Here is a 109,275-nt window from a genome sequence, read left to right on the forward strand (position 1 = left end):
TTAGTAATTTTGGACTCGCCATCTTATCTTACCATTATAAATTATAAATATTTCATAAAACATTACTACTTAAAATATAATTTCTATGAATTTCTTTATTTTTTACGAATTCTCCATTTAGGTTTGGGAATTGATTAATCCTTTAAAGTTAAGTTTTCATAATTATAAAACGATTAATAATGAGTTCTTTTTTTCTTTTCTTATTGTAGAATGAAAGCCTTTTTGCCATTATGAATGCTATTGAGATTCCTCATAGCAAGAAACGATTAAATTTATGGATTTAGAGTGATACTAATATAATTCAAGCATTTAAAACTTTTAAATTGGTGATTAAATTTTATGACTCTTAAGTGTTTATCTTTCAGTATCGTTAATATAGTCTCACATCATATAGGAGTTGAGGCTAATAATAGTTTATATATTTATTCCTCCTCCAATCCAACAATGTGTCTTTTAAGGACAAAATCATGATGAAATACCAACCTTCAAAATGGACATCATGTTGAATCTATGTAGCACAGATACGGACACTGACACGACACGGATACGAATACGGAGATACGTATAATAATGTAGGACACGGGAACACGGATCTATATATTATATAATTTGAATTATATAAATTGAAAATAAACATTTATGTGCAAAAAGTATGTTTCAGATTCTTTTGGGAGCATAAAGATATTTTTCATGACTAGTTTAAAAGAATTTGTTTCTTATTTTTATAATCATAATAAAAATTTATACAATAAATTTGAGTTTTTGAAAAATTATTGTATTTATACATTTTAAAATTGTGTTAGAATCATGTTAAAATTTTAAAAAATCCAACAAATATTTTTTGAATTGAACATTTCACCGATAAGTGTCCTACAAGTAACGACACTGATACGTATGTTCGACACGGATATGTCATAGTCTTTTAAAGATAAACTTTTTTTTTTTTTTAGTGATCAGTGAAGTAAGGAGAATTTTCCCTTGCCACATTGGAACTCTCTATGTCATTTTCCGGTAAGAACAAGCAAGCATTCCTATGTTCTAGAAACTAGTATTAGGATATCTTTGAAAAAGAAAAGCGTAAGGGATTCAAATATAGAAGTTCCCTTTCACATGTCCTTAGACGGCATGAAATTGTTGTATATTTCGTTCTTATTTTTCATGGTATTTGAAGGCTTCCCTAAGATTCAAACAATATTAAGCATTTATTTTGTCAGCTTTCGTGAAATCCTCTCAGCATGCTGCCCAATGGCAAATTGCCAATAACTTGACCATTGATAAGAACAGGGGAAGATGAACAAACCACTCAACTGAACCCTCTGCAAAAGGGTGAACAGAGAGAGATATTAGGAACTCTCAAAAGTATGGTTCCTTCGGATACTTATGCAACAATTACTGAAATTTCGCAATTTTTTATTACCTAGACAATTTCTATAAACAGAATTGTTAGCCAAAGTCAATGGTTAACGTGGTAAAGAAGTAGGAAAGAGATAGAAATTATAGAGCCATAGATAATACATATTTGGTTGAATGGGTTGATTACTACTAAAAAACAAGTGAGAACATAAAGAGAGGAAGATGAGAAAAAGCGTGTTTCCCTCTCTATTGCTCCTCCTTCTACTTCACCCTTCTGAAGGTGAAGACATTGCCATTTACTGGGGTCAAAACCCCCGAGAGGGAAACCTTACAGAAACATGTGCAACAGGAAAATACTCCTACGTCAACATAGCCTTCCTTTCCACCTTTGGGAATGGCCAAACCCCACAACTGGCCATTGCGGCTAATCATTGTGACGTAGCATCTTCTAATGGGTGCACTGAAATCGGAAGAGAAATTAGAAATTGTCAAAAGCAAGGGATCAAGGTGATGCTTTCTATTGGAGGAAACAGTGATAAATACTCTATAACTTCCATTGAGGATGCCAAGAATGTTTCGGATTACTTGTGGAACAATTTCCTGGGTGGCTCATCCTCATCACGCCCATTTGGGGATGTAGTCTTAGATGGCATTGACTTTGACATACGGGTAGGTGAATCATCGTTTCTGGGAAACCTTTCCCTTCAACTGGTTTCATATTCACAGACACGCAAAGTGTACCTGTCAGCAACTCCTCGGTGTCTATTTCCTGATGCTACGCTGGATTCCGCCCTTGCTACTGGCCTTTTTGACTATGTCTGGATACAATTCTACAACAATCCTTCATGCGAATATACCCAAAACAATTTCGACAACTTCCTTAAAGTATGGAACCGTTGGTCCTCCTCATTGAATGCAGGGAAAATATTTCTGGGGTTACCAGCAGATCAAGCTGCAGTTCCAAGCGGTTATGTTTCAGCTGATGTATTAGTTTCGAAGATCTTGCCTGCAGTAAACGAGTCACCAAATTATGGAGGCGTCATGTTGTGGTCAAGGTACGAGGATAAAATGAGTGGATACAGCTCCTACATTCAAAATTTTCACACAAATCAGACTCTACGCTCTGTGTGCACACCTCAAAGCGTTCCTTCCTGCAGGAGCTCTGAAGGTGATTTCGTGGAAGGTGTTGGCAACATGTCCACCGTTGGCATTGAAGTTTATGCAGGCAGCAATGGCACGCAGTGCTGTGAGATCATATGCAGGAACAATTGTTCCTGTCAAGCCTATGCCCCAATAAACCACAAAAACAATACTGGGTGTCAGATATGGCTCAAAGGAACAGAATTTGTTAGAGCCTCTGTAGACATAGCACTGCCCATCTATGTTTCTGTTGCACTGCTCCCGGAAGACAAAAGTACGACCAGATTCCCCACCACAAAAGGTGACTATATTTTTTGCTTCTAGTCCTAGAACAAGGAAACAAAACAATACAAGAACGAAATGATGTTTTGACAACTGTGTGTGAGTTGTATACAATTTTTTATATGATGAGTTTAGACGAATTTTCCTAGTAAAGAAAAATCACCTTTTTACAAGCTAAAATTAGAATAAGAAGTATAGTACTTCCTGGTTACTAATCAATGGCCCCAGGTAAGTTGGTTATCACTCTTGATTCTTTGGAAGTATTTTCATTAGTTACCTTGCTTAGGATATGAAGTAAGAATACATGAGTAATAAACCCTCTAATTACCATCTAACAAAATTTCAGCCACCTTTTCAGAGTAGTAAATTATCTATCTATGAGTTGCAGTAAACCGGTGGTACATATGGCTCATCGTTGGGGTGGCAGCAGCATTTGCAATACCTGTAGTTTTCTATTTATGGCGTGTCTTGTGGAGAAATTACAAAGCTAAAGGTAGCTGTCATAATTTAGATACGGTTTAGTGAGTTTAAGTATGTAAGACCTTTTTATAACTTACATGTTCATGTCTCACCACCAGTGGAGAGAAAGAAGATGCAGAAGAAGTTATTACATGACATTGGAGGTAATTCCAGAAAAAGTAAGAACAAGGGAAAGACAAGCAATGGGGTTGAAATATTCACGTTTGAAACCATTGTTGCTGCAACAGAGAATTTCTCAGCAGCTAATAAGCTAGGAGAGGGTGGATTCGGTCCTGTTTATAAGGTAATTAGAAACCATATATCTGTATGAGAAGCAATTAATTTTCTTGCTTAAATTCGAAACTATCTGAATCAGAACTGATACAATGATACCTTCAGGGAACACTAAGTGATGAGCAAGAAGTAGCAATCAAGCGACTTTCTAAGAGTTCAGAACAGGGGGTAATAGAATTTAAGAATGAAGCCAAACTTATGGCCAAACTCCAACACACTCATCTTGTAAAACTTCTAGGATTCTGCATCCAGAGAGATGAAAGAATATTGGTTTATGAATACATGCCTAACAAAAGTTTAGACTTCTACCTATTTGGTAAGCTTCTTTTTGTCTTAGCAAAGGTATTGCCAAGACTGTGCCAAATGTTAGCATGCAGTAGCATTTTAACAATCATGCTTACTTTAAAACAGATTCAGCCAGAAAGAACTTGCTAGACTGGGAAAAACGGTTGAACATCATTGGAGGCATTGCTCAAGGACTTCTTTATCTACACAAGTACTCGAGACTAAAGGTGATACATCGAGACCTGAAAGCAGGTAATATATTGCTTGATCACGAGATGAATCCTAAGATATCTGACTTTGGCCTGGCTCGAATATTTGGTGTAAGGGCATCAGAAGAAAACACAAACAGAGTTGTTGGTACATAGTAAGTTTATAATCGGGTCATGCATTTTCAAAGTTGTTCTCTTTCATTCATCCTTACACAAGCAATCGATCATTTCAGTGGATACATGGCTCCAGAGTATGCAATAAATGGTGTTGTGTCCATCAAAATAGATGTATTCAGCTTTGGTGTGCTGCTACTAGAAATACTTATTGGCAAGAAAAATAATAGTCTTTATGATTCAGATCGTACACTCAACCTCATAGGATATGTAAGTTTCTCATTCTCAACTCAAATGACTAGTTCATCAAATATATGATTATCAAAGGTTAAAAGATATATTTGGATGTTGGGATACTTGTAGGTGTGGCAGCTCTGGAATGAAGGCAGAACTCTGGAGTTGATAGACCCAGATTCGTATGAACTATGTCCTCAGAATGCAATTTTGAGATGTGTTCATATCGGCCTGCTGTGTGTACAAGATCAAGCAACAGATAGACCAACCATGGCAGACATTGTTTCATTTCTATCAAATGACACAGTGGAACTTCCCCAACCAAAGCAGCCAGCATTCTTCATCAATGTGGTTGTGGAAGACTCAGAGCTTTCTTACAGCAGACTAGAACTCCATTCCTCAAACGACTTAACACTTTCTAGCACACATGGAAGATAATTGTACAATGGTGTTACACCGGATTCCTCTTGTTAAGATTTTGGAGAAAAAAAAATGACCATTATTTCCTTGCTGATATTCCTGCATCACTTCATTTCCAGAAGTTCTTGGTATCATTGTTTATGCCAGCAAAGCATGACCTCTTATCCTTTTACTTTACTCCTTTTAGATAATATATTTATGGGCTTATCTAATAATTTTAATTTTTTTTAGTAATACTATAGTTAAATTAAATTCTTTTTCAAAAAAAGGAAAAAAGTAAAAGAATTGTAGGTTGTTATTAAGAAAAGGATGAGACCCAAAATAACTTTGAACTAAATTAAAAAAAAATCGGATTTTTATTCAATTTCGTGTTTTTCTTTTCCTTCCTACCCAACACCCTTTACAAGTCAGTTCCCACTTAGGCAATCCAACCCTCCACTAATCAACTCCAACACGTATTAGAAACATATCTGTTTTATCTTCACACGTTGTTTTCATTTTGAAAAGGAGCACTTTTCATCTTCCAAAGTTGTTGCTTCTATCATTTCAAAAGTTCCCAGATCACACCTCAAATCACATCAAAGATCCGTGACCAACCTCGCCACGTGTTCATCGATGAGGGGTCCACGAGTAAAGTGTTTTCAGTATTTCCTAATCAGACCCCATTGTGATATCATATGTCAATAGGCCCCTATTATATATATAATAATAAGCACAAAAAATTCCATAAAGTTTTCATTTTTTAGCAGCGGCAGAAGAGAGTGAAAGGAAGCAGAGGTGGCAATGGAGTTTTGGCCAGAGTTTCTTGCTAGCAGCACCGGAAAAGAGTTTGTAGCAGGAGGGTTGGGAGGCACTGCTGGTATAATCTCTGGTTACCCTTTGGACACGCTCCGTGTTATGCAGCAGAACTCCTTCAACACTGCCTCTGCCTTCACCATCCTCAGAAATGTGGTGGCCAATGAAGGACCAACCGCTCTCTACCGCGGCATGGCTGCACCTTTGGCCTCTGTTACCTTTCAGGTAATTTTTTTTTTTTACTTCCATCCCTCAATCAACACTAGGTATTTCATCTGCTGCTGTGAGTTTAGAAGCAGACATGTTTTTGATCAGGCTCGTCACGTGGATGATGAGGGTACCATACCCCTTTGTATCCTTCACGTGGCAGACCAAAATCAACCAATCTCTTCTCATATTTCTGGTCTGTTCCGTAACTATGTTCATTATTAGATGTACAATCTTCCAGCCACCTCAATTGCAGAGACCCTGTCTCAAAAAATTATTTTTACCTTTTTTTTATTAATGGGGTTTTCTAACTTGGGAACTCAATTTCTTTCATTATTAGGCTAATTTGATTGAGTTATAAAATTTAGGATTTGGCTGTTGTTGTTTAGGATTCAATTTTTATTGTAATATATTCAAATGTGACCGTGCTATGATTGTTAGTGATGTTTCTGTTCTGGAGAGTTAAATCATGGTCCTACTCCTAACAATACTCCATAGCATTCATCATATTATATTCAAACTCAGTAATTGGAGTTCTCAAATTCTTTGGAATGTTTTGTTCAATCACTGGTGGGATTCTGAAGTCCCTATTGTTTATCCAATTATTTGTTTGTGGACTAACTAGAAATCGTGTCCCACTGAGTGATGCACGCCAGAGGCAATATTAAATTATATTTTGGTTGAGTTGAGCCATCTATCAATCAATGGCTTCTGGACTATTGAAGAATCATCAATTGATCCATGATCACCATCCAATTATTGATGATACCGCTACTCATCTAAGTCCTATCAATGTTCGTCTTCCTCCTAGAAAATACTAGATTTTCTCATTAGAGATTTAGTTTACTGCATAATTGTGGCAGTAAACTGTGTCATCCCAGTAACAAAGTAGCATTTGATGGACAAAGCTATTTACTTCTAAGTTTGCTAATTATGCTCAGTGTTTTACTGAGAGAGAAAACATCAAAGCATTTCATTATTACTTATCTATTTATATGTCTTGGACTTCTTTAATCATGTTCAAACACGAATTCAAATCCTTCATAAAATGTAACTATCCCGAATTGAGGTGATTGTTTTGTTGGGTGCAGAATGCTATGGTCTTCCAAATTTACGCAATTCTTTCAAGGGCATTTAGTTCATCCGATTTGGTTAACGATCCTCCTTCTTACAAGGGTGTTGCTTTGGGAGGATTCTGTAGCGGCGCCATACAGAGTATGTTACTATCCCCTGTTGAGTTAGTTAAAATTCGGGTTCAGTTGCAGAACACAGGTAAATCCACAGAAACCAAAAAAGGTCCTATGAGGGTTGCGAAAAACATATGGAAAATGGAGGGTCTTGGTGGCATTTATCGTGGACTTGGGATCACCATGCTGAGAGATGCACCTGCACATGGTCTCTACTTTTGGACATATGAATATGCAAGGGAGAAACTTCACCCAGGTTGCAGAAGAAGTGGTGAAGAGAGCTTGAACACCATGCTGGTATCAGGAGGATTAGCAGGGGTAATGAGTTGGGTATTTAGCTACCCTTTGGACGTTATAAAAACAAGATTGCAGGCTCAAACAGCTTGTTCAGAAAAATACAGAGGCATTTTGGATTGTCTTAGGAAGAGTGTTAGGGAAGAAGGATATGAGGTGCTGTGGAGGGGTTTAGGAACTGCAGTTGCAAGAGCGTTTGTGGTGAACGGTGCTATATTTTCTGCATATGAGATCACTCTCAGGTGTCTCTTTGATAAATAACAACTCAAGCTTTTAACTGTAGAAACAATCAAGTTTTGAGGAAGAAGACATAGCAACCACATTCACATTTCATGTTTCATTATTATTTCCTATGTCAAACAATTCTTTCACATTCAGACCAAAATTGGCTTTTATGAGTTTTAGCTGAAATAGTTTATAAAAATCATTTTCACTATGTATACTTGTTTTAGTATAGTTAAAAATCTAACATCCACTCAAAAATTAAATATTTGACATTTTATAGTGTATATTTTAGCAGTGATAAAGGTTAATTTTGTCATTTTATATTTTTCTACTAAAAGGTTTTTTTTTAAAACCTCTCTGTTATTTCATTTATTAAAGACACTTCAAAATCTGACTGTCATTTAATATATATTGATTGTTAATTAATGAAAATAGATTTCTATAGCAAGTGTCTTCAACATTACAATTGTGATTTTATCAGTAATATTCCTGCTAGGTATAAATAATATGAATCAATAATATCTTAAAGAATTTATTAAATATTAATAATTGGCTTTGAATTTTTGTGATAGCAATACACTACTATTCAAATTCATAAACCACTTTGTGAACCATTTGACAAATTTTAGAAAATTTCCTTTTTTTTTAACTACAAAAATTAAGAGTATAGATTAAGTTAAGGGTATTGTCATAAAAGTTTATATAATGGTATGTATAATTTTGAACCTAATTGTCTTATATTACATTACAAATTATTTATTATAAATTTAATTACAAAATATTTATATATAAAATTATTTTGTTATATAAATAAATAAATAGTAATATTGTACATTTCACAAACTGGAGTAGTAATCAGAATATTAACTTTAAGAATAGAAGTGCTTACATTTTAATAAATCAAAACAGAAAAAATCAATTTTATTGGAAAGGTAAAGTTATATTTTTGTTCATTTAACTTATTTTTTATGTTCAATTCGGTCCCTTCACTTTTAAGAATTTTAGTTTGATCTTAAAAACAATTTATTTTGGCAATTTTCACAGTAAATTTGATGAAAAAGTTTAAGATTGTTTTTAGACAGAAAATTACAATTTCTTATACATTCAAATACATTGAATTTAAATTATTTATTTTTAAAATATTTTGTTTGAATAATAAAAAAATTAATTTTTAATTTTCTTGTTTAAATAAAATACTTCAATTATAGCTGTTATTTAAATAATAAGTAATTATCATTTATCATTTATAAAGAATATCAATATTAATTAGTTTTTTAGTCGTATTGTCTATATGATAAAGTTGATCAATATTATTTATATTGTTGAAGATTTTTCAAGATATATATTAATGGGAATTATTTTCTGTTACAATTATTTATGATGAAATCAATTGAGATTATTTTTTAAGAAGTTGTTAGTTGCTTTTTTTTTACTTGTCAGTTGATGTTTGAAAAAAATCCTTGATTAGCAAAAAAATAATGATAATTAAATATTAATTGGAAGTTTTCCAAGTTAACACTTAATCTTACTAAACTATTAAAAAACATTGGAATTTATGATATAAAATAATCACTACAAACATTAGTAAAACAACAAGGACAAAAGTTAATCGAAAACAAAAATAGTTCACATTTTCTAGAAATAATCTTTTCAATATGAGTAAAACAATTCTAACTAATATCATAAAATAATGCAATACAAATAACCCTAACAATTTAAATAAAAAATAATTTATATCAAAATTATTAAAAAAAACTCTAATAAACGTCAATATAAAAATAATAATTCCAACCATATATCAGTGAAATCAAAATCAAATTGAAAAAATAAAAATAATGTAAAGAGAAACCCGTGAATTTAAAAATATAAAAAAATTTAAATTAGTATATCTTTATAAAATTTGAAACTTTATAATTGTAAGTATTTAATAACTCTCATAAGATTTTTAAAGTTTTGTTTTCTTTTTCTATTTCTCTTTTTACCTAAAGAGCATGTATTATCACAAAGTATTTCAAATATTTATAAAAATAACTATTCTCTTCAAATTCCTTGTAAAACATTTGATATGGTTGTTGAAGTGTACATTTTTGTACATCTCAATTTGTTCAATTATTTTCATTCGAGTCTTTTCAACTCAAAGAAGATTATGCCAAACTCAAGTCAAGTACAAGCTGAGAGAGATATATACCCAAATACATCAAGCACCATACAATCACCTACAGTTACTCAAATCAAATCAAGTAACAAAACAAATCAAATTATTTACATCACTTCAAGATGTTATTTGTGAATTTCAGACTTAAAAAGAAATAAAAAATATTGTCAAACATGAAAAATTAATGGATAACATATTTTTTTTTTCTAATGTTTTTTTATTAGATGTGTGATGAAAATGACTAAATTGGGAAATTTGAAAAACTTAAATAACAAAAACATAACATTAGCACATTGGCTTGTGAGCCTTCACGGGCTTGACTATGGCGAGCCCAATGAATCCAAGAACAATCATGGAGTTGATGAGTTATAGTGCATTCCCTTCACTTGAGGGAACATTTTGCTAAATAAGTTAAAAATTAAATTAAAAAACAGCGAAAAAACAAAGAGGCACGGCACCGTAAGAAGGAGGAGCACGGTGGCGCGCCGCAAATTGTTACGGTGCGTTGCCATGAACAAGGAAACCCGACCCGTAATGGATGCCACGTGGCAGAGGGTTTTAAAAGCATGCACGCAGAAGACCACAAGTTTTGAATATAAAGCCAAGGGCGCAACGATAAATAGACACAAAACAGAGGCCGTCCCCACCCATGTGGGACGGGACAAGTTCAAAAAACCACGGGACCTACCCTACCCTAACCCCCAACGCTACGACGTCGTTTGACTGACTCGCACGTGCCAGACACCGTGTCCGTTCAAAAAATTTCAAAGGCTCTCCCTTCCTTGGTTTCTCTACAACAACACTTTGTCGCTTCAATCGTATCTATTCGTTCCTTCCTATATCTTCGGTTTCACTCCACTCCACTTCACTGTCGTTGTATGATACCCGATCACCTCCCTCGCACCCTTCCTTTCCGATCTCATCGTCGTCAAGGAAGATGAACGGTCCTGGGAGACAGGGGCTGAGATCTGGTGCGGCCGGTGTGCACCACCAGCGCCAGTACTCCGATAATTTCCTCGATGGCTCCTCCAACGGCAACAGGTGGCTCCAATCTGCTGGCCTCCAACACCTTCAATCCTCCACCAATCAACTTCCGCCGCTTCAGGTGATCTCATTCTCTGCTCTCTCTCTCTCTCTTTTCCCCTTCCGCTATCGATCTTCTCTTCTACCTTTGTGCTTGCGCGTTTTGCTCCGATTTCATGAGATTTGTCTTGTCCTTGGAATGCGCGCAGGACTATAACTTGTACGGCGGTGGCGGCGCAGCGCAGGGAGGAAGAATGTACCGGAATGCGCAGAGGAGCTTTAACGGTGGAACTGAGTATTATGTGGAGCCTTCCACTCCTCCCGGTGGTTACCGTGCTTCGATGCAGAAAAAGAACGGCGATGATTTGTCGGGTGATTTCAGTCCCGGCTTGTTGGATCTGCATTCGTTCGATACCGAGCTTCTTCCTCCTGAGGTTGTTACTGTCAACAGCGGATGAACTTTCATTTGATTTCTGTGCTTTGTTCTTCTAAAGTTGTATTCATCTTGTGTTTAACGGTCACATTGCACCCTTTGAAAATGTTAATATGTTAATGTTACGGCTATAAAAGATTTTTATTTCGTTGACTCTCTAAGGCTTGACAGTGTTTGTTTAGACTATGCAAAATTTGTGTTGATGTTGTGGGATATTGCATTCTTTAAGTTGATCATATGATGCAAATTGAAAGTAGAAGCACATGTAAAAGTAGCTTAAACTTGATTATAATTTGTCTCTTCTTCTAGATGCCAGCCTCCAATGCATATGATGCAAACTCCCTGTATCAACCTGGCCGTGGGAGAAGCTTTGATGACTCTGAACCTTACATGTTGAGCAAACAGACTGGTAGAGCTCGGGCTCCTGAAAATGAAAACATATTGAAGAGTTTTCCTGCAGAGAAAGAAAAATCTAATCCAGTAGCAAAGATTAAAGTTGTGGTATGTTCTTTTGCATATCTAAATTCACCAGTCATGTTTCATTTTTATTTAAAATGTTTTTGTACTGTCTGTTTGATTGTAATTTGGACATTTTTCTGCTTTGGCACAATTCCAGCTTTGTATACATTGAACATAATACAAAATTTCATTGAATTATCTGGCAATGAATACTAAATCTTTTTCAATTGTAAGGAAAAGAACACCACCCCTTTTAATTTTTCTTCTAATATCTTCATGTTATTTTTTAATGCAGGTTCGTAAAAGACCAATGAATAAGAAAGAATTAGCAAAAAATGAGGAAGACATTATAGAAACATATTCCAATTCTTTAACAGTGCACGAGACTAAACTGAAGGTGAGTTCAAGAGCCAACATTGATCAATGGTTCCAATGTCCAATGCAGTATACTCGTCCTTGTTGCTGAAAATGATAACTTATGTGCTAAGAAATCTAGTGTTACGCAGGTTATGTAACTGATATTTCTAAAAAAAAATTCTTGGTGAATATATAAAACAAAAAAATACAGATAGTAAGTAGATTGTAACTGTCTGGTTGTTTTAAATATTACGTACTCTTTCTGGAGATTGCACTCTAATAGATGTTCTATGTTTACACATTTTAAAAATTATATGCTTTACAGGTGGACTTAACTCGGTATGTAGAAAAGCATGAATTTGTTTTTGATGCTGTTTTGAATGAAGAGGTTACAAATGATGAGGTAACTATTGTGTACATAAATGTTAAATGTTCAGTTGAAAGGAATGACAGACAACATGTTTTATATCCTTATGTAACTTTGTTTAAATTCTTTTTAGGTGTATCGTGAAACAGTAGAGCCTATAGTTCCAATAATCTTTGAACGCACTAAGGCAACATGCTTTGCATATGGGCAAACAGGTGATAACACCCTCTGAATTGATATTTCCACATCTCTTTGGGACTTCCATGTTTGATTTGTACTATGAGTGGGATTCTAAATACGATTTCTGTTCTAGGAAGTGGAAAAACTTTCACTATGAAGCCACTGCCACTTAAAGCATCAAGGGACATCCTTAGATTGATGCATCATACTTACAGAAACCAGGGATTTCAATTGTTTGTGAGCTTCTTTGAAATATATGGTGGCAAACTTTTTGATCTTCTTAATGATAGAAAGTAAGTCAAATATATTCTGTTTTGTACCTGTAATCTTGAGTTCTCGAGGTTTAAAGTTGTACTTACGCAGAAAACTTTGCATGAGGGAGGATGGTAAGCAGCAAGTTTGCATTGTCGGTTTACAAGAGTACCGAGTCTCAGATGTGGAGAACATCAAAGAACTGATTGAGAAAGGAAATTCCACAAGAAGTACAGGCACTACAGGTGCAAATGAGGAATCATCACGGTCACATGCAATACTTCAACTTGCTATCAAGAGGTCAGTTGATGGAAATGATTCCAAACCTCCCCGTTTGGTTGGCAAGCTCTCCTTCATAGATCTTGCTGGAAGCGAACGTGGAGCCGATACTACGGATAATGACAAACAGACAAGGTATGATGAAGCTTGAGTTATGTGAGATGTATTTATCTTGTTACTTATCCAAGTTTAAATGGTACTTATATCTGAGAAAATTAAGAAATATAAATTAAGATTAATTCCAAATTTGGGTATACATTATTATTGAAGATGTCTCAGAATTGGATTCTATAATGAATTATTTGCTTTCCTCTAACATTCTCACATTAGTCTAATGTATTTTTGTTGCGTCATGTGTTTACAACCATATGATTCAGAATAGAAGGTGCTGAAATCAACAAGAGCTTACTTGCCCTAAAGGAATGCATAAGAGCTCTTGATAATGACCAAGGACACATCCCTTTCAGAGGCAGTAAACTGACTGAAGTTTTGAGGGATTCATTTGTTGGCAACTCCCGCACCGTTATGATTTCATGCATATCGCCAAGCACTGGTTCTTGCGAACATACTCTGAATACATTAAGATATGCTGACAGGTAACGTGAATTTTCTGATATGTGTAGTTCTGTATTCCCACTTTTTCAAACCACCCGCATCACACCTCAGACAAATACAAACCACCCACCCACCCACTTATGTGCTAACAAGGTAAATAAAAATAATATTTTGCTGTTACAAACCAGGGTGAAAAGCTTGTCGAAAGGGAACAATACAAAGAAAGATGCTATATCAACAAATTTCAACCTTAAAGAATCAAGCACGGTTCCATTATCTTCCATTACTGGATCAGCCTATGAGGATCGCACAACAGATGGATGGCCAGATGAAAATGAAGGGGATGATTTTAGTCCCCCTGAGGAGTATTACGAGCAGGTGAAACCATCTTTAAAGAAAAATGGAAAGATGGAGTCATATGCTACAACTGATGACAAATTGAAGAAACCCAGTGGTCTGATGAAGTGGAAGGACCTCCCAAAAGTTGAGCCTCAAACCACACGCGCTGAGGATGATTTAAATGCCCTCTTACAGGTAAGTTAAGTTGTTGGCTACTGCCGTAACAATTATATTAAAAATTTCAATGCTGATCTTTCTTTAATGCGTGTCTTTAATTCAGGAAGAAGAGGACCTAGTAAATGCTCACCGGACACAAGTAGAGGAGACCATGAATATTGTTAGAGAGGTATTAAATGGTGTTTTTGTTGCATCTTTTCATTTATTGGGCGATGTGTCTCAAGATTATTGAATACGACTATTGTAGTGAGTACATAAAAAGAGATTTTTTTTATGAATATCATATCATAATCAAGAATTATGTGCATGTTTTCATCAAGAACATTGATATATATATATATATACACCAAACTTAAAATTTATTGAATCGCTTACCGAATACTGGCCGTGGTTTCAGTGTTATTTATTCTAGGAATAATGATATAAATAGGTCCTAGAATGGAGAAATATGAATTCCATTTCTCATTCGTATTTTTATCTGCGCTTGGCATGCAGGAGATGAACCTCTTGGTTGAAGCAGATCAACCAGGGAATCAACTGGATGATTATGTAACAAGACTAAATGCCATTCTTTCTCAGAAGGCTGCTGGCATCCTGCAGCTGCAAACCCGTTTAGCCCATTTTCAGAAACGTTTAAAGGAGCACAATGTTTTGGTTTCATCTACTACCGGTTACTGATATAATTAACAGACTCCCTTGTTAGAATGTTTTATTTCGGTGATCGGAATCATGCATTTCTGTGATTCAGGTGGAGATTATGTGAGTTCGACGTGACCCTCTTACTCGTTGATTCATCATTGTTTTTCCTATTCTCCTCAGGATCAGAAACTGGGGTTTGGAGTCTTCATTTTTCTCTTTACTAAGAATGTAGACTTGTATTGGTTTTACATGCCTCTGTCAAGGCAATGTATCTGTGTATAAAGCTCTCATTCCTGTCAGAAATATAATATAAGACCATTTATTTGTTTTCATTTATTACTACAAGGGTTTCTGCGGCCAAGTACTGCATCTGCCCCCGCCCCCATTTTTAATAAAAATAGTTCAATTTTTTACACAGAGTAGGATAAAATCTACAAAGCAATTTCAGTTTTTATGAATATTTTATCTAATTACAAATTGGTTCTGATTGATTGATGGAGTATTAATATTTTTCTCGATGACTAATTTTGTAGTCTCACATTGGACACATTGAATAAGAATGTGAGATCGATCATAAGTGAATTCATAAATGTTATCTTAATCCCTCATATATGAGAGATTTATCTATGATTTATTCGTACTGAATTTCTCCCGTCCTTCTCTGAAAGAACATTACACCCAAAATTCATGGTTGTCATGAAAGGAATGATGTAATAAATACAGTACAGTTGAAGAATTAATGTGGCAGACATTATGGAACAAAACAATGGAAAAAAGTGGCAAAAATCTATAGATGACCGTAAAGAAGATCGTGACCTATATATTATGTAGATACTTATTAATAGGACTGGTCCTCACTTTAATAAGTTGTCCCCAAACTTTCAAAAGAGTATGGTTAGGCTTTATTTTTTCAATTTAGTTTAGTTTTGAAATTTGAAACACTTTTAACCAATAGATTAATGATATCTTCTCAACAGTTTAACATTTTTAAAAAAATATTTTATTATAATATCATATTTTATTTTAAAAATAGTTGTTGAATAGAATGTAGAAACTTTATTCTAAACAATTCTACTCTAAAACAAATGAAATTTATTTCATGTGAAAATAATATGAACCACCCGGTTGAGGATTGTTTTCATAAAAGTGGGTTAAAGAATTAGAAGTTCAAAATATAAAAAAAAAATGAAATATTTTTAATACTATGAATACACTTTTATTGAAGCTAAAGAATACGAAATATTTCTTGACAAATTAGTACAAATTGAATGGGAAACTGCTCATACTCATGCATCCCTTGATCATTAGAAAAACAATAGTCAATTTTCATGGAAACTGCTTCAAATAATTCGTGTCTGTAAATCGTAATTTATCTGCCATTCCTTTCATTCAATCTTGCTATCCCTCGCCTAACTTTAGAAATGAAAGGGGAAAAGGGTTCAAAGAATCTTATAATAAAATGACATCTTTTCGATGTGAAACGAAAATTTTGAAACCAGACATGTTCTAAAAATCTTTCTTTCCCTCGCATTCTATCTTATTCAATAAAGACAAAATTTGAAATTCTACAAAGATGACAGCATCTCTTTGAGAAAAGAGACTGTATTCCTAGAAAGTTTTAAAATTGGGAAATTTGACAAACTGGGCTAGAAATTCTCACCAAATAATTCATTTCTATAGTGTACAAAATAGATTCAATGGAAGATTGAAATGAGCAGAAAGTAAAAAAGAAAACGACAAGTATAAATAGTGGGAATTCACACCAAACAAATTCAAATAGCTCTAAGCACACTGGGAGAAGGAAAATCAAAGACACAACAAAATGGCAAAACAAAAGAGTTTTCATATACAATACACCATTCTCTGCGTAAAGATGAACGAACTTATCTACAACCTGATTGAGCCAAGTCTTCCCTTTGACTTGGAGCGTTTGACGGCGGTGACAGAGGACTCTTGAACTGAGAATTCAGTGTGCATGTCGGTGAAGAACTTGTCCACAATATCCAAATAAACAGGACTTGTAAGGCGTGAGTAGTAGTGAAGTGCCTCTTCTATGTCCAGCACGTGCTCAACATCACCCGTATCCATCATCTCTAATTCCTTCATCTTCTGCGCCAACTCATTACCTCCCTCCTTCATCTTCAACCATTCCTTCTTTTCCAATTCACAGCTCCCTCTGCTTTTCTTCTCTTCCACTTCTCCATCTTCACCAGAACTCTGTTTCCTGAGGGTTTCAGTGTTTGCAGCATCTTCCATTCGCTCTCTCGACCTGCTCATGCTGTTGCTGTCGGCACCCCTCTTTACTCTGTTCAGATCAGATTGCAGAATGTCATAAAACTCATTGTAGAATTGATCACTTGTGTAGGTTCTGGCATTGCAACTGCGACCGAGGAATGGATTGAAGGAGAGAGATCTGGGTAGTTTTTGGTACCCTCCAAAGATTGCAGACTTGAAGCTACGGAGGGTCTTGTGGAGTACAACCTTGGTCTTGCGAAAGGTTTCTCTGAGCAGCATTCTCTAAAAGTCTTCTAGAGCAGAGGCAGTGTTACTCTGCTCTGGCTCTCGTGTGTTCTACAAATTTGTCCTACTTATGTTGGTATATAAAGAGATTTGGTGCAGATGGTAACTATTTGCAAAGTTTACCAAAAGAGAAATACAATTGTACTCCAAAGGGCTGTGTTTTCTTTTGTGTAGGTTTCTCTACCTTCTTTTGTCTACAGCATCCCATGCTCTCTGTCACTTTCAAACCTTCTCTCTCTCACCCCACACATGAAAGATTAAATATGGTGGCTATGTCATAATCTGAGGTCTCTAGTGCTCTTCTTCCCCTTTGGGTTAAAGATAATTGAAGAAAAAGTGCAGTTTTGGGGACTTTGGTATCTAAATTGTCACAAATATATTATGTTGATTTTGACTTCATGCTGTTTAAAGTGTGGTGCCATTGATTAAGATGCAAAGCTAAAGGTGGTGGGTGGCTAAAAGATTAAAACAACAACAGCGTATCAAATTCTTATAGCCAAATTTGAATGGAACCTTAGACCCCTAAATCAAATAGTCCTTCAATGATTCTTCAAGTGGTTAACTTTAAGCATTCATGTCCCACAGACGCCACAGACGCGAAACATTGATAATACACAGCACGGATACGAAGATACGTATAATTTCTAAAATGTAAAATATAAGATACAAATTGACACTAATATCTTTTGTCTTACATATGTTATATTGATATCCAATATGTGTGTCCGGTGTTATGTTGATATCCGATATGTGTGTCCGGATCTGTTGTAACTAACAGCAATTACTTAATACACAATCAGGTACTGTTTTTAACAAAAAAGTTTTGAGTATGGGTGACTGAGAAGAATTAGTGGTACTCTTGCTCATACGTCCCTAGCTAGGGCTTGGGAAGGAGAAAAGCTGGTTTATTTGTAAGAAAAACATGCATGGTCCCCTCTCTAAAGTCAGGTTGGCACTGAGAAATGAAAAGTGAAAACTAATAAATTTGATGTAAAGATAAGATGAGAAGCATTTGGTTTGCGTAGTGGGAGGTCACATCGAACACTTGCAAGAGTTTAAGTCCTCCACCCACCTCTCTGTCCTCAATTGCACTTGCAAAAGAAAGTGGCACATGATTGTTTCTTTCTTCAACAACTCGTGCTCTGCAACCAAAGCTACTGAACTCTGGCAAATGACAGAGCCTGTAGAAGCAGGCAAGAACATTGTATCTTCCTGAAACTGCATTTCTCATTCATCAGGATGCTCATTTTTGCCACCCTAAGGAACATCATATATTCATAACTCTACAAAAATACTTACTTTCATACCATATAAGACCAAACACATTCACTTCATAATCTATTCCAAAAATATAATTACTTACATATCTCCAAAACACTAAAAAAAAAATTCATTAAACAAAAACTAATTTTAAAGATTAAAATAATTAATAACTAAATTATAAACCATTTTATAAACTAAAAAATGATTGGTATAAAAAAATATTTCTATTATTTAAATTGGTATTTAATTATTAGTTACCAAAATTTTATCTACTAACTACTTATGTTTTAAATTAGTTTCTATTAGTCTCAGAGACAATAATTTAGAATCTAAAATATTAGTAACTAAAACTTTAGTAGCTAATTTATATATCAATTTAGAAACTATTTATAATATTTTACTAACACTACAAGAAAATCATGAAATAGAAACTAATTTTTAGAGATCAAAATAATTAGTTTCTATTATTGTTAAATAGTTTCTAAATTAGTATCTAATTAACAACAAAGGTTTTAACTACCAATTATTTAGTTTTTAAATTTGGTATCTCAAACCTTGTTGCTAATTAGATACCAATTTAGAAACGATTTAACAATCATAGAAACTATTTAAAAATCAAAATTTGTATTAGTTTCTAAAATGGTCTCTAATTTAATTACTATTGCAACTAATTATTTTGATTTATAAAAATTGGTTTCTATTTCATGATTTTCTTGTAGTGTAAAAATAGAAACCACATTATATATCGATAATTGTTTAGTCTCTAAATTAATATCTAATTTAGTTAATATAGTGACTAATTATTTTTTTTTCTAAATTTGATTACTATTTAATAATTTTCTTTTCTTTGGAGAACTAAATTTTTAGTGATTCCCTGAGTTTTCAGTGATTTACAATAGGAAAGAAAAAATATTTTTTTTATTGAAATGAAACAATTTTCTAAATTACACTTGAGTTATAAACTACAGTTATTAAATTAATATTTTTCATAATTATATATATATATATATTAATTAATAATTTATATTAAAATGTAAAAGAAGAATGATTAAGTGAATATATTTTTTAAGGTATGTCAAGATATATTTTTCTATTAAAAAGAACTATATGTAAGTAATTACAGGTCTAGAATTGATTTTATGTTCATGCAATTTCTAGTAAGTTTTGTCTTAAAGATTTTATTCTTGAGTTTTAATTTCTATTTTTTCTTTTAAAATAAAACATTAAAACATAAATTAGGTATTATCACAAACAAACTAACATAATCAAATTACCAAATTAACATGATCTTAATTATGAAAACGATTGTCTAAATACACAATAATGATCAAGAGGGAACCTTAAAAAGTTATGACGGTAAATAAGTTAACTTCAGATATTATGGCTCTCACAAACCAGAATTTGATTAGGAACTTAAAATAGTTTTTATCATTCAAATTTAATAGCTAATTTTTTATATAATAATTTTGTAATAAATTTGAAAATTTTAATAAAATATATGCATGTTATTGAAAAAAATGTGTAACAATAAATTTTGTTGTTATATGAAGAATATTGTAATTTGTAAAAAAAAAAATTATATTTGGTAGTAGTTGTAGTTACATAATCACAAAAGGATTATTTATTCATGTATAAACTATCACTTAGTGTAATTAATATCGGTTGAAAATATTTTAAGATTTGGTATATTAATGGATTATACATTTAATCTCAGTAGTATAAATCCATAACATTTTCAAATGATCTTAGTCAACAAAATTTCAATATAAAAATTAATAAATGGTAGGTACAGCCTTTTGTTATCTTTTTTTCACCCAACACCTGCTTTCTAATTAAAGCTTGTAATAATTGTTCGAATTTAATTTTGAATGTTTTAGAAAGAAACTATATCTATCATGTTATATATAAATCATTTAAAAATATGTTAATTCATCAAATCTGAAAATTCGATAAATTGTATATTGTTATTTCATCAAATATAATTGGTTCATAAATTTTTTTGTCACAAACAAAATTTAGTAACAACACAATTCTCTTTTTTTTTATCTTTTCACTTTGTGAACTAGTATTTGGTTAAGAAAGATTGTTGTATTTGTCAACTTATGAAGAATACTTGCTTTTGCTTTTTTTTATAAAATGAAAATATAATACTTATATCAGAATAAACAAATTCAGAAAATCACGTAAGAAACACAATTCAAAAAAACAAAATTTCTTACAACCAAAGACATTAATTAATAAAAAATAAACCATAAAATCTCACATTTTCTTCAACTTAAATGAAAATATTTCTAAAAAGAGAAGTACAAACTTTAAAAGATGGAAACTGGGCACAAAATTCATAAAACAAATTTTTCAGACACTTGAAATACATTAAACACATTAACCTCAACTCGAGCACTATAATTTAAGATTATATCATCAGTTTATACACAATATTCACGTCAAAAAAGAAGAAGAAAAAATAACACAAAAGAACTTACAGGAATAGAGAGTAAAAAGTGAAAAAAGACAACAAAACTATACAAATTTACATATGTAAAGAAGATAAACGAACAAGTTTTTTTCGCATGGAAAGTGGTAGAATGAGTATAAATGAAAACTAAAACTAATAAAATAATAGATCTGGCTATAATAATAATTTTAGAAAAATGGGCATTCAAATTATAAAAAAAAATAGATGAGTAAAATAGTAATAAATATTTAGAAAGTTTCCCTGTATATTGTTTTGTTGTAGTTATAGTTGATAGCATTTATGTGTGGAGTGAGAAAAGTGGTATAAATTACCTTGAATATTAAAGAAGCAGAGCAATGGAGGGGACCATGCAGCCATGCACGTAAACCAAGGATCACTTTTATTCAAATCTGGGCGCCAACACCGACACCGACAACGACAACAACATATGTAGTTGTACATCACCTCTCATTACTACTTATTTCTCACTTTCTATAACCATTTTCAACATCAATTTCACAAACAATTACCCTAAAACACTTTCAAGATCAATATAACATATTTACTGTTACGGGACGAAACTGAGCTGTCACGGATGACCTGATCGACCGACACATATAACTATTAACACTCAAATCAAAGTTAATAGTGAAGTTAAATTATCATTAAGAATTAGGTAATGTAATCATAAGTGTGATTCATTCCACAAATCGGATCCGAAAGGTAAGTCTATTAAAATAATATAAATAGCACACATTCCAATAAATAAGGTACGTCATTATCATTTTACATACATCAAGTGTCGAACACTCTCTTTACTGACTTGAACATCGGATTGTCTTCTACAGATACTTCTCCCAATTGGCATTCATCTGAGACTGAAAGCCAAAGGAGTAACGTGATGACCAGAAGAATTATAGCAAAACACTAACAACTTGTCCAAGAAAAAAAGGAAAACGAAACATTCAATAATTGTCTAAGTTTCATCTCTCTAATAGAAACAACATATAATTACAACCAAGAAAGATGATGACCGTGAAAAAACACTTCGGGAAGGCATCATCAAACATGCACTTAATTAATGTGTAGTGAAAACATCAACAACCTCCCTCCATGGAATGTAATTTTTTTGTGTCACTTTCATGTTTTACAAAACCTTTTAAACCTACCCTTTATAAAAAAAAATTCCTATGAAATTTCAACATATAAATGTGTGACTTTCTAAACAAGAATAAATTTTAAAAAATTAACCAATAAAATATCATTGATTAAAATTCACCAGAAATAATCAAAACCCAACCAACAATCTTAACCCATTCTGACAAAACACACATGCATCTTAAAAACCTCAAACCATATGCATGAATATATTTTAGAGAGAATTGGAAGTCGAAGGAAAAAAGATTATGCTTAACTGAGACAAAGTAAAAATTCTCAACATAATTAATAAATTTAAATTTAAACATAAATACATTAAATTATCACATAATTAAGTAGTTAATTTAAATATAAATTTAGAAACTATTTTATAATTTTTTATTAATAATAGAAACTATTATAAATATAAATAATTTTTTATTTTTTATATTAATATCTAATTTAGTTAATATAATAATTAATTATTTTCAATTTCTAAATTTAATTATTATTTAATAATTTTCTTGTACTATCTATTGCAACATTTTTCTGTTTAGAAACCTCACCTTTTCAAATTAGACCTAATTAACGTCGAATTATTATTTAAGTGTTTGGAGTAATAAAAAAATCTCAAAATACATTTTTTAAATTTCAAAATATATTTTAAATTACATGATAAAAAAGTTTAAACTATATTTGAGTAAAATAATTTAAATTTTAGATCGTATAATTTAAAAATATTTTTTTATTATATAATCTAAAAAACTGACATATAAATAATTTAGACTTTTTTTTCATATACTGTATAGATATGTATGAAGAGATCAAGGAAGTAGAGGAATAAAACTCATGTTGTGGTTTTGGGTAAACAGGCTTTTTTGGGCATGGACTCTGATCTTAACAGAATGGCCTCGTAGACATTTGGGTCTTAAAAGTTTTAAGTTTTATAAAAAGGCTGTTTCTTCCTGCACCTCCATATATTCTTCTCCCACCTCCATAAATTCCATATTTCCAAAAAATACTCCTCTGTAATATATTGGATTATGTAATCCAGTAGTCTTTTTTCAAATTCGTAATTAACTTCTGGATTACATAAACCGAAAGCTTTTTCCAAGTGCATGATTAACTTCTAGATTATATAATCCAGAAGTCTTTTTTAGCTTATGGATTACATAATCTAAAAGTCTATTTTTAAATGTGTGTCCGAATTATATAATCCGGAAGCTATTCTATGAAGGTGGCACAAGAAGGCTAAAATGATATTTTCATGTTGTGTATGGGGATGACAAAAAAAACCTATGAGGTGCAGGAAGAAACAGTCCTATAAAAAAATATAAGGCAATTACTTATTGGACCCGATAAATTGTGACCTGCACTCTTCATGTTTATGTGAAGGGTGTTTCTTCCTGCACCAACAAATACAAATATCTTCTTGCATCCCATATTTAACGAAAAGACCGTTTTGCCCTTATTTAAAATGACTTTCTTATTTTTTTTTCCAGAAAATTTTCAAAACATACTTTTCAGAACACATTTTACGAATTATTTCTGAAAATAAAAATTATTTATATATATAACTTATTTTATTAAATTTATTATTTACAAAAACTACATATAATAAATAATAATTATTCAGACAAGTACTATAAATAATTGCACATGTATTTCAACAACATAACACACTACAAACCATCTACCATCATTTATTATGAACGAGAATATAGTAACTGGAATGAAATCAAATCAATATAAGACAAAGACAAATAACAATAATTAAAAATAACATTTTATGTTATTATAAACTATTTACAATAAATTTAATATATAATATGTATATTTTAAAATGAATAATTAGTATAAACTTTAATCACCTTAAAATAAATAAAGAATTTTATTATGTAATTAGTTAGCTTGTGTCACGTAAGAAAACATTAATATATTAATGGTCAAAGTCTTAATTGGGCAGGTGAATTAAAAATATTAATTTAAAAAATTGAAAACTGAATGTTTCTGTTGTAAGATGTGATGACAAAAATTACATATTAAAAAAAATGAGAGCCATAATTGTATATTTTGTGAAATTTTCATTACGTTCAGTGCGCATCTTAGCCATTAAAAGGATTTATTTATTCTATTAAAAATGGTATAATACAATGTTTCAAACATTTTATCTTTTTTTCAGCTTCATTTAAAGGGCAGAAGCTTTTCATTATTGGGCCATGGGCCAGTTGCATCCAATCTAATTTGTAGCTTGGCCCACTTCTATAATTACAATATTATACATGTACCTATTTTAAAGCTTTTTAAATGTTTTACAAATAAATTTAGATGTTAAAAGAACAATATTATAAACGTATTATGATAAAAAGAAAAATAAATAGATAGAGAAAGTACAACAAACCATATACTTTTATTTAGTGGAAGAATAAATAAAGAGAAAGAGAAAAAAGTTAAAATAAATATTTTCTTATCATTTATTTATTGTTAACTAAATTCCGCACAGATATTTTTATTTTATATAAATGAACATTTGTAATGAGATAAATTACAAAAAAAAGACACTGGTAGTTGTAGATTACGCGTGAGGTGTGAAATGTCGCGTGCTGCATAACGTGTTTTCTGTGTATTGCATGCGTTGCACCACTTTTCCTCTTTTTCCTTTTCCCACTATCACAATTAATATCTTACCCCATCTACATATCACCTTATTTATCATCAAATTTTTATTTTTTTTAAATAAAATAAAATTCAGAACCAGACTAAGAAGTGGGATCTCCAACACACTCCGCACGCCGAGGTTACAACTCGTGCGTAGAGATATATGTTATGGGTGATCCGATAACGATCCAATAGGGGTGGCCTGTTAAACCCAACAAATATTCGCTAGGATAGGCTCGAAAGAGCTCTGATACCAAGTTAAGAAGTGAACTTTAAGTCTAACTCAATCTCATAAAACCGAGTCAATGAAATAAAATTAAAACTCTAATCTTTAGTTAAGATAGGATCTCGACATAATGTAAAATTAAATTTTGGACTTACATATATTATTTAATCAAGGCGTGAAGTTCATAGTTTATTATAAATCAGAGTGACATGAAAGGCATGAAAAATGTCAATGAAGTGACGAAAGCATAAAATTTTATATTTTGTTTCAACTTTGGGGCAAGTGTGAGTATACAATAACTTATCAGTGATAGGTGATATGATCCAATAGGAAGATGATCATGCAATTATCTTATATGAAATATGATTATTTTTTTATGTTAAACTTAAAATCAGTATGCATGGGGAGTTTTTGTTTATTTTATTTTTAAAAAATAGAAAAGAGAATAGTTTAAATATTTTTTACGTATCAAAATAAAAATATCTACATAAAAATCCTTTGTTTATTTAATTTTTTGACAATTAGAGAAAATGTGAACACCTACTCCAATAAATAAGAGGTTTTGAATTGTCACAACGAATGAAAGCGACATTACAGCAACTGAGTCCAGAGACTATACACAATTCCATCACTAACTACTTTATATCTAACAGTCACCCACTCAACAGTGTGAAAAACATAGAAAATTCAAAAACATCAAGCAAATAAAACACCTTTTTTACACTCAACAATTTTATAAGTAAAAAAAAGACAGCAAGCAAATAAAAGTTAAAAAGTTCAATCCAAACACATTCTTTCCTCGTGCACGGCACTTCATTCACCCAACTCAAATTAGGAAATATAAATTTTTATATTCATAAATTACACGCTATTTAAGAATTTCATCTCAGGTTTAAATACAATGTTTAACCTTATCCAAACTTAATAGGAGAAAGAAACATGTTCTAGAAGTTTCATTATTTAAAATTTAATTATAAATATTTTACGCACATATAAAAATGTATTTACTGAGCTATGCCTATCTACGACACTGCCGTCAGAGGAATATAAATAACTATAAATAACATTGATTGAATTTCATCACCAATTATTCACATTAAAATATATTGGTGTGAGTTGGAGAACCACATAAAAGATTATGATATTTATAAAGTTGAATTAGTTTTAAAGTTATTTTTAATAATAATATGAGAGTTATTTTAAGTTTATTTTAATAAATACTTGTAAGTTATGTAACAGATATGGATACGGACACTGATATAATATGAATACGAACACGGAGATATATATAATCTCTAAAATGTAGGATACGAGAACACGAATTTATATATTATATAATTTTAAATTATATAAATTAAAAATCAATATTTATGTGCAAAAATATGTTTTAGATTCTTTTAGGAGCAGAAATATATTTTTCATGACTGGTTCAAAAGAATTTGTTCCTTATTTTTATCATCATAATAAAAAATTATATAATAAATTTAAGTTTTTAGAAAATTATTGTACTTGTAGTTTAAAGTTGTGTTAAAACCGTGTTAGAATTTTCAAAAATCCAACAAATATTTTTTAAATTGAACACTTCACCGATAAGTGTCCTAGGAGTGTCGTATGAGTGTCAACACCAATACGGATGTCCGACACGGATACGCTCATTTAAGTGAAGTGTCCGAACCTCATAGCTTGTAAGACTTATTAGATTATGCACTATCAGTTTATTATCCGATCATCCATAATATGTAGTTTCACACTCTATGTAGGGAAAGTGTATTAAAAATTTCACATCAAATAAAAATTAAAATATTTCATCATTTTATAAGTTGGATTTATAGTTTGTTTAACTATTTTTTTAAAATACATAACTTTTAAAATTGATCTCATAATATTATTCATATTAATATTAATATGTTCCATATTATTCATTTAAAATATTATTCATAACTTTTTAAAATACATAATTTTAGCCATTTAGGCATATTATTCATATTAATATGTTCCAAAACCCTAAATTCTTACAATATTAAATTTTAGCCATTTAGGCATAGCTATAGTATTCATATAAATATTTTCCAAAACCTTAAATTCTTATAATTGCAAGGGAAGTTCATGGTGAAAACAGAAACTAAAAGGAGTGTGTGGGTGTGGTTGTTAACAAATCCTTTTATTTTATTTTATACTATAATTTTTAAGTAGCTTTTCTACAAAAAAGGAGATAAAGTAGCTTTTGGGTATTAAGAAATTAACCATTAAATATAAATTGAGATATCTTATATTTATAAAAGAAGAAAATTTATATTTTAAAAAAATAATTATGTGTCTAAGGAAATAAAAGTGATATTTTAAAAAAAAATATACATATATATCCTGAGAATTTTAATAAAACGAGATATGAGAAATATGAGGGAGTTTTTTGGTCTGAAAGCAATTTAGCGACAGATTCTATATACATTAGATGAATCTGCTAAGATCCACGCGTATAAGACAAAAGTCGAAATTCTGAAATATTTTGGCGAAATCTATGATACTCAGATTCAATATTCCTAAGCATTATCATTCTCGTAATTAAAAATAAAGAAAATTTCGTACCCACGTGTAATCCACTCATGTTTTGTCTGCCACATTCTTCGTTTATATTGGGAAATAATTAATATTTAGGAATAATTATATTTTTACAGTATTTATTTACAGACACCTTATCTATAAATTATTAATATATAGATCACTAAATTAAATCATTTACACCAAGTCCATTTAAATAGATATAACTAATATAAATATTAATATATTATATAATCCACATAAAGTTAATTATTAAGAATTATAAATTTGACTTAACTTTAAAACTACTTCATATCTAATAAATCTACAATGCTAATAAACATATTTGGTATAATAACATGTATTCAATTAAATTGTATAACTTACTATTAATATGTTTCATAAATGAGATAATTTATACAATAAAAAAAAATTCTCAAATACAATTAGTTTTAAAGATAAAAAATAATTAATCATAGTATTGATTAAATTATATATTACTTATAGACAAAAAATTATTAATATTTAAAATAATTTTTATTATTAATAAAAATTTAAAAAATAATTTCTAAATTAATATCTAAATCAGCTATCAGTTTTAAGTATCAAAGTTTTAGTTATTAGTATTTTAATAATTAATTTATTTATGTAATTTTTGTTGTTTACCTTAAAAAACATAACTAATATTTTTTATAATTTTATAATTTGAAAAGAAAATGAGTTATCGTGTTAAAATAATTTGAAATAGTGACGTACAGTGAGTCTATGTCAGGGTGACCTGTAATGGGGGGAAGAAGATAAGGAATTTATGTGATGTCTCCCACCTCATTCATTTCCTCTTTATTCTAAAATATTATAATTAAAAAGAAAATTATTTTTTAATAAAATATAAACTTTACTTAAAAAGATGAATTAATTTTAAAATTACATTATATTATATCAGTTGCAAACAAACCTAACACATTCTAATATAGAATGATGAAAATAACACTTTTCCGTACAAAACTAGAAACATTCAACTCTTTCTTTTCCCATTAATAAATCTTTTAGGACCCAAAAATAACTTCAAATGTAGCTTTCTGGCTTTTTAATTAGGTTTTCCACTCTAGTTTTTCTTTTTGGCATTTTGTGCTAACATGTTTCGTTATGTTATTGTCATTGAATTTCAACTTCTTAAATAATCATAGAGTAAAGAGTAGTAGCTGTGAATAATATATGCAAATTCATTATTTTCCTACCTCATTTTAAAATTGGATTTATAACTTCAAAAAAATATCTTAAAAAGATATGCATAAAGAAAAAAAAACACATTTTTTATTTTTATCATATGAGTGAAAGTCAGGATAGGATCAAAAATGACTCTGATACTATGTTACAGAGTGGACTTTAAGCCTAACTCAACCCCATAAAATCGGTTCATAAGATTGACGTCTGCACCCACTTATATACTAAGCAAGACTCTAATTTCTAGTTGATATGAAATCTCCAACATACATATCCATATAAATCGAGTAAGAATACACCTATATAAAACGGTCAAACATACATATTCCACATATTAAAATATATAATAATACATAATTAATTAATAATGAAAGTGTTTTGAGTTTTTTCTTTAAGAATATTAAAATGTCTTTCCTTTTTCGCATCAAACATCTACTCATTACAAAAATCCTATGTGTCAAAGAATTTAATAAAACACTATTTATACGATAAATATTTAATTTGTGTTTAATTTCAAAACAATGTTAAATTCAGTGGTAATATTATTTCAACACAATAAAAATCATTTAAATATATCTGTTGAATTAACTGTTACTAAAATTAATATTTTTAGTAATTTATGATTGAAAATAGTATAAAATAATAATATCGAATAATAGTATAATAATTTTACTATTTATGATAATTTCTTAATTGTAGTAATTAAATTATTGAGTTTATTATGTGAATTTGAATAATTCGTTTTCAGAAATTGTTGTAAGATCCGCTACGTGAATTAACTTTCAAACAAAAAATTATATAATTTCAATATTTTAAGATAAACTAACTTGCATATAACTTTATATTTAAAAATTATTATTTTCCAATCAATCGAACACCTTTTTTTTTTCTTTTTCCATCTCTATTCTCTTCCTTCTATCAAAACTGTTCAAATTTATCTGTAATGATATATTCAAAATCCTGCAGATTATGATTAAAAAAATATTTTTTATTAAATTTTTTTTTATAAAATAATAGAACACCAACCTTACACCACAAGTGTGCATTGTATTTGTTAAAGTAATGTTTTTCATAATTTTTTTACTCACAAATTCTGAACTGAATTATATTAATCCAGCTCATTTTACAGTGATCTTTACAAGATGAGTGACGACAGGTGTTAACATCACAATAAAAAAAAATATACTTCATAAATCAATAAAATAATATTTTAATTATATTTAATTTTAAATATTAAAAATTTATATTATTATAATGTGATGTGAAATAAAAATTTTCTTTAAAAAGATATAAGTGTAAATATGTATTTAGTGATATTCTGACAATGAAGTGGGGTGGATGGTAGAAAAAGTCTTTTTTCCAACTCATTTCTGACTCAGCTTTTTAAGATATAATTCCAAATGCTGTTGATTTCGACCTTCCATAACTTCAGCTGCAATGGAAACGAGAGAAACAGAAAAAAAAAAAACGTGACGGAAAAGATATAAAAGAAAAAAAAAAGGTGAAATAAAAATGATTTTCATTTCAACTAGTAATTTATTTTTCAATGGTGAGTGTGCTTGGTTATGCAACTCTAAATATTACTATTTTAATTTTTTTTTATATTATTTAATTTTAAACTTATTCTTTTGTGACATTCTATATAAACTCCGTTATCAAATATAATTTTCCCTGCAATTATTATTACGTGTCAGAGGTTTTCATTATTAGACTTAGTTTTTCATCACATCTTTACCTAACACATGTGCCATTGATTCTTGCAGTAGTAAGAGGAACTAGCTTTGGGTTATTTGAGTTTATGCTTTTTTCTATTTAGCAAGGTCTTGGCTTTGGTGAGGAAAAACACACTGAAGATGGCTGTGAATGGATCAACACTCTTTGGAGTGATTTTTGCAATCACTCTTGTTTTAATCTCACCCTCTCTTTCTCTCTCTGTTCATCAAAACATAAACGACAAAACCATGAATTCCACCACCGTTGAGACGGCGGAGGAGGGTGCTGGTTTTCTTTCTAAAGTTCTGAACTTTCTATGGAGCTCAGGATCAGGATACCAGCATACTTGGCCGGTAACTGTCTACTCTTCTCTTTGTTTCTCATTATTTAGTTTATTTTATTACTGATGATGGTGGTTTAATTTGCAGGACATAGAATTTGGATGGAGAATAGTAACAGGAAGCATAATAGGGTTCTTAGGATCTGCATTTGGGACTGTGGGAGGTGTTGGAGGAGGTGGAATATTTGTAACCATGCTTTCCATTATCATTGGATTTGATCAAAAATCAGCAACTGCAATCTCCAAATGTAAGCACTGCAGATCTCTCTCTATACATATACATATATATATATATGTATATATATGTATGTATATATATGTACTGGTGCTGCAACAAAGTAGTTCAGATAAAAAATCTTCTGCTCTCTACATTTTTCTGAGTTTATGAACTAGTTTTTTGAAAACAAAAACAAGAATAAGAGTTGCTTGCAAATTTTCTCAAATTTAGGCTATTTGTAGTTAAATTTCCTTGCAAACTTTTGATTCGTTTTCATTAATTTACAAACTACAACCATTACCAATGAAATTTGTGTATTTATTTGCTGTTAATGTTAAGACCAGTAATGGTAAAATAACATGGTTATATCTAAATTTTCCAAGAGTCTGCAAGTTGGATTGTGTTAGGTTTGAACAATTCTATCACTCCATTAAAGAATGAGATTTGATTTGTTCGTGTTTCTGATTTTTTTTATCAGACTCTATTTAACCTAATCAACTTGAAAATATATAATTCTTCACTGTAACATAGAGATGATTGGATTTCTTGTTTATATCAATTTATGATTAATTAATGCCATGATATGATTTACTATAATTTATGCTCTTCAATTAATGTGAAAAAGAATAAAATATTAATATGATAGGATACATCCTAAATAAGAAAAACACGTTGAAAGAGTTTAAAGGACAATCTTTTTCTTTTTTAAGGTGAGTTTTGTCTGATTACTAAATAAAAACTAAGATTTTGTTATGATTATCTCTGTGATCAAAATTCTATATGTCGCTTTTGTTAATTGAAAACCGAAGAACCCTTATGTTGCGGGGGATTTTTTTTCCTCACTTAAATATAAAGTAATAAAAAAAATAATTATAATTGCAATTAAATATAGCAATAGAAATAATATTATAAGCATATTATAAATATCTAAACAAAGGAACTAAACTATTTTACCACATTATTACCTCCATCACCTCACATAATCATTATTAATTTGCATACATCTTTTACTTTTGCTCTTCTTTAATTTATTTTTATCTTTGTCTATGTTTTTCTTTGATAAATTAATAGTAAAAAAAATGATTTGTAAGTTGAGCATTTTTTAATACTAAAAGCTGAGCACGAGGGAAACAATGGCGGTTGTGTTTGTCGGGGCTTTCGACACTTCAATCCTTATTCATCATCATAGCTACCATTTGCCCACTTTTGGACAAAGTTGTGGTTATAAACTTTTCTTATTTTATTCCATAATCATACTAGTTCTACTTTCTCACACTCTCTCTTTGAGGTGATGGAGATTGAGGGTGAAGGTAAATGAGTGTCACCTTGTTTGCTTCTATGAGAGACGGAGGTTGAGGTTGAGAGTGAGTGAAAAGTTGAGAGTATTTAGGATCCTCTCATAACTGAACAGAAAGGAGAGTGGAATGAGATGAAAAGACCATGGTGCCCTTCTTCCAATAATATTAATAATGGAAATTATTATTATTAATAATTTTATGTTAACATAATATATTTTAAAGAATTATAAATAATATTAAAATTATCTAAATGAAATAATTTAAGTAACAAAATTAATTTAAATTAATAAAATGAAAAATAATAAAATTATACTTACATTTAAAATTATATTTAATTATTTCTTTGAATTTTAATTTTTTTCTTTTATTTATAAATGAAACTTTAAATTATTTTAATTAACTAAAATATGCAAAAATTAATAATTTTTTTTATATATAAGGGTAAATTTTGAATCTTACCATTTACACTATTCAAAATAATTTAAAATACTCTTATAACCATCACATCACTCGCGTATCTCAATAAACTTTCTTTACACATCCATTCTAACATACATTAATCCAAACACACTATTTTTTCACACTTTCTTCTCACACTCTCACTCTCCCACACCCTCAACTTTCCACTTCCCAATCCAAACAAAGCCTTAGTATATGTATTTTTTTTATAATTTTATATATATTTTAAAAAGTTTATAATATCAATATTCCACCACAAATTTATAATTCTTGAATTTGTTACATAATAGTTTAAAAGATTTGTTTCTAATTATGTTACTCATAACCAATTCATATCACATTAAACAATTTTTGTATCTTTCTCTTCTCTGTCGGTTGTATTATTTATTACATTTCTTATTCTTTTTCTCCCTTTTCTCTCCTTCAAATTACACTTTTTAATTATTTATTATTATTTATTGTAGATCCATAGATTAGAATTAAGGAGATTTAATAAGTGAACGTAAACCTTATAAATCGCCTTTATATCAATATTCTTAAAAGTAAAAAATTACCTATAAAATTTATATACATAGTAATAACTTCGGAATGATATAGACTTTATTGATGTTTAATATTTTTTTTTTAAAAGGGATGAATAATATTAGATAAAGATAACTATTGTTTTTACACTTTGAATTTAAATAAAAATAAAAATCTATCTGGAGAGAAAGAAAACTCTGGTATTCTTTTTTCTTAGTGAGGAAAAGTTGCAAGGAAATAAAGAACATAGAAAGAAAGTGGAAAAATATGAGAACCTTGTTCTCTAATTTGTAAACTGTAATGTCCCCAAAGAGTTATTGGTTAGATGAAAATGATGAATAAACATTGGACGTTAAGTGGTTGGAAAAGTATTGAGGTAGAGCTTTTTGCTGAGGTTATTGATTAGAATGTTGTCTGTGAGATGAGATTTGTGAGTGCTGATGGTTTGATATGTATGAAGGTATGATTACGGGTGGAGCAGCATCGACTGTTTTCTACAATTTGAAGCAAAAACACCCAACACTTGACATGCCAGTCATTGATTACGACTTGGCACTTCTTTTCCAACCAGTGCTGGTGCTTGGAATCAGCATTGGAGTTGCCTTCAATGTTATTTTTGCTGATTGGATGATCACAGTCTTGCTAATAATCATCTTCATAGGCAAGAACAAGAACTATTAACAATTTAACTTCTCTTCTTTCGCTGCCACTCTTTTGACGTAGCTTTATCTGAACAGGAATTGCAACCAAGGCACTTCTAAAGGGGGTTGAGACATGGAAAAAAGAAACCATCATCAAGAAGGTGCTTTAACATTTTTTCAGAAAATCTTTCATCACTAATAAATCTGTGTTTGTTTTCTTACACCCTTTTGATGCATCTCCTGTTATAATTCCAGGAATCTGCTAGACAATCACAGTTAAATGGTATGTGGGTCAGTGAAAAGTGTATTGTAGATGTTTGTTCTGAGTTTAGTTTGTCTCTGGTTTCCAAGACTATCATGTCATATATTCCACACTGTAATTAGGCACTGAAAGAACCGAGGAGGTCGCATATGAGCCTCTACCAGGAGGTCCACCAGCCGCAAGTAATAACACAGCTTCCAAAAAATCCGACCAAAAGGTGAGACTGATGAATTAAACATAAAAAATAACGTCAATGGCGACTCACTTTGTATTAAAAAAACAGTTTTGGTCACTAAACTTTGTCACTAAGCAGATTCTATTATTTATGAGAATGACACATGTGAGTGCCATGCAGAGATCTCTTGTTGGGAATATTCGCTGGAAAACACTTGGAATGCTTTTCACTGTCTGGATCGTTATACTTGCATGCGAAATTGGAAAAGTTGGTATCTGATGAGCAATTTAAATCTGCAATTTCCATTTTCTTACTTTCTTTGTTGAATGTGTGATTAAACCATGGCTTTGTTTGTTTTCAATCAGAGTCACACAACAACTTGTTCAACGGATTACTGGATACTTAATCTATTACAGGTGCATAAATATCATTTCCACATGACATGACACGAACTACAACAAAGTTGCATTTGGTTCGAATTACAAAAAAAGCAGAAGGGCATGGCATGATAGTGATCATATTTCTTAGTTTTTTTGCAGGTTCCTGTGGCATTAGGAGTGACAACCTTTCAGGCCGTGCGTTTATACAAAGGGAAGGCAGTGATAGCATCGAAAGGAGATCAACAAACACAGTGGAGAGCACACCAGTTGATTCTGTATTGTGCATGTGGCATATGTGCTGGTATGGTTGGTGGCTTGCTTGGTCTTGGTGGAGGTTTCATTTTGGGACCTCTTTTCCTAGAGTTAGGAATCCCTCCTCAGGTACCACCTTTCATCCTTCTACCACATAGTACAATTGATTGAGACATGTGGAAAACTTTGTGAGTGACACTTTTGTTTTTTATGCAGGTGTCAAGTGCTACAGCTACTTTTGCCATGACATTTTCTGCATCTATGTCAGTGGTTGAATACTACCTCTTGAATCGGTTTCCAATTCCTTATAGTAAGTATGGTGTATGATTTATAATGGGAGTAAAACTGATATTGAAAGTGAGAACTTTATGGCTTTAAATCATATTCACTCTTTGATTGGCTCTTGTAGCTCTTTACTTTGTGGCTGTGTCCACTTTTGCTGCCTTTGTGGGGCAAGTTTTAGTGAAAAAGCTGGTGGCCTTGTTGGGGAGAGCATCACTCATCATTTTCATCCTCTCTGGCACCATTTTTGTCAGTGCACTATCACTAGGCAAGTCTCATTACCACTTGTGTTCATGCCTAAAGCCTTCTACTTTTGCAATCTTTTATTAACATTGTTTCATTTTTTACCTCTATAATATCATTGCAGGTAGTGTGGGCATAGCAAGCATGGTCCAAAAACTTGCCCATAAAGAGTACATGGGTTTTGAAAACCTTTGTACCTATGCAGCCTAAGCATCAAAATTCAGGCTGTTTGTAGATTCACTTTCAAGGAAAGGACTATTTAATTCACATTTTTCAATTCGAATTTTTTAGCAAGTCTTAATTTTAGTAATGTTTTGGCAAGAATTTTAAGCAACAAAAATTCAGCATTTAGTTGTTTGTCAATCATGTCTGTATCTTGGATGTAGTTCTCACGTAAGAAAATTATTAAATGTCTCAAAAGTTCTCACTTTTTAACTTTTTTTTATTCATTATCAGTTTAAATTATCTTGTGATAGTAATTATAATTATTACTATTTTTATTTAGACTATGTAATTGAAAGATGTGTCTATAACTACAAGATATGTTCACAAGAGTTGTAGCAAATAATAAATGTGTAGTTTTGTTATCTATTAAAGATTGCTATGAAAAGTAGTTTTGCATTTCTTTTGGACCAAACCCCAGCATGATGAAATTATATAGAGCCTATATTTCATGAATAAATATATGGTTTATAAAAGTGAAAATACTAGTTAAAATATCACACATTATTTACATATTAGATTAAATTACTTCTTATATTGAAAGTGCACTTGATAAAATAATTTACTTACTTTTTAAAGTCAACTTGAACAAATTTCAGAATATAAACTGTTTTAATTTTGATTTGAATAAATTTGAAAACTTTGGATGAGTGGCATAAAGAAAAATATTGCATTAATCTTTAAAATATTTGTAAGTTGTAGTTAGGGATACACAACATTTAAAAAAAAAAAAAATACTGAAAGAATTGTAAACAAAATAATTTTATATTAACTTTTTAAATCTGTTAACTCGTATTATAACTCAATCTATATAACTTTTTTTATTTTGGTACTTTTAGGAGATCTTATATTTTAAAATAAAAGTTCATAGCTCGACCCATATAATGTTCCTTTTTTATTTTTGTTTGGTACTTTTATACAAGGATCTTATACTTTTAAAATAAAAATTGATAATAATTAATATCACTGCATCCAATCACGGGGAAAAATAGAAAATATCCTTAAAAAAATGGGTACATATAAAATTACATTTCGGACCCTCTTTTTCGGATCACAATAATCTCTTTCGGATAATTTTTTCTGGAATGTATTATTTTCAGTTCCCAATTTTTTTATCCAGAATGAGATTTTGATTTTTTTTTCTGGATTTTTATATCCGTAACACAAAAATCTCTTCAGGATTTATTTGTCTGGAATGCATTATTTTCAATTTTGAATTTTTATTTTCGGAAAAAATGATATTTTCGAAATTATGTTTGATGCAGGGAACATTTGCCTAATTAATATTTTATATAAAATTTTATTTACATTAATTTTTTTATATATATCATTTCATTTATTGAAATATTATTGATATTTTTTTTTAGATATTAAACCTTCTTTTCTTATATTATTAAAATTTGATTTAATTTTATTATTTTTTCTTATACTTTTATTTTTCAAAACTAATATCAATTATTATAATTAAGTAAATAGATCTAAAGCAAACAAAAAAAATAAAAAAAGTTGAAAACTGTCAGTCAGTCCACCTCCATCTTAATCTTATGACAGAACAGATTATTATTTGCAATTTGTAATCAATAGAACTTGACGAATGGGGCCAAAATGAGGTGCGTGGAACCATTTTGACAGCCCTAGCTAGAAGGTTAGGGCCATTGCACTAATACATTGTCAACATCAAACGTTTATGAAGTTGTTCAAAGTATACTGTTTCAGGAGACAACAGAAATAAATGTGATGTTCTGGTTTGATACTTGTACTCGGCTGCACAGTATTTAATGGCAAAATGTTTGGTGGAAAATGGTATGTTGATAACTGAACTAAGCATATCAATGAGATAAAAAAAAACAATATAGTACAATTATTGACACGCCAGGCTTGCACTTAGCCTCTTTCATTAACCCCGAATAGTTAACTACTGCTACAAATTATTATCGATGTCTGTGAAACGGAAACCGAAATATAAATGTGCACATGAATTTGTTCAACACTTGGCTGAATAACCCTTTTCAGAAAATAAAAACTTTGATACATGTGATGTTCTCTAGTTCATCACGTCCTGAATATGCAGCTTTTCACGATCTAGCAGTGAGTTAATTCAAATACTAAAGTGACTTACATTTGGTGCAGCAAAAAAAGGTATGGGAAAGGATACCAATTAGAAAATGCTTTCCCAAGGCAACCATTATACTTGTTTCTTTCCATATAATGTTGTTTGTTTACTTTCAAGAAACATTATTGTGTTCTATAACTCATCTTTTACATTTTTCACTTTTAGATATTTGTTGATGGATCCAGCCAATTCTTTCAAACTAGATTTTGTAGAAAGTTTGATCTGCATAAGAAAATGTTTGGTTATATGAAGTGGTAGTACCTATATAAACGGAAATTCTATCACAAAAATCAGAGTGCCGAGAAGTACTTACTGGATTTGCCTTATCATCTGCTCTGTAAAGCAGAAGTGTGGGGTAGTCATTCACCTAAAATATCAAGCAAAGGTAAAATGCATCTTCAGTAAACATAAACTTTCATAAAGTTAATGGTCAATATGGAAAAACCATTTGTCCTGGATAAAACCCCAGGATCTTAAACTTTTTCACAATAGATTCTGTGAGTGTAATCTGTTATTGAAAAATAGAGACAACAAAGCTTTTGATGAGGCTTACTTGTAGGTTTGGATGTTCATTCGCTGAAGCATCTATCCTTGCAAATATTAGATTACTTGATCCTTTGTAGTGCTTTGCTAGCTTCTCTACTTGCTTGCTAGTGGCCTCACAGTTGATACACCAAGGTGTAAACACCTGTTTCAGTCACCACTCATGAGGGCAAATCCACCAAGGAGTAGTCAATAATACAATCTTCTTTTTCGGAAAAAAAAAAAAAAATTCCCCTAGCTGACAAAGTAATATTTTCAACAAAATTTGTGCAGTTATTGTTATTATTGAGCAACACATTTTAAAATCTCTCTTATTTGAATTCAGAGATATTGCGTAGTCTCCATATTGAAGGAAAATGGGGAGATGGTGACTAAAATAGACTTTCAGAAAATGATGACTCCTTCAACAGTGTAGGCACTACTTGCCCCCTTCCCTAAACTAAATGCTTAAGCTATCAGGTGAACACACACGAATGACATTATATAATAACTTGTCCAAAAAGCTGACTTTGTCTTTCAGTAAATACACTTGAATAATTTTTTTTTATATCCAACACAAACAAACTAATGAAGTTGGAGCACATGACATATAATATAGAAGGGATGAAACTCTGCAAACCTCCAAGAGCACATCCTTTTTGCTGCTCAAGATTTCATCATCAAATGTTTTCCCAACAATAACATGTACACTTGCTTCAGTCTGCAATTTCCAATGCCATGATGATTAATTAACAACACATTGAAATAAGTTTTAGAACTAAAATAAATACCTTTTATTGTTCTATTATATTATTATAATCATAGAGCACACTATATATCTCTAAGAATGATTCTGCAATATTTTATACATTCAATTTAATTTGAAAGAACTAGTGCCACATATGATGATATGGCAATGATAGCAGCCAATTTCTGGAATTGTCCGAAACTAAAGCTAGAAAGACATCTTACACGTATAAGAAAATTATGCGGAAAATTTTAAATGGTACTCACATTATCTGGAATTGGCTGTGACTTGAAGTAAGGTGACAACGAACCTTGCACAAGATTATTGCAGAAGTCCTGCAGAATGCCATTTAACATTAATTAGTCTGGAAAGTAGGTGATCACCAAAAGAATAATTTACATAAAACAAGATAGTACTTGAATATTGCTTTTTGTTGGTTTTGATTCCAACAAATATTTTGAGCTCATTCCATTATCAAACGCGGCTACCTGTTTGGCAAACAAAGAAGTAAATCACATCAGTACCCAAGATTATTTAAACTAATAAAACAATCCAAAAATATCATTGTAACCAACTAGTAAACTAACCACAGTATTTTTTGATTCTTCAAGACCAAACAATGTTAAGAAGGGCTTTGCAAGGTTCTCTTCATCAATATCCACATATATAAACATTATCTGCATTTAAACAAAAGAATTAGGCCAGAAGTTCTTAAAAATGCAGGAAAATGGTTTTAAAGCCCCAAATGTAAGCCAAAGTAAATAATCACCTTTGACTTCAATGTTCTTGCAACATCTTGAAGAGGATCAAGAAGATTCTTGAAGTCATCAATGTTTGCAAAGACCAAAACCTAGAAAAAAGTAAACAATTAACCTTGACTATTAGTAACTAGTAAGCTTGAATAGAAACATTATGAATTAAATCAACAAGGAACAGTCCATACAGCCTGTGATGAGTTAAATTTATTATTGGTAAACAACAAAGAAGACCCACTTGTTGATGTGCAGTTGGAGAAACTTTAGGAAGTCTGCTAGTGGCTTAGTTTAGGCAAGGTTTTTTTTTTAGTCTTTTAACCAAACTACTGTTATTGAATATCAAATTAAATGAGAACGAGCACAGCCAGGTTCTGAACCAATTTTGTTGTTCAGATCTCCGGAATATTTTTGTACAAAAGCAGTACTACTCAATAACTTCCAAAAAGACATTTTTTTCCTTTACATATATACTCACATTTGTTTCAATTACCAATCATCAAGGTGGTCACCAAGTGATCAACACATGGCAAATCATAGACGAGATTATGATTTTGATAAGATGAAAGACTTGCTAGAGTGATTACTTGAGTTATTTTTCATTGGTATTACATAGTCAAATAGGAATTTATACCTAATAATTAAAAGTAAAACCAACCAGTGTCAAATAATCCAAATCTGGTCACTGTTCATCCAGAACATTCATTAGCACCAGAAGAGTATACTGTAATTAACTCTGATAATAGTCAGATTTATTGAATATTGTCAAAAATCTTTTAATGCTGGGTATCATATGCGTAATTTGGAGCACCGTATATGCATATACCTAGATGAATTACAAAAGAATATCTATTGTAGATTAAAACATGGATATAATACCGACCTGAAGCTTGACAGGGCTGGCATAGACTCTGACAGAATTCATTTCAGTCAGCTTTGTAACTAATGGAAACTTGTTGTAGTCTACAAACTCCAGTATCTTATTCATTGTGAAAGCTCCATCTGCACAATCAGGAAAGTTTTGCATGTTGCTTTAGTCAGTCCTCACTCCTCACCATTTGGTGTGATTGGTAAGAGAAAAAAATCATATTATACGTAAACAAGCCTATAATGTGGTTCTAACAAATTTTAACTGCATAAATAACATAAATCTGATATGTACGTAGAATACACTGCTCAAGTTAACAGAAAAGCCGGGAGATTCTAGTTTATTATTCTCTTTGCATGGTTCTAATTTGCAACAAGTATGGAATTCACATACTAAGTTATAGTGATACCCGTATGACCAAATAATACCAATGTCTGTTTTACTTATATTTTAATTAGGAAACAGTACAACGAATTCAACATATGGCTAGAAAGTTACAAACCAACAACAGACTCACCATATGCAGTGTATCTTTCTGGTTCACTCTTAACAATTCCAAGAAAACGACCTGTAGGATTGATAGCTGGATAAAGAACTCGGGCAACCTCTACCTGATTCACTTCAACAAACTGGATTTCATTATCAGACTTTGCAGCACTCACAAATTCTTCATAATCAGGTCCCTGCGATATATAAAAAAATGTTATAATACCACCCTACTAAATTCAGGGGTAATGTAAATGTTTTTCTATCAACAGAATTCATTAACAAAAAATAATCTGCAGCACCAAATATTACATTAATTGATCAACTCCACAAAGCTCACTCGTCTGAACCTTGTGTCAATTTGGAACCTCAAGTATGATAACCCTAGCATACCTTGAATCATAATTTCATTTACCTCAAATTTATCAAACTGACCAAGGAGAAACATTTGATACTTTCTCAGAAACTTCTCTGCTTCTACCACTGAACTTATCCGAATAACAGGAGAACCAGTCTTTTTTCTTGCCCATATCACTATATCATCCCTGAAAGCATCATGGAAACAAATAAGCCGATAAACGTTCCAAGCAAAACAGCGCACACAAACATAGGATACATGTGTCAGATACGGGAATATGAATATTTCAAAAGTATATAGTATCCATATATGAACAAAAATTCATAAAAAAATAGTATATATATAATTGCAATTCAGCAAATCAAAATTAAGAACATAGTTCTTGGACATTATTAAAAACACATTATAAATCATTACCATCATAAGTTACTAAGTTACTTCTTGAATAGTCCTGTTAATTTCATCCCTTTCTTGAAATCGTACATAAAGAGGACAATTTCGAAAAGGCTCATTAAGGGACAATGTTTCGATGTATCTACATTATACATGTTTTCTAAGTCTCGTGTAGCAGCATTAGATTTTCATAACCTTTTTTAAGGGTTTGAATACTTCACCAATACATATCAATGAAGTGCAGAATCACCATTGGATACATATCGGAGAAACCAATTATAAGTGAGAAGAGTTAGAGCATCTTACGCAGTAAAACCACCAGAGTAGGGCTGAGAGGTGCCATTGACAAAGAGAAGCAAAGTGGGGAAGCCTTTGACACCAAGGAAAGATGCAGGCTTGGGATACCTGTCAGCATCAAGTTTGGCCATAATAAGAGGGATTCTCAATTCCCTCAGAGAAGTTGCAGCCTCAGCAAAATGGGGCATGATCTCAGCACTCCTTGGACACCAAGGCGCATACCCCAGAACCAGAACAAACTCGTTTCCATTAACAACCCTCTCTGTGTTGTCGTTGTTGAGCTCAATAACGATTCTTTGGGCTTTGCTTAAAACCTCTGCTTCTGATAGTTTATCGCCACCCCCATCTGCTTCACGCTCTACTTCCTCGTCCACTGCTAAAAGCTCCTCCAACTCATCCTCAATCTCTGTTGCAACGTTAAACTTCAGTACGAGGAGAAGGGACAGGAGGACGAAGATGAACCTTAAAGTGGGTTTTCTCGTACACATGTTTTTTGCCTACTAGAATTGGTTGGGGATCAAGATCTGATGGGGTTTCTGAAAAGTTCAGGAAATTGGGAAAAGTGGCACAATGCACATCAGTGAAGATGTGCTTGAACTGTGAAATAAAACACTGCGGAGAATGGTTTAGAAGGGCAAAGTGACAAAACTATGAACGCGCCTTAATTTCCGGGCCACCATGTTAACAAGATTTCAGGAGACTCCATGCCTCCCACTATCCTTGACCATAGAGAAAAAAAAAATGTTTTTTTTTTCTGCAAGGATAAAAATTTCAGATTTTTATTAGGAGGAGAATCCCCCTCTTATATTTGCCGATTAATAAAAAATATTTAATCAGTTTGTTGAAAAATTGAAAAAAAAATAGATGGGAAAGGTTTTTGTATTGAAGTGTTCCCTAAAATTAACTATTAGAGTAATCTATACATATGAAAAAAATTGCATAAAATGTAAGTTTATAAATTTCATACATAAAATTTAGTTTTTTAGAAAAATATATTTTTATTAAAGGGGTAAAGATAATTATAAAAAATATTGCAATAAATTACAGTAAGTTATAAAGTGAAATAACCTTTTAATTAGTGTGTACATCATTTTGACCCAGTGATATAATCCTGTTTATCAGTCTTATTTTGGTGACTTAGGGTTATACTCTAAACAAAAACAAATTTAAGATAATTTTGATAAAAAATATCATTAAATAAAATATATAAAAAAATAGTTAAAATTTCCTTATAATGTGTTTGAGTATCTTCTTTCCATTTTCCACCCATACATGCTATGCAATTATTCTTATTTGCAGCCAAATAAAATTAAAAGCTCTTTATGCTAAATCAATAAGCACAGCAAGTTTAATTTGTTTGCATCCCACAAAGATAACCTGAAAAACCTTTTTGTTGTTGTTATCTCGTTAATTATGATCATTATTGTGTTCAATTTTATGTAATGTTAAACAAAATTAGCTCTCTTCAAATCATCTGAACCATATACCTGCCTAAACATTAAGCTACATCATGGTACTTTGCTCAAATGTTCTCCATAAAGTGACTCAGAACATTTATCAATTTCCTCTGTAATGAACTGGCGAATTGTCTATGCACTTCATCCATATGCACATTCAAATTTACATGCATTTTATTGGCACAAGGCTCATAACAGTAAAGAACAGAAGGGATTCAGGAGACTGGTTCTGTAAAGTATTATACACTGCTTCTCATGCAAACCAAACGAACCTTCTAATCTGAAGCCAGGCACAGACCATAGATTACACAATTTTTAGGTACTGTTTCACAAAAAGATTAACTCTCTGAAAATGGACATTCATCATTCGTACGTGCATGCATTTCTTTTGAATTTGATAGGTTTTGATCCCGAAGAGTTGATGACCAAGGGGCAAGTGATTTGCTTATGATGCTTTGTCTTCACCAGTTTTCCCACCACATCTCCACGTGACCGGATTTCAAAGTTCAATGTGAGTGGAACTTCAACGCCAGTTTGGGAGACAGTTATGGTGGATCCAGCACCATACAGGGGAACCTTAGCACCCTCCACGTTCACTGATAGAATGCGCTGACTTTTTCTTGGCTGATAGTATTTCTTCACCTGCAACAAATTACTCATATATGCCAATGTAAGTTACTTCATATATTTACAATTTTTCATGTCTCTAATTTAAGTACTTATTTTGATGAGCATAAACATTACCAAAGTGGGTTTGGCATGATTGAATTTGTTGTTGTTTAGCAGAAGAAAGAGGTGATGAGATGATTCTTACCTCGCCTGTGGCAATTGTGATGTCTGAGAAGACAAGATTGATGGGTGTGGAGTGCACATGAATCCCAAAAAATGTAGCAGGGTTATAGATGCTCATGCGCAAAGTGACATTAACTGTCAGCATTTTTGTGGGGACACCCGTGAAGTCTAAACCCTCTCCAACATAGAGATTGTGCACCGTCAAACTCTGCAAGGATCCAAATGTTGTCAACCACTATGCACATTGAAACAAAATCGTAATGTACCAAAGTTTTTAAGTGTTTTATTTATGGTATCCGTGTCCCATGTTCTAATTTTGAAACAAAATAGAGTTTCTAGAATAACCAAGAAACCAATTGACAGGTTCAGACAACAAATGATCTAAGATGTTAAAATAATGATTTCATCTCTGGGACCCTCATTTGGGAATTAGTTCCTGTGTGAAAAAGAATTGAAATGTGAGTGCTTATAAGCCTGAAAAGGGACTGAAACTTAAGAAACATAATAACTTCAGGAACTGATGATTACTAATAAGGGCATATATGTAGGAATTGAAATACTAGTCTTCAAAAGGTTGGTTAATGAACATTTTATTGGCAATTAATAAGCTTTTGAGGTTGAAAATCCATTTCTAGAATGGAAAGACTTGATATTACTGTTGCAGCAGCATTTAAGATGGATGCAAACAAGACTATGCTTATGGTTGGAGGAATCAGGAACCAACCAAGTCATAGTGTGATAGTGTCTAACAGATGCTGAATTATCAAGTAATGACTGTTTAACTAATAATTTTCTCCGCTACCTACCGCAGTTATCATGTGTTAGTCTACAAATAAAATAAAATAAAAACAGATAAGAGTGAAGTGTGGCACAAATTCGCTCCTTCAAGACTGATAAATTTTTTTACCTTGACATTAACTTCTGCTTTATAAGGTCTGCTGGCACCCCAAATGATCAAGCAAAATACAGTGAAGACAAGCACAAAGGTAAACACAGCAATTAGTGCTTGTAAGCGTCTTGTGAAACCCTTATCCTGAAACTCATGATAAGAACCCTCTTCCAAAATGACATCACACTCAGGCCACCCCTTATCATTTCTCTTCCTACCACCTTTCCTTCCAGAAGATGATGACCTGAAAATCCCTGAAAAACGGCTAGCAGAAGAGTTCCTAGAGTGACGCCCAAATGAAGGGTGTGAAGGAGACTCCACAGGACTATTTGATACTGGAGTGGCCTGCATTGAAGATGACTTGTCTCCATCATGAGAATCCCTTGAAGGACTTTGCACATAGTATACAGGACGCTTTGGAGACCTTGAAGGTGAAGAAGGGGCTAAGCTTGTGATATCCGAATCAGATTTTGTGGACAGCATCATGAATCACAACTATGCAATACAGGAACAACTGATATAATACAAGTGTATGTATCCAATATAGAGTGAATTCAATGATACTGGTAGAACCAGACAACAACAACAACAACAATCTTGAGAACTTGTGCCACAGAATCTGTACGTATATATATATCAGCAAAAGCAAACAAGCAGTGAGAAACTCAAAAGATGCCAACACTCACTAAAGATAATGGTAGATAAATGATGAGAAAGGACACATACAACTCAATTCAGCTTTGTTTATGAGAGAGAGCGTTTGTTTGCATGGAAGGACAGAAAGAGAAGGTGTGGAATGCAAAATAAGTGCTTAAGCATGAAGGATAAATAAGAGAAATGAATAACATAGTTGGAAGGCTTGGAACCAAACCTCAGTGAGTGTCGGCAGCTTGTTTTTTTTTTTTTTTTCTGATACAAGTGTTTGTATAACATGACAAGAGTTTATTATGTTGTCTTTTTCCCTTGTGGGGCACAACCACTTCAGCAAAATAGTTCTTGAACCTTCAATTATAGGAGTAGGACAATTGTCTAATTATATTATGGGTCCTCTCTTGTTTGTCTATGCTGCAATGTGATGTTATTTGTTATCATTTTAGGTACGTTCTATAATTTATTCATGACGTTTAGCTCTTTTGGATAATGCAGATTATGAATTGCAAAAACACCTTTAAGAACTTACAAAATTGGTTGCACCATTTAAGTATTTTATTGCAAGGTTGTTAGCATCTGAATAAAAAACAAGAGAAGGAATTGACATGTATGATATCTCAAAAACCACATCAGTTTTGCAGGGGGAAAGGATTTGGTAAAGTTGTGTTTTCACGAGCAACTATCAGCATAACGAAACATCTTTTGACTTTGAATCCAGAGTACATACATATCTTGCACATACATCTTGGATAAAGTAATAATATGTTTAAACCTTATTAAATATTTCTTGTAAAATTGTTTGGATTTAATTTAAATATATTTGACAATGTAAAATATTTTACCCAACCATTGAGGTGATATAATTTCATGAAGGCCCACATTTATCAGCGTCAAAAACCAGCCAAGAGAAAAAAAAAAAAATAAGCGGAAAGCCTTCTCTTTTTATCAGAGCCAGGTTTCGATCCTGGGACCTGTGGGTTATGGGCCCACCACGCTTCCGCTGCGCCACTCTGATTTGATGAATTCTGTATGCAACATAAACAACATAATCTATATTGTTTTTATTAAATCTCAACCTTTTTCTATACTACTATCAATTTAGTTATTAGAATAAAATGAAAAAATAAGTTCTCACATTTTTTATTTTTTTAACTTCGTATATAAAAGTTAAACTTATACTCCTTCAAATTAAAATATTGTTCATTCTTTAATTATTTTTTACATTTTCAAGTAACGTGCTTTTGCAAATTGCTACCAAATGTATACTAATCAAAAAACTTTTTTTCATTAATTTATCATGTATATAATTTCAATAGTTGTCTCAGAGTATATTTCACTTATAAGTTTATAAATAAGTTTTCCAAGGCATTCATTTTCTTTCTTTGAAAAAATATATAGTACTGTCTTGTAAAATCCCAAAATCACCATCTATTTTTTTTTATTAAGCAAATAATCAAATAAATGATAATATTTCATTAGTCATTCACCTAGAATGATAAATAAGTTAATATCATATTTTTACACTGTAATTCTAAATCTCAAACACAATAATTTCACAATTTATAAGATATTTAAGTGTATTAAATATGAATTAATCATATTTTAAAATATTTTATTTTTTAAATGTTTTTTAAATAAATTGATTAAATATATTGATGTAATCAGTGGGGAATAAGTTTATTTCTCCATTCCCTTATTTTTTCTCATCCATAGTGAAATAATTTAAATAATTTTTTATTTTTTAAATAGGTTAATAATTTTTTGGGCCTAAAGTGTCCATGTCCTGACATAATTTAATGAAGGCCCACATTTGACCCAAATAGTATCAGAGTCGAAAACCAGCCCAATTTGTATATAGAGAATAAAAAAGAAAAAAAAAACTAAAAAGCAAAAAGTATTCACTGTTTTATCAGAGCCAGGTTTCGATCCTGGGACCTGTGGGTTATGGGCCCACCACGCTTCCGCTGCGCCACTCTGATTTGTTGATTATCATTTGCAACATACGAATTATATTATATTGTAATTATTAAATGTCAACCTTTTTCTATAATACTATCTAATTTAGTTATTATAATAAAATGAAAAAATAAGTTATCACAATTTTTATTTTTTTTAACTTCATATATAAAATTTAAACTTATATTCCTTCAAATTAAAATATTATTCATTCTTTAATCATTTTAAACACTGATTAATTATTTTTTTACATTTTCAAGTAACCTATTTTTGCAAATATCAAGTGTATACTAAATCAAAAACTCTCTTTTTTTCATTAAATTATCATTTATAAGGACTCTGAATAATAAGTAAATTTCAATAATTGTGACTACTCTAAACAGTTGATGAGTTTTTTAAAATGATTTTAGGTTAATTTTTTTTACGAAAATAGGATACCATTTACCCATTTTCATAAAAAAACTTTTTTTACTCAAAATAGTAATTTTAAAAAAACATTATTTTGGTGAAAAAACACAGTTGATGCAGTTATGTCTATGTGATTTTTGTGAATTACTAAGTAAAGATAGTTATTGAACTCTTCTTTTTCCCTATTAATCACTTATATATATTTACTCTCAAACTTCTTTTCTCGAAAAATAAAAAAGTCTTTTATACACATAACACGTGCACGTTTTCTCTACATGTCTTACGACAAATGTTTTTTTTAAGTGTATTTTAACTTTTTAACAATATACTAGAGTCAAACAAAGTGAAAACAAACTTAACATTGGTTTGGTGTATGAAAAAAAAAAAGAAAAATAATATAAAATAAGATAATTGTTTAGTAGTTTTCTAAGAAAGAAAAAAGAACAATGGAAAAAATTTCTTTACAAAATTATATATCTTTGAATGAAAAATATATAATAAAATTCTTTGAATATATGTAAATAATAAAAGATTATGCATAGTAATATTTTTAATCCTTTTAACTTTCTTATTTAGTATATTTCTTTCAAATTTATAAGGATCCATTTTGGGTCTGGCAAAAATGACCAAACTGACAAAATTCCTTTTATTTATGGCCTCACCAGTTGTATCCTTAGTTCCTCACTATTCGTTGACATCAATTTCCTCATATCTAATTTAAAAAATATTTATTAAATCTTTAATATATTTTAATATAGTTTTAACACAATTTAAAAAAAAAACATATTAATTTTTTAAAAACTTAAATTTAATGTATAAACTTTTATTATAATTATAAAAATAAGAACAAACCATCTTCAACCACACAAAAACATAACATCTATCTGTTAAAAAAAAACCAACATATTTATTCATATAAATCTTTAGTATATAACTGTATCTAAAGATTATAAGTGTAAAATTATTCTCGTATCATGTCTATGTCAAATTAAGAAAATATCATGAGAGGGAGTTATTCATGGATGCACATTTGCATAACAAGGACAAAAATTTGAGCTAAGAGAAATAAGGACAGAAAAGTTGCAGTATCTCTGCCTCAGTGCCAGCTTTATGGTAATTTGAGTGATTCCAAAACAAAACTGAAACATCATATATAGAGTGATATATGGTATTGTTATTGCTCAGTCTCTTGGAAAAGAGAAAGGGTGTGAAATCATGTTGGAAGGTAAAGCTGTGATAGAGGATACTGACATGCCCCTTAAGATGCAGATCCAAGCCATGGCATCTGCTTCTGAAGCTCTGGATCTGTATGATGTTTTGGACTGCACATCCATTGCTACCCACATTAAAAAGGTAACATTTTCTCTCATCTTTTTTCCATGTTACACAACATTAAGTAGTAGTCCTTTCAAAGTTAAAACTATCAGACATTGAGTGAGTTTATGGCTTATTTGACTCATGGTAGGAGTTTGATACGAAGTTCGGTTGTGGATGGCAGTGTGTGGTGGGTTCAAGTTTTGGGTGCTTTTTCACCCATTCCAAGGGAACCTTCATGTACTTTACATTGGAGACTCTCAATTTCCTCATCTTCAAAGGGGCTTCTTATCTTATCTGACTATATTCTCATGCAAAACCCTTTTAATCATCTTCTTTTTTATTCTGTATATAATCATAGCTTCGTCTTCTTCACTTCTTCTTTTTCTGCTTTGGATAAGCTCCCCTTAAATCTCTCTAAATATTGTGGATATTATCTGGTCTTTTTCCAACTTCTCTCTATCTATATATCAGAAGAAAGAAGAGGAATCTTGGCTATACCAGAAAGAAGAAGATTAATGAAACTGAAATTAGATATGAAAAGAAAGCCTTGGATTTGGGTCATGATATTTTGTATGATTAGTGGGGTCGTTCAGTGCTTTTACTTTTCCTTTTTTTAGATAATTCTGAGAAATATTATCTTCACATGGTTGGTGTGGATTGGCCAAGAAAAAATAAAAGAAAGATATTTCAAATATTTATATTATGAAATAATATGCCACTTGATGCAAGAAGTTAAATTTTAACTTTAATAAATCTGTGTCAATTTTCAGTTGGAATGTGGGGTGAGCTCTAAATTTTAATTCAACATAAAAGGAATATTTCTGGCTTTTAACTTATGTAAATTCTATCATAAAAAAATCACTTCACTATTACATATAAAAAAATCATTTTTCAATAATACATCTAATTTTTTTTATTGGCATTACTGACACAATATTTATTAGGTTAAAAATACGTTTTTTTAAAAAATATTACAAACTCTAATTGGTTTATTCAAAGTTATTTTTGTTTAAATAAAATTAATTTATAAAATAAATTTGATATAAAATAAAGTTTGTGAATTTTAATTCAAACACGTGTTTGTTGGTGGGCATAGAATATCCTTCAATGTAGAATTAGAGGCTAATATCTTGATATTGAGAAAATCATTTAAGAAAGTGGCTTCTAAATGTGCTTATTTAAACCATTATTTGAAATAATCATATTTTACATGAACTTTCATTTAAGGAAATTTTATTATAACTATTAACAATTTTAATTTTTATAACTACATTAAAACTCTCAATATTATTATTTTAATATTTTTTTATATCAAGTTTAATTTTATCACAAGATTAATTATAAAATCAAGTTTTAATATCTAGTAATTACATGTGTTTTCAATAATTGCAAGTGTATGTTTATCAGTGTATTTGCATTTTTTTATAATTTTTTTTTATAAATTAAATCTTAAGCATGTAAAACTTTTTTTTCATCGTAATATTAAATAATAATTTATTAATAAGATATATTTTATTAAAAATGAAAATAAACAATTAAAACAATAATAATAAATATAACATTAAATTAATAATTCAAAAAACTGTAATTGGAAAACAATAATCCAAAAAAGATGGTAATAGATAAGACTAAAAGTTAGTATAAATCATTAGTGTAGATGATACTTTTACGTAGTATAAGAAAACTTTTTATGAAACAACTAACATAAACATAAGCTAGAAAGTTTATAGTTTTTATGTCAGTTAAAAAAATCTCATAATAAATTTAATTTATTTTGCTAATATATAAAATTAATGTAAAATTTGATTTTTTATAATATTTTCTATGAACATAATTATAAGAACCATAAAAAAAAATCTAACTTTTATGACATATGTTTCACATGTCACTTTCTATACTAATATTTCTAGAATTAACATATAACTTACTATATGACACTTAGCGTCATAATTATAATAATTCAATTTCTATGAAAGATATTTTTAGAATTTATAGTTTGCGCTTAGTAAATCAAACTTTTTATAATAATTATTACAATAATTATCAAAATAAATTGGTGCTTTTTTAAAATTTGTTTTTTTTTATCTAGTTTATTGCATTCACTAATAGTAATATCCACCTGCATATAATAAATTTACAATTCTCACACAAATTAATTTATTGATAATTAAATGGTATTATACAATAAACATTATAAAAAAAGTCAAAATATTACATTTAATTATATATTTAAATAAAATAAAAATTTCTACAACATGTAAAAAACAAAAGATGAAGCACATTGCATCTTAATGTTTTCTATATTTTTATGCTTAGTAAAAATATTTTTTTTGAATAATTAACTTTATCAATAAAAAGTGAAATTGTTGTAGTCTTTGAGTAAATATTTTATTATCTCTCTTCCTGAGTGCCAAAATTGAATTAGAAGGGACGCTAAAAACAAATGGTAACAACAGCAGCAAATGAGGTAGATGATTGGATTGCAACAAATGTGAGATACTTACTTCTTTGAATATTAAATGAAGGTAGGGTTGTATGCAGCATCAAATGATTGGAGTCAAAAGTGGGTTCCCAAGGAAGTGTGCCTCTAAGTTTGCAATCACAAGTTCAGCCATTGCCATGCAAGTTTCCACAGTGTCACTCCCCACATGAGGAGTCAACACAACATTCTCAAGCCTTAATAGCTCTTCACGCACATCTGGCTCTTTCTCAAACACGTCAAGGCCCGCACCACCTAATCTTCCTTCTCTCAACGCCCACACAAGTTCGGCCTCATCCACGTGCGGGCCTCGCCCAATATTTATCAAAATACCCTTTGGGCCCAACGCATCAAGAACTCCACGGTTCACAATGTGACGGGTTTCTGGGGTGAGGGTACATGCCACAACCAGTACTTCAGATTCAGCAGCTAAGTCAAGAACGTTAGAGTAGTATTTATACCCTGACTCTGCCTTTTCAGATCTCGAATGGTACCCGATTGGGCACCCAAAAGCCTCAGCTCTCCTCGCAATAGCCCACCCAATCCTCCCCAGCCCGATAATTCCAACCGCTTTTTCACTAAGCTGAATACAATTCACAAAATCAAATTTAATTAATCACTCTTCTCTCTCGTAAACCCTAAATGCATAAACTAAAAGCATAATAGTTAAATAAAATTGGAAGAAAATTACTGATAAAATGAGTGAGTGAAAACCTTGGGTGTGATGTGAGGAGCAGAGTTAGAGCGTGGGGAGTGAGAAATTCTGCAGAAGAGGGACAAGGCAAGGGCGATGGCGAGATCGGCGACGTCGTCAGTCAAAACGTTGGGCGTGTTGGTGACGGGAATGTCTTTCTCTCTGCATTTTCGGAGGTCGATATTGTCGTATCCGACGCTGTAGGTGGAGACAATCTCGAGTTTGGGCAAGGAGTCGATGGCGGCGGCGTCCACTCCGACTTTGACGCTGGCGACGACGGCGCGGACGGAGTTTCCGTGGACTTCGGCGAAGGCGGCGAAGGAGGGAAAGTGCCAGAGTTTGAAGAGGTTGAAGCGCTTGGCGAGCTCTTCTTGGATGTAACTGTGCATTGGGCAAGTCATTAGCACGCCCACTGATTCCATTTTCACAACCGAAGGGTTTAATTTAGATCAACGATTCATTCTGAAAACCCACTACAAACTCAAATTTGTTTGTAAAATCATCACTAAACAACAAACTTATACAATGACTATAGATGAGGAGAACGAAAGAGAGAGAGAAACATGTAAATTAATTTTATTATTCATGTAATTGAATTGCAAAGGGTAGAAAATACAAATATTGATATGATTTCAAAACAAACCAAAAGAACAACAATAAGTATAAAAAAAAGCTAAACAAATTATATTAACCACACATATCTATAGAAGGAAAGTTGTCTTCACAGCAGTGGCATTTAAATATTGGCCAGTGATGGGCTGTGTTGGGCCCTAAACTTTTAAAGTGGTGGGCCGCACTGTTCTTCCACTTGCGTCTCCACCGCCATTTCCGTAGCTTCTTCTTTCACCAATTCCGCCGCTGAACCAAACCAACAGCATCATCCACACAGCAACAATCTCATAACGTTAACCAAAAATTGTTGAAACTCCTCAGGGAAAGGAAAATCACATACCTCTCTGCTTTTCCATCCAACTATTCGGCGAATTCCACTAAAACAAACAAATTCAAAAAAAGAAGAAGAAGCTAACAAATCAGGAATCTAGATTTATTATTTCTGTATCAACATGAATCCGATGCCGCATACCAGCAACTTCTTGAGATATTCATTCTCTTGTCGAAGGCGCTTCACATCATCTTGTAACTTTTCGAAACAGGCCTGCAACAAGTTAAATACATAAAGTTTAACATAGCAAGATGCATATATATTGCAAGATTTTACTAAAACTTGAATTTGATGTGCTTAAACGATGATGCGAAGTTTATATATGGTAACACTGACGAGGCTCCAATTATAGTCAGCGTTTTTGTTGTTGTTATTGTTCTTGAGAGGTTCTTTAGCCATGGCGTTGAAGTCCTCCAAAGAAAGTGTAGGTCAACACAACAACCCTTCTCCTATTCTCATACTCATATTTATACACTTCTGTACTTATAGTTACAATTTCTACTACTGCAATTTGGACTTATCTAAACACACTCTTAATCAGGGAAGATTCATGATTAATTAAGAAAATAGTATATATAAATCTGTTTAAACATAAATATGCAAAAATTTCATCACAGTTAAATTAAACGATAACAAATACATAATAAAAATGATTCTACTGAAAAATATAACAAATATAAGTAAGACAAATAATCAAATATAAATAATAGTAAAACACGAAAAATTAGGAGAAGCTTTTCAAATAATTATTCTAGTCCGTAATATTTATTTCAAGATAATACTTGTTTACAGTTTTTTATAAAGTCTCACATAATTAAAAGTATAAAAATGATAATTTACAATTGTATAAAGCCAAAAGCAAAGAATTTTTCTTACAGGAACTAAAATAAATAAAAAATCAGTCATTTTATAAGAATTAAAATATATTGATTTTTTTTAAAGGACTTGAAACTTGTTTACCAAAAAATAAGATTTCATTTTCAATGTTCTTATTTAAAATTCACTCTTCTAATCATCATCTAAAATGTGTGGGAAAACGCGGAATGTGTTTATCCAGATCTAGAAAACACAAAGGTCCATTAATGTTTTTCTATAGAGTCACTAATCTCAACGTTTGTTATTTATTGGAGAATCAAAATTACACATTGGTCACAAATAAAGAGATTAAAAGTTGAATTAAGTCACTAATCTATTGGTGGAGAAAAAAATCAGATTAGAAGCCCACTATGTGTGTTAAATTTAGTAAAATTTAATTATTTTCTTTATATATTAAATTTGATCTATATATACTATTTTAATAACATCATATTATTATGATAATTACCTACATCAAATTTTAAACAATTTAAATATTTATAAATGATTTTATAAAAACAATTCTATTAAACATTATTATGAAACTTAAACACCTTAAATAATAACAATCACCATATTTTAATATAACAAACTATAAGGACTATATCTAATATATTTTAATATTGAATAATTTTTATAGGTATTTGATAATCTACTATTTTGTATAGCTGTAGACAATCATATTTTGAGAGACATAAGATCTATATGATCATATTCCAGATATTGTGTAGACGTGCACACGCTTTTGCTTTTTTTCAGCAAAAACATATGGGGGAACTGCTCCTTCAATCTCACACACACAAGGAAGTTCCAAATTATATGTTAGAACATAATAAATAAAAATTAATTTTACTTTAGAGTGAAAGTTTAATTACATAGGAAATCCCTGAGTTTTCCTTTCTAAATGTTGCAGTTACAGAGTGTTGGAACAAAACTGCATCCCTGTATTGTGCAGTAAGATAGCTGTCATGACAGCACAGGAAATAGCACTATAATTTGATCACTCAGCAAGTATAATAAAGAAAATTCCATTGACATTAAAACATTGTTTGTTTCATTCTCCTTTGAAGTGTAAGATTCAAAGTAATAGTTACTGGAACATAGAAACACAGAAGTAGTAAGAATTTGGAGTTGAAAAGCAGTAAGAGAAGAGGAATTTGATTGTTAAAAAAAGGAATGGTGCATGTCTGTCTTCCCTGGTCTTCAGTTATATTTGACCTTTACCTTAATCAACAACCATCCAATTTTCCCTCGCCATACCAAAGCAAAAGCTGCATTAACAAAAAAAAAATAATGCAAATTTTGTTTGTCTCACTCTTCACCCCAACCCATTTCTTACAACATGCACCCCACGTTCAAAGAACCCAGCTCAAAAAAGAAAGGCTAGCAAAAAAAACAAACAAACAACCTCCACCCTTTTCTCAAACTCACCAACTCCAAAAAGAAAAAAGAGAGAAAATACAACACCCTTTTCATTCGTTGCTTTGGCTTCCCCTCTGCTACTTTCCTTCTCTTCCACTATCTCCCTGCAGGGTCTGGAACACCCCATGTTTTGTTCTACTTCTTTGCACCTTAAAAGTTAAACTTTGCTAGGAAAAAGAAAAAAAAAAAGAAAAAAACATGGTTCTAGCTGGAGAACAAGAGCAGGAAGGTCACAAAACCAAATTGTTTACCTTCAGAGGGATATTTGAGGGCGCTGGAAGGCACACCAAGAGCCTCAGCGTTGACACTGCTACCGAATTGGATCCTATAGAGGATGGTGCAGCCTCATCAAGAAGTCAAGGATCAAGGCCTCTCACTGATTCAGACAAGATTCCCAAAGCAAGGACGGTAAGCAAGGAAGAAATGGCAGCAAAGGAAGCCAAAGAGAAGCTCTTGCAAGGTCAATACCATTACTATTTAACAATCACCTTATCATTCATAGTCAACTCTCCTTTAATTTCAAAATGTCTCATATAACATACCATCAAATTCTGTTCATCACTTTTATCTGATTTGTCTGTAAAGTTGACATTCATGGCTGGGATTAATTCAGATATGGAACAGATGAAGGAGAGATTTTCCAAACTGCTGTTGGGTGAGGACATGTCCGGTGGTGGAAAGGGAGTTTCGTCCGCTTTGGCTCTGTCAAATGCTTTTACAAATCTTGCTGGTACGTTGACTTTTTTTGCAGCAGCATTTTTGTTGGAGATCCTCGTGATGAAAACATTTCATTATTATATATGAGGTTGCAAACTTCTGAGTTATGATTAAAGTCCAATGAAGAAACATTTGCAATATAGCATTCTTTCTTCTTTCTTTGAGAGCTTCTTATCATGATATGTTGTGATGATTCTTATTCTGATCTCACTGAAACTGCAGCTTCTATTTACGGTGAACAAAAACGACTTGAACCAATGCCGGCAGAAAGGAAAGCAAAATGGAGAAAAGAAATTGATTGGCTTCTATCGGTCACGGACTACGTTGTTGAAATGGTTCCTTCACAACAAAAGTCCAAGGATGGTTCAAGTATGGAGGTAACCCTCTTTCTGTCTATTTCTATATAAATAGTATTTGTTCTTTCTATCATCATAACATAACTGCTATCTGTATGATTGAGCCTGATTTTTCATTGGCTAGATTATGACGACACGACAAAGGACGGATCTCCACATGAATATCCCTGCCTTGCGCAAGCTTGATGCAATGCTTATTGTAAGATCATTAACCTTGATTACCTCTTGAGTTCAATGTGATGATTCTCTTATAGGTTTAAATTGACTATTAATTATCCCGAGCAATTGGTGATGATGAACAGGAATGTCTGGATAACTTCAAAGATCAAAATGAGTTCTATTATGTGTCAAAAGATTCAGAGGATTCAAATCAAGACGGTGGAAGGAAAAAAAATGATGATAAGTGGTGGTTACCTACCCCTAAGGTTCCTGCAGACGGTCTGTCTGATTCGGCTAGAAAATTTCTGCATTATCAGAAAGATTGTGTGAATCAAGTACTTAAAGCAGCCATGGCAATAAATGCCCAGATTCTATCAGAAATTGAGATCCCTGAATGCTACATTGACTCCCTACCCAAGGTGAGACAAAAAGAACCAAAGGAAGCTTATAGTTAGCGTCTGGAGCAAGATTGTGACATCTATTTACATAATCTATTTCTTTTTTCCTTTTCTTCATTTGCAGAATGGAAGAGCAAGTCTAGGGGACTCGATCTATAGGAGTATAACAGTCGAATTTTTTGATCCTGACCACTTCCTGTCAACGATAGACTTATCATCTGAGCATAAAATTCTGGATCTCAAGAATAGATTTGAAGCATCAATAGTGATTTGGACGCGGAAGATGACCCAAAAAGATGGAAAATCTGGTTGGGGTTCTGCAGTGAGTTTCGAAAAAAGAGAGCTGTTTGAAGAGAGAGCAGAAACCATTTTACTTCTCTTAAAGCACCGTTTCCCTGGCCTTCCTCAATCTGCATTGGATATAAGCAAAATCCAATACAACAGGGTAAGACCGTGTCCTTTAGTTTAGTTCTCCAATATCTGTACACACTCACTCTAGCTGATTAAAAAAATCAATGAACTTCCCAAGAGATTCGTTTGATCTTAAGATTTAGACATAACAACTATGAGACTTGGATACTCCTTTTAAATAGCGTGTCCGTGTCGGATATACTTATTATATATAGATTCGTGTCTTTGTATCCTACATTTTAAAGATTATACATATCTTCGTGTGTATCTTCGTGTATCTGTGCTACATAGTATCTGAGCATATTTGGATTCCTTTATAATTTGTGTTGGCAACGTTGGAAGGGCCATTCAATAGAATGGTTTCACTGTGTTTAACTAACACGTTGGGGTATTTGTTATTTTGGCAGGATGTGGGGCAAGCTGTTCTAGAAAGCTATTCAAGAATATTGGAAAGTTTGGCCTTTACAGTTCTTTCAAGAATTGATGATGTACTGCAAGCAGATTTCCAAATTCAATGTCAAAATATACAGTTAGCAGGAAAAAGAATGAACTCAATTTCAAGGCCAGCTAAAGAAGAGACAGACAAGGGTAGTGGTGGTGGTGAAGCACCTTGTTCAATGACATTATCAGATTTCATGGGTTGGGGCTCTGATCAAGAGGAGTCAACGTTGAAGAAGGACCCCTTTGCAATTCCAGATGAGTTATACAGTGACGAGGATCCAAAGCAACAGAAACTCCCTCACGTAGTGACCAACAAGAAGATGTCATATCTTGAGAACTTGGGAGTCTCGAGAAGCCCAACATCACGTCATTAAAAGCGCATTAGAGTGATAGAGGCGTTTGTTGATAAATTCTTTCCTTCTTACATAGGAATGAACATGAACATGCAAAATGAATGGGTTTGAAGCATGGTCAGAGATATAAGAAGGATTTGTAGTGTAGTAGCTACTGAGTGGTGGTTTTTTGACGATACCTAGCACCAATATCATCATCATCCATGACCTGTCAACTCACGCTTCCTTTATGTGACTGTGACAGTGTTGTTGTAGAGATCATGTCACAGGCCAATATGCGTAACATACAACTTCTTCTAATTTGCTTTCTGTAAATTTGGATCATCCCAAGGAAATCGAGTTTGTTATGGTCAATCGGCTTAACTCATCACATCAATTGCATTAAAACATCTTCATTCTTGAGTTTCATTCATCCCTCACTGCTACATTATCCATGAAAATAACTAAATCATCATTACTATACAGCAAACACTATTTATTGGACCAGAACTAAACATGATTTAATAGAAGTAGGACCTAGCTTTGGTGGAAGTTGTGGACCTTTCTTCATTGGTAGAATGTCAGCTGAAGCAGTGGCAGGGTGGAACCACCCTCTTTGTGAATGGAAATAGAAGAACTTGCTCTGCAAATCCTTGTCAACGAGGGAGTTATAAGTTTGCATTTTTAATGGAACTAAGTTGTGTAAGTGCACAAAATCTTATTGTAGCCACTCCTAAACATATATACAGCTGAAACTATCCAATATTGATTTCAATGCCTTTGTACTACACTACTTCTTCGCATGCATATTGATTTAGAATTCATAGTCTTTCGAACTCAAGTTCACGAGATAACATTCTTAAGATGAATCATTGTATTGTATTTAAGAGGTATTATTTGTTTTAAAGATCGATAATTCGTCACGATTTTATTTTTAAAATCATATAATTAAAAAAAAATATATAAATTATTATTAATCTCGATTTCAAATAGTTTAATAGTCTTAATTCTTGGGTCTGAAACTCTTTTGAGGGCTTGAAAGAGAGCTTGCCAGAGAAGCCATGTTGTGCTTTGTGCTTCAAACATCACACACACAGTCACATTGGTTTTGATATGTTACAAGAATCTCATCTAATTGCCACGTGCTCATCTTCAGTTCTTTGTGCATACTATGAAAGTCTTTCATGATATGCCACGTGGTTTCCAGATGGATAACCCTATCCTCTTATATTTCTTAAGTTTAAACACACGTTAGAGTTTACAAAAATTGACGGACGCATCTTGCCAATGAACTCAATTAGATTTTTTCACACGTTTTTTTATATATAGGATTAGTTTATTCTTTCGCTTAATTAATTCAAATTTTAAATATTTATAGAAACAAAACTATTATTAAGAGTTTAATAATTTATAAACTGGAATCTAGTTCAATTAAATTTAACTAAATAATAAGAAGGCAATGAGAATGATGAAATATTTGCTTAACATGGATATATATAAAACATTTTTTTACGCATTTTAAGGAAACAATATACCAATGGTTGTACCATATAAACAAGGTAGGTAGTTCTTCCTACACCATATATTTTTTATATGCACCTAACATAAATTTGTAAACTCAATATTGTCCTTGTCTTGTTTGTTTTGAAAAAAATAAGTTGTAGATAAGTGTTTGGTGTGCGTTGGTGTAGTGGTTGTTGTGGTGATGGTGGGAAGTTTTCACTATTAATTGCGATGTAGATTGTTTTGAGGTAAGAAACCAACCACCATGTTCGTTCTTCATTTTTTTTAGCAGAGATGTCACCGAATCCCGATATCCAGAAGCTTGCATGTATGGTTACAAATGCAGAAATTCGGAAGTCATTATCACGACTTTCGGATATAAAAATCCAGAAAGTGATTTTTATTTCTCATTTAAGTTTCTGAATGGACATCAGAAGTAAACTATGAGTTCTGGATATTCATATTCAAAAGTGTTTTCTAAGTTTTGGATTTCCATATCCAGAAGTTAGTTCTGAGTTCTGGATTTCCATATCTGGAATGGTTTGATGGAGCTGCTGGAGATCTCACATCGACTAGAGATGAGGACAATTGATTGTATATAAGTGGGTGCAAACCTCATCTCCACGAGCCGGTTTTATGGGATTGAGTTAGGCTTAAAGTTCAATTCATATTATAAGCTTGGTGGGTGCATGTGAAGAAAAATGGTATAGTACCAAGAGAATCAACCAACAAGGTATTCGCTGTTTGGGCTTTAGGCCCATGTATATTGGGTTACAAAGGAAGGGAGTTGGGGATGTAAGAGAGAGAGGGAGAGTGATAAGGAGATAAAATATAAAGTAGAGAGAAAGAGTGATTGACAGAAAGAAAGGGATAAGAAATGTGGCTTCTTCAGCTCCCATCGAAGCTCTCAACTCCATTTCTGAACGGCCACGCCCATGGCTACAACCTTCTCTCCAAACCCAATTCCGGCGTGGCGAGGCCCCAATGGGCACCCCCGTCTTCCGTGCCCCAAATAAAGGCCATGAAGACAATGCAGGGAAAGGTTGTCTGCTCCAGCAGCGATAAGACGGTGGCAGTGGAGGTGGTCAGGGTGGCCGTTCACCCAAAGTACAAGAGGCGCTTCAGGAAGAAGAAGAAGTACCAGGCCCACGACCCAGATAATCAATTCAAAGTGGGAGACATTGTCCAACTCCAGAAGACCAGGCCCATCAGCAAGACCAAGACTTTTCTCGCCCTCCCAGCTCCCCAAAGGCCCTCCGTCCAACCCTCCCAGCCCGAAGAGCTTGCCATTCCTTTCGAATCCCAGCCTCAGCCCTAGACTCTCCTCAATTTCACTCCCTCACGCGTATTTTATCCAATCCTCTTTTTTTCGCTTTCGTCTTTATGTGTTGTAATTTCCATGGTGCAACTCTTTGTCTATGTGCAATTCTTATCATTCTAGCTACGGCTATCATATATAATCGTCGTTTTCTTTAATTGATTATCCTTGCTCGATGATAGTTCAGAGGATTGAGAGAATTCAGGAAGTTTTCTCGTTTAATTCCATACAAAACGAGAGTGGGACTTGCTGGGACTAGGAGTCCAGAATTTGGTGCAATCGAAATCAATTTGAGATATGATTCTTGTTAACTCTGTTATCGTGAGCGATTTTATTGCTTATTGCACACTCTGAATGTTTGATGAAATGTCTCATTTGGCTTTTGATCAATCTTCCATTCAAATGTGGCGTTATGGCATTGTTGTTATCTTTGAGAACTTGCTGTGACAGGCAAGTGTGTGATGAAATGTTCGATTAGGATTCTGATGGCCAAATTTCCATCATAATATCTTGAGTTTAACTTGTAGTAAATAAGGTTTAAAACACGAATAAAATTATTGTCCGAGGTGTATTGGGCAAGTCTCTCAGGATATAAAAGAAAAGAATAAATGAGGTGAGAATAAGAGAGGAAGATGAAAATGTGAGAGGAAGGAAGAGGAGTGAGGATAAGTGAATGAAAGTGAGAACGAAATCTCTCTTTGTATAGGGAGAGGGAGAGGAACCAAGAATCTCTTGCATCTTCACAACAATTGAAATCGTGGCACATTTTATTAACTGGTCGTTGGAAACGGAGCAACTGAGTGGAGAATACCGCGGAGAAGAAGAAAAGTAGAGAAAGTGAAGTGAACCTTCCCAATGCACGTCAAATTTAGAATAGATCCGGTCTCCGCCGCACTTCCGCGATCTTCTCCCACGACATTGAAAAAATCACTAAGGTTTTTCTGAACACTCTTTTTCGTTTTGCAATATTTATTCAAATGTTAATACGGTCTTACAACATAACTTCCCCCTTGAGCTCTGAATTTTTCCATTCCTCGTAGCTTATCCAACTCATTGCTCATCTTGAAGAAAGGAAGACTTTTTTTCTTCTTTTAATTAATTTTACACGTAGTACTGATAGTCAACTAAATGAAAGCTCTTAAATATTTGCCATGTAAATACGTGGATCAAATGCAGTGATCTTGGTAAAATATTAATTACGTTTGCTGATCACCTCTGCGTGCTGAAGTAACGTTCTGAAAATTTATTATTTTTCTGAAGTTGAAACTCATCACATCCATTCTTTTTATTCCGATGAGTCCTGTCTTTTAAACTTGATTGGTTTTAAGTTTTATCAACCTTTTTGTAATCATGAAATGGTTTTATCAACCTCTAAACAGTGACGTGAGTTTGCTTCCTACATGAACATGAAACTTACAGCTTCATGAAGGTTGTCTAAAAGATGAGAACATTGTTAGAGCAGAACTTCGGTGTCAAATAACTTATCATATCTCTTCCGTTTTTAGAGGATAATTCGAAATCTGAGCCATCAAACCAACCATATAAGGCAGGAATAATCAAAATAGCTACAAAAAAAACCAACTGCATAAGGTATTAATAAATGATAATTCTATACACGCCATAGTTAAAATCTAGATTCTAAAAGCTTTTTGTCCCTCTTTCTACCTATAGAACTGCAGATACAGATATACATACTCGACCAAAGCCTCCTTGGTAATGGAATAATGAATAAAACAAACGCAAGCTATTTTTGCCAAACCGAATACCATCCAAAAAGGAAATAGAGAGCCTAAGATTATCACTGCTAATTATAGTCTATGACTCTCTATCAATTGATTATCTGATTTTGACTAACCCTCTTCACATTGTAAGCTTGTTCTGATATTTCTCAATGTACAAGATACAATAGTGTTGACTGAGTCCACAGACTCCACTGTTAACTTGGCTGTGGGAGATGTATTAGTCAGAATCTGGAATGCCATTGTAAACAAGGATCCTCCTTCGGTATATTTTTCTTCCTGCCTTGAAGTAATCACCAATGGCCTTGATTCGAGGCCATCAGGAATAATAGAGAATCCCGAAGGAAGTATGGCAAGGTTGCTTGAATCACATCCTGTCATCACGGACTGAATACCAGTAATGTCCACAGAAGCATATACCACCATTGACTCATAAGGATTTGTGCAGCTATCTTGTAGTATCCACACACTTTTTTCTTTCAATTTAATTGTCTGTCAAATAAAGAATCCCATATTTCACTCAGCACCATCGTTTGATCTAAAGGCAGTTTTCATTTCGTGAAGTATTGAAATTTGAACCGAAGCAACTTACTTGAATGGTAACGGCATTGCCTCGGTCTTGTCCTTTGGATAAATTTGCAATGGACTGCACTGTCCCACCACTTGACATGATATCCCACTGAGACAATATGATAATAAGTTCAGCAAATTTAGCCAATCAATTTGAGAAGGAAGAAGACAAGAGTGGTACCTCACTTCGGCGTGTTTCATCCCTCAAGAAATCAAACAGAACATTTTGTGAGACTGGCAACCATACAGATGAAACAGCGCACAGTATCAACCCAAGAGGTTCACCAGGATCGTTCAAATTCTTTCTAGAACTTATCCTTATGTCTTCCCCGTTTTTGCTTGTAACCTTAGTCCATGTGTGGAAGCTTGACGCGCCAATTGCATGGCAGAAGCTCCATGTCATTCTTTGTGCCAACTTCAAAATGCTTTTTCTCCCAGCCAATGTGGCAACACCTAATCAACATTTTGTCATGCAACACTCTTTATTTATAGATGCTCTTTAGTAAAGTAGAATTTAACAGGGTAACTTGTTAGAATTGATTACTCACCGGTTGAATCCTTCATGGGAACATTAGTTGCCATGAAAAAAACTAGACGCTCACATTGAAGTTGCAGAGTCGTAATCCAGTGCTTTGCTCCAAAGGCTAGGCCACTGTTCACAATGGTGCGATACATAGAGTGAACTGCACTCTTCTGGCATTCTAAGTGCTCCACCCATATTACCTAAAGACAGAACAAAGATCAATACGTAGTCTAGTCTAGTCTCTATTACCTTTTTTTCTTCAATAACTCTAAATCCACTTCACCAACTTTTCTAATTACTATCTTCCTTTATTTTATTAACATAACTTATTGCTTTGCTTCACTCATCCTTAATTCACATAATGTCCACCGACAAAGTTCCTAATGGTACCAGCAGCAGGTAACATAACACCTAGTGTTTGTACCCATCGTTGATTTTATTTTATTTTTCTCATGATTAGTTTTTGCACCGACTACAATGACCAATGGTTTTCCTAAAAACAAAATATTGAGGTTGAAATTTTTATGGGTCCGAATGTAAGAGAAGTGTGAATCAATATATGACTTGATTTGTTGTACATACTTTGCAGTGGCCATTGGACTTGTCCTCAATAATGCAGCCAGATGGGCGTTTTCTGCATTTCACGAGGGATGCGTCAATGTTGTCTTCTACTTTGTCTATGGATACATCGACGATTGCCCACTGTTCAGCACTCAACTGTTTGCAGAAACGGACAAAATAGACTTCTCTTGTGGGCACCATTGGAGTGAGCATTTGGAGCTCAGCAAACATCTGCACCCAATACAAAATTAAGGTTTAGAGTTTTCTTGTCAAAATTAAAACTTTTAGCACTTCCTGGGTTAAAGCTTCACTCTCCAGTGTCCACATCTTAGAACTTGAACAGGGTCATTCTCGTCTTTCTATGTTCATGTGTTTTATATTATGGGGCACACTGATTATAAAACACTGATTATGTGCTTTTTTGTTGGCATTTAGCATTGTAGAGGAAAAACTCTTTTCATGAAAGGACACGTAAGAGAAAGAGACAGAGAGAGAGATTCCAGCTGGAGACACACATTGGATAAGATTGGCAACAGTTATAAATGGTAGTTGAGTGTATTATGTTACTGTCTTTTTAAAACTTTCTTCGACTTTTGTCTATGCTTTGTGTTATATAAATAAAGGTCGTGTTTTAAAAGGTGCCAAAAGACCAATGCATGGAGTTATGAAACCGTAATTTCTGCAACTGGAAGCGTAAGTTTACTCATGCAACTCATTTTTTTACCTTAAACATTCAGAACTTTAAGACAAAATGTACGGAAATAACTCCAAACCACATCTTCTGTTGTTTGCAATGGGTGGACGTGGACCACTTGAGAAAATAAATTTCCATATTAATAAATCCACGTTTGAAGCGTTGTTTCTCGAATGAAACGGGAAATAAATTTTATTTAAAACATTTGGCTCAATGAAAACGATTGACCGTGACTCCCTAAACTTTTTTTAACTACTTTTTCATAATAAAATATTATATTAAAATCATAATAACTTTTATATCAAACCATTCATTAAGTGGGGTCAGGTGAATTTAATATAATATAAACATAGTTTGCAGGCACGTGGAACACGAGCAGTTCATCACTTTCATAACATTAGTATCGTGTTATTATTACAAAAAAATCAGTGTGCAGTTTGTGGTACGGTGAATTCAGTGTTTGATGAGGGAGAGTTAATTATTACTGACAGAAACCATGAAAAAAAAGAACTGTAATAACATTTTCCTCTTACCAGTTGCACTGCACCATTCCTGTTAGAACCTTCTCCATTGCATATAACATCAACAGTTGCCGCCTTAGATATCAAACACGGAAACATTTCTTTCCATTGATTCTGCAAGACATATACATATATATGCATAACAAATATCTTTCACAAGTCAAAAAGAAATAGTATTCTGACCCACAACGTAATCATGAAGTACTTTTAAGACAAGCTTTGATATATTAAAAAGTTTACTTCATTATTCAGACATCATAGTATTCATATGGTTCTTCAAGATTATATATGTTAATCATGCAAAAAATTCAGACATCATAGTATACATGCATATAGTTAAATGAGTTATAACTGTTTTGTCATCAGTTATATCTTATCCTTACCGCATCTAGAAAACTTTGGACAAGTCGAGGGAGATCCACGAAAACAACTCCAGTGTCTCTTGAGGCTTCAATGGATCTCTTTGGCTTTCCACTGCATGAGTTTTCAACTGCAAACTCCTTAACGTATTCGTCGTAGTTAAGTATTTCGCGACCAGTCTCGAAGCTACGAAGCCATAATGGTTCCCCCATGGTAGCCATCTTAATCAGTTCCTCCATTGCTTGGTTCACTATATCCATTATCCTTGAATTGTCAATTCCGAAAATTCCAGTGTAAAAATCCAAAGAGCTTCTGTTCTCTTGGTCATGGCCAGAAGAACACGAAGGGGACGTTGACCCAGGTGCGTATTTCCCTAAAGCTGCTCTGAGCTTCTCTACCTACAAACACGGGTGTAAAGTTTTGTGAATATATGCTGCTTTTCAGATAAAGATATAGTTTCTTTAAATAATTTTACAATAAACTTTTCAAATTCTACATTGAGCATTGAAATTTTAAATAAAACTGATGATAAGAACGTAAATTAACAATAAACCTCAGCTTTGAGTTTGGCATTTTCAATACGTAGTTGTTGTTCTTCGGTTGGCATGGCACCATCTCTGCTTGTGGTGGGCACGCCACAGGTGGGGCAACAAGCTTTGTTTACTGTCTCTCGTAAGGTCTTATTTTTCTCCTTCAGTTTCTCTATTTCTGACTTCAACAAAGAATTTTCATGACGCTCTTGTATTGCCTGCAAAACCAACGTAGAAAAGTGAGAGAGAAAAAAGTTATGAAAAAAATGGACTAGAGTCAACGGGTTTTGTGAGTAAGTCATGAATGAATAAATTTAAGGTAATTACCTTGATTTGGGTTCTACGATTTTGGAACCAAAACTTTACTTGCCTTGGGGCAAGGCCTAATTGCTTGCTTAGTTGTTGCCTCTGCTTTTCATCAGGATGTGGTGACTCTTTAAAAAGCCTGCATAACATTACATTCATGTCAGCTTTCACAACATGCTTCCCTTCTGTTATACATATACTCACTAATGATGACCCTAAATTAATGGCTGCTTACATCTAATAACATGTTCAAAGAAAACCACCCAAAGAGTTTCAATTAAGAATTACTAACTATGGCTTTTCTCTCCCTCTCTAGTATAACTAGTAATAATGAAGACGCATATGGAAGTATATGCAGAAGGGATTGCAGAAACTCAAAGAAAAAGTGAAGAAAAGTATAATGCAAATTGATCATCACCCATTAATCAATGTACATATTCCTCCATCCAAACTCACCTCAACACCCTTTATATCATACTTTGTTGGGAACTGTAAAGTCATCTTAAAAAGAAGGAAAATAATAAATCCATAAAATTTTGTATATTTTTCAATAAATTTTAATCATTGGTAAAGAGTTTTCTGGGGAATGTGTTAATGATGTTTGTGAACTCACCAGATATATATATACAAGGAAACATAAAATAAAGTGAGATTATATATGATTATGTATATATATACTAACGCTTCCATTTCTCTGATCTGATCAGCAGTGTGTCTGTGATATTTCTTCCTCTTCTTCTTCCTCTTCCTGTCGACGTCAGCATCAGCATCACCATCCTCGTGCTCACCTTCTCCTTCAAAATCATCCTCTGATCTGGATCTCGTGGGACCCGAATTCTCGCTGCTAATCTCTTCTAGCCTTTCACCTCCTCCGCTCCCTTCTTCCCACTCCTCCACCTCCATGTTGGAAGTGGCAGCTTCGGCCTCCGCCGCCACGCCAGCGCGGTGAAAAATCCCAGCCTTGAATGCAGGAGAGGGGAGAACAGTGTAAAAAAAGCGAAAAACATGTAGTTATAGCATGTAGTTATACATAAAGAAAGAAATGGAGAAGAGAATTTACAAGGCTGAGAGAGAGAGCTGGGGAGGCAAAGAAGTCTTTGGCATGAGAAGAGGGAGGTGGATTGTTGGACATGTCAGCGCCCATTGGTGAAGAAGAAGGAAGAAGGAAGAAGGAAGAATGAAGAATGGAAAATGGTGTGTGTGTGTTTGAAGAGAAGATAAAAATGGTGGAGTGTGTGGGAAATAAGAGAGAAAGAGACGTAGCAAGGGGTGGCTTTAAGAATATAAAAACAAAGGAAGGAACTCGCTAAGGTTATTTAAATATATTTATAGTGATTTATTGTGTTTTATTTGTTTATGTAAAAAAAAAAATGAATACTGGTAGGATTGACTGTTAGATAAGATAAAGGGAGAGGAAGAGAAGAGACCCAACTAACTTTGGCAGTTGAATTTAAGGCTCAACGGTATATTTATCTTAAATCCCATCAAATCACTGCCTCCACTTTTCTCTCTCATTCAATTCTTTTCTTTTTCTTACCATTCTCACCAACTAAACATTTTTTCTTTTATTGCTTATACTTTTATATTCCTAAATTTAACTAATTATCTCTTTTTATATTCTTTTATATTTAATAATTAATTTATCGATTAGTGTTATCAAATACTTTTACTTCTATTAAACACTACAACAAAACAAAATCATAGTAACAAAAATTAGAGATAAAAAGTAATTAATCTTTATATTAATTAAATTATATATTATTTTAAAAATTAAAATATTATTTGTATTTAAGTTATTTCTATTATTAATAAAAATTTATAAAATAATTTTTAAATTTCTATTTAAATTAACTACTAAGATTTATTATATTTTATATTCTAAATTAGTCTCTAAAAGATTAATAAATACTAATTTAGAATTTAAAGTAGAAAATAGTTAAAACTTTAATAACTAGTAATTAGATACTAATTTATAAATTTTTATTAATAATAAAAACTATTTCAGATACTAATAAACTTTTTAGGTTATAAATAATAACTAATTATTTTGATTTCTAAAATTAATTTTTATTTAATGATTTTTTTTGAAATTATATTATTAATTTTAAATTAATCAAATAGCAGTTAGTTTATGAAAAAAAAAACTCACTCATCAATCATTTTATAAGTTAACTTTTGCCAAACAGTACATATAATTTATCTTTGTAAAAATACAACTATTAAAATTAAGTAAAAAATATATAAGAACAAGAGACACATTCATTTTGTTGTATCCGAATTCTAAATGAAGCAAGAGACAATAATTGAGAACTGATAATTATAAGATAATTAATTTTAACAAATCATGAAAATAATAATTTAAATGAAAGAATGTCTTTAACATTCATTAAATGCTGGAAGAAACATTAAATTTAAGATGAAAAAATGGATTGGGTTTTGCATATAGGACTCACCATATCCTGTCCTACCAATTCAACAACGTGTCATTGGTGAGAAATTGGTAAGTAGTTTTTCTGGAAAAAAATAAAAATTATTAAAAATTTAAGTTTTCAATTCTTAGCATTGAATATCTAAGGATTTTAATACTCTTAAACAATCAAATTACATGTCTTTTAATATTGTTACCTAATTAAAAAAATATTTCTCTAATACTACAATAAAAGTATGAATTTTTAAACTAAATTATTAGTACATTTAATCTTTGAACCAAATTTATTTAAATTAATTTTAAAAAATAAATAATTTTAATTTTTTTATGGATTGCTTGCTAGCGGACCAAAACGACATTTTTCATGACATGGCAATATATATACTTGTTTGTATAAGTATAGATAAGAAAAATTCTAAGTAAAAAATATATATTTTAATTATTTTAAGTTATAGGGTTATATATAAAATATTAGTAGTTAAAACTTCATAACTAATTTAAATATCAATATAAATTTTATTAATAATAAAAATTATTTTAAATACTAATAACTTTTTAATTTTAAAATAATATATAATTTAATTAATATTATAATTAATTATTTTTTATTTTTAAATTTAATTATTATTTAATAACTTTTTTATAGTGTTAGAAGTTGAAGAAAAGATAAGTCATGATTTTATTTTCATTAAAAGTTGGTCACATAAGAAACATCTTTTGAGCATTTGAGTCTTAGACTTAATTGAACATTATAAATAAAATATTTTAAGAACGTTAATTACATGTATATGTTAAACAAAAATTAAACTATAACAAAAAATTTAAACAGGAAACTAAAATTATATTTAACCCAAACAACATTAACACAAACAGAAATTTAATTTGCCAAACACAGTTTTTTTTCTGACATGTTTTCTTTAATTTATTAGGACAAAGACTACTTCTAGATGTGATCCCGTGACTATCACTAACCCAACAAATATGTATAATAAAAACAAGAACATTAAATACTTAATATCAATCAATTTATTCTTTAAATTAATATATTGTTCTAATGTCCACGAAGAACTAGATAAAAAATTTACGTTATTAGATTTGGAATACTTGATAGCATATTTTTTAATAATACTAAATTATGGGTTTGAAGTATTGTTAAGAAGATGAGATCTAGATAATTATTAAAGTTTTTGTCTTCTTCCTTTTTTTGGACAGGTTGTTAGGGTTTCACTGAGATCCTTTTCGCATTGGTGTTATTCCTTTGACTCTCAGTCTTGGGTGAATGTCAAATAGGGGTATCTGCAGAAGGTTCTCTGACGCTCAAGTCAGTAAAGAAGGTGTTCGGTACTAGGACATGTGTACAGTGATAATGACGTACCTTGTTCAATAGAATGTGTGTTATTTATATTATTTTAATAGATTTATCTTATTGCGTTTGTTTAGTGGAATAAATCACACTTATAGTTGCATTACCTAATTTTTAATGACAATTTAAATTCATTGACATTGATTTAAGCGTTAATGGTTATATGTGTTTGTGGAAGTCTTATCATCTCAATCAGAAAGACCGAGTTCAATTAACTCCATAAAATCTTATTTGATAAACTAGTCATAAAAAAATTTCTCAACCAGATATTATAGACAAGTATACTTAGGAGGAGATAAAATTCTTGTTCACATATTAAGGCCTTAAAAGCTTGGATAACATATTATTGGTCAACAGTAAAAGTTGCACCTGTTCTTTTCATAAAAGAATGTTTTAAATTTGAAAGTGACCAGTTTTTATGTTGATAACAATGATTTTAATTTAATTTTCTAAAATGTATATTTTTATTTTAACTTATAATAAAATTTAAGATAATTTTATTTTTCTATAAATATTTATAAAAAATCACAAATAGAATCTCATAAAAAGTACATCTAACGAACAGGCTTATGATTAAAGTTTTATAACAACGGGTCAACTAAATACACAAGTAAAAGAATAATGTTATAAATCATTATCAAAGTGTCGTAATATTTTTCTATTCTTTTGAATTCTACGAACTCAAAAAAGTAAATAAAATTCACAACTTGAAAAAACACTTAATAGATATTTACACATTACTTAATGGAATTGGTGGTGTAATTCCTATTCATGCATTTATAGAATATAAGTTCTATAAACTCACTTTTCCTGGTATAGTGTGTTTTAGTTGGAATCTGGTGACAGAGTACTTTCATGATTTTCTTGCAAAAAAAATGAGTAACATTGAAAAATTTCATTTTATTTTTGTCGTGCATTCGTACATGTTACTGTGTATAAACAGTAATTACAACAAATGTTCTCACCTAAAAAGTACTATCATAGTTTTCTTGCAAAACATGCTCATCCTCGTATGAATTCATCTTTTATTTTCTTGAATTTGTAGAGTTATATAAGAAAATTATCAAATAAAAATCAATTTTAAAAATAAAATATAATTAGTTGTTATAGTAATTAAATTAAAAAATATTTTAAGAAAAAATTATTAGTTTCTAAATTAGTTTTTAATATTAATAAATAGTTTCTAAATTGATATATAATTAGTTACCAAAGTTTCAACAACTAATTATTTAGATTCTAAATTTTGTAGCAAAAATCTTGATAGTTAGTTAGATACCAATTTAGAAACTATTCATCACTAATATGAACTAATTTAGAAACCAATATTTTTTTAGTTTTTAAAATGGTCTCTAATTTAGTCACTATAGCAACTAATTATTTGTTATCTCTAAAATTGATTTTGATTTAATGATTTTCTTGTAATATATATATATATATATATTGTATCGCTAAGGAACAAACGATCATAAGACTTATCGATCTATGAAACTTATCATTACACTTCTAGGTGGAAGACTTATCAATATCTAGATCCATATTAACTGCCTACTATAAGAAAAACAAAATAAAAGTAAGATAAATACAAACGAACATAAATTAAACCGTACAAAATATTAGATAATGTTAATAATGATCAAATAATAAAAGGGTCTAATAAGATCATGTAAATATGCACAATGCAAATATGTGTTATTATTACAACATTTATTATATCTGATTAACAAATACTTTTGTGAACCAGTTAAACCTTTTACGGATACACTTTCTTTTCAGAATAAAAACACCAAAGACCAAATACACAAAATGAGGAGTTAAAAGAAAGGATATCTTAATCAAGAGGAATTACTATCTCAACATCCATTAAAAAACAATTGTATCATGTTTTCACCTTTATTTGCTTTTTTAAAAAATGCAACATTATGTATTATAATTACTATTACTTTTACACAAATTTTATTATAAATTTACTGTTTGATAAATTTATTTTAAGAGTTTTTTTAAAGTCACTTTTACTCAAATATAAATTTATCCATATATATTTGTGTGTGAAATGTAGGAATAAATTATGGAAAGTAGACATCGTAGTAATTTTTTACTTTACTTGCATCTCCTACTTTTGAATTGAAATAAAAAGAAATAAATAAAACGCATTACACCCTCTTAATTATATTATGTGCGTGCTTAAAAAATAGTTAAATAATTTATACGCTAGTTAATAACTTATTTGTTAAAAAAATTATTAGAGATGTTTGATTGTGATTTTTTTTTCTTCTTTTAAACGGTTACTTTTTTTAATATATATATTTTTTTTATACAAATTTTTATGTTAGGTATCACTATGCAACTTGACATCTCAGCTAGATTAACACTTCAAAGTTTTCATGTTAAATAAGTAACAACAATCATCTGTCATCGCATGAAAAAAAAATATCAATTTTCTTTTTAATATATTTTTAAGAAGCTAACTTTAGTTTTTTGATGAGTTCATAAAATAGGCTCATAAATTGTCAATTAAGAGTTCCATGGTATATTCACTTTTTAATTTTGTCCCTCTAAATTAAAAAAATGACAACATTTTCTCCTAATTATTACTCTTACTTTAAAGAAACTGTGTTGATGCTGGTAGTTTTGAATGCTTTTTTATGAAATATATTTTACTAGATAAATATTATAATAACTTTCAGCCAGTAACTTTGAATTGAAATTATTATTATTATTTTAAAATTTAACCAAATTATTTTAAAACAACAGGGCCCAACAACATGCCACAACGACCATTCTCACCTGAGTTGACTGTGAAAAATTATTGACAGAAAAAGAAAAAATAGGAAAATTAAAAAAAAGTGAGAAAAAGGAAAATGAAAGATGTAGTAAGGTACAGTGGTAATAATGGAAAGGAAAAGGTTGTGCAAGCAAGACATGTCAGATACTCTTCAATTACATTACTTTATTAATCTATATCTATACATTTGTATTTATACATAATTACGTAACTTTCTTTTTTATATATTTTTATGTAATTTATTTTATTATTTAATAAATCAAATATTTTTTATTTATTTAATAGATAATATTACATTAATAATTCACTGTTTTATATTATTTCATTACAACTCTCAATATTATTATTTTAATATTTTTTATATAATTTAATTTTAAATTTATTATTTATTAGACATATTTATTTCTAAACACAACTTGGTGGGTGAAAGTATCATTTTTCATAATTTTGTAACATTGTTGTTATAAAATTATATATATCTTACAAAATTGAGGTATTTTAATATTTTAAAAAAATTATATATATTTTTAAAAATTATTTTAATGTTATAAAAGTATGAATAGAATATATGTTTTCATTAGTATTTAATTATTATTTTTATTTGTTTACCTTGTATTCATTTATTTATTTTATTTGTGTCGGTATGTAATTTAATTTATAATGTATTTGCATCCAACCCATTATTCCACATTAGACATTAAATTCTTTCGTATTCTCAAATGTCACCTCTATTTAATATCGTATGTCACATATTAGTCAACATGTTCTGCTCCTAAGTATACGGATACTGTTCTGTCCTTTATTTTTAATTTTTTTAATGATAAATACATATTAATACTTTCTTTCTCCTCCTTGTAAAGTGTAATTCAAATTTATTTATGAAAAATGTTATTTGTATTATTGAACTTTTCAAAACAAATTATAGAATGGTGTTAATATTTTGATTTTAAGTTTGTTGAAATGATATTATTAAAGTGAAAGAATGTTTATTTTTAAAATTTAAGATTTTATCATAATTTTTTTTAAAATATTTTAAAAAATTAAAGAAAAAAATGTATGTAAACTTTCTAATCTTATGTGAGACTATATTAAAAAAATTCAATAAAAATTAATCTAATTTCTACACAAGGCCATTGATTTTGTAATTTTATAGATTAAAAATATATGATAATCACTTGAATAGTTTATATTAACTTTTTAGATTCAATTATAAATAATATAATTAACTATTTTAAACAAAATATATTAGATCAATGTTATTTTATTTTATATTAAAAAGTTCCTAAAAATCTAAAATTAACAAAATTTGAATACATTACAATCAAGTAGTTTTTTTCAATAATTTTTAAAAAATACTTAAAGAATTTCTTTAACAAACTTTATAAAAAAAATTATTTAAAGATATCGATGAAATCATTGTATAATTTCTTTGTTTTATCTTTATAGAATATTTATTACAAAAGTGATATATTTGTATATCTTTCATGATTTGAATTTGTTTTCCAATACATATAGATTTGATGTTTTTATTATGTAATAGAGTTCTACATGATTGTGTAGTTTCTTTAGTTTTCTAAAAAATTCTTGAATGATTGTATTATTTAATGTGATATAATACGAGTTTTAAGATTATGAAACAATTTCATTAAAATTGTTATGATTACATCTGAACATAAATTTCGAAAGAATTGAACTAATAAAAAAGTGATTGTATTTTTCTTCGTTAATTTCTATTTTAAGTTTTTTGTATTTTCTTTCTTGATAATTTTTTTTTATTTTTAACAGTGTTATGAGAAAAAATTCCGGATAACTTATTAATCAATTAAAAAGGTTTTAAAATCTGGTAACCAATTTTTTTTTATATGTTATTTTATCTATGCAATTTATTTTTGTTATACAAATTAATGGAACTTTCTTAATTTTTTTTACGAATAAAAAACTATTTATTACCATCACCAATAATTTATTGTTCGATTATTTTAAAGTTAAGTAAAATTGATTTACATAATTAAATACTGTGTAATTAATACATGTCAAAATTAATTTAAAAATAATTGATTCGAATGAAAAGTTAGATAATTAATTTCGCAAAAGCTGTAGTGTGATAGGACAGGGCAGAGAAAGTGAAATAAATGTAGAGGAAGTGTGAAATAAATGCTTGTGTTGTCAAATAACAATTACAAGAATGTTTTTTTTAAGAATAAAAGTACTACAAATGTTTCATTGATATATTTTTTACTATTAAGTAAACTATATATGTACTTTTTAAATTTTAATGAGACATATTATTTAATAATTCTTTTTGGATAGAGTATAAACTATGTTAAATTCATAAATAGTCAATAATAATAATAAGTATATTCTTATAATTTTTTTAAGTAACTTCTTATATATACTAAAATCTATATTTTAATCTGCTTTATTATTATCTATTCGCATAATAAATGTTGATCCTTAGGGTTAAACATTTAAAATTTTAAAATTCTTAATGCTTTGTCATCGAATATTTCTAAATACGAAAATCGTTTTGTTCATCGAATATTCTTAAATACAAAAATTAGTAAAAATCATTTTTAATCATGATCGACTTGGTCGATGATCGGTCAATGAACGATCTGGTCGATCATCGACGATGAACGACCTGGTCGATCATCGGTCGATGATACTATAAATTTCAATTTAAAATTTTTCTAACAATGAAGAGAAGATAATTTTTGTATTATTATGATATCTGTTTGATGATGAGGTATAGATTTTTATTCCTTTTTTGGATCTGAATTTTGTTTGATTGTTGATGTAGAAAATCTAAAGGTTGTTTGGAGAATGTTGTGACAATGAAGGACAAAGATTACAGGCCTACTTATTGTCAGATATTAATAATAAAAGTTTTGGTGTGATGTGGGTTATGATTAAGTTTATCTACTATTCAAACCAGGTAAGGTTACATTATCTTTTATTTTTAGTTTCTTTTCTCCTTTATTTTGGTGGTTGGGAATGGTAGATAACTTGAAGCAATCACATGATTCCACCTCAAACCTAATACAGAAAAAACATTAATTGATTTCAGGTTACTTTCTCCCCTCTCTTTACTTTATCTTTCTCTTTATTTTTTTCCATCTCCACTGAAGAAAGCAAAACCAGCAAACCCAAAACTCCCAAGGGAAATAAATATTTTGCTTTCATTGTTTTCAAGTTTTTGTCATTTTCTTTGGTAAAATGAGTTTTGGGTCACAAAGATAGAGCAACAAGCATTGAATATGGGAGACTAGTATGGAAAACAACAATTAACAATAAAAAAATAATAATAAGTTGTTAGCTACCCTATCATAGTTCTTACTTATAGAAGTTAAATAATTAAATAAATTGAAAGGCAAGGTTTTACTTATCAACCTCCACATTTATATTAGATATGTAAGGCTAATGACATCAAAGTCCAATATATTTTAATAAATATAAATTTAGGTCGAACATAATATTCAATATAAGAGTTGTGTATTTACACCAGATCGTGTACTACTGATATATATGTATATATATTTGGAGAAAAATCAATGAAGGTATGACAAAAAATTTGGACTTTTTTAAAATTAAATTAGTTTTGATTTAAAATAAAAAAATCTTAAATGTAGAAAAATACTAATTAACATATACATATAATATAATCAAAACATTTTGATAAAATATTCACCAAAATTTTTATAACATTAGATGTTTTTCCAAACAACCTTCAATGTGTACTATGATAAGGAAATGTATAGAGGAACAACAATAGTCTGAACTTCAAATACTCTATTGTTCCATTGTAAATATTTCCTATATTGTATATCAACAACAATAATATGTTCCATTGATAAGTTTTCCATTTTTTCGAGTAAAATAGAATAACTCATCAACTATCTTTTCATATATATACTAATGCAATGTGCATTCATCAAACTTTACTCTATAACTATATATGTTACAAACTCCATTATCATTAATCATATAGTATGTGATTTTCACTTGTGTAATTGAAGATGATGTCCAATCCATTATTGGAAAAACATTTTTCATAGTTGTTAACACAAATAAAAAAAGTTTTTTTATCTTAAATTTGATAAAAAAATTGACAATATATTTCACATTGGTATAAGTTTATGAAATGAAAGTTGTAACAAAACACCAAATTCGTATGCACCCAAAAAACAATAGAACATAGTTTCAACTGAAATTTCACCAAATTCAAGGTTAGACTTACAATATATATACATTAACAAATTATAAAGAATAATTTTTTCAAACTGTTCAATCGAATAATTCAAGATTTGATACAAATGATTAATAATCATTTGCACTAAATCTTAAATAAAAACTAAGATTCACTCAATGTAAATGTGTGCATTATTGCAATACTTAATTTAAACAAATATTACAACAGTAAAAATAAACTATATATCATCCAAACATATTACAATAATCTTACTTCTACAATGAATCTAAACTACATTTTATAAATTCTCTATAATTTAATTCCTATAATTTAAAAAAATAGTAATTAAATAATTAAGTCACTCCTAACTAAAATAAATAATTAGTCTCTATAATTTTTACTATTCCTAAATTTTAAATTATAATTTTAATAATCTTATATTTATTTTTATAGAAAATTCAATTTCAAATATACGAAACTGAATAATACATTTACATTAAACAAAAATCACACCAATAAACCAATTCAATTAAAACATTCATCATGATTGAAATCACAAAAATAACAATAATTTTAATTTTAATAATACATTGAAGATATCGACCTACTTCAATAACTTATTTAGACTCATAAATGATAGCAATGAGACAAAAGTGCACTACCACAAACTACACATACCAACTGATTCAAATCACCAAGATAGTCTTCAAAATCTCCACAACAATGTAGTAACACTGCCCCTAAAGAACAAATCGCAAATAGAGAGAGAAATAGACGCCATAAATGTGGGAAGAAGAAACACTATGTTCTAGTTTATATATTTTTATGTTGAAGGCTTTTAAAGTTCGAAGTAAATAAATTTCACTTATTTACAAAGATGTCGCACATTTTTTACTTTATATTTGTTGTAATCTGATGTAAATATGGTAAGGTGATATGTGCACTTTACATAAGTGAATGTTCATAATAATTTTCAGCCAAGAACATATCTATAGTATATGGTTATATGGTTGATAAATCACAAGTCGCTAATATGAGACTATATATTATGGATGATTTTATAATGGTATGATAACGAGTGACATAATAAGTCAAATTGTTCCTATTAGGAAGATGGGACCTAGAGACCTATTGAAGGGTTTCGTCTCCTCCTTTCCTTCGGGTAGGTTGCTGGGGCTTCACTGTGATCCTTCTAGCCTTCGTGCTACTCCTTCGGCTCTTAGTCTTTCAGTCTCAGGTGAATGCCAAATGGGGGAGGTACCTGCAGAAGACACTCCGACGCTCAAGTCAGTAAAAAAAGGTATTCGGCACTTAGAGGTGTACATTGATAATGACATACCTTTGTTTTTGAAATGTGCGTTATTTATATTATTTTAATGAGTTTACCTTATTGGGTCTGATTAGTGGGATGGATCACACTTAAGAACGTATTATCTAGTTTTTAATGATGATTTAACTTTACTGACCTTGGTTTGAGCGTTAATGAATAAGGTGTGTCGATCGGCTTGCACGTCCGTGCAAATCTCGGTCAGCTCGGTCAAAGTAGACCGAGTCGTGGTAATGACCGGTCAGTCCATACCAGTACACCAACAAATAATTGTTAGGATAAACCCTAAATCCTATACTATAATGAAAGGTGAACTATAATTAGTTCAAACTTTTTAAAATGATATTTGGATTCACTTATATATAATATATTATGAAATAATGTCTTAATGTTTAGTTAGTTGAGATATTCAAAAGTATTTTTTTTTTTACAAACGGATGAGAGGTTCTTTTCATGATTTGAATTCGCACGGGTATGAAAAATTAATTGCAACTTCGTATTAAATACTGCATAAACTTAAATTCTAGTCGTAGAACCTCAAAAACAAGAATAGAAACCCTTTGATACATTGAACAAAAAAATGTCTATATATATGAGATTCTAATCATCTCCTTCCCCTATACAAGACTCTATTTCACTAAAATTAAACATATGAGTATCTTCCTATATACCAACTGACATTACCTAAGAGAAGCATAGCCACACACATATATAAGAAATATCTAACAACCAAGCTAATTAGCTTTTAAATTTCATCACGGCACGTAACATGGAATTGACCACTCACTCATGACACAAACTAAAATTAATGCACAATCATATGAATTCAATTCAACTTTTACATTTAGTGAAATAAAAAAAGTTAAAAAATAATGTATTTTACAATGTGTTTCGAACGGATTGTACAGAAAGAATTGTTATCTTTCTCATCGGTCTTCTCTTACTTCATTTTATTCAATCTATTTCTGTTTTTTTTTTCTTGTAAATATTTGGTAATTAGGTTGACTAGATACCATGTTTAGTGAGTGAATTTAATCATTGTGCTCCCTCTATAATTTATATTTAAAGAAATCATTGTACTTGTAATTAATGTGTCATAAATGAGAATCTAATAGTTGCCCGTGTGGATGTAGATTGTAGTTGGTGACCGAACCACGTTAAATCCTGTTTTGTTTATTTTCTGTCGTTGATTCGTGATTGTGTGTTGCTTTTGCGTGCGTTTTTTCCCATCAGTAAACTCCGGTCTTGATGGTATCTGCAAAATACACTCTAACGTTTAAGTGAGATCTTAATATTCAGTGATGATGACACCTTTTTCTTGAAATATTAATTACTTATATAATTCTCATGAACTATTTGTTATGAGGCCGAATTAAAGCTTTAAATCATAATTAAAAATGTTAGCTAATGCTTAAATGTTGTTAATCTTATGTTAGTCTTAATAGAACTGGTCATCTTATTGGATGCTGAGACCTGCATTCCGACTGGTCACAATGAACTCCTGTAGATAGAAAAAATTCATTCAGATGACCTTTTCATCCAACCTTGAGAGAGAGTTAGCAATGAAGAGTAGATGAAATAGAAGGTCATGGAACTGAAATGAAAATGTAACACAGAACAATACTGTCACACATGCATGCATTCAACAAGGAAATCATGGCGCACATGTTGAAGAAAGAGTCTTTTCTTTCTACATTTTTTCATGAATGTTCAGTTCGTCATTGTCATTGCTCAAACTTAGGTCACCTAAGTTCTAATTACGCAGTAGACCTCCTATTTCTACTCCTCTCATCTTCATGACTTCACTATATCCATGTTTTTTTTTTATTATTTATTTTTTGATCAGCTCACTATATCCATGTTATTCCTCTACCGATTACTCATATTCAAATTTTGCAGACAATGCTTGATATACGTCATTATCGGTTTGGATCTTATCAAAAGTATTTTTAGCGAATTTTTTATTTTGGTGTATAAAACATTGGTATGTGTGTACTCAATTAATAGTTGTTGATAAGATAATAAGATTGACCTTTGAATTTTAAATTATTTTTAACCATCAGAGTTTTCTTTTCTTGAAGTGCATGTTTATTTTCTTTGTAAAATGGTTGAATCAACTCTAAAATTGATCATATTTATTATATCTTTTCTTACTATAAAATAAAATAATCAATCCATGTAGAAACATTGTCAATTCAAAATACTGTAATCTATTCATGATGAACATTGCATTGCATAGATACTTTTAGTTGCTTGTGATTTTGTACTTTTTTTTTAAAACTTCTACTTTTATACCAATACAAATTAGAATTGCATAATATAGATTATTTTAACATTTCATTATGTCTGCAATGACTCGTGTTCATTTTTAAAATATGAATTATCTATTCTGGTTATGCTTTATATTTATATTTATGTTAATATTAAAGTGTGTTTAATGTATTGTTAGTGATACTGCAAAAAACTTGAGACACATACTGTAAAGAAATTCTTATATAGTATTTATCTTATACATGTTTAACTTTGATAATTTCAGACTAAATCCATTAGACTTAGTTAAGTGTAATATAAAGATAACTTAACCATATTTTTAAACATATTTTTTAAAGTTTAATTAAGTTTTAAGTCTCTTTTTATAAATTTTAATATTTTTAATTGAGTTTTTATTAAATTTATTAAGTATTTAAGAAAAAAAATTATATTTATTATTGAATCAATGAATTTAGTTTAATTTTGATGTGACGTGGCTGTTATTTTATTATGTTATCTTATTTATTTATCTTTATATATTAAAGAATAAGAAGTTTTTTCATTAAAAAATAACTTTAATTGTCTTTATCGAAAACTTATTAAATAATAAGAGACCTTCATCTTACATGAATGGTGATGGATGATGACACTTTGACAATCTCTTCTGTAAATAATGACTAAATTTTGAATATTCAATAAATCAACAAAATTTAATAAATATTTAACTAAAAAATATTTAAATTTACAATATTATTTTCATATTTAATTATTAACATTTGAAATGAATATGATTTTAACCTCTAAATTTATTAAAGAATTAAATCTTTGAAATTTGAAAAAAAACATTTTTAGCTATTAGCAATATATTTCATGTCCTATAGCAATTTTATTAATTTGAAAAATTACAACTGGATTTACTCAAAATTTCAAAAACTAAAACTATAATTAATGTTATAGCTATGGTATAATAAACTGGATTTACTCATAATAACTCATTAATAAATTCTTCATATTCTAATTTATTTCCGTTATGCTACATTTTAAAGTAATTGTTACCATTTTATCTTATTACTATATTATTATTATGTATACACTTATTTTTTAAAAAATATCTGGTTATGTATACAAAGTAATAAATATAGAAGTGAAAGAATGTTAGTTTTTTAATAAAATTATAAAGAAATGTTCACAAAATAAAGTTTTCACATGAATAAACAATTATTATTATTATTATTATATTCGTTCATAACCAATTAAGTTGTAAACATATTTGATTAAGTTGTAATTATTATTTATTATTTTTTAAGATGGAACACATTTAGTTTTTAATTATTTTTTTTCTGGGTTACCTTCTTTCATCTTCTCAATTTCTATCGTATGAAATGAAGCATGCAGAAGTATGAAAGAAAGTGTTACAGAGACAGAAATGGTGTGGCTGTAACAAGACACTTGCGAAACCAGTGGAAATGAATGTTACATTTTTATTTGATGAATGTAATGTCTTTCTGTTCCATTAGGAAGACGCAGGAAACCTCAAGAATCCTTTCTACACTTTCATTCTCTTTCAAAATCTTCCAACCCAGACTCTTGTACCATTCACTCCACGCCCAAGTTCAATCATTTCCTTCATCACCATCTAATCACTACTGTTACGCTTCGCTACTTGAGTCTTGTATCTCTCTCAAGGCGTTAAGGCCTGGGAAACAACTCCACGCTCGATTGTGTCAACTGGGTATTGCTTACAATCTAGATTTGGCCACCAAACTGGTCAATTTTTACAGCGTTTGTAACTCTCTTCGGAATGCCCATCAGCTGTTCGATCAAATTCCCAAAGGGAATTTGTTTCTCTGGAACGTCTTGATTCGGGCTTATGCGTGGAATGGGCCCCACGAGGTTGCCATTTCACTCTACCACCAGATGCTTGAGTATGGGCTCAAGCCCGATAATTTCACTCTTCCATTTGTTCTCAAGGCATGCTCTGCACTCTCCACAATTGGAGAAGGAAGGATCATTCACGAGCGTGTGATACGAACTGGGTGGGAGAGGGATGTGTTTGTTGGTGCAGCTCTTGTTGACATGTATGCCAAGTGTGGTTGTGTGGTGGATGCCCGTCACGTGTTTGATAAAATTGCAGAGAGAGATGCTGTGTTATGGAACTCCATGCTGGCAGCTTATTCTCAAAATGGACACCCTGACGAATCGCTTTCTCTATGCCGCGAGATGGCAGCAACGAGTGTAAGACCCACCGAGGCAACTTTAGTCACTGTGATTTCATCTTCAGCTGATATTGCCTGTCTTCCTCATGGAAGGGAGATCCATGGATTTGGTTGGAGACATGGGTTTCAATCCAATGACAAGGTCAAAACTGCTCTGATAGACATGTATGCAAAATGTGGTTCTGTAGAAGTTGCTTGTATCTTGTTCGAGCGGCTTAGGGAGAAAAGGGTTGTATCTTGGAATGCAATTATTACTGGCTATGCGATGCATGGTCTTGTTGTTGAAGCTTTGGACTTGTTTGAGAGAATGAGGGAAGAGGCTCTGCCGGATCATATAACTTTTGTTGGTGTTCTTGCAGCTTGCAGCCGAGGGCGTTTGCTTGATGAAGGGCGAGCACTGTATAACTTGATGGTGAGAGATTACTGTATCAACCCCACTGTTCAACACTACACATGCATGGTTGATCTCCTTGGTCACTGTGGTAAACTGGATGAGGCGTATGATCTTATAAGACAAATGGACGTGATAGCTGACTCTGGTGTATGGGGTGCTTTGTTGAATTCATGCAAAACCCATGGGAATGTGGAGCTAGGAGAGGTGGCTTTAGAGAAACTAATTGAACTTGAACCCGATGACTCTGGCAATTATGTCATTTTGGCTAACATGTATGCTCAATCAGGTAAGTGGGAAGGAGTTGCTAGATTGAGGCAGTTAATGATAGATAAAGGAATAAAGAAAAACATTGCTTGTAGCTGGATTGAAGTAAAGAACAAGGTCTATGCATTTCTTTCTGGAGATGTTACACACCCAAATTCTGGTGCAATATATTCAGAGTTGAAGAGGTTAGAAGGACTAATGCGAGAAGCTGGGTATGTCCCACATACAGGATCCGTCTTCCATGATGTGGAGGAAGATGAGAAGGCAAACATGGTGTGCAGCCACAGCGAAAGACTAGCTATTGCATTTGGACTCATAAGTACATTGCCAGGAACCAGGCTTTTGATAACAAAGAATCTTCGGATTTGTGAGGATTGTCATGTTGCAATCAAGTTCATCTCGGAAATAACGGAGAGGGAGATAACTGTGAGGGACGTCAATCGCTATCATCATTTTAAGCATGGACTGTGTTCATGTGGTGATTATTGGTGAAGAAGCTTTCTTAACTTTACAAAATGCCATTCACTGCAATATTTAAACTAAAGTAAACGACATTTTATACTATAAAGACTGCTTTGAAGGTTTTGTAAAATTAGGAATTGAAGTGATCAGTATTTATAATTTCAGTGGCTAATATTAGAGGCTCATTTTTTAGGAGTAATTCGAATGTTCAAAATGAATTTATTCTTTCTCCGAAGGAAAATCCTTCAGTAATTTTAAGATCATATTCTATTCATTAGTTTTTATGGTCAATCAAAAGGTTAACATTGGCCTAAGAATCATTGTTGATGTGGTAAAAGTTATACTTAGGAGCTAGTTGTTTAGTGTTGTGTTTTTTATTTTCTTGTCTATTTCCAGTCCTCTTCATTGTAAAAAAGGAAGGATATAGAACAATCTCATTTCTGTTGTGAGATATTGTAAACTCATAAATTAAACTACTACTCAATCTCTTAATCATGGTTCTTTGAAATTTGAATAGAGTGTATTTTTGTGTTTAAAAACGAGACTCGGTCATTCTCAAAAAATGGAAGGGGATAATAAGGGTTGTCCATTTATATATTCAAAATAGAAATATTCATTCTTAATCCGGTATAGTTAATATAATTTCACATCGCTCCGGTATAATTAATATAATTTCACATCGTTCAGAAGTCGAGATCATTTAAAGTGGATAATACTTCGAATGTGGTGATTTGATCCTATCAATGCTGTCTCTCGGACTTGAGATTAGAATATCAATTAGTGGGAATCCACTCTCCTTAGACCTCGATTAGAGGACTTGTTCCGATACTGTCAATATGGTCCCACTTAGGGCAGAAGTCAGTTTGTGTAATGGATCCAGACGATGTTATCTCTCGGATTTAATGATTTAGGTAGTTTTAATTTCTTTTATTGAATACCTTTAAACTACTTAATATTTTCGATACAAAATGATTTTGAGTTCTAAAATTTGATAGACCTTATCAAATGAAAGCTATTTTCACGCATAAAATTGTTGTATTTTGATTCAAATAACTCTTTCAGGTTTTTTCTGTCAACGATTTTTTTTTTTTATTTCAATCTTTTTTTTTTATTGCATGTATTTTTATTTTCCACCCTATTGAACCCTGCGAATTTGAAGTTATCAGATTACGCTCACCATACTCACCAAAAGAATTAAAAAAAAGAAAAAGAAAGGAAAGTAGGAATAAAACGACAGCGTTGCACTCGCCCCCAACCCAACGTGCGAAGAGAAGAAACCTTTAGAATCGCGTTGGAGGAGGATCTGTCATCCCTCACATAGCATTAGTTTTGCAGAGCACATAAAATTGAACATCCATTCCCGCGTTTCTGCACCGCCACTCTCCGTTTCTCGTTTTTCCTAACCGACAACTTTTCTCTTTTTTCGACGATTCAATTCTTTGTAGGTGAAGCTTCGCAATAATTCAACTATGAGCTCTACAACTTCGAAAGCCACGTCCACGATTTGATTCTTGGATCCATTGCATCCATTAAGGTTCGCCTCGCCTCGCCTCTTTTTACTGTTGATCTCATTCCTCACCAATTCAATCCCTCTGCATTCATGTCTTCCTTTACAATTATCAGATTTCAGATTTACCTCGCATTTCCCTTTCTATTTTTCTCCATTCGGCTTGATGAATGGTTTTTAAGATGCATAGCTGTTTGTCGGTGTGGTGGTGAATGAATTGGATTTGTCCGTCTTTCTTTTTGCTATTGATACTTATCTGATGTTACATTGTTGATGCTATTTTGGGATCCGAGGATGGAATAGAGTAGGAATTGAGTGGTGTTTTCGATTGTTAATGCGCATCACGGTTCGGCTTTGTTGTGGTTTGTAGCTTTCGCGATGGCGTGGTTTAGTGGGAAAAAATCATGGGGGAACTTCCCCGATTTGGCGGGAGCCGTTAATAAGCTTCAGGAGAGTGTGAAGAATATCGAGAAGAATTTTGATTCCGCCCTTGGCTTCGAAGAGAAGGCTGAGTCCAGCGATGAAGGTACTTAATGCCAGTTCCTAGCATTTCTTTTTTGTTTTCTGAATGGATTTCTTTGTCGTGTGTGAATTTTATGTTTGAGGTAGATGAGGAGTTCATTAACTGTTGTGAGATTTGAGTTTTGAACTTTTTGGATGGGTTGTTTCTCTATGTGGGGATTTCTCAGTTTTGACACTGATTGGAGCTATATCCTGTTGTATTTTGAATTCCAGCTGCAGGGTCATGGCCTATATCTACTGACAGGAATGCCCTATTTAATCCTGTCATGTCTTTTATGGGGAACAAAAGTGAGGAATCTACGGAAGAAATGTCTGAAAAAGATGAATCCTCTCCAAAAGAGTCTGAAACTGAGAAGTCACCAGAAATGCCTGAGTCTCTGGATCGTAAACCCGTGGATGAAGGAAACAAAGTCCTTGAAACTGATAATGAAGTCCATATGGAAGCTGAAGAAACCGCTGGTCAAGAAGAAAATAAAATGCTTAAGAAAGAAGAAGATGGTGAGCATACAGAGTCAGCAGCGGATGGAACAATTGAACGGAATTTGGATCATGGAAAGGAGGAACACCACTTACTGGAGATGCCTGTTGAATTGACTGAATCCTCTGTTGAGAAGTTTGAGAGTTCAGATTCTGCAGACCATTCTCAAGAGAATGAGATTGCCAATGAGGGAACCTCTGAGAGTCCAGTGTCGATGCAACTCATGCCTCCTATTCTTGCAGACAATGTAGTTGAGGGTGTTACTAGTGAGTCTGGTGAATCACATGGTATTAGTGATGGGAATGCAAATTCTCAAGTTGAGACACAAGAGGAGAGTAAAGAAGAGAGGGTGCAAGAAGAAGAAAGTGTAAAGAGAGTATCTTCTGCCCAACATGAGGCATCAGATGAAGGTGAGAAAAGAGATGACACTGTCACTTCTGTTCTGCAATCTGTGGCTTCTGATGAAGCCAGTAACTCTGATCAATCAAGTATTGAACAGTTGTCCGTTGGTACTCCACCAAATGAATCTTCTAAGGTGGTAACTGAAGAGTTTTCACCTGAAAATGAAACAACTGCAAAAGAAAATGAAAGTGACCACTTTGCCCATGATGTTGAAACTGACATGAAAGAGCATCATATGAGTTCTGAAAGAACTATGTCTGACTCTGGCTCCATGATTGAACTAGAGAGGGTGAAAAGGGAAATGAAAATGATGGAAGCTGCCCTACAAGGTGCTGCAAGACAGGCCCAGGTATTTCATTCAGTGCATTTGCCATGGCTGAAACTAAAGCTTTTGTATGCACATTCGTTTTTATTGCAAGATCTTGTAATATAACAAGAACTAAGCGCTACATCATCTCTAGGTAGGCTTTTTTGCGATCTGTTGTTCTTTTTGTCTTGGTTAGGGTCTATGTGTTTGAGGAACTAAGTTTTTTTCCTGGACTATATATTTTGCCAAGCTTCACTTACATAAAACAAAAATCATGAAGATTATTATGTGGTGTAAATATGTTTTGTTTCTAATTCACTTTGTCAAATTGACCGATTAAGTGGTGTAAATCTTAGTCTTTTATTAACCGATTGAGAAGTGAACATAACAAATTGTTTCTTTTTTGTGTTAGCAACAAAAACATTTGGGATTCACAATCATTTTTTTAAGGAGAGTTTTTAGTCTGAAAAGTGAAAACTATGATGAATGATGGCATGATCTCTAGTTAGACTTTGTCTGGTTAAGAAGGTTTTTGTGGGCTCATTGTCCTTTTTTTTTCTTGGTTAAGTTCCAAAACATCTGGGGGGGTGCCTGGCTTCTTGTGCATTAAAGATGCGGATTGATAGTGTAAAAGTGGCTTCTAATTCACTCTTTTGTAAATATGCTTTCCTGGTACTCTAGATCCCTTTTCTTTAGCTATAATCAGCTACAATCTTCTGACTTTCTTTAATGGCTAAAAGTAGTTCAATTTAATGTTTCATTATATTCAAGAAGTTGCATATAATTATACTCCTCTTATGCTTTTTTTGTGGCCATTATATAATATTGCATATCTTATTACATTTTCATAATCTTGGCTCTCTTTGTAGGCTAAAGCTGATGACATTGCAAAATTGATGAATGAAAATGAACAATTAAAATCCGTGATTGAGGATTTCAAGGTTTGTTTACTTTTTCAGTACCTAGTAGTAGCTTTGTGTGATGTTTTGATTTAATAAACTTATTGTTACTTCCTGATCCTTAGCATTTGTTATGTCATCTATGTATTCACATCTGTCTATTAAATATTTAAAAACCAATATTTCTTGTACATGTAGCATTGGAAGCTAACCATTGATCCTATATGCTATTTCTAAGACATGATCTTGCAATGGCATTAAACAGCAAATGGGTTGGCTAACTAAGCGACCAACATGGAATATAAATTAATATCATGAAAAGGTAGAAGTCGAAGGATGTTTATTTGTCAATGATAGATGGTGTGGTTCAGTAGACATTTTTGTTTATGAAAATCTAGTTTTTCTTCCTTGATTCAGCTTGTGTCAGTTGTAGTTGAATAGAAAATTATTGAAGGTGATGTTTTTTTACATGTATTGTTTAGATGATATTGTCTGTTTTGTAATATTAAAATACCTTTGGCGTTTTTGTAAGTTAATTAGCACATGTTATGTTACTGTTCCAAACTTTTATTTCTCATCTTATTATGTGTTGTTCACTGCTGCATCCATTTCCTTTGGAATATTTATATTTCATTGTTGATAATTGTGTAACAGAGAAAATCCAATGAGGCAGAAGTTGAGTCTTTGCGAGAGGAATACCATCAGAGAGTTGCAACTCTTGAGAGAAAGGTATCACTTGTGTAAGCACCCATAATTGTCAAATATTAAATTAAGTTATATATATAGTTAGTTAGTTATTTTTGTTTGAATATGTGAGATATGTGTGAATTGTTTTTAGTTAAAAAAAGGAAGAGTAAATATATTTTTAAAAATTAATTATTTAATTAAGAAAATATAGATATTTTCGGAGAAGGAATGAAGTTGGCAAGTGGACAGTTTTACTATACTAGTGTCAATTAAAAAAAATGAACATTACTAGTCATCATTGACACTTGAGAGGTATAAGAGGTATAATGACAATTAAGGGGAATAATGGTTATGAAACTGTAGGTTACTTTTGAAAAAGAGGGGGGTGAATACAATAGATGCACATCAGAATTGAGATAAACAAAAGAGATTTAGAAATTGAGAAAAGAGGTTGAAGGGAAATATAGAAAGGAATAGGTGATGATTGAGAAGGAAGTTGTAGGAAATTTAGTTCCGATAATGAAAATAAAGTTAAGGGAAGTCTTTTCTGTAATTGATTATTTTTATTATAATTGTTTTATGTTATTGTTAGAATTAGAGTGAAAGAATTTAGAATCCATGGAAGGAGAAAAATATTTTGAGAGTATGTGATGTGAGTGTTTTAAGATTGATATGGAATATAAGGGAAGAGCTATTAGTTTTATTATTATTATTTTGGTCATAATTATGGTTAGAATTAGAGTAAAGAGAAGATTGTTAATTTTTTTGACGAATGTGATAGTTATGTGTTCAAAGATTGATGTGGAATATAAGGAACTATTTAGTTAATGTAGGAGGAATGTTTGGACTGAGGTTTTGTAGTTTCTTACGGAAAAATAAGATTCAGAATATTAGAAGAATAAATTATAATGATGTTGGATAAACTAAGAAAGGAAACACAATTTTGATAAATATAAATATTTGGTTATTGAGATTGATAGTTAGTTAAGTGTGATATTCTTAAATTTGTTCATATGGTTGTTTGATTTTATGGTGTAGAAATTCCTTGAATGGAGTGAATATAGTGATTTTGATAATATTTTATTTAGGCTTCTGCACTTATTTTGATATTCAAAATAAAAAAAGAAGTAATAATTAACTAATACAAATGCAAATAGAAATAGAGGGATGTTACCACTTCTTAAATCTTATCTGTTTTTGTGCTTACTTATCAGTTGTATAACTCAGATGCATAATTCAAAAGTTGTGCATGTAGTCTATGGAATGGATGGTGATATATTAACACCAAGAGTAACAACACACACCTAACACATTAATAAATTAATATTTTTATTATTTTTATTTTATTTTTTAATTTAAAATATTATTACAAGGATAGTGAAGTGTGTGTTTTTTACTATTTGTGGTTTCAAAGAAAAGTTTTCCATAGTCTATACAATGAAGTGCTGGTTGTCTTTTTCATCATAGAAACTAATCTAGTATCGCACAAATGGCAAAAGTACTATTAAGGGTCACATGTTTTCCTTTGCATGCTTACTTTTCATTTCAGATATTTCTTGTCATGCAAGTGCATAGCTGGCACATATACTATATAGGTTGTAGAGTCTGTCTTTTGAGGGATGCAATCTCTTAGTGTGCTATGAAGAACCAACTCCAACATGAACACCGGGAAACGACTAATATCCAAAATATAGAACAGAGGGACATTGCTTGTATATATAATCAACCTGACAAAAATCTCATTTAAGAATTAAGTTTTATATATTTCACATTGTAAAACAAATTTTTAAAGTTTTACAATTTTCATGTAATACTGGTCATTACTAAGAAGCATGCATTCTAATAGTTAAAATAACTACTTAAGTCTTATGGAAACGAACCTAACAAAAAGAAAGTTGAGTCTAGCAGTATATATGACATAAGTTTTTTTTCTTTTTCTTTTTGTAATGGCAGTGTTTAGTCTCTTTAGTTGTGTTGGAGAGGTATCCAATATGTATAAAAAAGGTGTATGAGCTGAAATATTTTTTTATTGTGACCCCGTTGAGGGATGTTGGGCACACGTCGAAGGTGTGTTTGACAAGTGTCTTGTAAAAAAATGTCAGTTATGCTGTGAGACACTATTCTATAAAGGTGCTGGTGCTTCCTATATCATTTGCTTTATTGAGAAGCAATGCTTGAGTTATGGTTAGATATGCTGTTCCATTTTTTGTGGATACTAATAAAATTCCTGCAATATTGGTGCATTTGATAAACAAGAAGTTTCCATGGACGCAGAGAGGACGTATTATAATTTCAATATTATAACATGAGCATCTAAAGCTTTGGGGATTGGTGTTATAAATTCATTTCTATATCAAAGAGACATTCCTAGTTTGAGCTACAGTTGTTATAGGATTTTATTTTATTTTTTGGTGTTTAATTACAGGTTTATGCTCTCACTAAGGAAAGGGATACACTTCGTCGAGAGCAGAGTAAAAAAAGTGATGCAGCTGCTCTCTTGAAAGAAAAGGACGAGATAATTACCCAAGTAATGGCAGAAGGTATCACAGTCTAGAATTAAACCTAAATTTGTATCATCCAGGCTTTGGTGGCACAGAATCGTTTTTTTTGTTATTGTTGTCTCTTTGGGGTTGACTATATGGATGGTTCTTTTAGATGTATGCCAACTAAAGCCTAAAGGGACAAAATTTTCAGTCGGGTACTTCTTTTGGATTTCTTTAACATGGATATTCGTAGTTATTAGAGTAATAAATGCTTTGTAGGGACTTTTACTCTGGAATAGGGTTTTTGCATGATTGTATTTCGTTAATGCAATTATTGTGGTGTTTACTTTAGTGTGTTAAATGTAGGAATTGAAAGTGAGATCTTGTCTGGATTTCTTTTCACGTTTTCATAGTTACAGAGTAATAAATGCTTTGTAAACACCTTTACTCAGACTTGGATTTAGTTTCAAATTTATGCCTAGATACTTAACTATTTCCCTTAAATGGTCATCCGAGTCTTACTCCAGCCCCTTGTATATCTTTATTTTTTGGCTTGGTTGAAAGCTTTGAACAAGGCCTATAGGAGAGCTAGATGATAAAATTGAGGAAGGCTGATGTCACATTATAAAATTGTGTCTGAAATGTTACTTTTTATTTATTTTTTTGGTTGGAAATTAATAATTTCATCTGAAGGGCTTTTGGGTTATAATTAAAAAGTTTATCCATTGAAGCATGTAGTGGTTTAATTAGTGGAGATTATAGTGGCCCTTTCTTCATACTAGACTGTCTCTCTTCTCAGGTGAAGAGCTTTCGAAAAAGCAGGCTGCTCAAGAATCCACAATTAGGAAACTAAGGGCTCAGGTATGCAGACTATTTGTTGTATTTCCCACAATCTTCAATTGTATATATACCTACATATTATTATAATTCTCTTAATTATTTTTTTTTATGAAAGCTAGATCAGAGATCTTGAGGAGGAGAAGAAAGGTTTGACTACTAAACTTCAGGTAATGGAATTATTCTGAAAGCATTAGTAGAAGTTATTATTTGCTGGTGGTATCTTTTGAATGAATTCTCTTCATTCACCATGGAATCTAGGAATCAGAAATTTAATGGGTAGAGCTTTATCTTTACTATTTGGGTGCAGATTGTTTATCTTATTGCAAAAGATTTTCTTCAGTAGTTTGATTATAAAGTCCCATCTTACTGTTTACAATTTAAATTCATATTATTTTTAAGGGTAATTATCATTTATAGTTGTGGACTTGTGGACAATCCTCTATATCATTGGAAGTGTCATTCTTTTTTGGAGTAGCCTGGGTTGACGATCCTCATATTTACTAGTACTTTTAATTGAAATTGTTTTTTGGTTAATGCGATGCAAACCAGGTAGAGGAGAATAAAGTAGAAAGTATCAAGAGGGACAAGACAGCTACAGAGAAGTTGTTGCAAGAAACAATAGAAAAACATCAAAATGAAATTGCAGCACAGAAAGAATATTATACAAATGCTTTGGCTGCTGCTAAGGAAGCTGAAGCGTTAGCTGAGGCTCGTGTGAACAATGAAGCAAGAACTGAGCTAGAAAGTCGTCTGAGAGAAGCTGAAGAACGTGAATCTATGCTAGTCCAGGCACTTGAAGAATTGAGGCAAACACTAAGTAGAAAGGAACAACAGGTTTCTGTTGTATTTTCTGTCATTTCTTTTTACCGAGTTGACTTTCCTAAGATGCTATTTTTCAGTTTTAATGTTTTCTCCGTCGATTTTCAGGCTGTCTTCAAAGAAGACATGCTCCTCAGGGATATTGAGGATCTTCAAAAACGTTATCAGGTCTGCTCTCACTCTCTCTGCTTGTATTTGTTACAAATAAGTTTTAGCCACTTTCTTTGTGCTTTTGGTAGTTTTTATAGTTTGGTTGAATTTCTCTAGGCAAGTGAAAGACGGTGTGAGGAACTGATTACACAAGTTCCAGAATCCACAAGACCACTTTTAAGACAAATTGAAGCCATGCAGGTTAATACACATGATTCAGAATTACTCTTCCTTATGTTTTTTTATATGTTTTGTTCCATGGGATCTGTACTATACTAGAATTCACTTTATAACAGGAAACAAATGCCAGAAGAGCTGAAGCTTGGGCAGCTGTTGAAAGAACTCTCAATTCTCGACTTCAAGTCAGTAGAATACTTTTTAATTAATTTTAGAAACTTCCCACTGGATATTATTGTATTTCTCCATCTTTTCCTATGGATCCCACAGGAGGCTGAGGCTAAAGCTGCAACTGCAGAGGAAAGAGAGCGATCTGTGAATGAACGCTTATCTCAGACCTTGTCTCGAATTAATGTCCTTGAGGCTCAGGTTTTGTAATTTCTCCAGTGAAATCGCATGTTTGATCGCAATTTCGTGTATATTTGACTTTTTGCTTTAACAATGAATTACAGATTTCCTGTTTGAGAGCAGAACAGACTCAATTAAGTAGGACCCTTGAAAAGGAGAGACAAAGGGCAGCTGAAAGTAGGCAGGAATATCTTGCAGCAAAGGAGGAAGCTGACACTCAAGAAGGGCGTGTGAGACAGCTTGAGGAAGAGATCAGAGACATTAGACAGAAATACAAGCAAGAGTTACAGGAGGCATTGATACATAGGGAGCATCTTCAGCAGGTAGAGCTTTTTGATTATGGATTTCTAACATAGCATTGTGAAACATGTTAATGAAGCTCTTTGTTTCACTTCTGATTAAAGTTTCTTTCATTTCTCATTTTGTGGGTAATGGAATTACCAGCTGACGGAGAGATTTGGTTTCATGCTGCATGATCTTTTCTAAAAAATTTACAAAAGATAGTCAACTTGCTTTTATTGTGGACGTTTCAAATAAAATATGGATTATTGGAATTAATTATATTAGCAAGCTGATGTAGAATATTTAAGCAAATTATGGAACAGAAACAATGCATAAAAATGAAAAAAAAAGGAAGAAATAACTAGGTATACTATTGCTTGCAGGGGTACTGAATTACCTTTAATATTTTTTCAAGATCCTGATTTAAGTTCTACATTTTTGCCAGGAGATAGAAAAAGAAAAGGCTGTTCGATCAGAGCTGGAGAGAACTGCCCGTGTTCATTCTGCTCCATCATCAGATCAAACTTCCACTACAAAGCTAACTTCTTTTGAGAACGGTGTGATGCTCTGCTTCTCTTTCCATCACTAAAGCTGAGTTGTCTGTGATATATGCTTTAATATTCTTTGTGATGTAGGGAATCTGTCTCGGAAAATCTCTAGTGCAAGCTCCCTAGGAAGCTTGGAAGAAAGCCATTTTCTGCAAGCATCGTTAGACTCATCTGATAATATTTCTGAGAGGAGACACGCAGGAGAACTAAGTATGAGTCCTTACTATGTGAAAAGTATGACAACCAGTTCTTTTGAAGCTGCACTTCGTCAGAAGGAGGGTGAACTTGCTTCATACATGTCACGCCTGGTATGATTTTTCTTGTCTTCATTCCCTGTAAACGTTTTGCACCATACATTCTTGTTCATAGCTTGACATTCTCTTATCATTGAGAATTTATCATAATTTAAAGTAATAGAATTTATAGTTTATCACTGATATAATTTATATTAAGCTGTTGGATCATAGGACAGTGATCTGGATGACCCTTTTATTTGGGATACAATGATGATTTCTTTTAATAATACAAATTCCAGGCATCACTGGAATCTATTCGTGATTCTCTTGCTGACGAGCTGGTCAAAATGACAGAACAGGTGAATTTTGCTTCCTATTTACCAAATTACTATTTATGGGTCTCGTTCCTTGTCATTAACCTTCCTCCACCTTGCAGTGTGAGAAGTTGCGTGGGGAGGCTGCTGTATTACCTGGCTTACGATCAGAGCTAGAAGCACTAAGGAGGAGGCACTCTGCTGCTTTGGAATTGATGGGCGAACGTGATGAAGAGGTAATTCTAACTTTGCCACGCTGATTTCTTTGATATGCCAAAACTGTCATGTTTCCTTTTATTTATTTACTTTTATAATGGAAAATTTATCTACCTTTTAATTTTTACTAAAAAACTTTCAATGTGTTTAGCTGGAGGAACTTCGTGCGGATATTGTAGACTTGAAGGAAATGTACAGAGAACAAGTGAACTTGCTTGTTAATAAGGTATTCTAAGCTGGATCTTTTACTCCTAAGATGCCCTAGTTATTTTTTTTCTCACTTTCCACAAAATGCTTAACCTTATGTTTTTATCCATATATTTGGATTTATAACCTTAATGTGTCTTTTTACAGATCCAGACTATGAATCCATCAATGGATAGCGACTAGTTTGGTTGAAGAAAGGGCTTGGGGAAACCGAGAAGGGTAAGTATTTGAGATGGTTTTGACATGACCATGTCTCTGGGCTGCGTGTGATGTACATTGGCAATGATAATATATTGGAATAGAGCCTTGGGACTCTGGAGAATCATTCTTTTAGGTCTTCCATCGGAAGTATATATTTTGTTTGTATGGCCAACAGATTCTGATAGTCATCCTTGTTAAGGTAATGCTGTATAGGCTGTTTTTTTATACCGTATTCATACTTGGAGATTAGAATATTGTTGCTGAGTTTGTTGACAATATAGGGTTTTCTCCCCAAGTGTGTAATGTTCCAAATAAACAAAAGGGAAGCGCCAGCTAAAACCACTTCTTTTGTTGAGTGCTGTATTTTTATTGCTGTATTTGTACGGGTTATATTATAAATTTTGGGTTCATTATCTATATTTGAGAATTTCCTCATAGTATATTAAAGTATTATAAATAATACATTATTAATGCTTTTTACTACTAATAGTTAAAAAAACTCTTTACTGTTATGAAATATTCTTTAGAAGGTTCAAATATTTGGTTATGAGCAAACACAAATAAAAGACTTCGGAAATTATGCTCTTACATAATTTTTAACAGCTGAGTTGATCAAAATAATGTTATTTTTTAGTCTGTGTTAATTAAAATTTAAGTTATTGATGAATACTCATTTCCCATTTAAATTTACTAAATACGTCACTGTTTACTTTATTTTTTTTGAAGTTTTGGCACAAACTTGGAGTCCGTTGTTAGTCATTTTTTAATGAATTTTATTTGTTATCAAGCCATGTTAAAAAAATGTACGACAATTAAATTAAATACATTTTAAAAATAAAAGCAATTCAAAAGTAAAAAAGTTGTAAAAATAACTCGTTGTAAAAGTATCTTTGTTTTTGCCAAATGTATTACGTTAAAGTTCATATACAATTAATCAGTAAAAAATGTTTTGTTATATAACTTTTAAGTAAGTATAAAGGTCAAATAAACTTATTATACACAACAATTTAATAATATAAATGATTTTACTCTAGCAGTGTATGCATTATTTTTTATAGAGAATTAAAAAGGTTAAATTAAAAAATAATTAAGAGATTGTGTCACATAAAAAAGAAGTGCAAGAATAATTAGAAGAAAACCTAGAGACTATTGTTGTAATTTCCTCTAAATACAATCAATGTTATCGTATCATAATTATTATATATCATCACTCTAATGAAATATTTACTGAATTGAGTATGGAAAGTATGGAAGTATTTTTTTTTATGAATCACACAATGATTTGTTGTTGCTAGAGAACTCAATCATTACAAGACTTGCATCCATTTCAATAAATATTCTTCACACATCATTACAATATATCTTTACAATATATCTAGAACAAATTAACGACAATGTTCTTTTGTGAAAAATATTGTTCTAGAAAATAAAATGAAAATGGAAGACACTCAGAAAATTGAGATTGCTCTTCTTCCGCCAGAAAAAATCCCAGGTGATCTCTAAAGGGGACCAGAAGAATCTATAGGCGTAATTTCATCTCCAGATTTTGGCAAAAAAAAGAGTTGAAAATATATGATATTTATAAAATTAATGTGGCTTGAAAAAAAGTAAAAGATGCGAGAGAAGGTGACATGGTACTTTGACATCATTTATATATGTATTAGAATAGATGATTTCACACTAACGTTATGGCTTCAAAGTTGTACCTAGTTAAGAGGTGATCCTTTGACCCAAAAAGAGAAGGAACCCATTTTTGCTATGCATTGCATGGTTTCAATGAATAAGATAAGTCAACTTGAACAAAACCTTTGACATTATTGTCACCACAACTTGATTCTATCTTTTACTTTGGCAGAATATTTTGTTAAGAGAGTGCAGTGGTGTTTTGAGTTGTTTATTTGACTTGACTTTTGCGTATATGAAGATGAGTGCATGTTCTTACTTTGGTGTCAAGCATTTCGGCCATTAACTCCAAAATCTGCTTTGTTTTCATCCCAATCTCTACGACTTTCAAAGTCTACTTCCATCCAGTTGTCCACGTCCAACCATGGAACTTCTTTCTAAATTCTTTATTATATCTTTATCAATTGGATGAGACACACCAATTTTCTACAACATCTTCTGGCCTTCCAAATTCCAATGTTCTTTTAAAGGCTGCAGTTTCACTCATTTATTGTCAAGTTCAGCAGTATTTGCAAAAGCAAGCTGCTTCTGCTATTAGTTTAATTCCAGGCTTCCTTCACTGTTGGCTTATTTGTCAGAACTTTTCAAGAAAAAAAGAGAGCAGAAGATGCAGGCCAGTGAGGATCAGAAGATTCAACAGAATGAAGCCATTGGTTCAATTCAGCCAATAGGGACTCCATGGAGCACTGGACTATTTGACTGTCATGAGGATCAGACAAATGGTAGTATCTACTCTAGTTTAGTTTCTTTAAATAAGTTATATAACTAGAAAAATTTTCATAGTATATAAATCGATACAAACTTCACTTTATCGATCACTTCTTAATATTACACGTCTAAACTCGTTTTAGGAAGATAACTTAATGAAGTTAGTAGCACTTTCCATTATCATAGGTTTCAATTTGAACTTGCTCGATATGTTCAATTACGACCTTATAATGCAATCACATTCTCAGGTCTAATTGCTGTTTTTGTTTCTGTATTCCTTATTTATCTACTGGTCAGTCTGGTTGGTTCTTTGCTCCTAGTTTTGGTGTATCAGCTATTTTTCGATTCATCCATGAAATTGATTCTATATTCAATATTCTATATTCAATTTTGATTTTCCTATTGATTTATATAGACAGGAGTCTTTAGATTTTTGGTAAGAAAAATTTAGGTGGGGAGGTTGCTCTTCATTCCAAAGCTAGAAAGTAGCCTCAATGAAAAAGTTGTTTGATGAGTTTAATCTATGGGCTAATCTTTAGTGACTAGGCCTAGATGGGAGTATTACTTTTTCATAAGCAGCTTCTGCTCAAAGACAGAGCTGAGTTGATGCCTAATTGAGCAAATTTTGCACTTTAAGCACTGAGTTTGTGCTAGGTCACAGAAGGGATAAGTTAATTATTCTTTTATTTGTCCTTATCTAGAAAGTTAGAAATAATTAGGTATCTTTATCATTTATCTTTATTTGCTTTAAGCAATATGCAGTGTGGTTGATCTAATTATCTGCTCCTTTTATTTTGGTTGGCAGCTGTTATGACATCATTTTTGCCGTGTGTAACATTTGGGCAGATGGCAGAAGTATTGGATGGTGGAGAACTTAGTAAGAACCCTAACCCTTAGCTCACCATGCATTCGTTTCTCATAACAATTTTTCCACTTTTGGATATAACTCCATGATTTAGGCTTGAACCCTTAATATTGGAATTCAAGTATGAATTGTAGTAGTACATTACTTGGAAATAGAAAAGTTAAACAACACAGTAAAAAAGTCTCAAACATTAGATAATGTCATGTTTTGACCCTTATCCACAAGATTTTCCATTCTGATTATCCAACAATTCTCACATTCAAATGATTTCAGGTTGTCCTCTGGGGAGCTTCATTTACCTATTAATGATGCCTGCTTTGTGCTCTCAATGGATAATGGGGTCAAAGTACAGAACAAAGTTGAGAAAGAGGTATAATTTGGTGGAAGCTCCATATACTGATATAGTCTCTCACATCTTTTGTCCATGCTGTTCCCTTTGCCAAGAGTTCAGAGAGCTAAGAATTAGAGGACTTGACCCTGCTCTTGGTAATTCAGCTCCTTCCTTCTGTTCTTACCATATTCATTTCTACATTCTTAATCATTATCTCACATAGTTTACTCCAATTTACATGCAGGATGGAATGGAATTCTTGCACAAAAGCATGCAAAACAGCAAAGTGACCAAACATTGAACAATCCTCCTTCAAACCAATTCATGTCCAAGTGAACACATTTCTCTCATTATGGAGCTGTTAAAATTAAATTGAGTTGTATTTCTTTTGATTCGTTTGGTGCTTCTTTCCTTTTAATGTCTGATGCTTGTGTCTGAATTATAAGAAAGAAAATAAAGCCTAGATTTGGCAAGTTTGGTATGATAAGTATATCATTGTATAAAGTGTTACATCCATTTTTACACGAATAACACATCTTAAATCTTAAATGTCGCCTATTGTATTAAAAAAGTTAATACATTTTAGTTCTTAATTATTAAAACTTCTATTGAAGATGCAATTGCCAAATATCTTATTCATGAATGCTTACAGCACACACAAGCTGATCATTCAAAAAAGGTTACAGTGTCCAAATTATGTATGTCCCTGGTTTTGGTAGTAAAAACATGACCAATTAACTTTAAGTGAACAACTACTGGGGTTCATTACATTGCCTCTTGTTGTGGATCATGAACCATGTTCCCTCTTTCTTCCTTCTTTGAGGCTGCTTCAGCACTAGGACCATAAGCCCAACAGCAAACCAAATAGTAAAGAAAATTAACAGCACTCATTATGGCAAGAAGCCAATAATAGTTGTCATAGTGACCCTTGTTAATGTTATCTGAAACCCAACTCTGTTTTCCACCTTTGGAAGTGATGTTATCCACAATGCTGAGTATAAGAGAAGCCACCAAGCTTCCCGCAGCAGATCCTAGGCTGAACATAGATGCAGCAATGCTTGACATGCTGCTTGGAAACTCGGAGTAATAGAACTCTGATTGCCCTATGGCATTAAAGGCCTCTGCTATACCACACAGAACATTATGTGGGATAAGCCACATTGCAGACATCTTTAACACTGCTTCAGGATTATCAATATACCCCTCTTGTATTGCTTTCTTCCTCCTTATACTCTCAACAATTGCTGAAGTCACAAAGTCCAAAACGGAGAAAAACAGTCCAATTCCTATTCTCCTTTTGGCACTCACGGTTACTGGTTTTCCTCTCACTTTTGAAGCTAGAGGAAGGATGACACGATCATAGACACCCGCAGTTATGCACACTGCAAACATCATGAACACACCGAAAGAGCCTGCTGGAATTTGGAAGTTTGAAGTGACATGTCTGTTCATGGTTTTTGCTTGGAGCAACCAAAGTGATGTTTGGCTTGTGCTAACTGCCACCATGATACCGGTAGACCAAATAGGAATAACCTTGATGATTGCCTTCAGTTCTTCCACTTGCTCTATTGTGCAAAGACTCCATTTATTTGAAGCTGACCCATCAGAGGCTATGTCCTGTTCTCTGTCTTGGATGATGCAAGCTTTGTTTAGAAACCTTAGTTTATCAGTTGGAGCCACAAGGGTTGAGTCCTTGCCATGGTGGTACACGCCATTGGCAGTGGAGTCTTTAGGTGGAAAGGAAAGCTTGCTGTTCTTGCAGGCAACGAAAAGCACTTGGGCAAAGCCAGTTATCAAGCTGGTGTGTGGTTTGTGCTTGACATAACGTGGGGAAATGAGGAAGAAGGAGAGAGTGGAGAAGAGCATAAGTGCTGCTGGGACCCCAAAACCCAGTTTCCAGCCAAAATGGTCTTGGATGTAAACTATTCCTGTCAAGGAAAAAACGACAGCAATGGTCTGAGAAGCTATGTACCAACTTATGAAGCTCTCTAAGACCCTTTGATTTTTGGTTTTGTTTTTTTGGCTAAGTTGATCAGCACCAAATGCCAAGGAGCATGAGATGCCACCACCTCCAATGGATATGAGAGCAAAGCAAGAGAGAAGGATAATGATTTGGGGTGTTGTTGCAGATTTGCAGTTTTCACTTGAATGCCTGCATGGCCTTGCCTCTGGGATCATGGCTGTTAACCACATCACCACCATTCCCTGCAAAAAATAGATATAATTGTAGTAAGGTATAAATTCCATTCCCTCTTTTCTTATAATTTCTTATTAATAGGTATAAATTATTAAATAAAAAGGATATCTTAATAATTTAAAACAGAATATCAAAACAAGAGAACATATACAAACACATTACCATTCATATTATTTTTAAAAAAATTTCCTATTAACATAACATTGTTAACCTTTTAAAGGCAATTTCTTCCACCATCTCCATAGTTTCTTCTCACACCTTCATAAAATTTTCAATTTCAAAATTACTTGGGATTTTTTTGTTTCAATTGTATAATCCGTAAATCTTCTGAACTTTAGAATTTAAAACACAATTTTATATTCTAAATTTTAAAATTTTAAAAATATTTTCAAATCCAGAAAATCTATTCTAAATTTTAAAATTTCAAATATAATTTTATATTCTAAATTTTAGACTTTATAAATATATTTTTTTATCAAATTCTAGAATATAGAATACAACTATTCCACATTCTAGACTTTGGAATGTATGAATAAAACAATAATGAGAAGAAGAGTGTTTATCAAATTAAATTTATATGGAATTGAATAAATCTTGTGGATTTCCTTACATATGCAACAAGAATTAATATGTAAAAAAAAATGTATGAATATCATTTCTTTTAATCAGTATAATAATAATTTCAGATATTATATTTGCATAGACATTAAAATATATATTTTCCAGTAATTTTATATTTTTCATTATATATATGTTTAATATATTAGTCACGATTTTGATAATAAATATTGTAAAGTTTTATGCTTCCTTTGACTGAAGTGATTAGTAGAATCAAGATCCGAAGCCATAAGCATTAGTTTACAAAGAATCTCTGATGAGAAGTTGCATTAAAAAAATGAGGAGTTAGAAATAAAAAATAGAAAGGAAGAGATTGGAACCAGGAAACTGAGAATTGAACCTAAACCAATGGCAAGGAAACGACCCAAATAAGCATCAGCAACGAAAGCAGCAACCACAGGACCAAAGTTTGTTGCAGCAGACCATAAGAACAGAATCTTTGTTGCTTTCACTGCTCCCATTCTGTAATATTCCATCAAATACAACACCATGTTTGGAACAAGTCCAACACTCGCCACCTTAGCCAGTGCTTCATTTGCTGCAATTAATGATCATTTTCAACATCCAAATCAAACTCAACAAACAACTAAAACTAGTTACCATGTCTTTGTTTCTTACCTATGATGAAAGGCATGGTAATGAACCCACCCTTGCGCTGTCGATTCATCATCTCTTCCTCACTCTTCTCCATTTCCTTCTCCATCTCTGCTACAAACAAATCTGCATACTCTTCACACACAACAGTTTTCGTATTAATACACTACAGGAGTGGACCATGACCAATCATTTTTAAAACAAAATTCACTAATTCATGCAAAACATTTCTATTGACTATTATTTATAATAACAACTCAGTATCTTTTCTTGATTCTAGTTGAACTCATTTTTCGATATAGGTTTTTTTTATTAATTTCAGTAATTTATTAACTAAGTAAAAAATATGTTTAAAATATTAATTTTTATTCATAATCTAAACTTTTAGATCTATTAGATACTAGTAAAAAAATTAGTGAAATGAGTCATTGTCAATTTTTTCTTAGATGTTAAACAGATTTTCAACTTGAACTATAGAATGTTAAAACATATCGTATTGACCGATCGTTAACGTGATGAATGTTATATTATTATAATACACTCTACTACGTTTGTTAACTAAAAAAACCTTATTTCAATATTTTTTATTATAAATATTTAAAAAATAAATAAAATTTTGACAAAAAAATCTAATTTTACATTATAATAGAGAAAAGAAAATATATTTAACCATAATATTAAAGACACTATTATATATATTAAGTGGAGGTGCTTTGTTGGTGGGATTAGAAATACATGAAGTGTTGTGCCGATTAAGTATGATCACCCAATAATTGGATACATTAACGTTTTTTCTCCTTTCTTTTTTCTTAATTATTGATTCAAAAAGATACGGGACGTACAGCGTAAGTATTGTTCATCATGTGCAAAATTTATTATATATTTTACTTCCTATTCATGTGCAATATTTCTAATTTTTTTTGTTGATGTATGATATGTGTTAGGAACTCATAATTTTAAATAAAATCTTTTTTCTCATCTCTTTTTTTACTTTATTTATAAAACTTAAACCTCAAACTCGTCTCAAAGAATTTTAATGTAGTTTTACTCAAATCAACGTAATTAATGTTCCTGGCTATTAACATTATAAAATTTTCTTATTTATTATTTTATAGAGAATACATATATTTTACATTTTATACAATATATTCAATACTTTCTTATTTTTGGTGAACAAAATTATTAATATAAGTAGATGTTGTATAAAAAAAACAAATTATATATTTTTTTAATACAGAAAGAGAACGTTTTAAATGACAAGGTTATTAAAATGAAGGAAAAAATTATATGGAGTAACAGATTGTAATTAAAAAAGAATAATGATTATTATCATATCCTCTTATTATTATTATTACCATAATAGAGTAACTCCATTTATTTTTTCAAATTTTGACTAATTTCAATGACTTGTGAGTTTATTTACTTAAGTTCTTAATCAAGACAAATTTAACATGCAAATTAGCAATCTCTCTTTTGGCTTTGCTTTTCTGCAACACAGAGAAAAGATAATGAAATTCTAGATGTTACTGTTATTCTTCTTCTTCTTCATTTCTATCTGGTTTATCCATGGCTCGCAATACACTCCCCACATACAAAATCCTTGTTCCCTCACAATAGAACTAAAACCATTGAGTGGATTCTCATAAAATTTATGGTCTGTAGCATTTATAGTATCATTACAATTCTACTATGCAGCAAATTTGTATCTGCACACACAAATGTTAATATAATACATAAACATATATGTGTATAAGCGCCTAATTTGACTAGTAGTGAACACATATGGTTATCTAAATTTGAGTGTGAATCACTAGATAGCAATGAAGGGTATTTGCTACATCAACTTTCAAACACTTAATCCTTTGATCCATTTTCTTTACCATTGTTGAAGTCTTTCTCAACATTCCTAAGTTCAGTTGAAGCTCTCTCCTCCCTTGAGCCATTTTCTTCACCAACCTTGCTTACTTCATCAACGGTTGGTCCATAAACCCAACTGCATAATAGGTAATAGAGTATATTAAGAGCACTGAGTCCAGAAATAACCCAGTAGTACTTGTCATAACGACCCTTGTTAATGTTATCCGAAATCCAACCCTGTTTTCCCCCACTTGAAGTAACGTTTTGAATCACACTGAATACAAAACTAGATACCAAGTTTCCTGCAGCCATTCCCAGTCCAGAAAGAGAAGTAGCAACACTGGACATACTCTTGGGAAACTCTGTGTAATAAAACTCATTTTGGCCTATTGCATTGAATGCTTCAGCAATGCCACCCAAGATGAGTTGTGGGAAAATCCATAATGCAGACATATGCAACACTGCATGAGCATTGTTAAGATATCCCTCCTCGATTGCTCTTTTTCGCCTTGTAGTCTCAACAATTGCTGAAACTACCAGATGGAGAAAAGAGAAAAGTAAGCCAAGTCCCATTCTTCTCTTTGCATTTATCCTCACTGGTTTCCCTCTTAGTTTTGATGCTAGAGGAAGAACGACTCGGTCATACAGAGCTATCCATAAAAATATTGAAAGCACCAAGACTACACTGAAAGAACCGGGTGGCACTTGAAAGTGTGAGGTGATATGTCTGTTCAAGGATTTAGCTTGAAGTAACCCAAATGAGCCTCCAATGTTAACTGACATCATGATCCCTGTAGACCACAAGGGAATCACTTTAATAATGGCTTTTAATTCCTCTACTTGATCTACTGTGCAGAGGCTCCATGGATTTGATGCTGAGCCATCAGAGGTGATATCTAGTTCTGGATTTTTTATAATGCAAGCTCTGTTCAGAAACCTGGAAGGTAAAGCATGAGCTGAAGTTATGATGCACAAGATATGCCAAAGATGAAAGGATGATGATTTGATGTTACCTTAGTTTATCAGTTGGAACAACAAGATCTGAGTCCTTCTTATGATGGTAAAGTTGAGGGGAGTTCTTGGGGGGTAATGAAAGTTTTCTGTTCTTGTAGGCAACAGCAATCACTTGTGCAAATCCAGTCAACAAGCTGGATTGTACTTTGTTCTTTAGATAAAGTGGAGAGGCAAGGAAGAAGAAGATGGTGGATAAAAGCATGAGTGCTGCTGGAACTCCATAACCCACTTTCCATCCAACATTGTCTTGGATGTAAACTATTGCAGTGAGTGCAATGATGACAGAAATAGCAGCCGAAGCATAATACCAGCTGAAGAATGTTTCCAAAATCCTGCGGTTGTTGGGGTTATCTTTTCTGTTGACCTGGTCTGCACCAAATGCTAAGGAGCATGAAAGACCACCATTTCCAATAGACATGAGTGCAAGGGCCGAGATTAACATTGCCATTTGCCCTCCTGTTGCCGATTTACATCCTTCAGCTTCATGGCTGCAAGGGGGAGGCCGTGCCTGTGGGATCATAGCTGTTAACCACAGCAGTGTCATTCCCTGTGGACAAAGAAATAAAATTGTTGAGACTTTCTTTTTTTTTGATAAGCAATTGTTGAGACTTTCTGATTATAGCACTTCTTAAACAACACCAAATCTACTAATCCCGTTGGAAGATTACATCGTTGTTGGTCATCCTAGTTAACAAAGAGGGTTCACAAGATTGGCAAAGTCCCTAATGGTAGTTAAAGAATTGATGTGCAATAGAATCATAAACAAGTTTACATAAAATATTCTCTTCTGGTATAATTGTACCTATCTAGCATTAAAAAAACATGAAAGGGCACTTTTCACTTTGAGTTAGAGTTCAAGTCCACTTCTTAACACCAATCGTAAGGGTTATGTTCGAAGATATTTCAACAGAATCAGAGGGTTTAGCAACAACCCAATTGACCGTATGCAATCATATACTAATCATTAATAACTAATTTCAATCTCATCTTAAAAGTGACAAGCTTTACCTTCTTTCAGAAAATGCCCAACACCCCAGTCCACAAAAACATGTCTTGTGAATATTTATTTCCGAAAATGGTCACATACTGTCATTATTAAGATCTAGAACCGTTTTGTGGAGCCGCTTTCAAATTAATTAGCTGATTCTTTTCTCAGGAATCTGATACCCAGAGTGGTGCTCAGTACTCTTATATTGCACAACTAAAGGGCAAGAGAAGAAGCAAGCTCCAAAACTGAATCATTCAAGTAAAAACACTAAAAGAAAAAGAAAAAAAATACCAGAAAACTGATGGCAGAACCTAGCCCAACAGTGAGGAATCGACCCAGATAAGAATCAGCAATGAAAGCACCCACCACAGGGGTGAAATTGCTCGAAGCAGAGGACAAGAGAAGTATCTGGGTTGCTTTGGCAAGGTGAAGCTTGTAGGTCCCCATCAAGTACTGTATCATGTTAGGCAAAAGGCCCAAACTTGCCACCCTCGCAAGTGCCTCATTTGCTGCCATATCAACCAAAGATCCATTGAGTGAAAGGAAACAAAATCCAAGTATTGTAAATGAGCAAGTAAGCATGGTTTATTGCACCCACCAATGATGAAGGGCATGGTCACAAGACCACCCTTGCGCTTCTGTGGCTGTGGAATGTGTTGGGTAGACACTTCACCTTCAAGGGAACCAAGCTCCACTTCCTTCTCCATTCTGGTTCGACCGAGGAAAACACACACGACCAAGTGACCAACAACTTAGACACTAATAATGTCCATGCATAGCACAAAAGCTTATATATGGAGTGATGTCAGTGCTTGCGAAGGATCTGCAATGAATGATGAATTTGCGTGTTCATACGCATGCATATCTGGAATCAACCTTCTCCATGTCTCAACAAGTTCCAATATATATCTTTAAATATAATTTATATTGCCTAATAATATGTTGCAATTATTGAACAACCCAATAACATCAAATGCTGTGACTCACGAGTCAAAGGTTGCTTCGATTATTATAGTCACCTTTTCAAATACGAAAACAATATAATAAAAAAACTGGTTCAGATTGCATCATGTTCATACTGACACCCAAACTGGTGTGTATTTAACGGAGACGTTGCAAATACAAAAAGCATCACACATTTTAACTAATAAAAGACAAAAGTTTAAGAGTTTTATAGAAGTTTTTTTTCTTCAAAATGTATTTAAGGAGAAATTTATTTGAACAAGTTCATATTATATTATCAATGTAGGAAATTTTATATTTTTAATTGATTAAAATTTATTATGAATGTGATTTTTAATGTAATTATTATAAAAGTGAATAAAAATGTTTAGTAAATTATAGTGTGAAAGTTCTTTACACTAAACATTTATTTGGGAGATGAAGGAAAAATAGAGTAGGAATTGTTTAGTTAAGATGAAAGTGAGTAGAAATTAAGAAACAAAATACTAATAATATTCGGTTTGTTCGAAGACGAAGACTACATTTTCAAAGGTGGTGGGTCCACCATTATCTCCAAAGCCACCACATGCCACTAGTGAAC

General features: G+C 31.7%; 17 protein-coding genes, 1 long non-coding RNA gene and 2 other non-coding genes across 25 annotated transcripts; 10 read left to right on the forward strand and 10 right to left on the reverse strand.

Annotated features, from left to right (window-relative positions):
- The first annotated feature begins 1,479 nt into the window (after positions 1-1,479).
- On the forward strand, positions 1,480-4,884 carry LOC137835936 (G-type lectin S-receptor-like serine/threonine-protein kinase CES101). Its single transcript, XM_090302690.1, has 7 exons — positions 1,480-2,794; positions 3,164-3,268; positions 3,354-3,538; positions 3,634-3,844; positions 3,940-4,177; positions 4,256-4,406; positions 4,500-4,884. The coding sequence occupies exons 1-7, from the start codon at positions 1,576-1,578 to the stop codon at positions 4,806-4,808; spliced, it is 2,418 nt and encodes an 805-aa protein (XP_090158816.1). The 5' UTR covers positions 1,480-1,575; the 3' UTR covers positions 4,809-4,884.
- A 611-nt stretch (positions 4,885-5,495) lies between these two features.
- Positions 5,496-7,709, forward strand: BAC2 (Mitochondrial substrate carrier family protein). The gene is made up of 2 exons (XM_068644695.2): positions 5,496-5,810; positions 6,884-7,709. Exons 1-2 carry the CDS (start codon positions 5,574-5,576, stop codon positions 7,532-7,534), a joined length of 888 nt encoding a protein of 295 aa, XP_068500796.1. The 5' UTR covers positions 5,496-5,573; the 3' UTR covers positions 7,535-7,709.
- A 2,565-nt stretch (positions 7,710-10,274) lies between these two features.
- Positions 10,275-15,045, forward strand: LOC137835939 (ATP binding microtubule motor family protein). Its single transcript, XM_068644696.2, has 12 exons — positions 10,275-10,758; positions 10,886-11,110; positions 11,419-11,610; positions 11,864-11,965; positions 12,251-12,328; positions 12,426-12,507; positions 12,606-12,765; positions 12,836-13,138; positions 13,381-13,599; positions 13,747-14,092; positions 14,178-14,243; positions 14,570-15,045. The coding sequence occupies exons 1-12, from the start codon at positions 10,591-10,593 to the stop codon at positions 14,750-14,752; spliced, it is 2,124 nt and encodes a 707-aa protein (XP_068500797.2). The 5' UTR covers positions 10,275-10,590; the 3' UTR covers positions 14,753-15,045.
- A 1,310-nt stretch (positions 15,046-16,355) lies between these two features.
- On the reverse strand, positions 16,356-17,433 carry LOC137835928 (LOW protein: ATP-dependent RNA helicase-like protein). Its single transcript, XM_068644685.2, has one exon. It carries the CDS (start codon positions 17,225-17,227, stop codon positions 16,601-16,603), a length of 627 nt encoding a protein of 208 aa, XP_068500786.1. The 5' UTR covers positions 17,228-17,433; the 3' UTR covers positions 16,356-16,600.
- A 12,923-nt stretch (positions 17,434-30,356) lies between these two features.
- LOC137835940 (sulfite exporter TauE/SafE family protein 3) lies at positions 30,357-35,960 on the forward strand. The gene is made up of 12 exons (XM_068644697.2): positions 30,357-30,800; positions 30,876-31,035; positions 33,744-33,944; positions 34,021-34,085; positions 34,180-34,207; positions 34,309-34,403; positions 34,542-34,628; positions 34,727-34,777; positions 34,901-35,122; positions 35,210-35,303; positions 35,403-35,547; positions 35,647-35,960. Exons 1-12 carry the CDS (start codon positions 30,588-30,590, stop codon positions 35,726-35,728), a joined length of 1,443 nt encoding a protein of 480 aa, XP_068500798.2. The 5' UTR covers positions 30,357-30,587; the 3' UTR covers positions 35,729-35,960.
- Positions 35,961-37,719: 1,759 nt separating this feature from the next.
- LOC137835941 (protein disulfide isomerase-like 1-6) lies at positions 37,720-43,081 on the reverse strand. The gene is made up of 12 exons (XM_068644700.2): positions 42,287-43,081; positions 41,645-41,774; positions 41,261-41,426; positions 40,759-40,877; positions 39,893-39,973; positions 39,711-39,800; positions 39,540-39,611; positions 39,390-39,458; positions 39,016-39,096; positions 38,407-38,541; positions 38,167-38,220; positions 37,720-38,075 (listed from the first exon to the last, which is right to left on the reverse strand). Exons 1-12 carry the CDS (start codon positions 42,763-42,765, stop codon positions 37,986-37,988), a joined length of 1,566 nt encoding a protein of 521 aa, XP_068500801.2. The 5' UTR covers positions 42,766-43,081; the 3' UTR covers positions 37,720-37,985.
- Positions 43,082-43,884: 803 nt separating this feature from the next.
- Positions 43,885-46,331, reverse strand: LOC137835942 (uncharacterized). Of its 3 annotated transcripts, none has more exons than XM_068644704.2 (4): positions 46,287-46,331; positions 45,434-45,910; positions 44,549-44,734; positions 43,885-44,376 (listed from the first exon to the last, which is right to left on the reverse strand). In XM_068644704.2, the coding sequence occupies exons 2-4, from the start codon at positions 45,899-45,901 to the stop codon at positions 44,098-44,100; spliced, it is 933 nt and encodes a 310-aa protein (XP_068500805.2). In that variant the 5' UTR covers positions 45,902-45,910; positions 46,287-46,331; the 3' UTR covers positions 43,885-44,097. The 3 variants fall into 3 exon arrangements, with proteins under 3 accessions (XP_068500805.2, XP_090158126.1, XP_068500803.2); XM_090302000.1 differs by having other exon boundaries at positions 45,434-46,034; positions 46,142-46,331; XM_068644702.2 differs by lacking the exon at positions 46,287-46,331 and adding an exon at positions 46,142-46,279.
- A 678-nt stretch (positions 46,332-47,009) lies between these two features.
- TRNAM-CAU (transfer RNA methionine (anticodon CAU)) lies at positions 47,010-47,081 on the reverse strand. The gene has a single exon. It is a non-coding gene; the product is annotated as a tRNA-Met (tRNA).
- Positions 47,082-47,973: 892 nt separating this feature from the next.
- On the reverse strand, positions 47,974-48,045 carry TRNAM-CAU (transfer RNA methionine (anticodon CAU)). The gene has a single exon. It is a non-coding gene; the product is annotated as a tRNA-Met (tRNA).
- Positions 48,046-49,485: 1,440 nt separating this feature from the next.
- On the reverse strand, positions 49,486-54,265 carry LOC137835931 (D-isomer specific 2-hydroxyacid dehydrogenase family protein). 2 transcript variants are annotated; one of them, XM_068644690.2, is made up of 6 exons: positions 54,200-54,265; positions 54,005-54,076; positions 53,873-53,909; positions 52,941-53,778; positions 52,252-52,809; positions 49,486-50,239 (listed from the first exon to the last, which is right to left on the reverse strand). In XM_068644690.2, exons 4-5 carry the CDS (start codon positions 53,340-53,342, stop codon positions 52,291-52,293), a joined length of 921 nt encoding a protein of 306 aa, XP_068500791.2. In that variant the 5' UTR covers positions 53,343-53,778; positions 53,873-53,909; positions 54,005-54,076; positions 54,200-54,265; the 3' UTR covers positions 49,486-50,239; positions 52,252-52,290. The 2 variants fall into 2 exon arrangements, with proteins under 2 accessions (XP_068500791.2, XP_068500790.2); XM_068644689.2 differs by lacking the exon at positions 49,486-50,239 and having other exon boundaries at positions 52,195-52,809.
- On the forward strand, positions 49,646-50,119 carry LOC137835933 (dynein light chain 1, cytoplasmic). Its single transcript, XM_068644692.2, has 2 exons — positions 49,646-49,783; positions 49,896-50,119. The coding sequence occupies exons 1-2, from the start codon at positions 49,646-49,648 to the stop codon at positions 50,043-50,045; spliced, it is 288 nt and encodes a 95-aa protein (XP_068500793.1). The 3' UTR covers positions 50,046-50,119.
- Positions 54,266-56,007: 1,742 nt separating the features above from the next.
- On the forward strand, positions 56,008-59,329 carry LOC137835930 (rop guanine nucleotide exchange factor 12). Its single transcript, XM_068644687.2, has 7 exons — positions 56,008-56,600; positions 56,754-56,870; positions 57,080-57,234; positions 57,338-57,412; positions 57,516-57,791; positions 57,895-58,215; positions 58,589-59,329. The coding sequence occupies exons 1-7, from the start codon at positions 56,339-56,341 to the stop codon at positions 58,994-58,996; spliced, it is 1,614 nt and encodes a 537-aa protein (XP_068500788.2). The 5' UTR covers positions 56,008-56,338; the 3' UTR covers positions 58,997-59,329.
- LOC137835934 (uncharacterized) lies at positions 58,650-60,034 on the reverse strand. Its single transcript, XR_016521192.1, has 3 exons — positions 59,492-60,034; positions 59,155-59,394; positions 58,650-59,042 (listed from the first exon to the last, which is right to left on the reverse strand). It is a non-coding gene; the product is annotated as an uncharacterized LOC137835934 (long non-coding RNA).
- A 1,233-nt stretch (positions 60,035-61,267) lies between these two features.
- Positions 61,268-61,933, forward strand: RPS17 (ribosomal protein S17). Its single transcript, XM_068644691.2, has one exon. It carries the CDS (start codon positions 61,335-61,337, stop codon positions 61,773-61,775), a length of 441 nt encoding a protein of 146 aa, XP_068500792.1. The 5' UTR covers positions 61,268-61,334; the 3' UTR covers positions 61,776-61,933.
- Positions 61,934-63,337: 1,404 nt separating this feature from the next.
- Positions 63,338-68,955, reverse strand: GL2 (HD-ZIP IV family of homeobox-leucine zipper protein with lipid-binding START domain-containing protein). The gene is made up of 11 exons (XM_068644686.2): positions 68,640-68,955; positions 68,262-68,539; positions 67,601-67,718; positions 67,297-67,491; positions 66,767-67,141; positions 66,396-66,497; positions 65,190-65,399; positions 64,633-64,807; positions 64,266-64,537; positions 64,107-64,193; positions 63,338-64,006 (listed from the first exon to the last, which is right to left on the reverse strand). Exons 1-11 carry the CDS (start codon positions 68,721-68,723, stop codon positions 63,626-63,628), a joined length of 2,277 nt encoding a protein of 758 aa, XP_068500787.1. The 5' UTR covers positions 68,724-68,955; the 3' UTR covers positions 63,338-63,625.
- A 14,311-nt stretch (positions 68,956-83,266) lies between these two features.
- On the forward strand, positions 83,267-85,453 carry LOC137835935 (putative pentatricopeptide repeat-containing protein At3g23330). Its single transcript, XM_068644693.2, has one exon. It carries the CDS (start codon positions 83,389-83,391, stop codon positions 85,282-85,284), a length of 1,896 nt encoding a protein of 631 aa, XP_068500794.2. The 5' UTR covers positions 83,267-83,388; the 3' UTR covers positions 85,285-85,453.
- A 795-nt stretch (positions 85,454-86,248) lies between these two features.
- Positions 86,249-97,294, forward strand: GC5 (golgin Putative 5). Of its 2 annotated transcripts, XM_068644705.2 has the most exons (20): positions 86,249-86,788; positions 87,132-87,287; positions 87,497-88,512; positions 89,340-89,411; positions 90,024-90,098; positions 92,482-92,596; positions 93,339-93,400; positions 93,499-93,546; positions 93,929-94,213; positions 94,307-94,366; positions 94,466-94,549; positions 94,645-94,710; positions 94,796-94,894; positions 94,978-95,196; positions 95,601-95,712; positions 95,791-96,011; positions 96,239-96,298; positions 96,376-96,489; positions 96,621-96,695; positions 96,824-97,294. In XM_068644705.2, the coding sequence occupies exons 2-20, from the start codon at positions 87,140-87,142 to the stop codon at positions 96,857-96,859; spliced, it is 2,967 nt and encodes a 988-aa protein (XP_068500806.2). In that variant the 5' UTR covers positions 86,249-86,788; positions 87,132-87,139; the 3' UTR covers positions 96,860-97,294. The 2 variants fall into 2 exon arrangements, 1 of the variants encoding a protein (XP_068500806.2); XR_016520779.1 differs by lacking the exons at positions 95,601-95,712; positions 95,791-96,011; positions 96,239-96,298; ... (1 more) ...; positions 96,621-96,695; positions 96,824-97,294 and having other exon boundaries at positions 93,495-93,546.
- A 1,582-nt stretch (positions 97,295-98,876) lies between these two features.
- Positions 98,877-101,013, forward strand: LOC137835945 (protein PLANT CADMIUM RESISTANCE 8). The gene is made up of 4 exons (XM_068644708.2): positions 98,877-99,282; positions 100,074-100,145; positions 100,407-100,619; positions 100,709-101,013. Exons 1-4 carry the CDS (start codon positions 99,168-99,170, stop codon positions 100,798-100,800), a joined length of 492 nt encoding a protein of 163 aa, XP_068500809.1. The 5' UTR covers positions 98,877-99,167; the 3' UTR covers positions 100,801-101,013.
- Positions 101,014-101,066: 53 nt separating this feature from the next.
- LOC137835944 (protein NRT1/ PTR FAMILY 1.2) lies at positions 101,067-104,092 on the reverse strand. 2 transcript variants are annotated; one of them, XM_068644707.2, is made up of 3 exons: positions 103,898-104,092; positions 103,620-103,817; positions 101,067-102,669 (listed from the first exon to the last, which is right to left on the reverse strand). In XM_068644707.2, the coding sequence occupies exon 3, from the start codon at positions 102,664-102,666 to the stop codon at positions 101,230-101,232; it is 1,437 nt and encodes a 478-aa protein (XP_068500808.2). In that variant the 5' UTR covers positions 102,667-102,669; positions 103,620-103,817; positions 103,898-104,092; the 3' UTR covers positions 101,067-101,229. The 2 variants fall into 2 exon arrangements, with proteins under 2 accessions (XP_068500808.2, XP_068500807.2); XM_068644706.2 differs by having other exon boundaries at positions 103,600-103,817; positions 103,898-104,055.
- A 1,395-nt stretch (positions 104,093-105,487) lies between these two features.
- On the reverse strand, positions 105,488-108,878 carry LOC137835950 (protein NRT1/ PTR FAMILY 1.2). Its single transcript, XM_068644714.2, has 4 exons — positions 108,331-108,878; positions 108,024-108,241; positions 106,744-107,291; positions 105,488-106,667 (listed from the first exon to the last, which is right to left on the reverse strand). Exons 1-4 carry the CDS (start codon positions 108,437-108,439, stop codon positions 105,728-105,730), a joined length of 1,815 nt encoding a protein of 604 aa, XP_068500815.2. The 5' UTR covers positions 108,440-108,878; the 3' UTR covers positions 105,488-105,727.
- Positions 108,879-109,275: the final 397 nt, after the last annotated feature.

The sequence above is a fragment of the Phaseolus vulgaris genome, chromosome 5 (assembly GCF_051622355.1).
Source record: "Phaseolus vulgaris cultivar YP4 chromosome 5, ASM5162235v1, whole genome shotgun sequence".
NCBI classification, from domain to species: domain Eukaryota; kingdom Viridiplantae; phylum Streptophyta; class Magnoliopsida; order Fabales; family Fabaceae; genus Phaseolus; species Phaseolus vulgaris.

Coding starts and splice junctions, on each gene's coding strand:
- LOC137835936 (XM_090302690.1), top strand. CDS start 1,576: ATGAGAAAAAGCGTGTTTCCCTCTCTATTGCTCCTCCTTCTACTTCAC. Junction 4,178..4,255: donor AACAGAGTTGTTGGTACATA/GTAAGTTTATAA, acceptor CGATCATTTCAG/TGGATACATGGCTCCAGAGT. Junction 4,407..4,499: donor CACTCAACCTCATAGGATAT/GTAAGTTTCTCA, acceptor GGATACTTGTAG/GTGTGGCAGCTCTGGAATGA.
- BAC2 (XM_068644695.2), top strand. CDS start 5,574: ATGGAGTTTTGGCCAGAGTTTCTTGCTAGCAGCACCGGAAAAGAGTTT. Junction 5,811..6,883: donor TGGCCTCTGTTACCTTTCAG/GTAATTTTTTTT, acceptor TGTTGGGTGCAG/AATGCTATGGTCTTCCAAAT.
- LOC137835939 (XM_068644696.2), top strand. CDS start 10,591: ATGAACGGTCCTGGGAGACAGGGGCTGAGATCTGGTGCGGCCGGTGTG. Junction 12,329..12,425: donor AAGAGGTTACAAATGATGAG/GTAACTATTGTG, acceptor AATTCTTTTTAG/GTGTATCGTGAAACAGTAGA. Junction 12,766..12,835: donor GATCTTCTTAATGATAGAAA/GTAAGTCAAATA, acceptor GTACTTACGCAG/AAAACTTTGCATGAGGGAGG.
- LOC137835928 (XM_068644685.2), bottom strand. CDS start 17,227: ATGCTGCTCAGAGAAACCTTTCGCAAGACCAAGGTTGTACTCCACAAG.
- LOC137835940 (XM_068644697.2), top strand. CDS start 30,588: ATGGCTGTGAATGGATCAACACTCTTTGGAGTGATTTTTGCAATCACT. Junction 34,404..34,541: donor CCAAAAAATCCGACCAAAAG/GTGAGACTGATG, acceptor AGTGCCATGCAG/AGATCTCTTGTTGGGAATAT. Junction 35,123..35,209: donor AGTTAGGAATCCCTCCTCAG/GTACCACCTTTC, acceptor TTTTTTATGCAG/GTGTCAAGTGCTACAGCTAC.
- LOC137835941 (XM_068644700.2), bottom strand. CDS start 42,765: ATGTGTACGAGAAAACCCACTTTAAGGTTCATCTTCGTCCTCCTGTCC. Junction 39,097..39,389: donor CACAGCCAATTCCAGATAAT/GTGAGTACCATT, acceptor TGGAAATTGCAG/ACTGAAGCAAGTGTACATGT. Junction 38,221..38,406: donor ATGAACATCCAAACCTACAA/GTAAGCCTCATC, acceptor TTGATATTTTAG/GTGAATGACTACCCCACACT.
- LOC137835942 (XM_068644704.2), bottom strand. CDS start 45,901: ATGATGCTGTCCACAAAATCTGATTCGGATATCACAAGCTTAGCCCCT. Junction 44,735..45,433: donor AAGCAGAAGTTAATGTCAAG/GTAAAAAAATTT, acceptor GGATCCTTGCAG/AGTTTGACGGTGCACAATCT. Junction 44,377..44,548: donor TCACAATTGCCACAGGCGAG/GTAAGAATCATC, acceptor AATTTGTTGCAG/GTGAAGAAATACTATCAGCC.
- LOC137835933 (XM_068644692.2), top strand. CDS start 49,646: ATGTTGGAAGGTAAAGCTGTGATAGAGGATACTGACATGCCCCTTAAG. Junction 49,784..49,895: donor TTGCTACCCACATTAAAAAG/GTAACATTTTCT, acceptor GACTCATGGTAG/GAGTTTGATACGAAGTTCGG.
- LOC137835931 (XM_068644690.2), bottom strand. CDS start 53,342: ATGGAATCAGTGGGCGTGCTAATGACTTGCCCAATGCACAGTTACATC. Junction 52,810..52,940: donor CTCCTCACATCACACCCAAG/GTTTTCACTCAC, acceptor AATTGTATTCAG/CTTAGTGAAAAAGCGGTTGG.
- LOC137835930 (XM_068644687.2), top strand. CDS start 56,339: ATGGTTCTAGCTGGAGAACAAGAGCAGGAAGGTCACAAAACCAAATTG. Junction 56,871..57,079: donor TGCTTTTACAAATCTTGCTG/GTACGTTGACTT, acceptor CTGAAACTGCAG/CTTCTATTTACGGTGAACAA. Junction 57,413..57,515: donor AGCTTGATGCAATGCTTATT/GTAAGATCATTA, acceptor GATGATGAACAG/GAATGTCTGGATAACTTCAA.
- RPS17 (XM_068644691.2), top strand. CDS start 61,335: ATGTGGCTTCTTCAGCTCCCATCGAAGCTCTCAACTCCATTTCTGAAC.
- GL2 (XM_068644686.2), bottom strand. CDS start 68,723: ATGGGCGCTGACATGTCCAACAATCCACCTCCCTCTTCTCATGCCAAA. Junction 67,142..67,296: donor ATGCCAAACTCAAAGCTGAG/GTTTATTGTTAA, acceptor CCGTGTTTGTAG/GTAGAGAAGCTCAGAGCAGC. Junction 64,538..64,632: donor TCCCATGAAGGATTCAACCG/GTGAGTAATCAA, acceptor AATGTTGATTAG/GTGTTGCCACATTGGCTGGG.
- LOC137835935 (XM_068644693.2), top strand. CDS start 83,389: ATGTTACATTTTTATTTGATGAATGTAATGTCTTTCTGTTCCATTAGG.
- GC5 (XM_068644705.2), top strand. CDS start 87,140: ATGGCGTGGTTTAGTGGGAAAAAATCATGGGGGAACTTCCCCGATTTG. Junction 94,711..94,795: donor CTCTCAATTCTCGACTTCAA/GTCAGTAGAATA, acceptor TGGATCCCACAG/GAGGCTGAGGCTAAAGCTGC. Junction 95,713..95,790: donor GCTAACTTCTTTTGAGAACG/GTGTGATGCTCT, acceptor TTTGTGATGTAG/GGAATCTGTCTCGGAAAATC.
- LOC137835945 (XM_068644708.2), top strand. CDS start 99,168: ATGCAGGCCAGTGAGGATCAGAAGATTCAACAGAATGAAGCCATTGGT. Junction 99,283..100,073: donor TCATGAGGATCAGACAAATG/GTAGTATCTACT, acceptor TTTGGTTGGCAG/CTGTTATGACATCATTTTTG. Junction 100,620..100,708: donor AGGACTTGACCCTGCTCTTG/GTAATTCAGCTC, acceptor ATTTACATGCAG/GATGGAATGGAATTCTTGCA.
- LOC137835944 (XM_068644706.2), bottom strand. CDS start 103,982: ATGGAGAAGGAAATGGAGAAGAGTGAGGAAGAGATGATGAATCGACAG. Junction 103,818..103,897: donor TACCATGCCTTTCATCATAG/GTAAGAAACAAA, acceptor CATTAATTGCAG/CAAATGAAGCACTGGCTAAG. Junction 102,670..103,599: donor GTTCAATTCTCAGTTTCCTG/GTTCCAATCTCT, acceptor TATTTTTTGCAG/GGAATGGTGGTGATGTGGTT.
- LOC137835950 (XM_068644714.2), bottom strand. CDS start 108,439: ATGGAGAAGGAAGTGGAGCTTGGTTCCCTTGAAGGTGAAGTGTCTACC. Junction 108,242..108,330: donor GACCATGCCCTTCATCATTG/GTGGGTGCAATA, acceptor TTGATATGGCAG/CAAATGAGGCACTTGCGAGG. Junction 106,668..106,743: donor GTTCCAACTGATAAACTAAG/GTAACATCAAAT, acceptor TTTACCTTCCAG/GTTTCTGAACAGAGCTTGCA.